The sequence below is a fragment of the Mustelus asterias genome, chromosome 3 (assembly GCF_964213995.1).
Source record: "Mustelus asterias chromosome 3, sMusAst1.hap1.1, whole genome shotgun sequence".
Lineage (NCBI taxonomy): Eukaryota > Metazoa > Chordata > Chondrichthyes > Carcharhiniformes > Triakidae > Mustelus > Mustelus asterias.
In genome coordinates this window covers 152,275,524-152,419,702 of record NC_135803.1, presented here as the reverse complement: position 1 = coordinate 152,419,702, position 144,179 = coordinate 152,275,524, and the positions used below count along the sequence as shown (strand labels likewise).

General features: G+C 47.0%; 3 protein-coding genes across 6 annotated transcripts; 1 reads left to right on the top strand and 2 right to left on the bottom strand.

The window, feature by feature from the left end:
* The first annotated feature begins 22,545 nt into the window (after positions 1–22,545).
* hmces (5-hydroxymethylcytosine binding, ES cell specific) lies at positions 22,546–49,108 on the top strand. 3 transcript variants are annotated; one of them, XM_078209974.1, is made up of 7 exons: positions 22,546–22,671; positions 28,224–28,450; positions 30,269–30,412; positions 34,126–34,248; positions 40,341–40,489; positions 42,245–42,437; positions 47,547–49,108. In XM_078209974.1, exons 2-7 carry the CDS (start codon positions 28,262–28,264, stop codon positions 47,742–47,744), a joined length of 996 nt encoding a protein of 331 aa, XP_078066100.1. In that variant the 5' UTR covers positions 22,546–22,671; positions 28,224–28,261; the 3' UTR covers positions 47,745–49,108. The 3 variants fall into 3 exon arrangements, with proteins under 3 accessions (XP_078066100.1, XP_078066101.1, XP_078066099.1); XM_078209975.1 differs by lacking the exon at positions 22,546–22,671 and adding an exon at positions 22,821–22,842; XM_078209973.1 differs by lacking the exon at positions 22,546–22,671 and adding an exon at positions 23,879–23,938.
* A 4,899-nt stretch (positions 49,109–54,007) lies between these two features.
* Positions 54,008–120,844, bottom strand: LOC144491731 (coatomer subunit gamma-1). Of its 2 annotated transcripts, none has more exons than XM_078209961.1 (24): positions 120,639–120,844; positions 105,432–105,484; positions 102,702–102,782; positions 97,354–97,425; positions 95,875–95,954; positions 93,829–93,904; positions 91,283–91,375; positions 90,907–90,993; positions 88,349–88,506; positions 84,537–84,670; positions 83,294–83,361; positions 80,768–80,956; positions 79,506–79,601; positions 78,429–78,672; positions 75,716–75,791; positions 67,782–67,885; positions 66,578–66,703; positions 65,029–65,097; positions 64,765–64,907; positions 62,751–62,922; positions 60,661–60,758; positions 58,389–58,527; positions 56,572–56,670; positions 54,008–54,533 (listed from the first exon to the last, which is right to left on the bottom strand). In XM_078209961.1, exons 1-24 carry the CDS (start codon positions 120,673–120,675, stop codon positions 54,403–54,405), a joined length of 2,625 nt encoding a protein of 874 aa, XP_078066087.1. In that variant the 5' UTR covers positions 120,676–120,844; the 3' UTR covers positions 54,008–54,402. The 2 variants fall into 2 exon arrangements, with proteins under 2 accessions (XP_078066087.1, XP_078066086.1); XM_078209960.1 differs by having other exon boundaries at positions 79,488–79,601; positions 120,639–120,824.
* Positions 120,845–136,265: 15,421 nt separating this feature from the next.
* ucn3l (urocortin 3, like) lies at positions 136,266–140,492 on the bottom strand. Its single transcript, XM_078203407.1, has 2 exons — positions 140,371–140,492; positions 136,266–136,937 (listed from the first exon to the last, which is right to left on the bottom strand). The coding sequence occupies exon 2, from the start codon at positions 136,923–136,925 to the stop codon at positions 136,407–136,409; it is 519 nt and encodes a 172-aa protein (XP_078059533.1). The 5' UTR covers positions 136,926–136,937; positions 140,371–140,492; the 3' UTR covers positions 136,266–136,406.
* Positions 140,493–144,179: the final 3,687 nt, after the last annotated feature.

The window sequence follows — 144,179 nt, the reverse complement described above, 5'->3', positions numbered from 1 at the left end:
AGACTTTTGTATCTTTTTCCCGACAGGAGAAGGTGGAAGAGAGAATGTCTGGAGTGTGTGGGGCCCTTAATTATGCTGGCTGCTTTTCCCGAGGCAGAGGAAAGTGTTGACAGAGTCAGTGAATGGGAGGCTAGTTTGCGTGATGGATTGGGCTACATTCACGACCTTTTGTAGTTCCTTGCACTAACTTCATTTAAATCCTGCATCTGCCAAAGTGAAATTTCTTGTTTTCATGGATCTAATTTAAGGACATAAGAACTAGGGTCAGGAGTCGGGATTTCAGCCTGAGCCTGTTTCACCATTCAATATAATCATGATTGATCACATCTCAGCCAAAACTTCCTACTCACTCCCCATAATGTGGGGGTGGCACAGTGGTTAGCACTGCTGCCTCAGAGCGCCAGGGACCCGGGTTCGATTCCTGGCTTGGGTCACTGTCTGTGTGGAGACTGCACATTCCCATTTGCATGTGTTTCCTCTGGGTGCTCTGGTTTCCTCCCGCAGTCCGAAAGATGTGCTGGTTAGGTGTATTGGCCGTGCTAAATTCTCCCTCAGTGTACCGCAACAGGCGCCGGAGTGTGGCGACGCGAGGATTTTCACAGTAGCTTCATTGCAGTGTTAATATAAGCCGACTTGTGACTAATAAATAAACTTTTTAACCCTTCGTCTCGCCATTAAAAAAACTATCAATCTCTTCCTTAAATTTGTTTAGAGTCCCGGCGTCCACTGCATTCTGGGGTAGAGAATCCACACATTCACCACCCGTTTGAGTGAAGAATTCCTCCTCATTTCTTAATTAAACTGCCATCCCTGAGGCTGAAATGACAACCCCATGTTCAGGAATCTGCACCAGAAACATAACCATGACATAACACTGCCCGGCTGGCTCATTGATTTAGCTTTTTAAAACTCTAGCTGTTAGAAAAAAAACCACAGCCACAAGATTAATATTTAACTTAGCACTAACGAGAAACAAAATTAGTTATTACATTAAATTAAATATCTGTGACTCACCCAGCTGCTTTTCGTGGCCAATACTTGATTAAACTTTTAACAAACGTTTGTCTGAACTATCACGGCTTTTATCATTTTATCACATCCGTTCGTGTAGAAGAATAAGGAAGTGACACAGCAATTATGTAGATTGAAGTGCTTCGGGAAGTTTGACCATATGACATTTACCCATTGCCTTCAGATACTGTCTCCCATTTACCTTATTCAAGTGACTAAGGATCACCAAGTTCATGACTAAAATATTCAACTTCTTGTTTTGTAGTGAAATTAATAACATAATTGATAAATTAAAGAGAGTATAGGAAAGATCAATAGGGACCTGGGGGTCCTTGTGCATGAGACGCAAAAACCCAGTCTGCAGGTGCAACAGGTGATCAAGAAGGCAAATGGGATGTTGGCCTATATCGCAAGGGGGATAGAATATAAAAGCAGAGATGTCTTGCTGCACCTGTACAGGGCATTGGTGAGGCCGCAGCTGGAATACTGTGTGCAGTATTGGTCCCCTTATTTGCGGAAGGATATATTGGTCTTGGAGGGAGCGCAGAGAAGGTTCACCAGGTTGATACCGGAGATGAGGGGTGTTGATTATGAGGAGAGACTGAGCAGATTGGGTTTGTATTCGTTGGAATTTAGAAGGCTTGGGGGGGATCTTATAGAGACCTATAAGATAATGAAGGGGCTGGATAGGGTAGGGGTGGAGAGATTCTTTCCACTTAGAAAGGAAACTAGAACTAGAGGGCACAGCCTCAAAATAAAGGGGGGTCAGTTTAGGACAGAGTTGAGGAGGAACTTCTTCTCTCAGAGGGTGGTGAATCTCTGGAATTCTCTGCCCACTGAAGTGGTGGAGGCTACCTCGCTGAATATGTTTAAATCACGGATAGATGGATTCCTGATCGGTAAGGGAATTAGGGGTTATGGGGATCAGGCGGGTAAGTGGAACTGATCCACTTCAGATCAGCCATGATCTTATTGAATGGCGGGGCAGGCTCGAGGGGCCAGATGGCCTACTCCTGCTCCTACTTCTTATGTTCTTATAAGACAATCAATGTTTAAATAAAACCTATTTCTGTGATATTTCAACAATATCGACCGCAGTGAGAAACACAAGAGGTGGGGATTTTATGGCCTCGCTCATCCCAAAACAGTAAAATCCCGTCCAAAGTCAATGGACCTTCCCGTGCTCCACCCCCCCGGACGCTCCGATTCCCGTGGCGGGCGGGCCGATAGATCCCGAGCAGAATTTTCCCGCCCCGCATGGGAATCGTAGCGGGCGGGGGAGGATCGTGCAAAGATCCGCTGACCTCAGGCAGGAATTTCCGGTCTTGGGGCGAGCGCAGCTGGAAAATCCCACCCAGAATCACGGAACTTTAACGGTACAAGAGGCCATTCCTGCTTTTGCTACTAAAGAGGATAACCTCACAATTATTCACTTTATACTGCATCTGCTGTGCATTTCCCACTTGCGTCATCACTGCTCACTAAATGCCACTGACTTAACAGAATTAACATTGAGTTAAGTATCTTCACAGTTTCCATTCCCATTATGAATTTTAAGGGGCATCAAGTGACTTTTAAAGGGTGGCTGGACAAATACATGAATAGGATGGGAATAGAGGGATACGGTCCCCAGAAGGGTAAGGGACTTTAGTTCAGATAGGCAGCATGGTCGGTGCAGGCTTGGAGGGCCGAAGGGCCTGTTCCTGTGCTGTAATTTTCTTTGTTCTTTGTTCTATGACTTCTTATATTACACGCCAATTTATTAAAACAATGAACAAAACTGAAAGTAAACTTAATTAAATTCTCTGACTCACACGTCCCTGCCCTGAAGTCCAGATTTGAGGGGATAAGTCTCAGTCCTCAGGGAAAAGTTACTCAGCTTCCTGGCAACCATTAAAAATGATGCGATCACTGAAATAAGAGTTAATCTCTGTCCTCCTCCAGAGTGGGGGTATATAGAACAAAGAACAAGAACAAAGAACAATACAGCACAGGAACAGGCCCTTCGGCCCTCCAAGCCCGCGCCGCTCCCCGGTCCAGGATTGAATCCTGAATCCAGGATCCCCGCCCAATTTTCCAGCCTATCTACATACCAATATCCTATCCACCGAGCTGTCCCTCACAGCTATGATGCTTTGTTCATCACAACCTATTAACTCACCCCCACCCCCCCATTCCAGACCATGTGATCTCCAGGGAGAGGCGAAAACCCAGAGTGAAAACCCCAGGGCCAATATGGGGAAAAAAAAAATCTGGGAAATTCCTCTCCGACCCCCTGAGGCGATCGAAACGAGTCCAGGAGATCACACTGGCCCTGATCAGAAAATGCTTCCCAACCCTATTCATTTCCACTTCTGCTTTACGAACACCATCTGAATTCCCTGCCCCCGAGACAGGTTCCCAACTATCCGCAGTCTCGATCTGTACTGGCACCAGCAAGATGATCATAGAATGAAGCCTTGAAACGAGAAACAAAGAACAATTAGCCCGCGCCGCTCCCTGGTCCAAACTAGACCACTCATTTGTATCCCTCCATTCCCACTCCGTTCATATACCTGTCTAGATAAATGTGGCCTTTCCTCATCCCCCTCCCCCGTTTGATCACCCCCGCATCCTCCCCCACAACAACATCAAAGGCATCACCCCCACTCTCCACACCCCACCCTTCTCCATCACTCTCTGCCTGCCCCCACCTACCCCCCAACCCCACAAACAGATAAGTCCCCACACGTGAGGCTCCCCCTAGATTTGGCAGTGCCAACATGTGCCAGGGGGCAGTGCCAGGGGGTATTGCCAGGCCATGCTCTTCTCCTCCGGCGGGGGGGGGGCTATAGTGACCTTTGCGCCCCTGGTCAGGATGGGGGCGGGGGTGGTTATCCCCATGACAAGTTTAGATCTGGGTGAACCTGTTGTAAACCCTCCCCCCGCTCCCCACCGTGAGGGGACAATATCTGGTGGGGGGGGGGGGGGGGGTCTTTAATTAGACCCGATTCTTACCCATTATGGGCCTGAATCTGATTAGGCCGCCAGCGAGGGGGAGGCAAAAATCAGAAATCACGGTCTCACCAGCGGGATTCGCAATGTCTGGGTTTTGCCAGACCTTGAGCCACTGCTGGCAACCTCGTGGACGGAGAGTGCGGGCTCAGGGTCCCACCCTCTGTTACTGTGATGTTGACTGAGAGGCAAATATTGGCCAGGGCACTGGGGAGATCTCCCCTGCTCTCCTTTAGTAAGAGTGCCCTGGCATTTTCTTTTATATCCACCCAAGCAGGCAGCTGGAGCCTCCGACTAACATCCAGTTTGCCCCCCTCAAAATGAAACTGAGTGGATGATTAATTCAAAAGTTTATTTCAGAAAATACATAGAATCCCTGCAGTGCAAAAGGAGGCCATTGAGCCCATTAAGTCTGCATCGACTCTCTAACAGAGCATCTTACCCAGGCTCTATCCCCATAGGCCCATATATTTCCTCCATTAATTCCCTTAAGCTAAGGGGCAATTTAGCATGGCCAATCCACCCAACCTGCACATCTTTTGGACACTAAGGGGCAATTTAGCATGGCCAATCCACCCAACCTGCACATCTTTGAACACTAAGGGGCAATTTAGCATGGCCAATCCACCCAACCTGCACATCTTTTGGACACTAAGGGGCAATTTAGCATGGCCAATCCACCCAACCTGCACATCTTTTGGACACTAAGGGGCAATTTAGCATGGCCAATCCACCTATCCCAGACATCTTTGGACACCAAGGGGCAATTTAGCACGGCCAATCCACCTAACCCGGACATCTTTGGACACTAAGGGGCAATTTAGCATGGCCAATTCATCTAACCTGCACATCGTTTGGACTCTTAATGGCAATTTAGCATGGCCAATCCACCCAACCTGCACATCTTTGGACACACAGGGGCAATTTAGCGTGGCCAATCCACCCAATCTGCACATCTTTGGACACAAAGGGGCAATTTAGCATGGCCAATCCACCCAACCTGAACATCTTTGGATTAAGGAGCAATTTAGCATGGCCAATCCACCCAACCTGAACATCTTTGGATTAAGGAGCAATTTAGCATGACCAATCCACCTAACCCCACACTTTTGGACTGTGGGAGGAAAACCAGAGCACCCAGATGAAACATACGCAGACACGGGGAGAACATGCAAACTCCACACAGACAGTGACCCAAGCCAAGAATCAAACCCAGGTCCCTGCTGTGAGGCAGCAGTGCTAACCACTGTGCCACTGTGCTGCCCCCACACCTCTGAGATTTCAGACAGAACATGTGATAAATGTATCAAACATAGGAGAAACAAGAAACTCGGGCCTTGTGATTCCCAAAGCCCTCCACCGCGAGGATTTGCCTCATGTTCATGGCTGACTCTGGTGCAGACTGACTGATGAGCATTCATTCTTCCATCATCATCATATCATGTATTTACTAGGCTGGTAGGAGCTGATCTAGATGGACCTTTGTTGACTTCTCCAACTGGGAAATCCTAATGTTCCGCTGAAAATTGTGGATTAGGCAGAGGCCCAAATTCCAGCCAATTACCAAATGTGTTTTGGATCTCCACTCTCACAGCTAAAAAGACCAAGTGGTGCTCCCAAATCCCTAACCACTTTTTGCTTCCCGTGTTAAGAATTAACCAGCCAGGAGGTACAAACAGATCTGGTCAATCACAGTGGATGTGATGGCCTAGTGGTATTATCACCACAGGAAGCATTCTTTCTGGTTGTATCACAGCTTGGTATGACTCCTGCTCTGCCCAAGACCGCAGAAAACTACAAAGGGTCGTGAATGTAGCCCAATCCATCACACAAACCAGCCTCCCATCCATTGACTCAGTCTACACTTCCCGCTGCCTTGGAAAAGCAGCCAGCATAATTAAGGGCCCTGCACACACTGGACATTCTCTCTTCCACCTTCTTCAGTCAGGAAAAAGATACAAAAGTTGTCACAACCGACTCAAGAACAGTTTCTTCCCTGCTACCATCAGACTTTTGAATGGAACTACCTTGCATTAAGTTGATCTTTCTCTACACCCTAGCTATGACTGTAACACTACATTCTGCATGCTCTCGTTTCCTTCTCTATGAACGGTATGCTTTGTCTGTAAAGCGCACAAGAAACAGTGGTTTCACTGTAAACTAATACATGTGACAATAATAAATCAAGAGGTGCTGAATGAGTATTTTGCCTCGGTTTTCACCGAGGAGAAGGACATGGGTGGATGTACTGTGGGCTTGCGGCGGACTGAAAAGATTGAGGATGTGGACTTTAAGAAAGAGGTTGTGCTGGAATCTTTGAATGGCATCAAGATAGATAAGTCGCCGGGTCCGGATGGGATGTACCCCAGGTTACTGTGGGAGACGAGGGAAGAGATTGCAGAGCCTCTGGTGATTATCTTTGCGTCGTCGATGGAGACGGGAGAGGTGCCGGAGGATTGGAGGATTGCGGATGTGGTTCCTATTTTCAAGAAGGGGAATAGGGATAGCCCAGGAAATTACTGACCGGTGAGTCTAACCTCAGTGGTTGGTAAGCTGATGGAGAAGATCCTGAGGGACAAGATTATGAGCATTTAGAGAGGTTTAGTTTGCTCAAGAATACTCAGCATGGCTTTGTCAAAGGCAGATCGTGCCTTACGAGCCTGGTGGAGTTCTTCGAAAATGTGACTAAACACATTGACGAAGGGAAAGCGGTAGATGTGGTTTATATGGATTTTAGCAAGGCGTTCGATAAGGTCCCCCATGCAAGGCTTCTCGAAAAAGTGAGAGGGCATGGGATCCAAGGGGCTGCTGCCCTGTGGATCCAGAACTGGCTTGCCCAAAGGAGGCAGAGAGTGGGTATAGATGGGTCTTTTTCTAAATGGAGGTCGGTCACCAGTGGTGTGCCCCAGGGATGACCCTTGCTGTTTGTCATTTTCATAAATGACCTGGATGAGGAAGTGGAGGGATGGTTTGGTAATTTTGCCGACGACACGAAGGTTGGTGGGGTTGTGGATAGTCTGGAGGGATGTCAGAAGTTACAGCGGGACATAGATAGGATGCAAGACTGGGCGGAGAAGTGGCAGATGGACTTCAACCCTGATAAATGCGTAGTGGTCCATTTTGGCAGGTCAAATGGGATGAAGGAGTACAATATAAAGGGAAAGACTCTTAGTACTGTGTAGGATCAGAAGGACCTTGGGGTCCGGGTCCATAGGACTCTGAAATCGGCCCCGCGGGTGGAGGAGGTGGTTAAGAAGGCGTATGGTGTGCTGGCCTTTATCAATCGAGGGATTGAGTTTAGGAGTCCGGGGATAATGATGCAACTATATAAGACCCTCGTCAGACCCCACTTGGAGTACTGTGCTCAGTTCTGGTCGCCTCATTACAGGAAGGATGTGGAAAAGATTGAAAGGGTGCAGAGGCGATTTACAAGGATGTTGCCTGGATTGAGTGGCATGCCTTATGAGGATAGGCTGAGGGAGCTCGGTCTTTTCTCCTTGGAGAGACGTAGGATGAGAGGAGACCTAATAGAGGTATATAAGATGTTGAGAGGCATAGATCGGGTGGACTCTCAGAGGCTTTTTCCCAGGGTGGAAATGGCTGCTACGAGAGGACACAGGTTTAAGGTGCTGGGGGGTAGGTACAGAGGAGATGTCAGGGGTACGTTTTTCACACAGAGGGTGGTGGGCGAGTGGAATCAGCTGCCGTCAGTGGTGGTGGAGGCAAACTCAATAGGGTCTTTTAAGAGACTCCTGGATGAGTACATGGGACTTAATATGATGGAGGGTTATAGGTAGGCCTAAAAGGTAGGGATATGTTCGGCACAACTTGTGGGGCCGAAGGGCCTGTTTTGTGCTGTAGTTTTCTATGTTTCTATGTTTCTAAATCAAATATCACTATAGTATTAATCCAGAAACTCAGCTAATGTTCTGGGGACCTGGGTTTGAACCCCGCCACAGCAGATGGTGGAATTTGAATTCAATAAAAAATATCCGGAATTAAGAAGCTACTGATGACTATGAAACCATTGTCGATTGTTGGAAAACCCACCTGGTTCACTAATGTCCTTTAGAGAAGGAAATCTGCCATCCTTACCCGGTGTGGCCTACATGTGACTCCAGAGCCACAGCAATGTGGTTGACTCTCAACTGCCCTCCGAGGGCAACTAGGGATAAATGCTGGCCCAGCCAGTGACGCCTATGTCCCATGAATGAATTTTTTAAAAATTAGGCCCTGGGAAAATTCAACTCAGTGACGCAGCAGGAAACCTCAAACCCACATACTGATGAGACATCAATTCATCCCATCAATATTTCATTAGAACAAGCAACTTGCTGCAGATTCTTTATTAAAAAGCACAACCTGTTTCTCAGTGCTAATTCATCAAGCTCACCCATTGGATCAGGGTGGCTGAAAAAGTGCCGCTATGGCCCATTTGAAAAATATTGATTCTCTCTAAGTAGTTTTGGGCTTCTGCCAGAGAATTATTGTAGCTATGTTCATGCGTCGTTTAGTGACTTCAAACGATTAAAAGAAATAAAGACCCTGCATTCAGAAGGTGGTGCGCACCGCTGCCTCACAGCTCCAGGGACCCGGGTTCGATTCCTGGCTCGGGTCACTGTCTGTGTGGAGTTTGCACGTTCTCCCCGCATCTGCGTGGGTTTCCTCCGGGTGCTCCGGTTTCCTCCCACAGACTGAAAAACGTGCTGGTTAGGGGGATTGACTGTGTGCTAAATTCTCCCTCAGTGTACCCGAACAGGCACTGGGAGTGTGGTGACGAGGGGATTTTCACAGTAACTTCATTGCAGTGTTAATGTACGCCTACTTGTGACACTAATGAATAAACTTTAAAACATTGAACTTTTCATGACGTCAGGACGGCCCCAGAAGTGCTTTTTCAACCAACGAAGTACTTTGGAAGTGTAGTCACTGTTGTAGATAGGGTGGCACGGTGGCACAGTGGTTAACACTGCTGCCTCACAACACCAGGGATCCGGGTTCAATTCTGCCCTCGGGTCACTGTCTGTGAGGAGTTTGCACATTTTCCCCGTGTCTGCATGGATTTTCTCCGGGTACTCCGGTTTCCTCCCACAGTCCAAAGATGTGCGGGTTAGGTGGATCGGCCATGCTAAATTGCCCCTTAATGTCAGGGGGACTAGCTGGGTAAATGCATGGGGTTATGGGGTTAGGGCTTGGGTGGGATTGCAAACTCAATGGGCCAAATGGCCTCCTTCTGCAATGTAGGGATTCTATGATTCTATAACTTGAACCCACAAAGAGTAATGTAATAATAATCCGATTTCATTTTAGATTTTGGTTGAGAGGTAAATATTTGTCGCCCACATAAGAAGACTCCACAGCTCCCCCTTAAGTAGCCTCAGGGACTCTTACATACACGTAACAGGACAACTGAAATCTCAGATGATTTGTTGTAGTCTCTAGTGTTATGCATGTTGGGGCATAGCCCCTTAAAGAGAATGGGTCATGTGACCTGTGGTGTGGGGTGAGCTGGTTTCGAACTGCCCTGAGTGGGCAGTCAACATTTGGAGTGTGGAGCGAGTAGACTGAATAAAGGCACCCCAGTACTAAGAGTTTCAACAATTAGAATGGGTCTTTTAAAAAATTCTTTCATGGGATGTGGGTGTCGCTGGCAAGGCCGGCATATGTTGCCCATCCCTAACTGCCCTTAAACTGAGTGCCTTTGTAAGCCATTTCAGAGTAAGGGTAGTTAAGAGTTGACCACCTTGCTGTGGGTCTGGAGTCACATGTAGGCCAGACCGGGTAAGGATGGCAGATTTCCTTCCCTACAGGACAATAGTGAACCAGATGGGTTTTTACCACAATCAATGACAGTTTCATTACTAAGATTAGATTTCAATTCCAGATTTTATTAATTGAATTTAAATTCCACCAGCTGCTGTGGTGGGATTTAAGCCCAGAGTATAAGAATCACAGAATCATACAGTGCAGAAGAGGCCCTTCAGTCGATCGAGTCTGCACCAACACGTGATAAACACTTGACCTCCCACCTAATCCCCATCTGCCAGCACTTGGCCCATAGCCTTGAATGTTATGAAGTGCCAAGTGTTCACCCAGGGACTTTTTAAAGGATGTGAGGCATCCCGCCTCCACCACCCTCCCAGACGGCACATTCCAGACCGTCATCACCCTCTGGGTAAAAAAGCTTTTCCTCACATCCCCCCTAAACCTCCTGCCCATTATCTTGAACTTGTGTCCCCTCGTGACTGACCCTTCAACTAGGGGGAACAGCTGCTCCTTATCCACTCTGTCCATGTCCCTCATAATCTTGTACACCTCGATCAGATCGCCCTTCAGTCTTCTCTGCTCCAACGAAAACAACCCAAGCTTATCCAACCTCTTTTCATAACTTAAATGTTCCATCCCAGGCACGTCCTGGTGAATCTCCTCTGCAACCCCCCCCCCCCCCCCCCCCGCCGCCCACCCAGTGCATTCACATCCTTTCTATAATCTGGCAACCAGAACTGCATACAATACTCTAGTTGTGGCCTCACCAAAGTTCTATACAACTCTAACATGACTTCCTCCTTTTGTAATCTGTGCCTCAATTGATAAAGAAAGTGTCCCTTATGCCTTTTTCACCCCCTACTAATATGTCGTTCCACCTTCAGAGATCTGTGGACAAACAGCCAAGGTCCCTTTGTTCCATAGAACTTCCTAGTGTCCTACCATTCATTGAATACTTTCTTGTCAAATTATTCCTTCCAAAGTGTATCACCTCACACTTTTCACGGTTAAATTCCATCTGCCACTAATCCGCCCATTTGATCATCCCGTCTATATTTCTTGTCACCCCATGATACTTCGCCTCACTGTTAACCACCCGTCCAATCTTTGTGTCATCCGCAAACATACTAATCCTACCTCCCACACAGTCATCTATGTCCTTTATATAAATGATGAATAATAGGGAACAGGTCGCTGTGGTACGCCACTGGACATTGGCTTCCTGTCACTAAAGCAGGCTTCGATCATCACCCTCTGTCTCCTATAACTGAGCCAATTTTGAATCCATCTTATCCAATTACCCTGTATCCCATGCTCCCATTAGTAGAATAGACTAAGACCTGAGGGCACTGTCTTAGAGTAGAGGGACAAGTGATGAGGAGGGAGTTCTTCAGCCAGAGGGTGGCGAATCTGTGGAATTCATTGTCACAGAGGCTGTGATCATTGAGTGCATTTAAGACAGAGATAGATAGGTTTTTGATTGGTAAAGGGATCAAGGTTTATGGGGGAAAAGTGGGAGAATGGGTTGAGAAACCTATTGGCCATGGTTTTATTATTTCTTTGTTTATTAGTCACAAGTAGGCTTACATTAACACTGCAATGAAGTTACTGTGAAAATCCCCCAGTCGCCACACTCCGGCGTCTGTTCGGGTACACTGAGGGAGAATTTACCACGGCCAATGCACCTAACCAGCACGTCTTTCAGACTGTGGGAGGAAACCGGAGCACCCGGAGGAAACCCACGCAGAGACTGGGAGAACATGCAAACTCGCACAGACAGTGACCCAAACCGGGAATCGAACCCGGTCCCTGGTGCAATGAGACAGCAGTGCTAACCACTGCGCCACCGTGCCACCCGTGAATGGCAGAGCAGACTTAATGGGCTGAATGGCCTAATTCTGCTCCTATATCTTATGCTCTTATAAGCCTTTCATGTGAGATCTTGTCAAAGGCTTTGCTGAAATCCATATCAACCCACCAGGACTCACCAATCAGCTGCTCCCAGATGGCTAGTCTAGTGGTTTTACCACCACGTCATTGTCTGAAAATCTCAACCTTCTGACCCAGTGGCAAAGAGCCACCATGGAACTATTGCAGCTGGGAAGAGATCACATCGCAGTGTGTGTCACACTATTTGTAACTCCCACAGTTGCGTGGACCTGCAGAGTTTCACTGGCTGTCTTGTCTGGAGACAATACACATCTTTTTAGCCTGTCTTGATGCTCTCTCCACTCACATTGTTTCGTTTCTTAAAGACTTGATTAGTTGTAAGTATTCGCATTCCAACCATTATTCATGTAAATTGAGTCTGTGTCTTTATAAGCTCTGTTTGTGAACAGAATTCCCACTCACCTGAAGAAGGGGCTAAGAGCTCCGAAAGCTTGTGTGGCTTTTGCTACCAAATAAACCTGTTGGACTTTAACCTGGTGTTGTTAAACTTCTTACTGTGTTTACCCCAGTCCAACGCCGGCATCTCCACATCGTGTCACTGGTGCCAGACTATACAAGTGCTGATGTCTAATCTTGACCTCTTCAACATCACTGCTCTAAATCTCTCGACTATTGGCAACCATCAGGATTAAAGGCAAAGTAAATAGGAATAAGGAACCTTGGTTCTCGAGGGAGATTGTAACACTGATTAAGAAGAAGAGAGAGTTGTATGAAATGTACAGGCAGCAAGGAACAGATCAGATGCTCGAGGAGTATAAAAAGTGCAAGAAGCTACTTAAGAGGGAAATCAGGAGGGCTAAAAGAAGACATGAGGTTGCTTTGGCAGACAGAATGAAGGAAAATTCAAAGAGCTTCTATAGGTATGTTAGGAGCAAAAGGATAGTGAGGGATAAAATTGGTCCTCTTGAAGACCAGAGTGGTAGACTGTGTATGGAACCAAAAGAGATGGGGGAGATACTAAATGGTTTTTTTGCATCCGTATTTACTGAGGAAACGGGCATGGAGTCTACAGTAATAGGGCAAACAGGTAGGGAGGTCATGGAACCTTTACAGATTAAAGGGGAGGAGGTGCTCGCTGTCTTGAGGCAAATCAGAGTGGATAAATCCCCAGGACCAGACAGGTTATTCCCACGGACCTTGAGGGAAGCTAGTGTTGAACTTGCAGACATATTTAAAATGTCAGTATTCACGGGGGAGGTGCCAGATGATTGGAGGGTGGCTCATGTTGTTCTGTTGTTTAAAAAAGGTTCCAAAAGAAATCCGGGAAATTATAGGCCAGTAAGTTTGACGTCAGTGGTGGGCAAGTTATTGGAAGGTGTGATAAGGGATAGGGTCTACAAATATTTGGATAGACAGGGACTTATTAGGGAGAGTCAACATGGCTTTGTGCGTGGTAGGTCATGTTTGACCAATCTATTAGAGTTTTTCGAGGAGGTTACCAGGAAAGTGGATGAAGGGAAGGCGGTGGATGTTGTCTACCTGGATTTCAGCAAGGCCTTTGACAAGGTCCCTCAAAGGAGGTTGGTTAGGAAGGTTCAGTTGCTAGGTATACATGGGGAGGTAGTAAATTGGATTAGACACTGGCTCAATGGAAGAAGCCAGAGAGTGGTTGTGGAGGGTTGCTTCTCTGAGTGGAGGCCTGTGACAAGTGGTGTGCCGCAGGGATCGGTGTTGGGTCCATTGTTGTTTGTCATCTATATCAATGATCTGGATGATAATGTGGTGAATTAGATCAGCAAGTTTGCTGATGATACAAAGATTGGAGGTGTAGTGGACAGTGAGGAAGGTTTTCAAAGCTTGCAGAGGGATTTGGACCAACTCGAAAAATGGCAAATGGAATTTAATGCAGACAAGTGTGAGATATTGCACATTGGAAGGACAAACCCAAGCAGAACGTACAGGGTAAATGGTAGGACTCTGAAGAGTGCAGTTGAACAGAGGGATCTGGGAATACAGGTACAGAATTCCCTAAAAGTGACGTCACAGGTGGATAGGGTCGTAAAGAGTGCCTTTGGTACATTGGCCTTTATAAATCGGAGTATCGAGTATAAAAGTTGGAGTGTTATGGTAAGGTTATATAAGGCATTGGTGAGGCCGAATTTGGAGTATTGTGTACAGTTTTGGTCACCTAGTTACAGGAAGGATGTAAATAAGGTTGAAAGAGTACAGAGAAGGTTCACAAGGATGTTGCCGGGACTTGAGAAGCTGAGTTACAGAGACAGATTGAATAGGTTGGGACTTTATTCCCTGGAGCGTAGAAGATTGAGGGGAGATTTGATAGAGGTGTATAAGATTTTGATGGATAAAGATAGAGTGAATGCAAGCAGGCTTTTTCCGCTGAGGCTAGGGGAGAAAAAAACCAGAGGGCATGGGTTAAGGGTGAAAGGAGAAAAGTTTAAAGGGAATATTAGGGGGGGCTTCTTCACGCAGAGAGTGGTGGGAGTGTGGAATGAGCTTCCGGTTAAAGTGGTAAATGCGGGGTCACTTTTAACATTTAAGAAAAACTTGGACGGGTTCATGGATGAGAGGGGTGTGGAGGGATATGGTCCAAGTGCAGGTCAGTGGGACTCGGCAAAAAATGGTTCGGCACAGACAAGAAGGGCCAAAAGGCCTGTTTCTGAGCTGTAATTTTCTATGGTTCTATGGTTCTATCCCTTCAGTTGCCTTGGCCCAAGCTCTGTAAGTCCCTCCCTAAATCTCTTCACTTTTTCACCTCATTTCCCTCCTTTAAGATGCCTTGAAAATGATGGCCGGAATCTTCTGGCTGTTCACGTCGGCAGGATTCTCCGGTCCCGCCAGCAGCGCACCCCCACCCGCGCATTTCCCACCAGCGTGGGGTGACATCGAGGTGCCAGATATACACTGATGGGCGGCACGGCGGCGCAGTGGTTAGCACTGCTGACTTACAGCACCAGGGACTCAGGTTCAATTCCCGGCTTGGGTCACTATCTGTGCGGAGTTTACACATTCTTCCTGCGTCGGCGTGGGTTTCCTCCCACAGTCTGAAAGACATGCTGGTTAGGTGCATCGGCCATGCTAAATTCTCCCTCAGTGTACCCGAACAGGCGCCGGAGTGTGGCGGCTAGGGGATTTTCACTGTAACTTCATTGCAGAGTTAATGTAAGCCTACTTGTGACTAATAAATAAGTTTTTTTACTTTTAAATTTGATCCATACACTTGATCCTACTTTTTTTCCTTTGCCAGATAATGGTCCAATTTCCTTTTGAACCCTTCAGTTGAAACTGCTTCCACCGCACGATCAGACACCGCGTTCCGGACCCGAACCCCTCGCTGTGCGAAAAGGCTTTTTTTCCCTCACGTGTCCATTTGCTTCTTTTGCCAATTACTTTAAATCTGTGCCCTCTGCTTCTCAATCCTTCCACCAATGGGGACGGTTCCTCCCTCGCTACTCTGCGCAGACTTCTCGGTCAGGATTTCACCGTCCCCCATTGGTGGGTTTGAAGGTTGGGGGGGGGGGAGTCTTATAAAATGCAGCACATCCTGCCCACCACTCACCTGTCTGCATTCTACGGGAGACACTGAAGGCATTGGACGACCATCCACCCTTGAGCCAATTGAGACCATTAATTGGCCAGTTAATGACCACTTACATCTTCATCTCACACCCATGGCTATGTTACCCAGACCATCGGGGATGGAGGTGTTCCCATGCCAAGCGGGTAACCAGGCAGATTTAGTTGCATGGGCTTGTATCAGGCAGGGTGGGACGGTGGGGGTGGGGGGGGCGCTCCTTTGGAGATCCCATCAGAGGCACCCCCCCCAACCCTACCAATGTCATTACCCCCTCCCCCCCCCCCCCCCCCCACCTTTACTCCTCCCCCAGGTTCTCAAGCCTGGCATCACCCTTCCCCCCCCCCCCTCCCCCAACCCCCTCATCTCTGTCACCAAGACCAGCCAGCCTGACCCCAAGTGATATCCAGACCTAGCGGAAGTCCGGCCTCCATGTGAAGCTCCTCCTTTTCAGGTGTTGCTTGCCACTCGAGCCTGGCACTGCCAAGGATTACCGAGGTGCCAGCCAATCGGCCTAGCTGGCAGCTCCCCAAGGATTTCCTCCTGGGAAAGGGGTGGAAGTGTCACCTTCCGCCATTTCAACAGTTGCTCACAGTAAAGGGCTGCGAGGCTTTATTGTTGGCAAGTTCCCCACCGCCCTTGACATTGGCGGAAAGGGGAAGGTGAACGTAGCATCTGTAATGACCTCAACGAGGCCCATGAGGCAGGCCTCTTGGAGTATGAGCTCTCTGATTGAGATAATGACTGCCTTCCCAATCAGGGAGCCTCACCTGTGTAAGTACTGAGGACTGTCAGGGCTACTGAAACTCCGGATTCCACTCCGGGGAATCTGGTGAAGGGACACCGGCCTCCGGAGTTATTTGAGCATCCCTCAAATCTCAAATCATCAGGTCTTTTTCTTTCTTACCTTCTCTTCCTCCTTTCTCCAACTTTCTTTCCTTCCTGGCTCACGTTGATGCCCGCCAGCAATGGTTTTCAATCAGAGAAGCCAGTCGGGGTTGGTGCTGGTGGGGAGAGGCGGGAGGAGGAATGTGCAGAGATATAGAACTGCAATTTGTTTTCATTAATTCCTTTCTCTTTAGCCTTTTGAGACGCTCTTGTGGTCTACTGTTGAATTTTTTTTCGCCCACTCAGAGGTGAAACCTACAGATTGAAAGCAATGCTTTCGCAATGGCTCAGAAAACAGTTCCGGTGCTCAGTGCATGCGTAATATCTCAGCAAATAGGTTTTCTTAATATAAGGTACATATCTATTTTTAATATATCAGTAGGCAATGAGTGAATAATGATACAAACAGCACTAAGGTGCTTGGTAGTGGTTATATTCTCCTAGAGACTGAGTCCCGCAATGTTAATGATTCAAAATTCCAAAGCGGGACGTATATGTGGCAGATATCCCAGAATGGCAAAATAAAGGACAAGAAGAATGCTGGTCCAAACCATTTTTTTCTCTCCTTCTGTGTAATGAGAAGGGAATCATTGCCAATTTAGCTATATGAGGCCCCTTGGGGATGAGGGACATAACACGATAGAAACTTTTATCAAGATGGAGGGTGAAGTAGTTGATTCGGAGACTAGAATGCCAAATCTTAATAAAGGAAACTATGAGGATATGAGGTGTGAGTTGGCCTTGATAGATTGGGGGGAGTTACTTAAAGGGATGAGAGTGGATAGGCAATGGCAAACATTCAAGGAACGCATGTGGAAATGAGATTATCGTGCAAGATTAGAGCGCATGGGATTGGGGGAAGTGTATTGAGATGGATAGAAAACTGGTTGGCAACGAGGAAACAAAGAGTAGGAATTAATGGGTGCTTTTCAAATTGGCAGGCAGTAACTAGTGGGGTGCCACAGGGATCGGTGCTGGGACCCCAGCTATTCACAATATATATTAATGATTTGGATGAGGGAATAAAATGTAACATCTCAAAGTTTGCAGATGATACCAAGTTGGGTGGGAGGGTGAACTGTGACGAGGATGCAGAGATGCTTCAGAATGATCTGGACAGGTTGGGTGAGTGAGTTAATCAATAGCAGATGCAGTGTAATTTGGATAAATGTGAGGTTATTCACTTTGGAAGCAAAAACAAGAAGGCAAATTACTACCTGAATGGCTGTAAATTGGGAGAGGGGAGTGTGCAGCGGGACCTGGGTGTCCTTGTGCCCCAATCGCTGAAGGTAAGCATGCAGGTGCAGCAGGCGGTAAAGAAGGCAAATGGTATGTTGGCTCCATTGCAAGAGGTTTCGAGTACAGGAGCAGGGATGTGTTATTGCAATTATACAGAGCCTTGGTGAGGCCACACCTAGAGTATTGTGTGCAGTTTTGGTCTCCTTTTCTGAGGAAGGATGTTCTTGCGCTTGAGGGAGTGCAGCGAAGGTTTACCAGGCTGATTCCGGGGATGGCGGGACTGATGTATGAGGAGAGATTGACTAGGTTAGGATTGTTTTCGCTGGAGTTCAGACGAATGAGGAGGGGATCTCATAGAGACTTATAAAATTCTAACAGGACTAGACAGGGTAGATGCAGGGAGGATGTTCCCGATGGTGGGGGGAGTCCAGAACCAGGGGTCACAGTCTGAGGATTCAAGGTAGACCATTTAGGACAGGGGTGAGGAGACATTTCTTCACCCAAAGAGTGGCGAGCCTGTGGAATTCATTACCACAGGAAGAAGTTGATGCCAAAACACTGAATGTATTCAAGAGGCGGCTGGATATAGCACCTGGGACGAATGGGCTCAAAGGTTATGGGGAAAAAGCAGGATTAGGCTATTGAGTTGGATGATCAGCTATGATCATAATGAATGGCGGAGCAGGCTTGAAGGGCCGAATGGCCTCCTCCTGCTCCTATCTTCTATGTTTCTGAGTTCCGCTCTCGGTCAATGTAGGAGACCCATTTGCAGAACTTTACAGCCTGGTCATGTGGGGGTGGCGCTGTAAAATGCCAGTCAAATCTCCATTGAATTCAGCAGGAATGGAAGATCCCACTGGGAAGCTGCGTAAAATTCCACCCCAGGCCAGGAGCAGTACCAGGCACACCCAAAATGTGGCTTCAACCTGATGAACATACAACACAGAGCCACTCACATGGTGAAGGCTGCGTGCAACAGCCAAAGCGAAGAGATCCCCCAACCAAAGAATCAGATCTAAGCTTCGCTGTCCCGCTACATCCAGCCATGAATGGTAGTGGACAATTACACAACTCACTGGAGGAGGAGGAGGCTCCACAAATACTGGGTAGGGCCTGGGTGGGATTGTGGTTGGTGCAGACTCGATGGGCCAAAGGGCCTTTTTCTGCACCGTAGGGTTCTATGGATTCTATGATAATATAGAATCTTCATACTGCAGCTTACAGGAATATCAAAATACATCCGCCACCAAAGTGGCAATTTGGACAGGGCTGCAGGCTTCCCAGTGAGAGTCACTGCAGAGTCACCGGACACTAACCACCCACAGCTCGGTTATGCAGACAGCTGCCCGGGGGTCGACATCGAGTATTTAATCATGGCTAAAGCAATTTTGGGGTGTTCCGAGCTCACACTTGGCGCTATGTCAATACAATGTCTGTGAAATCCAGCTTTTGGCGACGTTACAGCAGGCACGCAGCACAATCCCAGCAATGAGACAGTGGCACGCCACCACCTAGAATCTTCTCAGGAAACACCCCTGTGTGACTCAGTGGCGGCCAGTCTCAGGCAGCAGAAAAGTAAGGAGCAGTAAGTTTAAAATTCACTTGGGTTCTTTTTATTCATCAGGACAGTTCTTCAATACAATTCTGTGAAAAAGTGATATGATTGTGTGTAAAGTTTCCTCCAACCACCTCCCCCCACCACTTCTGCAAACAAGCAACTCAGTTAACCCTTTCCAGTGACAGTTGATTTTCTTTTAAATCCACCACGCAACTTTTGTTTTGCTAACGACATACATTGGGCATGGTTAAATTTTAAAGCTTCTAAAATTTACAGATAAGTTTGGACAATTTTTTATTATTATTCATTCATGGGACATGGGCGTCGCTGGCTGGGCCAGCATTTATTGCCCATCCCGAGTCGCCTGAGGGCAGTTGAGAGTTAACCACATTGCTGTGGTTCTGGAGTCACATGTAGGCCAGACCACATAAGGATCGCAGATTTCCTTCCCCAAAGGACATTAGTGAACCAGATGGGTTTTTTCAACAATCAGCAATGGTTTCATGGTCATCAGTAGATTCTTAATTCCAGATTTGTTTTATTGAATTCAAATTCTACCACCTGCGGAATTTGAACCCGGGCCCCAGAACATTATCTGAGTTTCTAGATTAATAGTCTAGCGATAATATCACAAGGCCATCGCTTCCCCTATTAACCAACTGGACTCCTAACCAGAGTTCTACCTGTTGTGGATGCATCTGTCCATGATAGTATTGGTAGGAGCAACCACAACAAGGCCCATGTGACATGAAGTCCCATCTTCACATTGAGGATACCCTCCATCGTGTTGTGTGGCATTATCACCGTGCTAAATAGGATAGATTTCAAACAGATCTAGCAACTCAAGACAGGGCATCCATGAGGCGCTGTGGGTCATCTTCAGCAGGAGAATTGTACTCAACCACAATCTGTAACCTCATGGCTCGGTATATCCCCCACTCCACCATTACCACCAAGCCAGAGGATTAACCCTGGTTCAATGAAGGAGACCATTGGCGGCACTTTACAATCTGGTCATGTGGGGGCAGGGCTGTAAAATGCCGACCAAAACTCCATTGAATTCAGCAGGAATGGAAGATCCCACTGGGAGGCTCTGTAAAATTCCACCCCATGCCAGGAGCAACACCAGGCATATCGAAAATTGAGATATCAACCTGATGAACCTGCAACACAGAGCCACTGGCATGTCAAATGGTGAAAGTAGCATGCGACAGACAAAGCTCAGAGATCCCACAACTGAAGAATCAGATCTAAGCTCCGCAGTCCTGCCACATCTAGCGGTGAATGGCGGTGGACAATTAAACACTGGAGGAGGAGGCTCCACAAATATCCCCATCCTCAATGATGGAGCAGCCCATCAGTGCAAAAGATAAGGCTGAAGCATTCGCCACAATCTTCAACCAGAAGTGCCAAGTGGATGATCCATCTCGGCCTCCTCCTGAGGTCCCCAGCATTACAGGTGCCAGTCTTCAGCCAAGTCGATTCATTCCACATCATATCAAGAAACAAGTAAAGACACTGGATACTGCAAAGGCTATGGGCCCTGACAATATTCCGGCAATAATTCTGAAGACTTGTGCTCCAGAACTAGCCGTGACCTTAGCCAAGCTGTTTTAGTATGGCTACAACACTGGCATCTTTCCGTCAATGTTGAAAAATGTCCAGGCATGTCCTGTACACTAAAAGCAGGACAAATATTACTCCTGTCAAGCCATTTACTACTCTCGATACATATGACCACACAAATTCAGAACAGGAGTAGGCTACTCAGCCACTCAACACCATGGTAGTGCCAGGGTAAAGCCCGAGCATGGTGGTTCACTTCCTCTGGGATGTACTCAGCTGTGAGTCTCCAGCAGGTTCTGCCCGCCAGGTGCATGTCATGGGGGACTTGTCGTGATTCACTCTGGCGTGCCCGCGTGCTGGTGTGAATGGTCAATCTAACAGGGGGTGAGGGACTATCAGGCATAAAGGCCTGATTATTATATTTAGATGTATTTGAATGGGGAGCCAGACGTTCAACTTTGGGATTCCCATTATGTCATTGGTGGGTGTAATGACTTCAATCGGGCCATTGAGGTTGGCCTATTGGAGTATGAACTCCCTGATTAAGGATCCAATCGATGGGCCAATCAGGGGGTCTTTGCCTTGTATTTAATTGGGAGTGTCAGTTCCTCTGACACCTCCGGAGGTAGACCGCTGACTGCGAGCACTCAGTGTACTGCTGTTAAGAGTTTGTAAATAAAGTAATTTTGGTGAAGGGACTTCTGTCTCCAAAGACCTATTACAGTGGGCAGTGGGGACAAGCAGAATGGGAAAGCCCACCGACATAAACCATGTTTTGGGACTCCCGACGGGATTTCTCTCTCCTGCTGTTGATCCCACTCTGCCCGAAAATGGGAGTGAAAAATCACCAAAGTCTTTGACAGAGTGCCGGTTAATCCTGAGTACTGGGTATCAATTAAAACCTACCCATTAGTTAACTGCCAGAACTGATTTCTTTCTGGGGATTATGGACAAGGTGGCTGAAAGCTTGCCAACGGTGTGAGCTGCAAAAAAAAGATCTGCTGAGGCGCAGAGGTTTGGTGAGTGTCAGGCCAAGCAGAGGCATGAATAGAAAAAGCAAAGCTGATGGTGGGATCGTGCTGTGTGCAAATAGGGTTGCCAACCCTGACTGAATGTATTCCTGGAGGTTTCATCACATGATTTGCTCAGACCCAACACGCCCCGTCTTTGTGATGCACGGCCTTCCTACATCAATCCGAAAGCAAAAAGACACATCAACCAATTGGATGATGCTTGACTTCACCCAAACAGCCTTTCCCCGCAATTTCAATATTATTATATCTGCTGAAGAGAAATGTTCAAGGAAAATGACAAAAAAAATTAATGTCCCGGTGATTTTTGTCCAAGGTCGCACACGGCAGTGTCCTGGAAATTCCAATTCCAATTCTTCACTGTATATCAATGCATGTGACATTAATAAATCAAATCAAATCCTGGAGACTCCAGGCCAATTCTGGCGGGTTTTCAACCCTAGCCTATTCCAGCTTGCCTCCCTGGGTGGCACAGTGGTTAGCACTGCTGCCTCACAGCGCCAGGGTCCCGGGTTCGATTCCCGGCTTGGGTCACTGTCTGTGCGGAGTCTGCACATTCTCCCCATGTCTGCGTGGGTTTCCTCCGGGTGCTCCGGTTTCCTCCCACAGTCCGAAAGACGTGCAGGTTAGGCGGATTGGCCATGCTAAATTCTCCCTCAGCGTACCTGAACAGGCGCCAGAGTGTGGCAACTCGGAGATTTTCACAGTAACTTCACTGCGGTGTTAATGTAAGCCGACTCGTGACACTAATAAATAGACTTTAATAAATAAACTTTAAAACAAAAGGGACTGAACTTCCAAAAGTTTGGAGAATGGGAAAAATAAAGTTCTTAAGGGGTGTGAAAGAAACTCCACATGAATGCAAACTCTGCCCTTCATTGATTAAAAAGTAACTGAGGGTTAAAAAAAAAGTGAAGAAGAAAGGATTGGTGAAAATAAATTTGAGATGAAGAAGTCAGCAATTGAAACTAGTTGACCTCACCAAGATGGCGGGCGGGAGGGCCGGAGCCGGAGCCGCGCGTGGGCGGGATGATGACGTCAAGGCGCCCTCACATCAGGAAGCGTCAGGCAGCGGTGTGACGTGAGCGGGCGAGTGCGTTGGCAGGAGGAGCGGCAAAAATGTAGCGGTGTGCCAGGTGTGTCAATGTGGCCAATGTATCCAAATGGGCAGGCAGGGCGGGAATGGCAGCGAGAGAGAGTGAGGGGGGTTCCTTAGGGAAGCTGCTTCTGGGCTGCAGCCACTGAGTTCCCAGCACCGCCTGACTGTACAAGCCTGGGCAAGAATGGTCAGCTTTGCCTGAAAGGAGGTATTGAGCTAACTTGTATCTCCCATAGGGAGGGGGGGCATTGGATGTTTGGGGTTCAGGGTGGCACGGTGGTTAATGCCAGAGACCCGGGTTTGAGTCCCTGGTCACTGTGTGGAACCTCACAGCGTAAGAAGTCTCACAACACCAGGTTAAAGTCCAACCGGTTTATTTGGTAGCAAAAATATTTTGCTACCAAATAAACCGATTGGACTTTAACCTGGTGTTGTGAGACTTGGTTTACCCCAGTCCAACGCCGGCATTTCCGCATCATAACCTCACAGCGCCAGGGATCCGGGTTCAATTCCCGGGTCACTATCCGTGTGGAGTCTGCACATTCTTCCCGTGTCTGTGTGGGTCTCCTCCGGGTGCTCCGGTTTCCTCCCACACTCTAAAGGTGTGCGGGTTAGGTGGATTGGCCGTGCTAAATTGTCCCTCTGTGTCCCAGGATGAGTAGGTTAGGGGATTAGTGGGGTAAATACGTGGGGTTATGCGGGATAAGGTCTGGGTAAGATGCTCTGCTGCCTCACAGCGCCAGGGACCCAGGTTCAATCCCCAGCTTGGGTCGCTGTCTGTGCGGAGTCTGCACGTTCTCCCCGTGTCTGCGTGGGTTTCCTCCGGGTGCTCCGGTTTCCTCCCACATTCCAAAGATGTGTGGGTTAGGTGGATTGGCCATAATAACTCACCCCTTAGTGTCCCAAGATGTGTAGGTTAGGGGGTTCAGTGGGGTAAATACCTGGGGTTATGCGGGATAGGGTCTGGGTAAGATGCTCTGCTGCTTCACAGCGCCAGAGACCTGGGTTTATTTCCCGGCTTGGGTCGCTGTCTGTGTGGAGTTTGCACGTTCTCCCCGTGTCTGCGTGGGTTTCCTCTGGGATCTCCCGTTTCCTCCCACACTCCAAAGATGTGTGGGTTAGGTGGATTGGCCGTGCTAAATCGCCCCTGAGTGCCCCAGGATGTGTAGGTTAAGTGGATTGGCTATGGTAAATGCGCAGGATTATGGGTTTGTGGGTGGGGCTTGGTATGATGCTCTGTCAGAGAGTCAGTGCAGACTCGATGGGCTGAATGATTGTATGCTGCAGGGGTTCTGTGAGCTGTGGTGAGGCTCGGAGAGATTTGTGTATATTGTGTATGCGGTCTATGTATATTTTGTCACTTTGATCTTTATCCCACCTCTCTGTCTCCCCTTCCCCCGGACCCTGACCCTCAGTTAATATCAGGCTCCAATACGAAGGACCATCCAGACTTGCAACATTAGCTCTATTCTCTCCACAGATGCTATCAGATTTGTTTTGATTTTCCGACCTTTTTACTGTTTTTTTGCTTCCTTTTCTTGTTCGAGGTCACATTGTGTTTGGCAATGCCCCCCGGGAAGCGCTTTGGGATATTTTAAACGGGCTGCATAAATAAGTTGTTCCTGCTTGTTCATGTGACATATTCTTTAAAAACAAGAAATTAAAGCAAAATACTGTGGATGCTGGAATCTGAAACAAGGACAGAGGATGCTGGGAAAACCCAGTCAGTCTGGCAGTACCTATTGGGAGAGAGAGAGAAAGCAGATTTAATGTTTTAAGCCCTTTGACTCTTCGTCAGAAAATAAAGTTAGAAATCGAAAATGGTTTTGTTGGGAGCAGTTGATATTAAGATTGGTTTTGTTTCTTAACATTTGCTATTATTTAAAAGCTTTTATGTTCTTTCTGAGCTGCTAAGCGTTGATATTTTTCTCGCAGTTTGGTTATGAAGGCTGAATGTATTCAAGGGGCGGCTGGATAAAGCACTTGGGGGCGAATGGGTTCGAAGATCAAAGGACCTGGGTTCGATTCCCAGCCTCGGGTCACTGTCTGTGTGGAGTTTGCACATTCTCCTCGTGTCTGCGTGGGTTTCCTCCGGGTGCTCTGGTTTCCTCCCACAGTCCAAAGATGTGCGGGTTAAGTTGATTGGCCATGCTAAAAAATGCCCTTAGTGTCCTGAGACGCGTAGGTTAGAGGGATTAGTGAGTAAAATATGTAGGGATATAGGGGTAGGGCCTGGGTGGGATTGTGGTCGGTGCGGGCTTGATGGGCCGAATGGCCTCTTTCTGTACTGTAGGGTTTCTATGATTCTATGACAAAGTTATGGGGAGAAAGCAGGATTAAGCGATTGAGTTGGATGAGCAGCCAATGATTGTAATGAATGGCGGAGCAAGCTCGAGGGGCCAAATGGCCTCCACCTCTTCCTATCTTCTGTGTGTCTGTGAATAAGGAAAGTGAAGCCCAGTTTAAAGCTGTAATTTGCTCTCTGACTCCAAGCACTTTTGGGGTTAAACTGTGTCGTCGGAGAAGTTACTTTTTCTATAAATCACAAAGTGGGCACTGAGTATTTGATTTATTATTGTCACATGTATTAGCGTACAGTGAAAAGTATTGTTTCTTGCACGCTATACAGACAAAGCATACCGTTCATTGAGAAAGAAAGGAGAGAGTGCAGAATGTAGTGTTACAGTCATAGCTAGGGTGCAGAGAAAGATCAACTTAGTGCGAGGTAGGTCCATTCAAAAGTCTGGCGGGCAGCAGGGAAGAAGCTGTTCTTGAGTCAGTTAGAAGTTTGTCATTTTCTGTTCGGTAACAGGGAAGAAGTTATGGGTGTTTTTTTCAGAGTGTGTACGCTCATCTGTGGCTTTTTTTTCAGAAACATTTGCAAGTTGCTAGTTTCAGTCTGACTGCCTCCTCGCCATTTCTTTTGCAGTTTCCTCTCTCTCTGTGTGGATGGTTATTTGTGAAACAGGCTCCGAAGCTCAAAATAATTGTTGTTTTTTTGTTTATTTGTACGCTCAGTGCCAGACTCTGTTCTGTTCTCACCCAGTGCGCCCATCCGCACTCATTAGGGAGCACCAGTGGGGAGACGCTGATGGAGCCACCGCCTCCGGAAGAAGGGCACTGAGGTCGACCATCGCGCCTCTGTGTCTCCCCCAGGGTTTAGACCAGCTGTGACTGCGGTGCACAGACCGGATATCGAAGCTGTAACTCCCTCCTCTGTAGAGTTCTCTGCTGCACCTGCAGGTGCACTCTTCAAATGGCCAAAATCTTACCGACTCGGTGTCAAAAATACCCCTCGCATCCAATGACTCAAAACGTAGAAGTTCACGGCACGGAGGAGGCCATTCTGCAACAGTCAAGTAGCCCTCCAGCCGATTCTCACATTCCAGTAACGTTGTGGCTCAAAGTTTAACATTTATTTATTCGTGTCACAAGTAGGCTTATATTAACACTGCAATGAAGTTACTGTGAAAATCCCCTAGTCGCCACACTCTGGCACCTGTTTGGGTTACACTGAGGGAGAATTTAGTATGGCCAATGCACCTAACCAGCTCGGCTTTCGGACTGTGGGAGGAAACCGGAGCACCCGGAGTAAACCCACACAGACATAGGGGGAACATGCAGACTCCGCACAGACAGTGACCCAAGCCGGGAATCGAACCCAGGTCCCTGGCGCTGTGAGGCAGCAGTGCTAACCACCGTGCCACCGTGCTGCGGTCAAGGCAGTTGATTTGATTTATTATTGTCACATGTACTGGGATATAGTGAAAAGTATTGTTTCTCGCGCGCGATACAGACAAAGCATACCGTTCATAGAGTACAAAGGGGGGTAAGTCGCCTATCTGGCTTTTTAAACGTTAATGGGCATTTCTGTCTCTGACCACTGTTTTGGACAGTGGGTTCTAGATCACAACACCCTCTGGATGAAGAAGATTTCCCTTCGAATCCCCTCCACATCTCCCACCTCTTACCCTAGATCTTTGACCCCTGGTCATGGAGTGGGGGAGGTAGGATCCAGTTGGCATGGCCCACGTAGGAACCAATGACACAGGTAGAACTACACCTTTGTTGCAATCTCCTAGCTCCCACTAGTCATCGAGTTTGCACCAACTCTCCCAAAGAGCACCCCACCCAGGCCTCCTCACTCGCCTGATCCCAGTAACCCCACGCATGGATCATGGCCAATTCACCTAACCTACAGATCTTGGGACACTAAGGGAGAATGTAGCATGGCCAATCCACCTAACCCGCAAATCATTGGACTGTGGGAGGAAACTGGAGCACCCGGAGGAAGCCCACGCAGACACGGGGAGAATGTGCAAACTCCACACAGTCACCCAAGACCGGAATCAAACCCGGGTTCCTGGTGCTATGAGGCAGTAATGCTAACTACTGTGCCACCGGGCCGCCCACGGATCATATAACTAGGGCTTTGGACAGGACTTTAAACCGATGGGGAGACGAATTCAGGTGAAGTTAGATCCAAAGAAAAAAGTTGAGACGACAGAATATTGTAGCAATGAGAATAAAGATAAACAGTGGGACGGAGAGTTTAACAGTAATTCGGCATCAGTGAGCGAGGTCCTTGCAGGAGATAGTGATTTAAAAAAAAATAAGTTAAAGCTTCTTTATTAGAATGCGTGGAGCATCCACTATGCAGTAGATGGAGATAACTGGTTTGGATCTAATCACCATTGCAGAGACATGGTTACAAGGTGACCAAGGTTGGGAAATAAATATCCTAGGGTGCGCAATGTTTCAGAAAGACAGACAGGATAGAAAAAAGGGAAGGGACAGCCCTGATAGTAAAGGATGATATAGGACCTGGGTGAGGCAGGAACTTTGTTCAGGAGGATCACAGGTTAGAATCTGTATGGGTGGAGATTAGGAAAAGCAAGAGTCAGTAAATGCTGGTGGGAGTACGTTATCGCCCTCTAACAGTTATATTGTTGGACAGGACATTAAGTGGAAGTTGTTGCTCATTTGCACTCTATGGATGTGTGTAATTTCAGTGTTTATAATGGGGGGGAAGTGGATGGAAGTATCCTTAAATGTAAGTTAATGCAACTCGTCCAATCCTGACATCTTCCAGCAAATTGAACATCATTTTCCTGGTTGGAAGAAGTTGGGAAATTTTTTCACTGGTTTCCAAATCACTTTCCTTGGTGGTTTTTCCTGAATTATAGTTTAGAAATTTAACCTCTGCTTTCCCATCCAAGCTTGCCGTTCTATGTGACTCCGTTTGGGATGCTTTGAAATAGCGACGGTGGCCGTTATCTCCTCCAGCCCCATCTTTCTGGGGGGGTCTCGACACCGCTGGGTTTTTCCACCTCCCTTTGTCGCTTCTTGCTAGATCTGAAGCTTATTTCTTCCAATCCCTCGCCCTGGCGCTCTGAGTGAAGGTTAAAACAAGGACGTGGAGGATATTGAATGGATAATGATCCTCAGTCGGAGGATGCAGTCAAAGGGTTCGAGAGAGAACTTTATAAAGTGGTGTGAAGTTTGAGATTGGACTGCACTCTTCACTCACGCTGTGGCAGAATGCTCATTGAATGTCATTCATTTTACCTCGTGCCATTTCTTTTACAGGCCTAAAGGATTTGGACCAAGTGCTACTTACATCCACCATGTGCGGGCGCACTGCATGCTCACTGGCTGCGGATCAGATCAGACGCGCCTGTGCCTACCGAGATAGACAAGGGAAGAGGAGGGACCCTGAATGGAAAGACGGGGACCGAGACAAGTACAAACCCTCGTTCAACAGAAGCCCGCATTCTACCAGCCCAGTGCTGGTGTCCAGAAAGCACTTCCACAAAGTAATTCCCGCCCTGGTTTCTCGAATGTGTTTCTTATGCTACTTTGCGCTTGGGATTGGAAAGAGCGTTTAGCTTTTGACTTACAATCTAGTTTGTTAGTAGGGGTGGCCACGGCGGCACAGTGGTTAGCACTGCTGCCTCACAACGCCACGGACCTGGGTTTCGATTCTGGCCTCGGATCACTGTCTGTGTGGAGTTTGCACGTTCTCCCCGTGTCCGCGTGGGTTTGCTCCGGGTGCTCCGGTTTCTTCCCACAGTCCAAGGATGTGCGGGTTAGGTGGATTGGCCATGATTGGTGGATTGCGCGGGGTTACGGTGGGAGATTGGGCAGAGGTAGAGTGCTCTTCTGGACACTCGGGGATTCTATGATTCTATCCCCACCCCAGTTGCTGCATTACGTTCAGGCCAAAACGAAAAGGAGTGGCGATATGCAAAGTCAACAGATAGACTTTTATGGAATCCCTACAGTGCAGGAGGACGCCATTCGGCCCATCGAGTCTGCACCAACCACAATCCCACCCAGCCGCTATCCCTATCGCCCCACGTATATACCCCGCTAATCCCCCTGACACTAATTGGCAATTTAGCATGGCCAATCCACCTAACCAGCATGTCTTTCAGACTGTGGGAGGAAACCGGAGTACCCGGAGGAAACCCACGCAGACACAGGGAGAATGTGCAAACTCCACACAGACAGTGACCCAAGCCGGGAATCGAACCCGGGTCCCTGACGCTGTGAGGCAGCAGCGCTAACCACTGTGCCACCGTGCCACTTTTCTCTGTTAATTGGATTTGAATTGACTCTGGGCGGGAGGGCATCAAACTTGTTACTTTCTTCTGTCGCCGGGGTACAGTTCCTCGCGTTCTGCCTGGTGTGTAGTTCTGAGTGCACTGGTACATTGCAGGATTCACCAGACCGGGAATTAAACAGTGCAAACGCAAAATACTGCAGATGCTGGATATCAGAAATAAAAACAGAAAATACTGTGAATGTTGAGTTGCTCAACTGGCGAATATAGAGGGAGAGAGAGAGCGTGCGAGACAGAGAGTTAATGGTTCAGGATGATGACCTTGTATCAGAGCCTTTACACCAGGCTTGGAGTGTTTATAATTACTTATTCTGGCAAGGTTCCAACTTGGACCCATTCTCAGTTGCCCCGAGAAGGTGAAGGCTCCTTCTTGAAGCACTGCAGTGATGGTGTTCCCACCACGACATTAGGGAATTGCAGGACGTTGGCCTGACTACATGGTACATCACAGGAAGAAGTCTCGCAACAGCAGGTTGAAAGTCCAACAGGTTTATTTGGTAGCACGAGCCACTTGTGGTACCCCAGTCCAACGCCGGCTTCTCCACTACATGGTACATGCCAGGATAGCATGTGACCGAGGGGAAGTCGGAGGTGGTAATGTTCCAGTGACATTGTTCTAGAGGGGGGTGGATCCAGGGGCTGGGTGCGGGAGGTGATGGTGATGGAGATCAAGAGTGTGCTTCCGCGTTCAATTTATCAACTTCACTCTTTCTTCGGTGGAATTTGAACATCACAATCTGGTTTGTAAGTCAAGTGCCTCTAACATGAGACGTTGCAGTTCTCCAAGTACCGGCTGCCCTCTATAACACCTGCCCTCGGTTGTGTTTGGATGGAGAATGTTTTTTTATTTTGGCAACAGGGACCATCGCAGCTGAATCTATTCCTGCTGTAACCCGGAACGCACCTGTGCTGTCTCCATCCAGCGGGACTGGCCAGGGCCAGGAAGGGAGCCCGTGCTGAAGATGGGCGCTGTGTGTTTGACTGACCAACTCTGTGTTTGTGTTGGCAGAATGCAGAGAGTGCGGAGCCTATTCTAGCGGCCATGCGTTGGGGGCTCATTCCTTCCTGGTTTCGGGAGAGCGATCCCTCGAAGATGCAGTACAACACCAGTAACTGCCGCAGTGACGGGATGATGCACAAGAAGTCGTACAAGGTGTGACCCTCGGTGAACTCTCACCCGCGATCTACCCCCAGATTTATTTTAAAAAATAAAGTTAAAGTTTATTTATTTGTCACAAGTAGGCTTACATTAACACTGCAAATGAAGTTACTGTGAAAATCCCCTAGTCGCCACAGTCCGGCGCCTGTTCGGGTACACTGAGGGAGAATTTAGCATGGCCAATGCACCTAACCAGCACATCTTTCAGACTGTGGGAGGAAACCTGAGCACCCGGAGGAAACCCACGCAGACACGGGGAGAATGTGCAAACTCCACACAGACGGTGACTCAAGGCCGGGAATCGAACCCGGGTCTCTGGCGCTGTGAGGCAGCAGTGCTAACCGCTGTGCCGCCCCTTATTTCATGGGATGTGGACGTCGCTGGAAATGCCAGTGTTTGTTGCCCATTCCTAATTGCCCTTGAATTGAGTTGCTCGCAGAGGGTATTTAAGAGTCAGCCACATGTGGAGTCGCAGGGCGGCACGGTGGCGCAGTGGTTAGCACTGCTGACTCACAGCACCAGGGACCCGGGTTCAAATCCGGCTTTGAGTCACTGTCTGTGTGGAGTTTGCACGTTCTCCCCATATCTGTGTGGGTTTCCTCCGGGTGCTCTGGTTTCCTCCCAGAGTCCAAAGATGTGCAGGTTAGGTGGATTGGCCATGCTAAATCATCCCTTAGTGTCCCAAAATGTGTAGGTTGGGGGATTACCATGGTAGATGTGTGGGGTTATGGGAATAGGGCAGGGGGGTGGGGGTGGGTAAGATGCCAGAGTCTGTGCAGACTTGATCGGCCAAATGGCATCCTTCTGCACTGTAAGGATTCTATGACATAACCCCACACACTCGACATTCTCTCTTCCGCCTTTTCCCGTCAGGAAAAAGATACAGAAGTCTGAGGTCACGTACCAACCGACTCAAAAACAGCTTCTTCCCTGCTGCCATCAGACGTTTGAAAGGACCTACCACATATTAAGCTGATCTTTCTCTACACCCTAGCTATGACTGTAACACTACATTCTGCACTCTCTCCTTTCCTTCTCCCCTATGTACTCTATGAACGGTATGCTTTGTATAGCGCGCAAGAAACAATACTTTTCACTGCATCCCAATACATGTGGCATTAATAAATTAAATCTAATCAAAAATGTAGGTCAGACCAGGTAAGGATGGCAGATTTCCTTCACGAGAGAGCATTAGTTGGGTTTTTACCACAATCACTGGGGGTTGTCATGGTCACCATTACTAAGACCAGCTTTATCATAGAATCCCTACAGTGCAGAAGGAAGCCTTCCAGTTTCCCCCCACATTCCTAAACATGTGCTGGTTAGATGTATTGGCCATGCTAAAATTCTCCCTCACTGTACCTGAACAGGCGCCGGAGTGTGGTGGCTAGGGGGTTTTCACAGTAACTTCATTGCAGTGTTAATGGAAGCCTCCTTGAGACTAATAAATAAATAAGCTTTCAACAAACATTCGGCCCATCAAATCTACACCAGCAACAATCTCACCCAGGCCCTATCCCCGAAACCCCACATATTTCCCCTGCTAATCCCTCCAACATACACATCCCAGGACACTAAGGGGCAATTTAACCTGGCCAATCAACCTAACCCGCACATCTTTGGACTGTGGGAGGAAACTGGAGCACCCGGAGGAAACTCACACAGACACGGGGAGAACGTGCAGACTCCACACAGACAGTGACCCGAGCCGAGAATCGAACCCGGGTCCCTGGAGCTGTGAAGCAGCAGCGCTCACTGTGCCGCCATTCCAGATTTATTAATTGTATTTAAATTTCACCAGCTGCTCTGGTGGGATTTGAACCGCTGTCCCCCAGAGCATTAGTCTGGGGCTTCTGGATTCCTAGTCCAGTGAAAGCACCACTGCACCACCTTTAAATCATAGAAACCCTACAGTGCAGAAGGAGGCCATTCGGCCCATCGAGTCTGCACCGACCACAATCCCACCCAGGCCCTACCCCCACATATTTTTACCCACTAATCCCTCTAACCTACGCATCCCAGGACTCTAAGGGGCAATTTTTAACCTGGCCAATCAACCTAACCCGCACATCTTTGGACTGTGGGAGGAAACCGGAGCACCCGGAGGAAACTCACGCAGACACGAGGAGAATGTGCAAACTCCACACACACAGTGACCCGAGCCGGGAATCGAACCCGGGACCCTGGAGCTGTGAAGCAGCAGTGCTAACCCACTGTGCTACCGTGCCTCTTATCATTGCACCAGAAACTCCCAGGATTACACTTGGTAGAGAAATGGGTCATTCGAGCCACGCAAACCTCCTCATCTAACCCATCCTGTCCCTCATGTTTATCCAACTTCCCCTGAAATGTATCCAGTCTGTCCACCTCAACCACTCCTGTTGACACTAAGTTCGACATTCAAAGTTGGGACTGTTTCTCCTTGGGGAAGAGAAGGAGGTCTGATGGAGGTGTTCAGAATGATGAGGGTCTGGACAGGCTAGATAGAGAGAAACTGTTCCCATTGGTGGAAGGATCGAGAATGCGAGGGCATAGCGTTGAAGTAATTAGATAAAGAAGAAACGGAGACACGAGGAGAAACATTTTCACGCAGCGAGCGGTTAGGATCTGGAAAGCGCTGCCTGAGAGTGTGGTGGAGACAATTCATTTGAGTCATGACCACAGAAAGTAGTTGAGGCCAAAATGTTGTGTGATTTCAGGAAGAAATTAGATATATTGGATTTCATTTATTGCCACATGTATTAACATACAGTGAAAAGTATTGTTTGTTGCGCGCTATACAGCCAAAGCATACCGTTCATAGAGAAGGAAAGGAGAGGGTGCAGAATGTAGTGTTACAGTCATAGCTAGGGTGCAGAGAAAGATCAACTTAATGCAAGGCAGGTGCATTCAAAAGTCTGACAGCAGCAGGGAAGAAGCTGTTCTCGAGTCGGTTGGTACATGATCTCAGACTTGGGGCTTTTGGCCTTTAGTTCTTGGGGCTAAAGGGATCAAGGGCTATGGGGGGAAGAGGGGATCAGGATATTGATTCTGATGATCAGCCATGATCAAAATGAATGATGGAACAGGCTCGAAGGGGCCGAATGGCCTACTCCTGCTTCTATTTTGCCTGTTTCTATGTACCCATTTAAAAAGGAATTGGATTACGTAGAAACATGGAAGATAGGGACAGGAGGAGGCCATTCGGCCCTTCGAACCTGCTCCACCATTCATCACGATCATGGCTGATTGTCCAACTCAATAGCCTAAACCTGCTTTCTCCCCATAACCTTTGATCCCATTCGCCCCAAGTGCTACATCCAGCCACCTCTTGAATACATTCAATGTTTTTGCATCAACTACTTCCTGCGGTAATGAATTCCACAGGCTCACCACTCTTTGGGTGAAGAAATGTCGCCCCATCTCCGTCCTAAATGGTCTACCCCCGAATCCTCAGATTATTATCTGAAGAGGAAGAACGCAGGGTTATGGCAGAAGGTGGGTGATTGGCACTTGATAAATTGCTCCTTCAGAGAGCCAGCACCAGAGCAACAGGCTGTGTGGCCTGCGCTGTAACCATGGAAACCTGCTCTGAAAGTTGGGGCAGGAATATTGGAAGTGCACAGTTTAAAAATTTCAGAAATGTATTCAGAATCTGGATGTTTGGATCCAGGCTGCACAGACTCAGATGTTCAGGCTTGTAACCATCGTAACCTGTTCCCCAACAGGATCCTTTCATTAAAGGACAGCGCTGTGTGGTGTTGGCTGATGGATTCTATGAATGGCAGAGACAACAAGGAGAAAAGCAGCCGTACTTCATCTACTTCCCACAGACCTGCGAGAAAGAGGAGGTACGCACAAGAACCTTTTTATAATCTCAGGCCTCTCTGTAGCCAGTTTAAAGTTTATTTATTAATTGTCACAAGTAGGCTTACATTAACACTGCAATGAAGTTACTGTAAAAATCCCCTAGTCACCACACTCTGGCGCCTGTTCGGGTTACACTGAGGGAGAATTTAGCACGGCCAGTGCACCTAAGCGGCATGTCTTTCGGACTGTGGGAGGAAACCGGAGCACCCGGAGGAAACCCACACAGACACGGGGAGAACGTGCAGACTCTGCACAGACGGTGACCCCCAAGCCAGCAATCGAATCCTGGTCCCTGGCGCTGTGAAGCAGCAGTGCTAACCACTGTGCCACCGTGCTGTCACATGGGAGTGCCGGAGGAAACCCACGCAGACACGGGGGGGAGAACGTGCGGGCTCCGCACAGACAGTGACCCAAGCAGGGAATCGAACCCGGGTGGCTGGTGCTGTGAGGCAGCAGTGCTAACCACCGTGCTGCCCTATCTGTCGCCTTGACTTGGGAAGGAACACCAGTCCCATCCAGTACCTGCATAAAACCCACTGTGGATGAGGTGAGTGCACAGTCCAAAGAGGGCGACTCTCTCCCCTTACTCTGTTCTTTAGCCCTGACTGAATGGTACCCATTCTGAAGCCGGAGAGGTGATTTGCTCACCGTCCATTCATGTCATTGCTCTGCAGGTCAATCAATTGAATGGAAAGGGAGGGGGCAGAAGAGGGGCATCCTAATTTATAGATGACATCATGTAGCACAGCCTTGTATAAGACCACAGGGTTGAGGAGTTTGGCCTTTGGAGCAGTGAGTTAGATTTCCACATGAATCTCGGACAGGTAACAGTAATGACAATCGTTACTCACTGTTTGCTGAAGCTTTCTCTCTCTCTCTCTCTGGCTAATTGAACACATTGAGCTAATCACAGATCTTTCTGCTACCTTCTGATTATCCTCTTGAAAACATGCTGACGGTGGAGCAATCAACATCGGAACTCGGTTAATTTAATCAAGTTAAATAACTGATTCAGGTTAAAAGCTGATTGTGGGAACGCACTCAGCAACATTAAGTAATTTACAAAAGGAAAGAGAGACCGAGGGCGGATCAATGCCTCCTCGGCTTTTGGCAACGTTTGTTTGGTCGTAAGATGGGTGTCATAGAGGTTGACAGCATGGAAACAGGTCCTTCGGCCCAACTTGTCCATGCCGTCCCCTTTTTTTTAAAAACCCCATAGCTAGTCAAATGGGAGGAAACTGGAGCACCCGGAGGAAACCCACGCAGACACAGGGAGAACGTGCAAACAGGATGTTGCCTGGTATGGAGGGGCTGAGTTATGAGGAGAGATTGGGTAAACTGGGGTTGTTCTCCCTGGAAAGACGGAGGATGAGGGGAGACTTAATAGAGGTGTATAAAATTATGAAAGGCATAGATAGGGTGAACGGTGGGAAGCTTTTCCCCAGGTCGGTGGTGACGTTCACGAGGGGTCATAGGTTCAAGGTGAAGGGGGGGAGGTTTAACACAGATATCAGAAGGACATATTTTACACAGAGGGTGGTGGGGGCCTGGAATGCGCTGCCAGGCAAGGTGATGGAGGCGGACACACTGGGAACGTTTAAGACTTATCCAGATAGCCATATGAACGGAGTGGGAATGGAGGGATACAAAAGAATGGTCTAGTTTGGACCAGGGAGCGGCACGGGCTTGGAGGGCCGAAGGGCCTGTTCCTGTGCTGTATTGTTCTTTGTTCTTTGTTCCGCACAGACAGTGACCCAAGCCGGGAATTGAACCTGGGTCCCCGGCACTGTGAGGCAGCAGTGCTAACCGCTGTGCCACCGTGTCGCCCTTGCGTGATTAAAGAATATTTGGAACCAGCGCTGGCCATGAATCGACTGGACACTTTGATCTCCCACTGGACGGTCATCAAGCTATCAAAGCTCATCGACTTCCTCTGGGACTAAAGAGCGCACTGGTGTGAATCACGGTGTTGAATGTCCAGCTTAGGGAGGGTGGTCAGGTGCCAGTGTGCTGTCGCACAGAGGCAGCCACTTCCCACTTGCAGACCCTGCGACAAAGGCACGGTGGTTAGCACTGCTGCCTCACAGCGCCAGGGACCTGGGTTCGATTCCCGGCTTGGGTCACCTTCTGTGTGGAGTTTGTACATTCTCCCCGTGTCTGCGTGGGTTTCCTCCGGGTGCTCCGGTTTCCTCCCACAGTCCATCTGGCGGCACAGTGGTTAACACTGCGGCATCACAGAGCCAGGGACCCAGGTTCGATTCCTGGCTTGGGTCACTGTGTGGAGTTTGCACGTTCTCCCCGTGTCTGTGTGGTTTCCTCTATCCCCTGTCCATCCTCCCTCTTGCACCGTCTATAACCCTTCTCTGTTTGCGAGCTAACTTCCTCGCTCCCAGTCACCTCGTCTCGATCCCCTCCCCCCCCCCCCCCAACCTATCTAGTTTAAACTCTCCCCAGGAGCCTTAGCCAACCTCCCCGCCAGGATATTGGTCCCCCTGGGATTCAAGTGCCACCCGTTTTTTGTGTACAGGTCACACCGGCCCCTAAAGAGGTCCCAATGGTCCAGGAACCTGAATCCCTGCCCCCTGCACCAGTCCCTCAGCCACACATTCATCCTCCACCTCACTCCATTCCTGCCCTCACCTTCCCGTGGCACAGGCAGCAATCCTGAGATTACTACCTTTGCTTTCCTCCTTCTCAGCTGTCTCCCTCATTCCATATACTCTCTTTTCATGACCTCTTCCCCCTTCCTCCCCACATCAGCGGTACCAATATGTACCGCTACCTCTGGCTCCTCTCCCTCCCACCTCAGGATTTCTGGGACTCGACCAGCAACATCCTGGATCCCGGCCCCAGGGAGGTAGACCACCATCCGAGACTCCCGCCTGCCTCCGCAAAAATGCCTGTCCGACCCCCTTACTGTCGAGTCCCTGATTAACGCTGCCTTCCTCCTCTTCATAGAATCATAGAAACCCTACAGTATGGAAAGAGGCCATTCGGCCCATCGAGTCTGCACCGACCACAATCCCACCCAGGCCCTACCCCCATATCCCTACATATTTTACCCACTAATCCCTCTAACCTACACATCTCAGGACACTAAGGGGCAATTTAAGCATGGCCAATCAACCTAACCCGCACATCTTTGGAATGTGGGAGGAAACTGGAGCACCCGGAGGAAACCCACGCAGACACGAGGAGAATGTGCAAACTCCACACAGACAGTGACCCGAGCCGGGAATCAAACCCAGGTCCCTGGAGCTGTGAAGCAGCAGTGCTAACCACTGTGCTACCGTGCTGCCCACTAAGACTTTTCCTTAGCCCTCTGAGTTACAGGGCCGGACTCCACTCCGGAGACACGGCCACTGCTGCTTCCCCCAGGCGGGCTGTCCCCCCCAGCAGTACTCAGGCAGGAGTACTTGTGTAGGGGCACATCCACCGGGGTGCTCTCAATCACCCGAGCTTTACCCTTCCTGGCCGTCACCCACTTGGCCTCCACCCGTAGCCCTGGTGTGACCACCTGATGATAGCTCTTGTCTATCACCTCCTCATTCTCCCTTAACAGTCTAAGATCCTCGAGCTGCAGTTCCAGCTTCTTAACACGGTCCCTCAGGAACCGCAGCTCGACACACCCCTCACAGATGTGGATGTCCGGGAGGCCAGGTGCCTCCAGGACCTCCCACATCCTACACTGGGAACAACACACTGGCTTCACACTCATATTTTACCCTTTTTACCAAGGTACACAGAGAAAAGTAAATAAGAATTAAAAACTCACCCCTACTCGCCCTTTCCCTCTAAGCCCTTCGAGTCAAAGCCCTTACAGCTCTCACTCAACTCCCAGCTCAGTCCGCTGCCCGCTCCCGACGCTTCCCGCTGGTTAGAGCCGCCTGTATTTTATACGTCGCGGGCTTAAAAAAAAACAAAAATCCTTCCCACGTCACCCTGCTCCCTTCCTACTTCCGGTTCCCACTTAAACTCTTAACTAACTAAAACCCCGCGAAAAAATAAGGATTTAAAGTCGCTCTCTTACCCTATTAACTGTAGCCACCAAACACTCCTCGCTCTCTTGCTCCGGTTGAACAATGAGAGCCCTCCCCCCCCAGGTAAGTAGCTTTTATATAAAAAAACTACAAAAGTCCTTCCCACGCCACCCCGCTCCCTTCCTACTTCCGGTTCCCACTTAAACTCTTTTTAAAAAACTTTTCCAATTCAACCAAATCAAGTCCAATTCAGAGTCCCAACAAGTTGAGACATTTCCAATCCAAGCTGACAAGACAGAGTATGCAGCCCTTCACCCTGTCTTGGGCCTGATCCACACGAGCCAAGCTGATTGGAGCAGGCGGACGTTTCCGCCTCCAAGGCTTGATCTCATCCGCATCCCAGCCAAAGGGCCGAGATGCCGCTTTTAAAAATTGCTTCATGTGAAAATGAAGCTTAAATGCAACCCTCTTCAGTAACTAAAACCCCGCGAAAAAATAAGGATTTAAAGTCGCTCTCTTACCCTATTAACTGTAGCCACCAAACACTCCTCGCTCTCTTGCTCTGGTTGAACAATGAGAGCCCTCCCCCCCCCCCCCAGGTAAGTAGCTTTTATATAAAAAAACTACAAAAATCCTTCCCACATCACCCTGCTCCCTTCCTACTTCCGGTTCCCACTTAAACTCTTAACTAACTAAAACCCCGTGAAAAAATAAGGATTTAAAGTCGCTCTCTTACCCTATTAACTGTAGCCACCAAACACTCCTCGCTCTCTTGCTCCGGTTGAACAATGAGAGGTAAGTAGCTTTTATATAAAAAACTACAAAAATCCTTCCCACGTCATCAACATATTACTTGCCCCAAGACTTAATCTCTGTCCTCCTGACTCCTTCTGCCATCAGCTATTGGGAACAGTTTTTCTCTGTCTGCTTTATCTCAACTTGTCACCATCTTGTCCACCTCGAGCAAATCTTGCCCCTCAGTGTTCATCTCTCCACGGAGAACAACCCCATCTTCCCCAACCTAAACTTGAAGCTAAATTCCCCTCGCCCCTGGAAACGTTCTGATAAACCTCCTCTACAGCCTCTCGAGGAGCCTCGCTTCCAAAAGGAGTTTAATTTAGATAAATGCGGGGTGATACATTTTGGTAGATTGAACCAGGGCAGGACTTACTCAGTTAGTGGTAGGGCGTTGGGGAGAGTTACAGAACAAAGAGATCTAGGGGTACAGGTTCATAGCTCCTTGAAATTGGAGTTACAGGTGGACAGAGTGGTGAAGAAGGCATTTGGCATGCTTGGTTTCATTGGTCAGAACATTGAATACAGGAGTTGGGACGTCTTGTTGAAGTTGTACAAGACATTGGTAAGGCCACACTTGGAATACTGTGTACAGTTCTGGTCACCCTATTATAGAAAGGATATTATTAAACTGGAAAGAGTGCAGAAAAGATTTACTAGGATGCTATCGGGACTTGATGGTTTGAGTTATAAGGAGAGGCTGGATAGACTGGGACTTTTTTCTCTGGAGCGTAGAAGGCTTGGGAGTGATCTTATAGAGGTCTATAAAATAATGACGGGCATAGATCAGTTAGATAGTCAACATCTTTTCCCAAAGCTAGGGGCGTCTAAAACTAGAGAGCATAGGTTTAAGGAGAGAGATACAAAAGGGTCCAGAGAGGCAGTTTTTTCACTCGGAGGGTGGTGAGTGTCTGGAACGAGCTGCTAGAGGTAGTAGTAGAGGCAGGTACAATTGTCTTTTACAAAGCATCTAGACAGTTACATGGGTAATAATGGGTATAGAGGGATATGGGCCAAACGTGGGCAATTGGGACTAGCTTAGTGGTTAAAAACTGGGCGGAATGGACAAGTTGAACCAAAGGGCCTGTTTCCATGCCGTAAACCTCCATGACTCTAAATGTGGGGACCAGAGCCGGACACAATACTCTAGTTGCGGCCTAACCAGGGCTTTTATAAAGATTCAGCCTAAACTTCGCTGCTATTGTCCTCAATGGCTCGATTTGTGTTTGTTTCCCTGCCTGACCCGCCTCGATTTGACAGTCGCCGTAAGGTTAACGTCCGAGTGTTTGTTGTTTCAGGCGGATAGCGAGGAGTGGGCGGGCCGACGGCTGCTCACTATGGCTGGGCTCTTTGACTGCTGGAGACCTCCGTGTGGAGGGGAGGCGCTGTATACGTACACCGTCATTACAGTGCAGGCTTCCAAAGCCATGGACTGGATCCACGACAGGTAAGGTACAGGAGAGGAGCCACATGTGTTGGGGAGATGGGGGGTAATGTTCTGTCATTTCTCTAGTGCTGTCCCCCCAAGCGCGCACACAGCATGAAGAATATTTTGCAACAACTGTAACCTGGGCCCCAAAGCAGGTAATTGTGCACAGATCAGAAACTAGCCCTTCGAGTACCTGATCCCTGGTCGGGACAGTCCCAGGCTGTCCTTTGCAGGTACATTAATCTCTAATTTACTGATTACTCATCTCGTATATTCTTGAATCCAAATTTGTCAAAAATTCCATCGAGGCCCAATAAATAAATATTAAAATTGTGAAACGCAGCAGCCACTGAGAATTTTAGGTGAGACGCGAAGCGGCCCAGTTTGGAAAGCGGCCCAGTTCAGGCCTGGAGTCAGTTGAATGCTACCTGCGGATGCAAGTTCCTCGAGACCAGCCTTTGTCACTCAGTCATTTCCAGGTCAGGCAGGTGGGTAGATGGTGGTGTAATGGTAATGACCATGGACGAGTAATTCGGAAGGCCCAGTGTCTGGGGGACACGGGTTCGAATCTCACCACGGCAGCTGGTGGAATTTCAACTCAATTAATTTTTAAAAAATCTGGAATTGAAAGCTTGCCTCAGGAATGGTGACCATGACGACCATCATCGATTGTCATTTAAAAAAAAAATCTGGGTCACTAATGTCCCCTTTCGGGAAGGAAATCGGTGGCACAGTGGTTAGCACGGCTGCCTCGCAGCACCAGGGACCCGGGTTCGATTCCCGGCTTGGGGCACTGTCTGTGTGGAGTTTGCACATTCTCCCTGTGTCTGTGTGGGTTTCCTCCGGGTGCTCCGGTTTCCTCCCACAGTCCGAAAGACGTGCTGGTTAGGGTGCATTGGCCGTGCTAAATTCTCCCTCAGTGTACCCGAACAGGAGTGTGGCGATTAGGGGATTTTCACAGTAACTTCATCGCGGTGTTAATGTAAACCTACTTGTGACACTAATAAATAAACACAGAAACTAGAAGCAGGAGGAGGCCATTCGGCCCTTCGAGCCTGCTCCACCATTCATTGCGATCATGGCTGATCATCAAATTCAAAATCCTGATTCCCCCGTCCCCCATATCCCTTTAGCCCCAAGAGCTGTAACTTTTAACTTAAATCTGCTGTCCTTACCCAGTCTGGCCTACATGTGACTCCGGAGCCACAGCAATGTGGTTGACTCTTAACTGCCCTCTGAAATGCCCAAGCGAGACACTCAGTTCATGGGCAACTGGGGATGGACAATAAAAGCTGGGCCCAGCCAGCGACACCCACATCCCAGAATGGAGGAGGAAGCAGGAGAGTTTAACTGGCTTTCTTGCTGTAAGATTGATTTGCCCAAAGATGTGCGGGTTAGGTGCTAAATTGCCCCTTAGTGTTCTGGGATACGTAGGTTAGCGGGATTAGAGGGGTAAATATTTGGGGTTTCGGGGATAGGGCCGAGGTGGGATTGTTGTCAGTGCAGACTCGATGGACCGAATGGCCTCCTCCTGCGCTGCAGGGATTCTCTGCGCTCTCTGGTGTTTTGCCCAAGGTTCCTGGGGAGTTGAGAACCAGTCAGTTTCTCTGTGACAATGTCGGAACCACCCCTGCAGCTCTCCAACTCGCAGCAGGTCCTGTTTCTCTGTTGCCCAGAAGTGTACAGACCTCGATTGGCTCCTGGTCAAACAAGGTTTTGATTGTAAAATTCTCATCCTTGTTTTCTTCCCCCTCTTCCCCCCCCCCCCCCCAGAATGCCAGCCATCCTGGACGGGGAGGAGGCCGTGAGGATGTGGTTGGATTACGGCGAGGTTCCGCCTATGGAGGCAGTGAAGCTGATTCACCCGACGGAATACATCGCCCTTCACCCCGTCTCCACTGTTGTCAATAATTCCAGAAATGACTTCCTCGAATGCATCAAACCCATCGAGCTGGGAATTAAAAAGGTAAGGGTCTTACTTTTCTATAAAGAGCTCATGTCGAGGTAAATGACTGAAGTGGGGGCTGTATCTTTGTGATTTTTAATTTGGGACTGTGTGTTGTTTTTTTTTTAATAGCCTCCCCCTTTTTCCCTGAGTGAATTGAGCCTTCCGAAGGCCCATGCCCACAGTACTCTCCCAGTACTGTGGCCATTCTCCAGATACCCTTTCTTTTATTCGTTTGTGGGACATGGGCGTCGCTGGCTGGGCCAGCATTTATTGCCCATCCCTAGTCGCCCTTGAACTGAGTGTCTCGCTCGGCCATTCCAGAGGCCAGTTGAGAGTTAACCAAATCATAGAAATCATAGAAATCATAGAAACCCTACAGTGCAGAAGGAGGCCATTCGGCCCATCGAGTCTGCACCGACCACAATCCCACCCAGGCCCTACCCCCACATATTTTACCTGCTAATCCCTCTAACCTACACATCCCAGGACTCTAAGGGGCAATTTTTTTAACCTGGCCAATCAACCTAACCCGCACATCTTTGGACTGTGGGAGGAAACCGGAGCACCCGGAGGAAACCCACGCAGACACGAGGAGAATGTGCAAACTCCACAATTGCTGTGGCTCTGGAGTCGCATGGAGGCCAGACCAGGTAAAGACGGCAGATTTCCTTCCCTAAAGGACATTAGTGAACCAGATGGGATTTTCCGACAGTGGTTTCATGGTCATCTGTAGATTCTTAATTCCAGATTTTAAAAATTGAATTCAAATTCCAACAGCTGCCGTGGCGGGGTTCGAACCCAGGTCAACATTAGCTGAGTGACCTCTAGGCCATCGCCTCCCCTGCAGTGACATTCAACTGTAGACTGAATCACGGGGCCTGTTCTCGTCCTCAGCTGATGCATTGTTCAATTTCTTTCACCCCCATCACTGCTGCCAGTCAGCAAACAGCACAGATTGGGGTTCGAACCTGCAACCTTCCTCAGATGGACGATCTTTGGTTTGATTTATTATTGTCACATGTATTAACATACAGTGAAAAGTATTGTTTCCCGCGCGCTATACAGACAAAGCATACCGTTCATAGAGAAGGAAAGGAGAGAGTGCAGAATGTAGTGTTACAGTCATAGCTAGGGTGTAGAGAAGGACCAACTTAATGCGAGGTAGGTCCATTCAAAAGTCTGACAGCAGCAGGGAAGAAGCTGTTCTTGAGTCGATTGGTGCATGACCTCAGACTTTTGTATCATTTTTCCGATCGAAGAAGGTGGAAGAGAGAATGTCCGGGGTATGTGGGGTCCTTAATTATGCTGGCTGCTTTTCCGAGGCAGCGGGAAGTGTAGACAGAGTCAATGGATGGGAGGCAGGTTTGCGTGATGGACTGGGCTTCATTCACGACCCTTTGTAGTTTCTTGCGGTCTTGGGCAGAGCAGGAGCCAGACCAAGCTGTGATACAACCAGAAAGAATGCCTTCTATGGTGCATCTGTAAAAGTTGGTGAGAGTTGTAGCGGACATGCCAAATTTCCTTTCGTCTTCTGAGAAAGTAGAGGCATTGGTGGGGCTTTCTTAACTATAGTGTCGGCCTGGGGGGACCAGGACAGGTTGTTGGTGATCTGGACACCTAAAAACTTGAAGCTCTCGACCCTTTCTACTTTGTCCCTATTGCTGTCTTCAGCGGTTTTTGCAACAGTGGCACAACAGTGGCACCTAATGGCGAGCGCTTGCATTCCAGGTGAGATAGAAAATCACAGCCTGATACAAGTGGAAGCACGTAACCAACAAAGGAATATTTCGAGGGCACTACCTTTTAATTTGTGCCTCTAAAGAGCATTTATTTTTAAAAATACCTAATTGAGACAAATGCAATTCTTGCATACTTTAAAACCACAGGATTGATTTATTTGATAAGTAACTATTCCCAGCTTTCAGTCTAAGATTGCTTTTCAGAATCACAGTTGACTGCACAATTAAGGTTTATTAAATAGTAATTCCAGAGAAAATTGATTTAATTTTTGGGGTGACGATTGCACACGCTTTCTTAACACCCTCGTTAAATTGTCTTTTACCTGCAGAATCTCACTGTTTGGAAGTTTATAGCCATTTATGATAAGGAGGAGGCCATTCAGCCCTTCGTCAGTGCTGGTAATAAAGAGTAATGCAGCTTTATAGAAACCATCGAATCCCTACAGTTCAGAAGGAGGCCATTCAGCCCACCTAGCCTGCACCGACCGCAATCCCACCCAGCAACCCCACAAATCCACCCCGCCAATGCCCCTGAGGGCACTAAGGTTCAATTTAGCATGGCCAATGCACCTAACCTGCACATCTTTGGACTGTGGGAGGAAACCGGAGCACCCGGAGGAAACCCACATAGAGACGGGGAGAACGTGCAGACTCCGCACAGACAGTGACCCAAGCCGAGAACTGAACCCGGGTCCTCTCAAGCTGAGAGGGGCGAAGTATAACTCAGACATCAGAGGGACGTTTTTTACACAGAGGGTGGTGGGGGCCTGGAATGCGCTGCCAAGTAGGGTGGTGGAGGCAGGCACGCTGACATCGTTTAAGACTTACCTGGATAGTCACATGAGCAGCCTGGGAATGGAGGGATACAAACGATTGGTCTAGTTGGACCAAGGAGCGGCACAGGTTTGGAGGGCCGAAGGGCCTGTTTCCTGTGCTGTACTGTTCTTTGTTCTCTTTGTTCTTTGTTCGTGGCGCTGTGGGGCAGCAGTGCTAACCACTGTGCCACCCATATGTTTCTCCTAAGGGAGCTGGTTTCTTCCTATCCATGCTTCGAGGTCCTTCATCATTTTATACACCTCAGTTAAATCCCCCTCTGGCCTGTTCTGTTCCCTGGCTGTGGGCGTTACTGGCCTGGTCCCGCATTTATTGCCCATCACTAATTAGCCCTTGAGAAGGTGGTGGTGAGCTGCCACCTTGAACCGCTGCAGTCCATGTGGTGTAGGTGCGCCCACCGTGCTGTTAGGGAGGGAGTTCCGGGACTTTCGCCCAGCGACACTGAAGGAATGGCAGCATGGCTATCCCTCTGTTGCGACAGAGAGAGAAAAATACCCAAATGATTAACTTTCACTAATCGAATTAGGTGAAATTAAATTAAGCAATAATATTTGGACGGAGAGTGAGTTTGTCAGTGAGGCCAAGGCAGTAACACACAGGGTCACAGCCTCTCCTTAGTTACTACTCCGTGACCGTGGCTATTTGTGGCAGCTTCTGTTGTTCACGATGATGCTTCATGAGCTGTTTACAGAGGCAGAGTGCGCTGAGCGTGGATATGCTGCCTGCCCTGAGGTGAAAGAAAGACAGACTTGCCGATTCAAGAGAGGTTTTTAACAATCCCAGAAGGTCGCAGAGCACTTTACAACCAATGGAGACTTCTGCAAGTAACATAGGGAATTTTAGCAGCCAATCTGAGCAAATAAGATAAATGACCAAATAATCTCTCTCCTGTGATTGCGGGATACGTATTAGCTGTAACACGGGGAAAGGATGTCCCTGCTCCCCTTCGCAATCAAGGCCACATACGATTCTCTATGTCTACCCGAGAGGGTAGGTGCGGCCTCGGTTTAATGTGAAAAGTTGGTACCTCTGACAGTGCAGCACCCCCTCAGTACTGACCCTCTGACAGTGCAGCACCCCCTCAGTACTGACCCTCTGACAGTGCGGCACCCCCTCAGTACTGACCCACTGACAGTGCGGCACTCCCTCAGTATTGACCTTCTGACAGTGCGGCACTCCCTCAGTACTGACCCTCTGACAGTGCAGCACCCCCTCAGTACTGACCCTCTGACAGTGCAGCACCCCCTCAGTACTGACCCTCTGACAGTGCAGCACTCCCTCAGTACTGACCCTCTGACAGTGCAGCACTCCCTCAGCACTGACCCTCTGACAGTGCAGCACCCCCTCAGTACTGACCCTCCTGACAGTGCAGCACTCCCTCAGTACTGACCCTCTGACAGTGTGGCACTCCCTCAGTACTGACCCTCTGACAGTGCAGCACTCCTTCAGCACTGACCCTCCTGACAGTGCGGCACTCCCTCAGTACTGACCCTCTGACAGTGCAGCACTCCCTCAGCACTGACCCTCTGACAGTGCGGCACTCCCTCAGCACTGACCCTCTGACAGTGCGGCACTCCCTCAGTACTGACCCTCTGACAGTGCAGCGCTCCCTCAGTACTGACCCTCTGACAGTGCGGCACTCCCTCAGTATTGACCTTCTGACAGTGCGGCACTCCCTCAGTGCTGACCCTCTGACAGTGCGGCACTCCCTCAGTACTGACCCTCTGACAGTGCAGCACCCCCTCAGTACTGACCCTCTGACAGTGCAGCACCCCCTCAGTGCTGACCCTCTGACAGTGCAGCGCTCCCTCAGTACAGACACGCCCCCCCATCTTAAACAATAAATCCTAAATGTTGTGTGGCACATTTGAATCGGGACCGAAGGAAACCACTCAGCCCATCACTCATGCTGGCCCTTTGCAAGAGTTATTCAATCTCTTTTCTTGCCACCTTTTTTCTGTAGATCCTGCTGCTTTAGTCAGTAAACCGACAGACTTATAATTTAGAATCATAGAATCTCTGCAGTGTAGGAGAGGCCATTCGGCCCATCGAGTTTGCACCGATTCGGACATTCCATGTTACATGCGAGGCCATGTTCTTCTGTATAAAAAGAAAATTGTAGATCCTCCAAATGTTGCTTAAAAATCCCACTGCGCGAAACTGGAATTGGCTTCATCAGCACAGAGCAGTGAGTGGGTCCAGGGCGGCACGGTGGCACAGTGGTTAGCACTGCTGCCTCGCAGCGCCAGGGTCCCGGGTTCAATTCCCGGCTTGGGTCACTGCCTGTGTGGAGTCTGCACGTTCTCCCCGTGTCTGCGTGGATTTCCTCTGGGTGCTCCGGTTTCCTCCCACAGTCCGAAAGGCGTGCTGGTTAGGATGCATTGACTGTGCTAAATTCTCCCTCAGTGTACCCGAACAGGCGCTGGAGTGTGGCGACTAGGGGATTTTCACAGTAGCTTCATTGCAGGGTTAATGTAAGTTTACGTCCGATGCTAATAAATAAACTTTGAGCTGATGTGTTTGGTTTTTTTTGTGTGTCCCTTTGCTCCGACAGGAAGCCAAACCCACAGCTAGCAGCAAGCTGATGCTGAACTGGCTGCAAAACCCCTCGCCCAAGAAGGAAGAAACCGACGGCGCCAGTCCGCTGAAGGTGAAGCCGGAGACACCAAGGAAGAGCGGCAGCGTGGGCCTGATGCAGATGTGGCTCCAAAAAGGTGAGGAGCCCCTGGCCAAGAAACTACGCACCACCTGAGATACCTCAAACCAGCGGCCTGCCCAAGCTCCGCCCCGGAGTAGTTCACACCTCGATCGGTGTGGGCCAGTGAGGATAGCTTTCTCTCACCAAATGTTGCATGTGTTCGACTTCCTTGCACTTCTGTTCTTTGCAAAGTTCCAGTTGCGACGTTGTACATTTGTCTATTACAGGTGTGGGGTTGGGGGCAGGGAATGCAGTCGAGCTGAAATAAAACAAGTCTAAAGGCCCGGTGAAATAGTTAGAACCCTGTCGATTGGCAGCCTCACGCTGACCAGGCTTCCTGACGTGTGGAGCGTGAGGTTGGACTCCGAGAGTGTACAAGATGGAGAAACCATCCTGAGAGTGGGGCTGAGCCATGTTGTTAGAGCGAGCTTCACCCCCATATTTGGCTGTGCCATAGTCACCCTGTGAGGGAGGGAGAGGGGACACGTTGGACTGTGTCTTCCTGAGGGGGAGATACTGACCAATACCTTCCTGAGGGGGAGACGCTGACCGATACCTTCCTGAGAGGCAGATACTGACCAGTGCCTTCCTGAGGGGGAGATACTGGCCACTGCCTTGCTGAGAGACAGATACTGACCGATACCTTCCTGAGAGGCAGATACTGGCCGATACCTTCCTGAGAGGCAGATACTGGCCGATGCCTTCCTGAGAGGCAGATACTGGCCGATGCCTTCCTGAGAGGCAGATACTGGCCGATGCCTTCCTGAGAGGCAGATACTGGCCGATACCTTCCTGAGAGGCAGATACTGGCCAATACCTTCCTGAGAGGCAGATACTGGCCAATACCTTCCTGAGAGGCAGATACTGACCGATACCTTCCTGAGAGGCAGATGCTGACCGATGCCTTCACGAGGGGGACACATTGGCCAGTGCCTTCCTGAGTTGAGAGGGGGGGTGGCATATCGGCCGATGGCATTGATTGTCCCGCAGCATCCGTTCTGTATCACCGGGATCGGTCTTCCAATTTTGTTTTTAAAGCTCCCCTCTTCAGCCCCCCGGACCTCAGCACCCTCGTGTGACCAGCGCTTCAACACTTTGGGCAGCAAGGGACATTTGGGCAGTGGGTTTATCCAAGCGGGAAGAATCCGGCTTAATTTAAAGAAAAATAATTAAATGCGGGGTATTCTCTTGCAAGCCCAGAGGCTGATGGGACCCCACTTTCTCCACCATCGCACCCCCACCCTCAAGACTCTGACCTTCCTTTACCCCAGGCTGCCTGTCTCCTAGGATTTTGTTGTCCTTTCCTTGGCGAAAGGCATTTAATTTTTGTTTTTTCTTTAACTGTTGCAGTTCTTGTTGCTTCTTGAACAGCTGTTCTGATAATTGACTAATTACAGCGAAATAAATCTCTGCCTTTTCACTTCGTCACGTGTGAGATTTATTCAGGCATGCCGGCGCGGGCAACGGGATTTGAGAAACTTAATTTTTGGAGGAAGGTTACTTGTAGAAGGGAGTGAGGAAAACCGGATTATGAAGAAGGATCTGGTGGACAGAGTCGACCCAGGAGATGGTATTCTTGTGTGTGTTGATTTTTCATTGAATCCACTTAGGGTGGTGGGATTGGAGCCAGTGACCCCCCAGAGTATTACCCTCAGTTTGTGGTTTGCCAATTCAGTGACCTGTACCGTTAGGCCACAGGACGAGGTTGTTCCCAAACCCACTTGCCCAGAGACCACTACCTACTGAGGGGCTAATTGCACATCCCCAGCACAGAACCGATGGGCCGATTGCCCTGATCCTGCGTTCCAGCTTTGCTTTGGATAACTGAGAGTGTCTCACCTTGACAGCAAGGCAGCATTTGACCCGGGTGTGGCATCTGGCAAAACTGGAGTCGATGAGAAACAAGTGGAAACTCTCCGCTGATTAAGAGTCATACGTAGCACAAAGGATGATGGTTGTGGTTGGGGGCCAATCATCTCAGCTCCAGGACATCTCTGCAGAGGTGAGGGCAGTAGAGCGGCGAAGCTGATTGGCTGTTGCAGGTACAATTTGCATAGGTGTAGTCACTGCTACCAGAAGGTGGTCTGTGGAGGGGCTGTTGTGAAGGGACAGTTAAGTTCCAAACACTTCTTCAGTGTCTCCCTCCCTACCTTCTCTAAAAAAAAAGTAATCAGGAGGACCACAAGCAAGGGAGAGGTGAGTTGAGATTCTTTTATCCTTTTACCTGTGTAAGGGCAGTATGGCAGCGGTATGCTCCTCCTGCCAGATGTGGGAAATTAGGGAGCAATCTAGTCTCCCTGACAAGTTTGTCTGCAGGAAGTGTGTTCAGTTGCAGCTCCTCACAGACCGCATTGTTCGGTTGGAGCGGCAGATGGATGCGCTCCGAAAGCTCATGATTCCAAATAAACCTGTTGGACTTTAACCTGGTGTTGTGAGACTTATTGCTGTCTTTAAGACAGTACAGCTGAAGAGAGTCAGTGGACTTGAGGAACCAATGGAATCCGAGAGTGAGCGATCACCCTCGGAGGGTGGAGTCCTCTCTCGGGCAGAATCATCAAGCAGCCATGTAGTCAACGTGTAAGGATTGGAGCAGCCTAGAACAGCAAACCACCTGTACCAAGTCTCTCTTGTCAATAAACACCTTCTGTTCCCAACAAAGCCTCAAATCTCTCGACCACAGTGAGTGCCGCCACATAAGGCCACTGGAGGCTGGGGTGTGAGAGAGGGAAGGGGAATAAAACCAGGTGAAATGATAGGAGTGGAGTCTGCAATTGCATTTGATTAACTGCCACTTTATGCAGCAGAAGCAGGTGGGGATGATGTCTGATGAGTCTACTGGTCTTCCATAAATTAACTGAAGCAGCAGAAGATGTAAGATTAACACAGAAGAAGATTTAGCGCAATGCTTTAATTAGCTGTTTGCTCTGACAGAGGAGGGAACAATTAGATTCAGCTGTTGTAGATTTTCCAGCTCTCTGGAAGCTCAGACCATTTTCCATCACAGGCTGTAAATAACATTCGCTCACCGCTTTGTCCATGGGTTAAACATTTCATCCTTAAATTCTCTCTCTGGACACACATTGGCACAGTGGTTAGCACTGCTGCCTCACAGCGCCAGGGGACCTGGGTTCTATTCCTGGCTTGGGTCACTGTCAGTGTGGAGTTTGCACATTCTCTCCGTGTCTGTGTGGGTTTCCTCCCACAGTCCAAAGATGTGCGGGCTAGGTTGATTGGCCATTCTAAATTGCTAAAGTATTCTTTCTTGCGCACTATACAGGCAAAGCATACCGTTCATAGAGAAGGAAAGGAGAGATTGCAGAATGTGGTGTTACAGTCATAGCTCGGGTGTAGAGAAAGATCAACTTAATGCGAGGCAGGTCCATTCAAAAGTCTGACAGCAGCAGGGAAGAAGCGGTTTTTGAGTCGGTTGGTACATGTCCTCAGACTTTTGTATCGTTTTCCCGACGGAAGAAGATGGAAGAGAGAATGTCCGGGGTCCTTAATTATGCTGGCTGCTTTTCCGAGGCAGCAGGAAGTGTAGACAGACAGGAGGCTGGTTTGTGTGATGGATTGGGCTACATTCACGACCTTTTGTAGTTTGTTGTAGTCTTGGACAGAGCAGGAGCCCATACCAAGCTGTGATACAACCAGAGAGAATGCTTTCTGTGGTGTGGGAAATTTTAAGCCTGTCTCCCTGTGGGTATAAGAAATATCTAGTCTTGATGCCCCCAGCAATGCAGACGTGTGGACCAGGCTTGATGCACTAACCTAGTCTCATAGAAATCATAGAATCATAGAAACCCTACAGTGCAGGAGGAGGCCATTCGGCCCATCGAGTCTGCACCGACCACAATCCCACCAAGGCCCTACCCCCACATATTTACCCGCTAATCCCACTAACCTACGCATCTCAGGACTCTAAGGGGCAATTTTTAACCTGGCCAATCAACCTAACCCGCACATCTTTGGACTGTGGGAGGAAACCCACGCAGACACGAGGAGAATGTGCAAACTCCACACAGACAGTGACCCGAGCCGGGAATCGAACCCGGAACCCTGGAGCTGTGAAGCAGCAGTGCTAACCACTCTCCTCAATGAATGTTGCATATTACCTCCAAGTCCACTGTGCAGTATCTGTACCTCCAGCCTACTGGATCCCCACTCCTTAACCAACTCCTCATCCTCCAAAACAATGGTCCCCAACCAGTGTGTTCCAGTACACTGGTTGTGCTGTGAAGAATTCCCCAAGTGTGCCGTGAAAAAAGATTCAAAATCTATGTAACTAATCAGCTCTGTGGTCGACAGCTCTAAGACCCGACAGATCTTGGACCTCCAGCACCGGCTGGGAAAGAGCCACACGTGCAGTTTAGATTTTTTATGTTGGTCAGACCCATGCGCCAGGGCAAAGGGACTTGAAGCCGAAGACAAAGGTCCCCGTGCGCCCGCACAAAACTCAAAAAGAGCGCCAAAAACCCTGGGAGAAGTGAAAGAAACGGGGAGAGGTTGAAAAAAAACCAGGATTTCTTTTTGTTTATTACAAATGAAGTTCCCAGCAAGGGAAGATGACAGAGATGATAGGAGGTGAGTCTCAAAGTGTTTTGTAGTATTAAAAAGTCTCACAACACCAGGTTAAAGTCCAACAGGTTTACTTGATAGCACGAGCTTTCGGAGCGCTGCCCCTTCATCAAGTGAGTGGGGAGAGAGTGTCATTCACCTGATGAAGGAGCAGCGCTCTGAAAGCTCATGCTACCAAATAAACCTGTTGGACTTTAACCTAGTGTGAGACTTCTTACTGTGCCCACCCGAGTCCAACGCCAGCATCTTCACATCGTGACATATTAAAGGTTGGAAACCACTGATCTGGAATACCGTCACCTGGATCTACCCCGGCCACCAATTCCCCCGTCCTGATCCAGTCACCTTCCTTCTCACCTTTTTGACTAGGTGACCGTACTCTCTGGGCAATGCTTTGGGATATTTTTCCATGTTCGAGGCCACTGTATAAATACAAGTTACATCAAAGGATTTTAAAAAGACCCACAGTCTTTATGAATAGCCTCATCAGCAGAGTGTTTTGCTGCAAGACTATCCTCCCTCTATACTGATTTCCAAATTCATCTCCGTCGGTTCAGCCTGCGATTGTTTTCCCCTCAGTCCTGAATCCATCCTCACTTCAAAAGAATCAACAGATTGGAGATGGCAGCACAATTGGCAAGTTGGGTCCCGATTAATTGACCTGATGATAAGATGGCTGGCAGAGGGGTAATCATAGAAACCCTACAGTGCAGGAGGAGGACATTCGGCCCATCGAGTCTGTAACGGCCACAATCCCATCCAGGCCCTACCCCGTAATCCCACACATTTACCCTCCTGACACTTAAGGATCAATTTAGCACGGCCAATACACCTAACCAGAAAGTGTTTCAGACTGTGGGAGGAAACCCATGCAGACACGGGGAGAACGTGCAGACTCCGCACAGACAGTGACCCGAGGGCGGAACTGAACCCGGGTCCCTGACGCTGTGAGGCTAACCACTGTGCTCACCGTTCTGCCTAATACCAACAGCCCATTGCTGGCCCTTGAACTTTGACCTTTCACCTTGCCCTCAACAGTGCAAATTGTTTCTTTGGAAGCAGCAGGGAGCGGAGGAGGTTTCAGTGGATAAAAGCTCGCCAGTGGTGGAAGCTGATGTGATTCACCGGAGGCACTGAAATAGGAATTTCACAGTTATACCGTCAGCACTGGTTTGTAAGTTGGAAGTAGATCAACCCTTCTGTACGCATGAGTGAGGAAAATTAGAAATGATAAGATTGCTAAGCGGCAGACCCCCCCACTGAGAAAATTAAATATAATGCGTGCGACAGGAAGCAGGGGAATGGAACAGGTAGGGTCGTATAAACATGATATTAGGTAGAGTAATCAACTCATCATTCAGTGTGATTTTGGAACATTGATTGCACAGCACGAACTGCATTAGTGAAACCAGAAATAGATCAAGACTTTTAACAACCGCAGGGATTGTCTCAAAGACAGAAATCCAACGGCAGCCCCCACGTGTTGTATGTTTTCGGGGAGGTGAGGAGAGGTAAAAGGATGCTCAGGAATGGGGTGCGGTTTGACTTTCACTTGGTCCTAAATGTAGCTTGCGACAGGTTGTGAACAGGCGCCGGAGTGTGGCGACTAGGGGAATTTCACAGTAACTTCATTGCAGTGTTAATGTAAGCCTTACTCGTGACACTAATAAATAAACTTTAAAACTTTCCGATTGAAGCTTTGATTGGTCCCAATCGAGGGCAAAGTGAAACAAAGACAGAAATTGGAATAACAAAAGCCTTTTTATTCAAACAAATTGCAGACGGGAAAAATCTTAATGCCCCGTCCTCCATACTATAGTTTGTGTTTATATATATATAATATACATGCCATTTTTCTTTAATGTAACAAGTCCTCATTACAGACATGAAGGGTGTTTAAAATTCCCTCCGCTGAGCAGACATTAATTTTCTAAAATTGTAAGAGTTATTATTACAACTGATGATTTCACCAATCTGTTTCCAGATGCAAAAGATCCAACACCATCTACGTTGCATCACTGACGATAGTTTGACATTTTTTCCCCATAATTAGCAATAAAATTAACGAGTTTGTGGCGTTTTCTTAGAAATCTCTCACCCGCCCCGGGTGACAAGAGCGTTTTCTTCACGGAAGAAACTAACCAACGGAGGCCATGATGACATCGACAGGAACTTCATCTTTACTCCGTGCGGTCACCTGCATTGTCACGCCGTCCATCAGGGCGAGCCTTGCCCGCACGAGAAGGTCATGACCTCCGCGGAAAACGCCTGAAACAGGGGAAAAAGATGTCAAGGTACACGATCAGGCAAGGTCATTGGATCAGGGTCAATGTTGTTGTTTGGGGGGGGTGGAGCGGCGGCGGCGGGGGAGAGGAGAGAGACGTGAGCAGCAGAAGGAACAAAGTTAACACAGCACAGAAACAGGCTGTTCGGCCCATCAGATCTATGCTGGTATTTATGTGCCACCTCTCCATTTCAGCCCTTTCTCTCCCACCTGATTCAACTGCCATAATATGCTTGATCCTTTAACACACCGCGTTAATGCTGCCAAAAGCACTGAGTGACAAAGTGGTTAGCACTGCTGCCCCTCAGCGCCAGGGACCCGGGTTCTATTCCCAGCTTGGGTTACTGTCTATGCGGAGTTTGCACATTCTCCCCGTGTCTGCGTGGGTTTCCTCCGGGTGCTCCAGTTTCCTCCCACAGTCCGAAAGATGTGCTGGTTAGATGCATTGGCCCAAACAGGCGCCGGAGTGGGGCGACTAAGGGATTTTCACAGTAACTTCATTGCAGTGTGAGTGTAAGCCAACTTGTGACACTATAAATAAACTTTAATCGGGCGGATCGGTCTAGCAGTGACGACAAGAATCAAACCATCCTCACTGGTGAGTGGGGGCTGGTGTCAGGCGAGCTGCCACGATGCCAAGTTAGAGTTATTACAGACATAGCTTTGAGCCCACACTCCATCCTCTACCACTGTTCCTGAGCATGTCTGACCCCACCAGCTGGCCTCAGAAGAAAGCCTGTGTGGGTTAACGGCAGCAGGTCAGCACATCGTGAAGCTAAACCTGAATTCCGACACAGCAGAAAATGAATCCAGCTCAGGAGCAGGCAGCTGCCAGGCAGGCTGGCAACAGGCACCTCCTTACAAGACTCTGTGATGAGGGTGCAGTAAAGTGGGACATTGGTGCACTGATGCCAGCACACCCTGAGTGGGGATTCACGTTCTTTCCAGTTTCAGCTCTAGCTGAGCAGCTGGTTTGCTCAGTCACCCTGGGAACAACCTGTTTCCGGTGTCCCCGTGCTGAGGCAGTGCAGCCACGTCACGTGGCAAGACATTTCTTCACAGGTAGCAGGGAATAACCTCAAGATCAAACCAAGGAGACAGTCATGCAGTGGTTATATTTCCGTGAGTTTAAATTCCAAAGGAGCAGATTTAAAATTTGAGTTTGGTTCCAAAAAGATTTGAAAATAAAAAGCTGGTATCAGCAAAAAGGGACCAGGAAGCTGTCAGATGCTCATAAAAACACAACTGGTTTCACTAATGTCCTTCAGGGAAGAAAACCCACCATCCTTATCCAGTCTGGCCAAAGCCTGACCTCACTTGCACACACGTGATTGCCTCGTAACTTACTTCTGAAGTGCTCCAGTAAGTTACGCGAATCAGGACAACTAGAGAAGGGCAACAAACGTCAGCCTAGGTAGAGACACACTCATCCCCAGAATAGGGCAGCATGGTGGGCACAGTGGTTAGCACTGCTGCCTCTCAGCGCCAGGGACCCAGGTTCAATTCCCAGGTCACTGTCTGTGTGGATCTGCACGGGTTTCCTCCCAATTATGTGCAGGTTAGGTGGATTGGCCATACTAAATTGACCCTTATTGTCAGGGAAATTAGCAGGGTAAATAGTGGGGTTATGGGCCTGAGTGGGATTGTGGTCGGTGCAGACTCAATGGGTCAAATGTCCTCCTCCTGCACTGTAGGGATTCTATGATTTTCTTTTTAAAAGTCTATAGTGGCCAGAGCAACACAAACCAAAGTCTGACAACATTTTACTGTGTTAAAGGCACTCTATAATTGCAAGGTGTTGGTAGTTGACACAATCACAATAAACCGACTGAGCCTGGGGAAGAGAGAATTGACAAAGATCGAACTCTCCCTTCCACCTACAAGATCTCTGGGACACAACTGCTGAAGTTGCAGCAACAAGGGGCTTGAACAAGTCGGTGTACTCAAGTTATGATGTCAGATTCCAGTCACAACTGGCCATAGCTTGCAGGGGGCCTGGAGGAGATTGGAAAAGCACCTTACCTGCTAGATAAAGCGTGTGCGAATTCTTATTCTCCGGCACTTTATCAGACCGCTCACATGGCTGCATGCCCAGGAAGTTAACAATGTTATTCACAGCCTCTGAAAATACAAGCGAGTGCAAGGCTTATAAGACGAACCATATGTGGCATCAACACAGTTCCTGGCCTAAACCCATCTGCCACAACCGTCTGCAGTCTAATCCAAATGACCGAATCCTAATCACTAACTCAGCCCGCTCGCAGACACATCGCTCACTGCTGGATATTAAACTTCCCAAGGAAGCGACAAAATATTCAATCCAGTCCTCGTCTTAAGATGTACCAGCAACACTAACAAACACCCATCAGTGGTCGACAGGAGCTGGGCCAAGCTCAGAGCAGGCAAACACACACTCAACACGCGCACGCACGCACTCAACACGCGCACGCACGCACTCAACACGCGCACGCACGCACTCAACACGCGCACGCACGCGCACGCACGCACTCACTCAACACGCACGCACGCACTCACTCAACACGCACGCACGCACTCACTCAACACGCACGCACGCACTCACTCAACACGCACGCACGCACTCACTCAACACGCACGCACTCTCAACACGCACGCACGCACTCACTCAACACGCACGCACGCACTCACTCAACACGCACGCACTCAACACGCACGCACGCACTCAACACGCACGCACTCAACACGCACGCACGCACTCAACACGCACGCACTCACTCAACACGCACGCACTCACTCAACACGCACGCACTCAACACGCACGCACTCACTCAACACGCACGCACGCACTCACTCAGCACGCACGCACTCACTCAGCACGCACGCACTCAACGCGCACGCACGCACTCAACGCGCACGCACGCACTCAACGCGCACGCACGCACTCAACGCGCACGCACGCACTCAACGCGCACGCACGCACTCAACGCGCACGCACGCACTCAACGCGCACGCACGCACTCAACGCGCACGCACGCACTCAACGCGCACGCACGCACTCAACGCGCACGCACGCACTCAACGCGCACGCACGCACTCAACGCGCACGCACGCACTCAACGCGCACGCACGCACTCAACGCGCACGCACGCACTCAACACGCACGCACGCACTCAACACGCACGCACGCACTCAACACGCACGCACGCACTCAACACGCACGCACGCACTCAACACGCACGCACGCACTCAGCACGCACGCACTCAACACGCACGCACGCACTCAACACGCACGCACGCACTCAACACGCACGCACGCACTCAACACGCACGCACGCACTCAGCACGCACGCACTCAACACGCACGCACTCAACACGCACGCACGCACTCAACACGCACGCACGCACTCAACACGCACGCACGCACTCAACACGCACGCACGCACTCAACACGCACGCACTCAACACGCACGCACTCAACACGCACGCACGCACTCAACACGCACGCACTCAACACGCACGCACGCACTCAACACGCACGCACGCACTCAACACGCACGCACTCAACACGCACGCACGCACTCAACACGCACGCACGCACTCAACACGCACGCACGCACTCAACACGCACGCACGCACTCAACACGCACGCACGCACTCAACACGCACGCACGCACTCACTCAACACGCACACGCATACTGCATCCTTTTCAAAACTGCAACGAGATGCTAATCACATCACGTTCCAATTTCATGGGCCAAGAGGGGTTTATTTGCAACACAGTCCCAATAAGAAACATTAACAACTACCTGTGCTATCTGCAGCTTAGCGCTACGAACGTTAACCACTGGTTCCTACTAACCATCGAGTGTTTTCATGCTAGACAAGGCGAAGGTCTCTTCCTTCTCGAAGTCGCTCCCCACCTCCTCCCAGGCAGCGCTGAAGTTTGGCTTCAGGACTTTCTGGATGTGATCTGCCACAGTGATCTCCACATCTTCCAGCTGGGACACAACACAAAACAAAGCTGGCTGAGAGTAGTGTCACACTCAATATGGCGGGAGGGCCGACTGGTACGGGGGTTCAGGAAACATGAGCCATCAAGCTGATGCTAAAGACACTCATTTATATTTACTGACATGTCTGCAGCAAAGTTAATGTTTGCAAACGAGCGCCTCTAGCCTCAAACTGCGCACAATATCTTGAGCACTGGTAGCTTTGTGCGTCCCCCTGACTGTATTTACACTCGGGTGGAGTATACACAGGCTCGAGGTCCAAGTTAAATAGAAGAATAGAAAAGCTATGACTCAGGAGGCTATTCAGCCCATCATGCCTGTGCTGGCCAAGGAGCTATCTAACCTAATCTCACTATCTAGCTCTTGGTCCTTAGCCCTGTAGGGTACGATATTTCAAACGTATACCCAACTATTGTTACTAAAATACTACGAGAAATCCTCCTCTACCACCTTTTCAGATAGAGTCCCAGACTCCCTCTCCCACCTGGGTCAAAAAATGTCTGAAGTCCCCTCTAATCCTTCTGCTGATTACTTGAAACCCATGCCCCTGGTTACTTTAAGGGAAGCTGGTCTTTCCCAGCCACTCTATCTTGGCTACTCAATTTTATTCAACTCAATCAAATCTCCCCTCAGCCTCCTCTCTTACAAAGAAAACAGCCCCAGCCTATCCAAACTTCCCACAGCTGACGTTCTCCACTGCTAGCAACATCCTCATAAATCCCTGTACTCCCCAAGGTGATGACATCTTTCTTGGAATGCTGCATTAGAATTTGCCTCATTCCTATAGCTAACCAAAATTCAACGCGAGGATCAGAGTTTTAGTTTGTGTTAACGTCAGTTATTGGTCAGAACAATGGGAGTAGAAGCTGTAGCGGACATGTTGGCAACATCCTATGTCAGGTGTGAATAACAATAAAAATCCCCCAAGCTGTATCACATACTTTACTATTTGAGTGCGTCAAGGTCACCCTGTTCCTTTTGTGACATTAACTAATTAACAGCTAGACCATAAGACGGCCATTAGGTGAAGTCTGGAGACTAACGAGAAGAAACTCACTACAATGTACATTCGGGGTATTCGATGATATAATTCACAGGGAGAGGTTACACAAACCAGGGAACAGCCCCATTAAAGTCAGAACTCACCACACAGCTATCTACAAAGGCCAAGTTTGATCACCTCAGATCTGCAAGAAGCCAGCTTATATGAATCTATTGTATGATCATAATAGTCTTAGTTACAGCTAATGGTGGCTGAGTATCTGGACAACACACGCAAGTAGTAAAGCTAGGGGCATTTGTCCGACCAGTCAACATCACTCTCATAGCGCTCTGATTTCAGAGTTATTTAACTGCGCTTAAAAGATTTCCTAACATGCAACTAGTGTCATATACAGTAGCCTCCCTACTCTTCTGTCCTATGCCTTGGCTAATAAAGGAAAATATTCTGTACTCCTTCATAAGCACATTATCTAACTGTCCTTTTACTTTCAGGGATTCGTGGGCACATACTCCAAGGTCCCCCTGTTCCTCTCCACTTCTCAGTATCCTGCCATTTTTTGTGAATTCCCTTGCCTTTCCCGAATGCATTACCTCACACTTGTCCAGGCTGTAATCCATTTGTCACCTCTCTATCCATCCGAGCAGTCCACTGATATCTTCCTGCAGCCTGATGCTTTCTTCCTCGCTATCAACCACACAACCAATTTTTACACCGAGGAAGCGCTGCGCTGGTGGAGAGGCCATCTTTCAGTCAAATCAAGGTCCCATCTGCCCAGCTCAGCTGAAGGCAAAAATTCCCACAGCTCTACTTTTGGAAAGGGTAGGGGCACTTGTCCGACCAGTCAACATCACCCTCATAGATTCTCTGCTGTGGGATCTTGCTGTGCATAAATTGGCTATAATGGATTGTAGGACGTACTGGGATAGAGTCCTAGAGGTTTACAGCATGGAAACAGGCCCGTCAGCCCAACTTGTCCATGTCACCCAGTTTCAAATGAATATCCAAAGGTAATCAAAAGATTCTAAATGAGTAGAAATGTTTTCCTTCTACTGCATCAATAAGGCAGGGTGCACGAGACTCATCTGGATGTAAAGGTAGATTAACGCACTTCCACTTACCACATACTCATCTTCATATCCCTCTTCGTCAGCTTCTCCTGTGTTTGGGTCACAATCTTTCACAGTGAACTTTAAAGTACAGCTGAACGTACAGGACACTAAAGGAAAGAAAGGCATGAGCTGCAAGTCAAATAGGGTTCAGAGGAAACATGTCACATTCATACATCAAGGGAGGGAGACAAAACAGCAAGTGTTAACTTGGGTGCTTGCCACAGCATCCTAACACTGCACCGGGTACATGGACACTAACTATTCACCAGCTTAGATCTTTAACTGTCAACTGGACTGTTATCACTTCCTCGATGCCAATCCCAGATATATCAGATGCCAGATTATCCACAGCTCCCCTGAGAGTCCAGAACATTTTCCCCTGTATGCGGGTGAATTGAACACCGAAATTGACAGATAACTGATGGGCAAGGGGATCGAGGGACATTGATCAGGGAGGGTAAACTAGTGGCGATCTAATTTAATGGTGGAAAAGGCTGAAGGGACTGAATGGCCTCATCCTGTTCCTTTGATCCTGTAGCAGTGGGTTCTCTGGTACCAGGCTTGAACCCACAGCTTGAGAGTTGGAGAGAAACTTGGCTATAAATAGCCTCAGTTTCCTTGTGCTAAACCAAGGATTGCTGGATAAATGATGTTTGTTACTCACAGCACTGGAGTGCATTCCCAGTAAAGTGCATGCGTTTCCCCTGGGTGCTCCAGTTTCCTCCCACTGTCCAAAGATGTGTAGGTTAGATGGAGTGCTCATGGTAAATTGCCCCTTAGTGTCCCAAGATGTAGGTTAGGTGGATTAGTCATGGGAAGTGTGTGGGGATAGGGCAGGGAGTTGGGCCTGGGTAAGATGTTCTTTCGGAGAGTCGGTGCAGACTCAATGGGCCGAATGGCCTCTTTCCGCACTGTAGGGATTCTATGGTAAAGGTTCAGCCTTCATTGTGATATCCCTCATAGTTCCTGTTGACAATTAATGTCAAGACTCACAGCAAAACATTTTCCCCAATTCAGCGCCACACTTAATCTGACTTCGAGGCTGCATATATATATATATTTTTTTATTCTTTCATGGGATGTGGACATCACTGCGATGGCCAGTCTTAATTACCAGTTGTCCTTCCCTAATTGCCCTTGAACTGAATGGCTTGCTTGGCCATTTCAGAGGGGAAGATAAGAGTCAACCACATTTCTGTAGGTCTGGAGTCACATGTAGGCCAGACCAGGTAAAGAGGGCAGATTTACTTCCCTAGCGGACCAGATGTGTTTACATTAATGATACTTATCATGGTCACCATTACTGAGAATAGTTTTATATTCCAGATTTATTAACCGAATTGTAAATTCCACTGGCTGCCATGGTGGAAGTTGAACCCATGTCCTCAATGTTGGCCTTCGGATTACTAGCCCAGTGATGTTATCACTATTTCACTGTCTCCCAAAAGTGATGTTCACTGAGTCACATAACTATGAAGTCTCGAGTCAGATAGTACAGCAAAAGCCATGGAGGAGTGGGAAAGGGGAAGGAAGGAGATGAGAACAGGCCTGGCAGGGTACCCACAGGCCTAGCAGGGTACCCTAGGTCAACCAACAGGCAGAATTGAATGTTTGAGGGATGTCCTACCCCAACTGTGAAAAATGAAATGCAGAGGGGCCGTGAATCCTCTCAATTCTTCCAATATCAATGCAATGCAGGCAGAAGCTGCTCAACTAGGGCTAAATATCAGGGTCTTTTAGTGTTAGGGGGATTAACAGGGTAAATATGTGGGCTTAAGGGGCTAGGGCCTGGGTGGGATTGTGATTGGTGCAGACTTGATGGGCCGAATGGCCTCCTTCGGCACTGTAGGGACTCCATTATTCTATGAAACGCAAGTGAGTTGCACACAAAAACATGATCAGTATTTTCCTCAATCTTTTACGCTTCATATAATTATGCTAGTTAACTAGCAGAAACTTGAAGTGTTAGCTAACCAGTACAACGTCAAACACACTTTGGGGGCAGTTTGCTGATTGTACTCGGAGCAGAAACTTTACCCTCAGAGGTTACAAGTCTGGCCACACAAAACCCTCCGAGTAACTGCAGCCGCCGTCCTCACCTGCTGTCGGATCTTCTTCGGGTAACGTCACCAGCGTGTAGCAGATGCCTGGCTGGTTATAGGAGAGGTTGGCCGCTGGGATACAGCACACCACTTCGTAACCTTCTGTGGGTTCCATCTGCACTGTGACATTCTCCAGGATTTGATCATTCAGAGTGTTGGTGCAATCAAACTGTACAGACCAAAGAGAGAATCCTTCAACAAACGCTATTCGATAAGAATGCCATTATATCAGTTTTTGCAACTAGCAGTCAATCCACTTTCCCTTCAACTGTGACCCTCAGCATCCGCCAGGCTTTCACACACAGCTTACCCAGTTATGGCATGTTGAAAGAGTTCAGCTTCCTTTCTGCTCCCCATTTCAATGACAGGCAACCAAGGTCCACAGTGTCACACACAGTAAGTGAAAAATCCCTCTTCTCCTAACCAGGCGGCACAGTGGTTAGCACTGCTGCCTCACAGCACCAGGGACCCGGGTTCGATTCCCGGCTTGGGTCACTGTCGGTGTGAAGTTTGCACATTCTCCCCGTGTCTGCATGGGTTTCCTCTGGGTGCTCCAGTTTCCTCCCACAGTCCAAAGACGTGCAGGTTAGGTGAATTGGCCGTGCCAAATTCCCTCTCAGTGCTCCCGACCAGGCGCCAGAATGTGGCGACGAGGGGATTTTCACAGTAACTTCATTACAGTGTAAATGTAAGCCTACTTGCGACTAATAAATAAATTTTTAATCTTTTTAGGTACTTACTGGAACTCTCAATTTCCACTCCCCATCATCTCACAGCTATTCACAGAGGTTAACAATGAAATCTGAACTTCTCATTGAGTAGTGCTGATGTGATCCTGGGTCTGTGCATCTAAGTGTTGGATGGTTGCATCAAATGGTCATGGAAATGGTCACTGCCTGGGGCATGTTACTTAGAATCCCTACAGTGCAAACGGAGGCCATTCGGCCCATCAAGTCTGCACCGACAACAATCCCACCCAGGCCCTATCCCCGTAATTCCACATATTTACAGCCTCCCATCCATTGACTCTGTCTACACTTCCTGCTGTCTTGGCAAAGCAGCCGGCACAATTAAGGACCCCACGCACCCTGGACATTCTCTCTTCTGAAGTCATGTACCAACTGACTCAAGAACAGTATCTTCCCTGCTGCTGTCAGACTTTTGAATGGACTTACTTTGCATTAAGTTGATGTTTCTCTACACCCTAGCTATGACTGTAATTCTGCACTCTCTCCTTTCCTTCTCTATGAACAGTATGCTTTGTCGGTATAGCGCGCAAGAAACAATACTTTTCACTGTATACTAATACAGTAATCCCACTGACACTAGGGTCAATTTAGCATGGCCAATCAACCTAACCAGCACATCTTTGGACTGTGGGAGGAAACCCACGCAGACACAGGGAGAATGTGCAAACTCCCCACAGATAGTGACCCGAGGCCAGAATTGAACCCAGGTCCCTGGTGCCGTGAGGCAGCAGTGCTAACCACTGGGCCGCACTTGGTCAATATTCATCACTCAACAACATCACAAGAAACAAACTACCTTGGCAATATCATATAGATATTTGTGTGAGCTCGATATATGCAGAATAGCTGCTGCATTTCCTACATTACATTTCAGAAGTACCTCAGTGGATACAAAGCACTGTGGGACACACCATGGATGTGAAAGGTGTGATACAAATGCAAGCCTTTCTTTCTTTTACAGCCATGACTCCAAGGTGTACGATCCCCGAGACATTACAACAGCGACTACACTTCAAAGTGCTTCATTGGTTGTAAAGCTCTTTGGGAGGTCATGAAAAGCGCTGTATAAACGAAAGGCAAGCCTATCTTTCCTTTACTGCTGTCTCAGCTCAAATCGGAAAGTTAAATGGTCAGCACTAAGGCTATAAACAGCACCCACATACAAGCACAGGAGGAAACTGTGAACACAAAGATTAATCACTCTGCCCAGATTTGCTACACAAGCAGAGGCGCAACACCTGTGAGGTCCGGGAGTCATTTACCTGGAACACAATGTGATTTGTGAAGGTGTGCTTGGTGCAGCGGATAACATACTCTGTCTCTGATTCCGTGAGGGGGACGGGGTTGGGTGACGACTTGAAAAGTGAGCCAAGGTTCTTGAGCTCTGGGATAGCAGCGAGTTGTTCTGAAATGGAACGAGATTTTCGTTTGTAATCTGGCGGGTTCACTGAAAGCACCAATGCTGGAATCGATTGGTGTTGTTGTGCACGATAAACTGCAACTACAACAGTCAAAGCCGTCCCTACCTTGGAAAATATCCTGTCTGCTCGATGCCACCTTCTCTGGCATTTTGACTGCAACTGCTGGAGATATTTCTGAAATAATAAAATATCAGTTACAACTCAGAACAATGGAGAGAAGTACTGTTGGGGGGAGGAAAGCAGAGGTGCCCCCTTTTCACACCTTTCTGCAGACTTCAGTGCCAGAGTAATTCACCAGGCTCCTTAGTGATTGGCAGGGAGGTGTCTCTGACCTTCAGCATGGTTTCGAAAGGGAGGGGGTAAGAAATAGACCCAGTTTTAAGCATTTTTCAACAGCCAATTGACCTATACCTGTCCTTACACAAGGTAGAGAATAATTCAAGCAATCTACTTTTCTATAGGATTTGAATATAGGGATAGAGATGTTTTGCTGCAATTGTATAGGGTGTTGCTGAGGCCACACCTGGAGTATTGTGTGCAGTTTTGGTGCCCTTATCTGAGGAAGGATGTCCTTGCTATCGAGGGAGTGCAGCAAAGGTTTACCAGGCTGATTCCTGGGATGGCAGGATATGAGAAACTAACTCGGTTAGGATTATATTCACTGGAGTTTAGAAGAGTAAGAGGGGATCTCATAAAATTCTAACAGGGTTAGACAGGGTAGATTCAGAAAGAATGTCCCCAATGGTGGGGGAGTCCAAACCTAGGGGTCATAGTTTGAGGATAACAGGTGAACCTTTTAGACAGAAGTGAGTGGTAATGTGTGGAATTCACTACCACACAAAGTAGGTCAGGTCAAAATATTGTGAGAATTCAAGGAGGAATTAGGGCACCACCTCAGGCTAAAGGGACGATCCTTTAAAACAGAGATGAGGAGGAATTTCTTCAGCCAGAGAGTGGTGAATCTGTGGAACTCTTTGCCGCAGAAGACTGTGGAGGCCAGGTCATTGAGTGTCTTTAAGACAGAGATAGATAGGTTCTTGATTAATAAGGGGATCAGGGGTTATGGGGAATGGGTGTGAGAAAATAAATCAGCCATGATTGAATGGCGGAGCAGACTCCATGGGCCGAGTGGCCTAATTCTGCTCCTATGTCTTATGGTGTTATAGTTCATGGTCCTAAAGGGATCACAGGATATGGAAGGAAGGCGGGATCAGGGTATTGAATTTGATGATCAGCCATGAAAATGAATGGAGGAGCTGGCTCAAAGGGCCGAATGACCTACTCCTGCTTCTAGTTTCCAATTTTTATGTTTCTAACCTTATGAAAAGCTTTTTCGAAAGAATGTAACACCAACAATGCTTCAATTTCCTCATTTCTGGAAACATCTTAAAACCCAGCCGCTATCAAAACGGTCATTCAAAATAAAAGAGGAGAAGGATCATTCAACTGAACTCGGCTCATTCGCCTGGAGATGGAAGGGGAATACAGTCTCCCCCTGGCCCAATCATACTGCCTTTTAAATGATTCCGGGATTTCAGTCTCCACTACCTTCGCCAGGAAGTCATCCCATCTTTCAATCACTAAAAAAATACAGTGAGGCTCGTGGTACGCCTGGGACCAACGGGAAATACTGCTCGGAGATAAATGCACCTACCAGGCTTCTGTTCAGAGATGGGAGCCATGGACAGCGGGACGGATTTCAGGTCAAAGGGTTTTTCAGTTGGCTCCAGCGTGTAGTGGTGCAGTGCTCGTTCCAGGCCTGGGATGGACACTTGCAGACCTGGACAAGGAGACATTACATTGCTTTTTAAACGTGCCTGCTGTGCAACATGTTGAGCATTTTATAACCTAAAATCTGAGATACACTATGCATTTCGTTCTCTGCAATGTTCTTCAGGGCAGCAGACTCGTTAGCACGGCTACCTCACAGCACCAGGAACCCGGGTTCAATTCCAGCCTTTGGGTGACTTGTCTGTGTGGAGCTTGCACGTCCTTCCCGTGTCTGCGTGGGTTTCCTCCGGATGCTCCGGTTTCCATCCGCAGTCCCAAGATATGTAGGTTAGGTAGATTAGCCACGGTAAACGTTTGGGGTGACAGGGATAGGGAGGGGGAACAGGGCCTGGGTAAGATACTCTGTCAGATAGTCAGTGCAGACTGGATGGGCTGAATGGTTTCTTCTGCACTCTAGGGATTCTATGATATAGCTACTGAAGAAACATGCTGGAGCACAGTCATCTATCACCTCACCCAAGTAAATATTAGTTATATTTCAGCTTAACTAGTCAGGTTTCTTCGCCCTTTCACTGGCAGTAATGTCTTCACTCAAGCTGTAAAATTACCCCCCTAAACCTCCCCAGTCCCTCACTTCTTTAAGCATCTGTTCTAATATTTATTTTCTTGGTTTGGTGTCAATTTGTGTTTCATTGTGCTCTTGTGAAACACTTTAGGTTGCTTTACTAGGTTAAGTATGCAAATAGAGCATTGGAGAGTCATTTGGCAACATAGGGCATCAAAGCTCAGCCCAAACCTCTCCTCACTCTATATCCAAACATGTGCTGCAGAAGTCACTGTCTAGTCCTTCGGGGTGAGATCTCTGGTTCATTTTTCCTACTCCCTACTCTTAGCGCAGAGGCCAATTCCAGTTCTTATAGCGGAGATCTGTTAACAGACATGCAAATAACGCAAACTGAAGATCATGGATGGAAACCAGCACCTTTGTGGGTTCTACGGCCCACGTGACAAGACATTCATTGAACCTTTTAATGGGGTGGGGTTTGCAGTGGATATTTATGATCTATTAGAGTGTTAAGATTGGGAAGACAACCTATATCAGAGTTCACACATTTGAGGCTCCTTACCATTGAGGATGTAGGCCGAATTGAGAGCCTTCTGTTTCTGTTCCAGCACACTCAGGTAGAAAGTGGCCCGATCTCGCACCTCGTTGTCATCATCCATCATGCATCTGTGCGGAGTACAGAGTTGCATTACAACATTTAGTGACAGGACGGTCAACAACCAGAGGACACGGATGTAAAACTTAACTGACAAAAGAACCTGGAAAAATTAGGAAAACCTTTTTTTCAAAAACGCACCGCGTCACTTGGATCCAGCAGGGTGGAGGAAGCAAATTCAATCACAGCTTTCAAAAAGGAATTAGATAAAAGAAAGAAAATAACATTTTTCAGGGCTCTGGGACAAGATCAGAGGAGTGGGAATAGTTTAATAGTTCTTTCACCGAATGGACAGGAGCCAAATGGCCTCCTCCTGTGCTATGTTTCAGCACCTTGCGCTGATACCAAATATCCTCCCCCTCAAAAGTATGTGACTTTGGACTAACATGAGTGTACACATACACATGCGTGCACACAACCATTAATTACAAGCATCTTAATCAAATTCTCAATCATTTATCTGTAGCAACAGCGCAGAATTTCAAACAAAGGTCCAGATGTCCTGGTTTAAGATCAGAGCCAAGACAGGCAGGTGTTAATGTGGGTTCTTTTTACTCAATAGTTGAAATTTGATTTCCATAGGAAACCTGTCAGATCAGATCAGCCCTCCTTCCAAATTAAGCCCCCCCCCCACCCCGATACCACCGACAGGAGAACTGGAGGCTGACTTCTAACTCCAGTTGTCAGCCCTCCAGGGTTAGAATGGAGTCTCCAGGAATTGAAGATTAATCTCAGGAAACCGCTCCGAGCAAACCAGAAGAACAATCATAAGGATATTTTAAAAAGTGTTTTTCACATCTCTTTGAGCACCAATTATAAAAGTATTGGAGAAGGGAAAAGGGCTGTTCGACTGACATCAAGAATCGACCAAATGGGTAACTAATCGTTGTTCCAATTAGCCAGGGAAAGACGGGTGCACCCAGCTGCTATCAAAACGTCATTCAAAATTAAAGATAAGGAGTTGCAGTTTATCTCCGACAGAGCATCTTACCCAGACCCTATCAATGTTAACGGTAGGATTGCCAATTCTGGTTGGCGTAGTCCTTGAGGTTTCATCACGTGACATGCCAGCCTCTCAAGAACATGATAAATTGGGGCAGGAGGCGGCCATTCAGCCCCTTGCCCTGCTCTGATGTTCAGCAGGGTCATGGCTGATCTTATCATGGTCTCGCCTCTCCTTGTCTGATTGCTCCCTTTAGCCTCTGCCTCAAAAACATTCAAAGACTCTCCTTCCACCACATTGAGGAAGAGAGTTCCAAAGACTCTCAATCCTCTGAGGAAAAAAATCATATTCATATAATAATCACATATATTTAGCGCTTTTATGGTTCATATTTAAGCAAAATTCACATGTTACAGTTTTCAAGATCAGTGGGTTAATGGTAATCATTGAATCCTGAAGCATTTGTCCCAACACTCACATTCTAAACATTTCTTTCACTTTGTCTACGTGTGAATCTGCACGTTCCCACATTACCTCATCCAATTAGCTTAATAACTTAAGAATCACTCCCCAAAGCTTCAACAGGAGGCAGTCACAGGACTTGAGCAAGTTCTCAAGAGTCAGCGGTCAGAGCCACTGAAGTTTCACGCCCTCAAATAGCTGACACCATTAACTAATTCTCTCACTGCAGTGAGACCCATGGAGCTCTCGAATAGCTGGTACCATTAACTAATTCTCTCACTGCAGTGAGACCCATGGAGCTCTCGGATAGCTGGTACCATTAACTGATTCTGTCACCGCAGTGAGACCTATGGAGCTCTCGGATAGCTGGTACCATTAACTGATTCTGTCACCGCAGTGAGACCTATGGAGCTCTCGGATAGCTGGTACCATTAACTGATTCTGTCACCGCAGTGAGACCTATGGAGCTCTCGGATAGCTGGTACCATTAACTGATTCTGTCACCGCAGTGAGACCTATGGAGCTCTCGGATAGCTGGTACCATTAACTGATTCTGTCACCGCAGTGAGACCTATGGAGCTCTCCAGACAGAGCAAACATGGACAGTTTGTGGGTTCAATTAAAACATTGTCCGACCAGAACCCTTTTTTGCCACCTGAACATCAAGGAATTAAACAGCACAGTAGCTAGCCATTTGACCCATCTGGCCTCTGCTGGTTCTTTGAAAGAGCTATCGCCAATCAATTCCACCTCCCTCCCACCCGTACACGGGTAGCACAGTGGTTAGCACTGCTGCCTCACAGTGCCAGGGACCCGGGTTCGATTCTCCACTTGGGTCACTGTTTGCGTGGAGTTTGCACGTTCTCCCTGTGTGCGTGGGTTTCCTCCGGGTGCTCCCGTTTCCTCCCAGTCCCAAGATGTGCCGGTTAGATGCATTGGCCATGCCAAATTCTCCCTCAGTGCACCCGAACAGGCGCCGGAGTGTGGCAACGAGGGGATTTTCACAGTAATTTCACTGCAGTGTTAATGTAAGCCTACCTGTGACACGAATAAATAAACTTTTTACTTTACATCACACCCCTGGCAAATTCCTCCCTTATTTATTCACCTTCCTTCTGACAGTTACTATTTAACTTGCTTCCACCACCAGTACGTTCCAAACTATCATAACCCGTTGAGGAAAAATATTTTTCTCAAATTGCTTCTTGTTCTTTTGTCAGAAACCTTAAATCGGTCTCCTCTGGTTATCCATCCTTCTGTCAGCAGAACGGTAATTTAACATATTTATTCTATCAAAACCATTCATGATTTGAACACCTCTATCAAATCTCCCCCTGATCATCTCTGCTCCAAGGAGAATATGTCCAGTTTCTGTATCCTTGCTGACAACAGGAGGTCACACAAGACCTGAAGGCAATCTAATTAACTAATCCTTTCCTTACAAGGTGCCTCTGTGCCTCCCTGCCAGGAAGTGCCTGATCTCTGTTCCGCAGTTTCCCTTGACAACGCCACAGAGATCAGAAGCCCACACTGAGGATGGGAAACAGCATGGTTTCCGAGGTTCAGGAATAGCAGGTGCTGGCTAAACCCTGCAAATCCAAATGATCTCGGCAAGTACTTAACACTGGCCCAAAATCTCTCCGCCTTAATACCAATCGCTTTTGCTGTCAGGACAGATTTGTCTTTTCAAATTTTGAAAAAAAGTTTTTTTTTAAATGAGTTATGATGTTGGACAACCTTCCGTTTGATCCTTCAGGGCTGAAGCTCCAAGTGCTTATTTAGCACACTGGTTTTCACACTCAAAACTGCCATTCCAACATGTTTGATACAGTCATAAAACCTTTTAAAATAATCCCTGACATTTAATGGAAAACAATATCATTAAAATGGTATACAGTGCAATTTGGCAACCGCTTACAGAGCAGAACACTTAAAATTATCACAGAAAATTCCAGCCTCCCCAGATTGAATATAAATCAGTGACTTTCACAGCATCAGGGCTTTATTGAGAGAACAAACGGACTTGTATTTATGAACCTTTGGGATGTCCCAAAGCACTTTATAGCCAATGAATTACTTTGAAGTGTAGTCATCATTGTTACATAGGCAAATTCCCCACAGTAAATAGAAATAGCTAAAACCATTTCTAATTCAACAAATGTATTTAAGCCGACAGATTTAAAAATATCAGTCAAGCTTCTGTGTTTGGCAGCCTTAACGGGAAGTTTAAGTCTTGGGCATGCAGCCTGTGCAGCTGGCTGCGACTTCTCCCGGGGTTTGATAATGCGGAATCAACTCCAGGGGACTAAGAGGGGGATTGCGCCCCCCCCCCCCACCACCCCGCTGCCCGCCACCCCCCCCCCCCATCCCCAAATTAAATTTGATGGAACACCCACCTGCCCACTCACCCTCTTCTCTCAGACAACTTGCTGTCGACACGGCAACCCAGTAGCCAGGGAACCCAATATGACAGGCTTTAATGGACTGGAGGTAACGTAACGTTACGTTTATTTATTAGTCACAAGTCAGGCTTACATTAACACTGCAATGAAGTTACTGTGAAATTCCCCCAGTCGCCACACTCCGGCGCCTGTTCGGGTACACTGAGGGAGAAGTTAGCATGGCCAATCCACCTAACCCTCACATCTTTGGACTGTGGGAGGAAACCGGAGCACCCGGAGGAAACCCACGCAGACACGGGGAGAACGTGCAGACTCCAAACAAACAGTGACCCAAGCCGGGAATTGAACCCGGGTCCCTGGCGCTGTGAGGCAGCAGTGCTAACCACCGTGCCACAAAATGTGTTGCATTTATAGAGCACCTTTCATGATTTCAGGACACATTTAATTGGTTGAAAGGGGCTTTGGGAAGTGTAAGTTAGTGTTTTAAATAGGAAACAATTTGCTCACAGCAAGGGTCCCACAAACAGCAATCCTGTAAATGACCAGGTAATCTGTTTTTTCTTCAAGTGACGCTACTTGAGGGGTAAATATTGGCCAGGACACGAGAGAAACCTCTGCTGTTTCCTGATAGTGCCAGAAATTTTTTACATTCACTTGTGAGGTTCTACATTTTACCTAAAAGATGGCACCTCCAACAACGCACTTCTCCTTCAGCACAGCAGTGGCTGCGTCAGCCTAAATTGCGGTTGGCTTTTTTTTACAAAAAAATACAAGATTTTTAAAAAGTTTATTTATTGGTGTCACAAGTAGGCTTACATTAACACCGCAATGAAGTTACTGTGAAAATCCCCTAGTCGCCACACTCGGGTGCCTGTTCAGGTACACTGAGGGAGAATTTAGCATGGCCAATGCACCTAACCAGCACGTCTTTGGACTGTGGGAGGAAACCCACGCAGACACGGGGAGAATGTGCAGACTCCGCACAGACAGTGGCCCAAGCTGGGAATCGAACCTGGGTCCTTGGCGCTGTGAGGCAGCAGTGCTAACCATGCCGCCCACGATTGTATTTCAGGAGAATTTCATTTTATTGTAGCACATGACATAGAAAGTTCTCCTCTCTGTGCTTTTCCTTTAAGCAATTAATTAAGAAGTCAAACCAAATATAATTATAAAAAGCAACTGACAGTGACATTGTGTAACTGATCTTGCGGGCACCATCAGTGCTGACTAACACCAACGTTAGGCATTCACAGTGATCTCAGGCGCTAGGCTGTTGTAAGACTTAGCCAATAAACACTCTTAAAATGTGCAAGTACATTCTGAGGTGTTGTTCATTGCAGATGGAGGAGCTTTGCTCCAGAAATGTGACTTTTCTGCCTATGCTTACAGTCATATCAACCGTACATTTAAAAATGAGAGGAAAACATCCCCACGCAAAGTAGAGGGGCACAAAGGTGTAGGGAGAGAATTCTACAAGTTTAGGGACGAGGAACGTCAAGGCACAGCCACCTTTAGCGGAGCAATTAAAATTTGGGATCAAAAGAGAAAACGCTGGAAAATCTCAGCAGGTCTGGCAGCATCTGCAAGGAGAGAAAAGAGCTGACGTTTCGAGTCCAGACGACCCTTTGTCAAAGCTAAAAGGCAGAGAAAGTGGGAGATATTTATACTGCAGGGTGAGGGAATGAAAGATGAGTCATAGCCACAGAAACCAGGGGAAAGGCTGCTAATGGCAGCCCATAGAGAGAATAATAAGTGTGAATGGCCAAACGGCAGAGAAGCTGAAATCAGAGGGTAAACTGTGACAGATGAAGATGTGGGGTGGGATGGGTGGAAGAAAGGTAAAATGAAGAAAAAGGGGGAAAAGGGGAAGCAAAGAGGGAGAAAAGGTAAAGAAAGGAGGATAAGATAGAGGGAAAGAGTTGGGGGGGGGGAAGAAAAACAAAAAGACAATAAAGAAATAAAAGGTAGAGAACAGTTAAAAATTAAATGAAATGAAAACAAAGGGGGCCGAGGTGGGGTAGAGCTAATCATCTGAAGCTGTTGAATTCGATGTCGAGACCGGAAGGCTGTAATGTGCCCAGCCGGAAGATGAGATGCTGTTCCTCCAGTTTGCCTAATTACAATTTGCGATTATAATTTGGGGATGCTCAAGCAGCCAGAATTAAAGGAGTGTAAATATCTGTGAGGATTGTGGGACTGGAGGAGATTGCAGAGATAGGGAGGGGTGCGGACAGGAGAGATTTGAAAACAAATCTGAGAATTTTAAAATCAAGGTGTGACTGTAAGCCAGTGTAGGTCAGCGAAAACAAGTGCGATAGGAAATGGGTCTCGGTGTTAGGACACAGTTAGCACCAGTGAACCAGATTGTTTTTAATGACAATTGTTACGTGGACACAATTACTGGTATTAGCTTTTCATTCCAGATTTATTTAACTAACTGAATTTGCCATGGTGGGATTTGTGTCTCCAGATCACTGGTCCAGATTTTACTATTTCAGTGACATAACTATAAAGCTACCACACACTGGTGAGCAGAGATCACAACATGGCAACTAGGACAGAGAACCACGACTGATCTTTTATTCATTCCTCCAGACAGCACAGTGGTTAGCACTGCCATGGGTTCGATTCCCAGCTTGGGTGACTACCTGTGTGGAGTTTGCACGTTCTCCCCGTGTCCGCATGGGTTTCCTCCGGGGTGCCCCGGTTTCCTCCAAAGAGGTGCAAGTTAGGAAGATTAGCCATGTTAATTACGTGGGGTTAGGGGAATAAAACCTGGGTGGAATGCTGTGTCAAAGAGTCGGTGCAGACTCGATGGGCCAATGGCCTCCTTCTGCACTGCGGGGATTCTATGGAATTCTATGAATACAGCATCTCCCTATTTCTAAATCAGCTCCTCTCTGAAAGCAGCTAACAGACGAAAAGCTGTAAAGAACAATCTCTCATGTTCCTTCCACCCCTCCCCCCAACACAACTAAAAAACACCGCATCTCTATTTGTAACAAAGCTGAACTCCACATATTTTATTCTAAACAGTCAGCCATATTGCTAACCACCAGAGGGTTGAAATGGAACCAAGGGAATATCCTAGCAAAGTCACGATTAAATAGAAACACTTACATCAGAGCTTTAAGCATTTGTGAAGCTGACGCTGTACTTCTGGATATGGTAAAAATATTCCACTGCATCCTCAGGAATCAGTAAAATTATACTGACTAGTGCACCTGCCCTTCCACAACAGTACGCGTACGGAGAGCAGGTAAATTATACTGGGAGGGTTACCAGGACTGCATGCCTGACATTAGAGGAATAGAACAGGAGGTCATTCAGCCCTCCGAGCCAGTTCCATCATTCAATTTGGGCGGCACAGTGGTTAGCACTGCTGCCTCACAGCGCCAGGGACCCGGGTTCGATTCCCAGCTTGGGCGACTGCCCGTGCGGGGTCTGCACATTCTCCCCGTGTCTGCATGGGTTTCCTCCGGGTGCTCCAGTTTCCTCCCACAGTCCGAAAGACGTGCCGGTTAGATGCATTGGCCGTGCTAAATTCTCCCTCAGTGTACCCAAACAGGTGCCAGAGTGTGGCGACTAGGGGATTTTCACAGTGACTTCATTGCAGTGTTAATGCAAGCCTACTTGTGACTAATAATAAAATTAAAAACTTATAAAAATCAATTAGACTTCCTTCCGAATATACACATCACAGAAACTACACTGAACAGAGTTAACTGCAAATAAGGCAAATTACTGCGGATGCTGGAATCGGAAACAAAAACAGAAAAAGCTGGAAAATCTCAGCAGGTCTAACAGCATCTGTGGAGAGGGAATAGAGCCAACGTTTCGAGTCTGGATGACCCTTCGTCAGAGCTGAAGGCTTAGAAAATCAGACAAGATTTATACTATGGGGGAAGGGGGAGGGGAGGGCTGTAATTGGACAAAGGGAATGAAAACTGCACTGTGTACATATCCATTACAGCAATATGTTCAGACTGGGTAAGTACCCTTACAGTGAGGATTATCTGCATTGTGCACCTTACCTCTTCAACAGAACGCTTACACTGGGGTACATCTCTTCATTCTGGGCTCCAAACTTGGCCAAAGCGCTCACAGCAGCTAAAGGAAAGTTTTAAGAGAAAGAGATACAATTCTTTAATGAGGGTTTACAATAATGTTGGGTAGGCAGCTTGAGTGCACCTGTAAGTACAAATCAGCATGAATGCAGTGAAGGCAAAATTCACCTCCCCAGTTTCAACATCTGAAATAAGACAATTGCTCTTGCATTTCACATCTGCGATGTGTGTTCAGGACTCAGTGCAGCTTTATGTCCACACTCAGAGGAAACTCCTTTACCTGTTCCTTGCATAAAGTCTAAAATCCATGAGTTTACTAGTCAATCTTGCTGCTGGATTCAATATCTGCTCCCACATCACTGATGCCCCTTGTTTGTAGGATGTACGATCTATAGGATGTATTGCAGTATCTCACCATAGTTTGTTAGGAATCACAGGGCTGGACACATTCCAATGAGAAGGGACAAGAGTTTCAAGCTCATGGGATCACCATTCAAGGTACCCCCTCCAAGTCTCACATGATAATGGTTTGGAATGTAAGCCATTCCTTCATTATCTCTGTGTCAACAGCATGAAATTCCCTACCCAACACCATCATGGGACTGCAGTGACTCGTGATGGCTTACCACCACCTTCTCAGGTCAACTGGAGATGGCCAACAGATGCAATTTTTGTCTGTATCACCCAAAATGCTGATCCTGAGGTCAGAGCTAGCCATGTAGCTTCCACTGTTTTAAATAAGGGAACATCAATAGGTAAATATCATATCGAGTCTATCTTCCAAACCTGCAATCGCTACACTCTGGAAGGACAAGGGCAGCAGGTACTTGGGAAGGCCACCACCTGCAAGTTCCACCCCAGTCATTCACCATCCTGACTTGGAAATATATCGCTGTTCCTTCACTGTCACCGGGATCAAAATCCTGGAATGGTTTCAAGGAGATAGATATATTTCCAATTTTTTTAAAAAAGTGATAAAGGGATATGGGGAGCAGGTGGGGAGGTGGGTTTGAGACCAGGGAGAGATCAGCCATGATCTGATTGAATGGTGGAGCAGGCTCAAAGGGCGCAACTTGCCTACCTCTGCTCCTAATTCCTATGGAACTCCCTCCCTAACAGCAGTGCAGGTGTACTACACCACATGGACTACAGCAGTTCGCCACCACCTTCTCAACAGTAAGTACGAAGGGTAATAAACGCTGGCCTAGCCAGTGACACCTACGTCTCGTGAACGAATTAAAAAAAAATACCGATCTCACCCTAAATCCAAACATTTCTGAGCAGGGACTGCTGGAGTGCAGTCAGGAGGAACCCATTAACTCTGCAGCACTAACGCTAGGTATTGTTCCAAGTGTGATCAAGTGAAGACCAAAATCTCTTCTTACCACCAACGGGAATGGAACCTTTAGCTCTCCCCATGAGCAGGGAGAGTGATTATTCAGTTTTGACGGTAGACGGTAAGGTAGTATTCTGGGTGAATGTAAAGTTGAAGTTTTTTTTTTATTCATTGGAAGCATTTACTGCCCATCCTTAATTGCCCGTGAGAAGCTGTTCCCAGGTGTCTGATGCCCTTCTATATGGTAATGGTCGTGGCCTTGGAAAGGACTGTCTAATGGGCCTTGGAGAGTTCCAGAGCGCATCTTGTAGATGGTACACTCTGCTGCTACTGTGCACTGGTGGTGGAGGGAGTGAATGTTTGTGAATGGGGTGCCAATAAAGCAGTCCGTTTTGTCCTGGATGATATTGAGCTTCTTGAGTGTTTTTGGAGCTGCACTTATCAGGGCACGTGGAGAGTATTCCATCACACTCCTGACGTGTGCCTTGTGGTGGACAAGCTTTGGGGAGTTGGGGGTGAATCACTTGTCTAGAATTCACAGCTTCTTATCTGCTCTTGTAGCCACAGTACTTATAAAGCTAGTCCATTCAGCTTCTCGTCAATGATAACCTTCAGGATGTTGATAGTGGGGGAGTCAACAGTGGGTAATGCCATTGAATGCCAAGAGGTGATCATAGAATCCCTACAGTGCAGAAGGAGACCATTTGGCCCATCGAGTCTGCACCCAGGCCTTATTCCCATAACCCTACATATTTACCCTGCTAAACCCCTGACACTCGGGTCAATTTAGCACGGCCAATCAACCTAACCCGCACATCTTTGGACTGTGGGAGGAAATTGGAACACCCGGAGGAAATCCGGTGATTGGGTTTGCAGACACGGGAGAACATGCAAACTCTACACAGACAGTGACCCAAGGCTAGAACTGAACCTGGGTCCCTGGCGCCGTGAGGCAGCAGTGCTAACCACTGTGCCAGCATGCCGCCCCAAATGGTTAGATTCTCTCTTGTTGGAGTTGGTCATTGCCTGGCACTTGTGTCACGTGAATGTTACTTTCCATTTGCCAGCCCAAGCCTGGATATTGTCCAGGTCCTGTTACATTTGGACATGGACTGCTTCAGTATCTGAGGATTCACATATAATGTAGTTTTCTCCAAAAACACTTGTACTTATTGCTTCTCTCTCTGCCATCAGAAGCCCACTAACAACTCTCACCTTTCAATAACGCCAGTTTCTTTTCTCCTCCCCTTTCCTGCTTGACGATCACCTTGTTAAGCAGCATTCTGAAACCCACACACCTTACACAAGAAGCATCGGTGACAGCGGACACAAAGTGTAACTCACCTGCCCGGACCTCTTCATTCTCCAGGATGACCCGGTTGTAGATGAAGCGAATGTACTTGGAAGGGTTAGGGGTCCTGGCCCCTTCCCTCCCGAGCAGGTGAAGGATGCGGGTGGCGAGGACTGTAAACTCACAGTCCTCAATGAACTCGCAGAGGTGAGCCAGCCCCGTCTCCTTGCTCTCCGGGTTGTCCTCGATGATACAGATGATGCAATCCACGATGGCGCGCTTATACTCAAATCCACCCTGAGGGGAAGATCAGGAGGCAGAACATGGGCCAATTTCCCAACAGTTTCACTGCTCATTGAGTCATAAGAGTCACATATTCTGTATGCTGCATAATGATAGAATATTATTCCATGGCTGAGTAAACAGAAAATTCTCAGCTGATTTACTTAATGGAAATTTTGAACTAATTTGGGAGGTGCTTCCGTGAGATTAAATATTGTAAGACTTCTCCAAAACTGCTATAAAACATGCATGATAAGTCAAAAATGATATTCAGCCCCCTAATTGGACAAGGACATCAATAGTCTTATTTTCACCCACTCTGCTTTATTTTTGCCAGTATTTCTAAGAACTCGCGTGATAATGTGTGCTCCCTCTTCATTATCTGCTCCATTCCCATTTACCTGAATCTTTTTAGATTGCTGCTTTCCAAATACTTACTTTAAATTATGTTTTAGTCTCTATCTCAACTGGGGAGCTGCCCGACCCTTTGGGAAAACAACCCAGCACACATTTTAACTAGAAAATACTTTCCCTCCGGTTGGTCTGAAGGAACCTGCTTTGAATGCAAACCAGTGAATATGCACTTGAAAGGAAAAGGTTTGCAGGGCTGTGGGAAGAAAGTGAAGCAGTGAGGCTAATTGGACAGGTCGTTCAAAGACTGCAGGGGCGCGATGCACCGAGCGGTTCGCCTCCTCTGGAGAGTTCTACAAAGTTTTCTAAGCAATAATCAGGGCAGCCGTAAACTTTATCCATAACCAGCCGCAAATTTAATAAAAAACTGTAAATATGATTCTTATCTAAAAGGGAAGTGTTATTTCTGAGGTACTTACGATTTGATGTGAACATACCTCTTCTCTCAACATGGTGAACAGGAAGTTCATCATCACGGAGTGCTTTCGCGGGTATTTCTGGCACAGAGCACTAATGGCCTGTACCACCACCACCTAGACACACATTCATCAGGAGATCATTAAGCAGCCAGTTAGCGGAGGACTCCCTCCAAACATCATTGTTTTCTTTAATTTAGATCTGAAATACTTGCAAAACAATAGTCAAAAATCAATCACCCGCACATGTCACAGAGGCCAAGAATCAAACCCAATACCTTCTGGACCGTGGGCAATGTACTTAACCTGGTTAAGTGTGGCTCAGTGGGTAGCACTCTCGCCTCAGTCAGAAGTTGTGGGTTCCAGCCTCATTCCAGAAACTTGGGACACAACGGTCCTTTGCATGGTCCTGTCCCGCCCGCTACGATTCCCGTGGCGGGCGGGACGGGAAAATCCCGCCCAAAATCTAAGCTGATACTCCTAGCGCTGGTACTACGGGAGTGCTGCACTGCCGGAGATGCTGCCGTTCAGATTAGACATTAAAGAGAAGCCCTGTCTTCCCTGTCAGGTGGGCCTAAATGATCACATGGTGCTATATTTTAGAGTTGCAGAGGCATTCTGCTCGATGTACTGGCCAACAGTTATCCCTCACCCAGCTTCACCAAAAAGTCTTTCTTTTTAAGAAAAACAGATCATCTGGTCGTTATCACATTGCTGTTTGTGGGACGTTGCTGTAAAGCAATTGGTTGCCACAGTGCAGCAGTGACTACACTTCAAAAAAATACTTCATTGGTTCTAAAATCCTCTGGAGCATCCAGAGATTTTGAAGAGCTCTAAATAAGTGCACGTTAAACGATAATGATGAACGATTTGATTTTGGTGACCAGCCCTCATGATTAGAGGAGGTGAAAGGTGCCATTGCTTTCTAACGATCTCTCCTGGACATTCTGTGTTGATTTGATTTATCATCATATCATCGTCAATTCCCGGGTTGGGTCACTGTCTGTGCGGAGTCTGCACATTCTCCCAGTGTCCGTGTGGGTTTCCTCCGGGTGCTCTGGTTTCCTCCTGCAGTCCAAAGATGTGCAGGTTAGGTGCACTGGCCATGTTAAATGTGCCGGGCTATGGGGATAGGCCAGAGGGGAGGGTCTGGGTGGGATGCACTTTCGGAGACTCGATGGGCCAGACAGCCTCTTTCTGCACTGTCGGGAAATACTGGAAATGGGTGAAAAGGCACAGCGGTACTCAGCTCCATCACTGAACATCGAGGGAAAAATGATTACCTTGAACTCATCTGAAATTTCAGACATGAAGGAGGAGATCTGCTTCATGAGGCGGTCAATGCTGCTCTCACTGCCCGTTTTCAGCAAGGTGGTGATGGCGAGGGTGGCAATGCTGCGGTTGGAGTCTGTCACCAGGTTTTCCAGATCCAGGTTGCACGCAGTCACAGCTGATGGGTGCTTCATCGCCACCTGAAAAAACAAGTATTGTGACTTTTTTTTTTAAAAAGACCCAACTTCCCATCAGCGCAAAGCCACTGACCGTGTGTTAAATATTCCAACTAAATAGGAGCTGCAGAAATTCAACCAGACCTTCAATGGTTGATGATTTTCCTTGCACACAATATTAGAAACCAAGTGTCATAGCATTGAGTAGACTGCAAAAACCAACCAGGATGATTTCAAGTAGAAGAGGATGAACTGTCAGGTAAAGTTAAAATATCCTGCAGTGCCATGGGGAAAGAGTGTGGGAATGGGACTCATTAAATAACACCTTGCAAAATGCCACCACAGGTATGATGGCTGAGTAACCTTCTCCTGTGGCGTACGATTCTGTGGTCCTACAGAGACTATTTAAGTAGGACAGCCACCTCTTTGTGGCATATAAAATACCGAGAGCTAAATGTAGCACTTTGAAATTCAGTAAGCTGATTAGAGTCATGAATATAAAGTGAAAATAAATTTAGGTGAGATACCAGAAGGCACCTTCTGATCCCAAAGGGAGATAATTGTCTGCAATAGTGTCCCAAGCAGCGAGTAACGATTTTAATGGTGTGCTATATTTGTGGGGTTAGTGGCACTGGAATATTAAAGGGACAAGCTTGAGTGACCCTCAATTTTGCTGAAGTCTCGAAAAATGTTACCGCATTTTATTGAAATGAGGCACCAATATTTCAAATTCTGCCACCGAGGTCTCCCACGTGTAACACTGTATTGTTGCACCCTTCATCTTAATAAAGGCAACATAAAGCCAAACCACCCAAATCAAAAGCTTTTGGGGGTCATGGCGGCACAGTGGTTAGCACTGCTGCCTTAGAGACCCGGGTTCGAATCCCGGCTTGGGTCACTGTCTGTGTGGAGTCCACACGTTCTCCCCGCGTCTGCGTGGGTTTCCTCCGGGTGCTCTGGTTTCCTCCCACAGTCTGAAAGACGTGCTGGTTAGGGTGCATTGGCCGTGCTAAATTCTCCCTCAGTGTACCCGAACAGGCTCCGGAGTGTGGCGACTAGGGAATCTTTGCAGCAACTTCATTGCAGTGTTAATGCAAGTCTACTTATGACAATAATAAATAAACTCACCCCGGCCCCCGCCCCCGTTTCAAATAAAAAATTAACCACGAAGTAAAAGTCTAGCAGCCATGTCATTAGACTGGATCAGGATTTTTTGTAGGGATTCATCAGTAAGTCAATGTAGTGAGGGGAGGGATGTCAAAAGCTTAGTTTAGAAAGGCGTTGTGTGTTGGTGCAGGCTTGGTGGGCCGAAGGGCCTGTTCCTGTGCTGTACTGTTTTTTGTTCTTGCGAGTTCAAACCCTTGGGATTCCAGCACAATCTGGGCAGAAAGAATGGTGCAGTACTGAAGCAGTGCTCACCTCACAGATGTCTGTGCATGGAAGTTTCTATGATGTATAAGGCAAATTCTCCTGATATCCATGATATGGAGATGCCGGCGTTGGACTGGGGTGAGCACAGTAAGAAGTCTCACAACACCAGGTTAAAGTCCAACAGGTTTATTTGGAATCACGAGCTTTCGGATGAAAGGGCTGCAGTCCGAAAGCCCGTGATTCCAAATAAACCTGTTGGACTTTAACCTGGTGCTGTGAGACTTCTTACTGTCTCCTGATATCTGAAGCAATATTTATCCTTTGGATCAGCATGAGTGAAACACTACTGCATCGCTGTTAGCGTGAATGTACGGTGCGCAATTTTGATGCCGCAGCTCTTACAACAGTGACCACACTTTACAAGTACTTAATTAGCCTCAGATCATCATCCGGTTATGGAAATGCAATACCAAAATGCACAACCTTGCGTTGAGAAGGATATGGTGTTTAGTAGCAATGACTTCCGAATATCGTTTTACGACACCAATCATTAGTTATGATAGAAATAACCACTCTTGAGAGTTGTAGTGCAGGAGGTCAGTGACCCCAGTTTGTGCCTCCATTCCTACAGCAATCAATAACTAATCTCACTGTTATGTTCTTTCCCGGTATCATCATTTGATTTCAATGTTTATCTACACTTCCATTAAAAAGCTGCAATGATCTCGACCTCAAACTATTCTCCATGGGAAAGCTCTCCAATACCCCGGAGTACAGTTTTAAATCAGATACATCACCACGGACTCCTGAGCTGAGGAAATAATTCAATCCCTCCATAATTTCCAAAGAACTTTTATTGTATCTTCCACTAATTCTTTTCCGCTCCTGCATGCCTCTTCATAATTTTAATTTCCCATCACTGACATCATCCGAGAGGCGTAAAGGAAGCTTTGGTGCAAAAATCTAGCATCCCTTCAAATCTCCTCTCACCTTATTGAGTGTCCTCACTGCTGCATATCGCAGGGCGGCCTTAGGTGAACTGCAGAACAACTGTAACACTGCAGGGAAAAAGAGGTCAGGATCAAATGTCACACAGACAGCAGAAATTGTTAGAACTCGTTACAATGCAAGTCATTAGATGTTGCTAAATTTAACTTAAACCCTTACAGGTACTGTTTTGTGCAAGGTTGCGAAATGATAATATGCGACGGTTCCATTTTCTTAACACAAACAATACTTTTTTTTAAAAGCGTAAGTGTGCAATAAAATGGAGCAATACGGGCTGGTTTAGATGGTACAATGCAGGATTTAGCTGCTATGTTACAGGCAGTGAGCTATTATCCTCAGTTGCATCATAGGGTCATTGACTCCTTGTCCATACCTTTCCTCTTCCCTGCCTCTATCACCTCCTCTGACCCTACAACCCTCCAGGAACTCCATTTGCCTCACGATTTGCAGACATGCCTTCAGCTGTCCAGGCCCTACATGCTGAAATTCCTCCCTAAACATTTCCACCTCTCTCCTTCTTTAAAACTCTCCTTAAAACCTCTGTGATTAAACTTTTATTCACCCATTCTGAAAGCTCTCCCGCACGCCTCCCGTGTTGATCTTGCTCCAGTTATGTTCCTTTAAATATCTTGGGGCGGCACGGTGGCACAATAGTTAACACTGCTGCCTCACAGCGCCAGAGACCCGGGTTCAATTCCCGACTTGGGTCATTGTCTGTGTGGAGTTTGCACGTTCTCCCCGTGTTTGCGTGGGTTTCCTCCGGGTGGTCCGATTTCCTCCCACAGTCCGAAAGACGTGCTGGTTAGGTGCATTGGCCGTGCTAAATTCTCCCTCTTTGCACCCAAACAGACGCCGGAGTGTGGCGACTAGGGGATTTTCACAGGAACTTCATTGCAGAGTTACTTGACACTAATAAACTTTTAAAAATTTTACTGCATTAAATGCACAAATTGAATGAATCTTTTTTTGGTGTCACTTGCTATACAGCTACATTGGAGAAGAGCGAGTGTTAGGTCAGCCGTCTCAAGCGTCTTGATAGACGAGGGGAACTGAGAGGCCACCTGACCACTCTCCTGAATGTGAACTGTTTTGCCCTGTCAATTTGATACATCGATTAAGAATATAAACATTTCAATCGTTGAACCAGCACAAAAGTAATTCTCAGATGATTTCCCCTCAATAATATTTATTCAAACCATTCCTCTTTTCGCTTTCACACACTTACCAGAGACAGCAGGTGCCAGTTCTTTGGCTGTACAGTTTGGCAGATTGACAATAGCAGAGGCTGCTTCGTAGACCACCATCTCGTGCTTGTTCCTCATGCAGTTCTCAATGAAGTCAAACAGTGGATTATCACGGCTGAGAAAACAACAAAGCAACCTATTACCACCCTGTCGATGCTGCAAACCTGCCCGTTGCAACTTCAGGCATCTTAAAAAGGCAGGTCTGGATCTGAGGGCTGAAAAGGGCCACACTTCTGCAGAGCACAAACAAACCCAAAAGTTGACGATTACTGAAAATTAGATAAGCCTTTGAAGGAAAATGTAGCAGCGTCACGGGCAATCATCGAAACCCCCACAGTGCAGACAGAGGCTATTCGGCCTATCAAGTCTGCACCGACAACAATCCCACCCAGGCCCCATCCCCGCTTAGTTACCCTGCTAATCCCTCTAACCTATCACATCCCAGGACTCTAAGGGTTAATTTAGCATGTCCAATCAACCTAACCAGCACGTCTTTCGGACTGTGGGAGGAAACCGGAACACCCGGAGGAAACCCACGCAGACACGGGAGAACGTGCAGACTCCACACAGACAGTGACCCAAGGTCAGAGTCGAACCCAGGTCCCCGGAGCTATGAGGCAGCAGTGCCGTGCCGCCCAATGTGCGATGTATACTTTTGGAATAGGGTACTGTATCACAGCCAGTCATGTTTCCTCACCAAAGGCATCTTGTCGTGTTCATAATTCACCACAATAACATCTAGTGCCAGGATTCTTAGTTAAGATAGACGGCAGGAATTGGGATCTTTTGTTTGGAAAAGTAAATTCCAAGTGGGATGCAGGAAACACTCCGCACTTTGTTACTCAGTTATGGAATGCTGCACTCCAGTTTTTGCTAGCTACACTAAGTTGGTGGCTACTCAATGTAACGCCACTCTGCGTCTTGTGCAGGCATACTCCTTTGGCTTTTTCTTATCAACTCACTAATGGCAGAGTGCCCTAAGAAGTCTCACAACACCAGGTTAAAGTCCAACAGGTTTATTTTGTAGCGCGAGCTTTCGGAGCACTGCTCCTTCATCAGGTGAGCCTGATGGCAGAGTGGGCAAATGGTCCTATAAATCATCTCTCACCATTCAGAATGTCAACCACGTATCAACCAGCCATGTTGCAGTTGGACGTCACTAAAAAGAACCTCTGAACTGCCACTCCCCCACTCAATAAAAACAAGCACATACAGACGCAGTAATGTTTTCCACCCATTTCTTCCCCTATCGTCTGGAAATTCAGGCCAACTCTGGGACTTTGCTCACCATTATACACTGAGGCTGCCTATTGGACTCATTTTGTGATCTTGGTCAAGGTCAGAAAATTCAGCCTGGCCCAGCATACTCTAAGCATCCCTCCACAATGGACAGCATCAGATGTGTAAAAGATGCACAACCTCAGGCTAAAGGGACAATCCTTTAAAACAGAGATGCAGAGGAATTTCTACAGCCAGAGAGTGGTGAATCTGTGAAACTCTTTGCCGCAGAAGGCTGTGGAGGCCAGGTCATTGAGTGTCTTTAAGGCAGAGATAGATAGGTTCTTGATTAATAAGGGGATCAGGGGTTATGGGGAAAAGGCAGGAGAATGGGGATGAGAAAAAAAATCAGCCATGATTGAATGGCGGAACAGACTCGATGGGCCGAGTGGCCTAATTCTGCTCCTATGTTTGATGCAAAATGGGCAAGAGAATGCTTTGCAATGAAATCACACACGTTTCATTGCGATAGTTACACTTTGGACTGACATATTTTAAAACTTGGTTCAATGACAAAGTCAAACTGCGGGTTTACATGTTAAAAAATGCAAGTTACACACAAGGTTTCATAGTGTGCCCCCACTCCCCCCCCACCCCTACAAGAATGTTTGCATGTGATTAGTTCTGTTTCATAAAGATAAAGCTCTGAATAATGGGGGAAGACAGATTGCGGAGGACACTTGCTGTGCATCCTGAGGGATCTTGGATACCAGGCTGGATGAGGAATTCAGAGCTGCAAAATTTGGATGCCAGCCTAATATTTCCTTTTGGAGCTGAAGCCACAGAAAGTGCGCTTGTAAGGAATGAAGCATTCAGTATCATTCGCATTTCTACATGCCCAGTCAGGAGCTACGACTTATACCTTCGAACAGAGTTTGCTCACGATCTCATTTTGATAGGAACCGTTGCTTCATTTTGAGCCACTATTATCGCATCTATCAAAATGGCAACAATTAATGTTGCCAATTTCTTATACTTCCCTTTAGCTAATTTGAACCCCCCCCTCTCTTGAAGGCACCGATTGCTTGGTGACAATATAGTTCCACAGTTGCCAGGCCCCCTCTTGTGCGGAACGCGAACCCAGGATTATCTATGCGTGAACCACGACAGTCAGTATCAGCAGGCTTTTCAAATGTCGAACTGCTTCGCAGTCGAGCCTGATCTTGAGCTCACCAGAAGGGATTACTCAGAAGCAGTCAAGCTGTGGGATGACTGTCTGGCTTTCCCCATGAGATACTGACACGGATTGTAATGCACTAACTCAACACACACCTTAGAACCGGAGGCCTCCTGGGTCTGTATGTGCTGGATAAAAGCGGCAGCATCTGTGAGGGGCACATTAACGTTAAAATCGGAGCCAGGTTCTTCACACAGAGGGTGGTAGAAGTGTAAAACTCTCCCAGCAAAACAAGTAGATTCCATCTGAGATCGAGGGTGTGAAGGATACTGAGCTAAGACAGGCGGATGGTGTTTAGATACAGATCAGCCACTATCTCATTGAATGGTTAAACAAATGAGAGGTTGGAGAAACTTGTTTGTTTTCACTGGAACGACGGAGGTTGAGGGGCGACCTGATAGAAGTCTACAGGATTATGAAGGGCATGGACAGAGTGGATAGTCAGAAGCTTTTTCCCAGGGTGGAAGAGTCAATTACGAGGGGACATAGGTTTAAGGTGAGGGGGACAAGGTTTAAAGGAGATGTACGAGGCAAGTTTTTTTTTACAGAGGGGCAGTGGGTGCCTGGAACTCGCTGCCGGGGGAGGTAGTGGAAGGAGATACGATAGTGACTTTTAAGGGGCATCTGGACAAATACATAAATAAGATGGGAAATGAGGGATATGGTCCCCAGAAGGGTAGGGGGTTTTAGTTCAGTCGGGCAGCATGGTCGGTGCAGGCTTGGAGGGCCGAAGGGCCTGTTCCTGTGCTGTAATTTTCTTTGTTCTTTGTAAGCTCAAGAAGTTGAGGGGAAATAGCATAGACGCACTTAAGGGGCTGAGAGAGAAGTACATGAGGGAAAGAGCACTAGAAAGTGAGATGAGGTGGTGGGGAGGGGGAGAAGGCTCATGTGGAGCAAACATCTTCCATTACCCAAACTGAATGGCTTGTATTTGTGCTGTAAATATTTTGCAATCTATGCATGGAGATTGCTAAAACTGGTTTCATACATATTCCTTCCAGGAACAAACTTCCCCTCGGTTTCTCCTTGTGATAGCATGTTCCATATTCTAACCACTCAGGGTAAAGAATGCAGGTCCCAGTGGATTGTACAACACCATCCCCAGTTCCCCACATTTGATTTGGCCATTTCATTCACAGACTCCACTAGAAGGTTGATATGAGAACTGAAAAGAGAAAATGACCATTTTAAAAACAATTCATCAAACAATTTGAGCCTAGGACCACCAGGAGGTGAAATGCACCAACTCAATTCCTGTCACGTACGCGCGAGCCTTTGTCACAAATCTCAATGGGAAAACAGAAAAGCTTGGGTTCATTGGACCTCAGGAGTTCTCACCTGTGGTCATCCTCCTCCAGCAGTTTACTGGCGATGCGGATCATCATACAATAGGCAAATGGTGACTTCAGGCCCTGGCGTGAGAACTTGGTCACCATCTTGTTAACCGCGAGCCTGTCGTTTTTCCGGATGTGGTACAGTAGCCCCAGAGCATGATACTGAAAGAGTGAAGAGTAATCTTTGCTAAATACAACAATCAATTTACACACAAAAAAAATAACTCTTTTAGCAGAATTGGTTGAGAGGAATTTTGTCCAGGACGTTGGCAAAATCCCTGCACTTCTTTCAACAATGTAATGGGATCATTTAATTCCTTTTGGACAGGTGGATAATGCAGTTTAACATCTTATCAAGAGGTGTACTCCTGACAATGCAGCACCCTATCAAAACCTTTCATCACTTTCAACTTCCCTACTAAATCGCCCCTGAACTTTCTCTGCTCGAAGTGGAACGATACCAGTTTCTATGGCCTCTCATCTCCAGTATCATCCTGGCAAATCTCTTCCGCACCTCCTCCAAGAATGTGAAATCCTTCCTAAACTTTGAAGCTCAGAATTGGACACAATACTCCAGTCTAATTGGTGATTTATAAATGTTTAGCATAGCTTCCTTGCTTCTAATATCTATGGCCAAACACCACAGAACCATAAAAAATAGTTACAGCACAGAAAGAGGTCACTCAGCCCACTGTGACTGTACCGGCTAAAAGTACAAGCCACCCATCCTAATCCCACCTTCCTGCATCAGGCCTGTAGGCCTTGCAGGTTACAGCACTTCAGCTGCGAACCCTTTTGACAAGTTGAGGGTTTTGCCTCAGCCACCAAGCCAGGCAGTGAATTCCAGACACCCACCACCTGCTGGGTGACAAGGTTTTTCTAATATGTTATGGTTCAGGTTAGAAACTCCAAAGTGTTTCATGAAGCCCGACTGAATCATAAGTTTTGCATCTTGAATTTGACTAGGATATGCATGATATGTTCCACTTCAGGTGTGATTCAAAAGACCCGCTAGGAAACTTTTATCAAACAAAGTTTATTTAAGAATATAGTTAATATATAGGGAACGAAAATTAGCAACAACTTTTATCAATTACAAGCAAAAAATAAAACCACGGTAATGTATAACCTTTAACCAATATATGTCAGATGTTCCAATCAAAACCAATATCCAATAAACAAAACCCTTCAAACAGATTTATCACTGCACAGGCTAAAGCTCACATGATACTGGAATCCAGTTCCCTGGGTTGAATGCTGATTTCAAATGATCTTGAAAGCTCAGAGCAGTTTGTAGTCAGATCAGCTCCCCAAAAAACCAGAGCACAGAATCTTCACAGCAGCATGGACAACAAGCCTTTCTTTCAGCCAACTGGTAAAATTTTCAAAAACAGAGAGAGAAAGAGACTTCTTTTCCAGCTTGACTGCTTCTAACACTGCGGCCAAAACGAAACTGAAAGCTGAAGAACTTGTCACCTGACCTGTTCAATTTTTTCCTCCTTCCAGCAATGACGTCACCCAAGGCTGTGACCATGATTTTTTTAAAAACTCTTAAAGGTACACTAACATCACAAATATTCCCTCTAATCCTTCTACTAATCAACTTAAACCCATGTCCCCTAGTAATTAACCTTTCTGCTGGGGAAACTGTCTGCTCCATCCAGGCCCCTCATAATTTTGTTTACCTCAAATCAAATCGCCCCTCCAAGTTACCCCTCAGCCTCCCCTGTTCTAAGGAAAACTGTCCTGGCCTACCCAATCTTTCCGAATAGCTGAAATTTTAAAGCCCTGCAAATTCTTGAAAATCTCCCCTGTACCCTCTTCAGAGCAATTATGTCCTTCCTGTAACGTGATGGCCAGAAATGTGCACAAAGTTCCAGCCTCACCAGTGTTTTGTACATATCCAGCGTTACAACCCTGATTTTTAAAAAAAGTTTATTTATTAGTCACAAGTAAGGCTTACATTAACATTGCAATGAAGTTACTGTGAAATTCCCTAGTTGCCACAGTCCGACGACGCCTGTTCAGGTCACTGCACATAACCAGCATGTCTTTCAGAATGTGGGAGGAAACTGGAGCACCCGGAGGAAACCCACGCAGACATGGGGAGAACGTGCAGACTCCGCACAGACAGTGACTCAAGGCGGGAATCGAACCCGGTTCTCTGATGCTGTGAAGCAGCAGTGCTAACCACTGTGCCACCGTGCTGCTTTTGTATTCTGTACCCCATCCAATAAAGGAAATCATGTCATGTGCCTTCTTTACTGTCCTGCCACCTTCAGGGACCTGTGGGCATGAACGCCAAGGTCTCTCACTTTCTTTACCCTTCTCAATATCCTCTTGTTTATTGAGTATTCCCTGGCTTTGTTTGCCCTCCCAAAATACATTACCTCACACGTCTCCAAGTTGAATTTCACAATCAACTAACTCAGCACAAAGTATGGATTCACCTGAACCTTTGGGTCTGTGTCTGGCCCAGTGGCACACTGGATGGTGTACATATCCACTAAGTTATCGGTGAATAGGTTGCACTGCTTTTTATTGTGCCGCCAATTCCTTTACCTGCACCATTATGTTGTCACTCGAGGCTGCCTCCTGAGCTTCGTTCACCCAACGCTTCACCACATCAAAGCCAGTCTTGAGCAAGTGCTGCGAGACACAAAGGAAATGGTCGATTAATGATATCTACTCACCTCGCCCAACCTATCCATCCAAGCAAAATGTAAATCCCACAGCAGCATGCCATCACATATCTAAAATTGACAAAAGTAAATGCTATTCCTTCTTAAAAGCTATACCAGATAAGGTCAATGCAATTATTACAACGGCCGCATAATTACAAAGGCTGTGTAAATAATCCTCCCAGCTTCAGGACAAGCCAACATTACTCACGTACCATGATATTATGGTATATTTTGCAGCAGACAACAACACTCACCAAGGAGGAAAGCAATGCGGAGCTGGAGACGCTGGGCACTTTGTCCACGATCGCCTGCTTCATGTAACGCTCAATGGCTTGCAGCATGGTGCTCTGTCAGGAAACATACAAGACAGCAAGTCAAAGCGATCTGAAGGACCAACTTCAGAAAAGGTCACTATTTCAATCATCGGACGGACAGACAAGTTATTAACAGTTCAGAATAGCGACAAGGCAATGATACCAAACAGGTCGATACATAATCTGCACTTCCTTGCAAGAACACATTGTGGACCCACTGTCAGAGGACATGGATTTTAAAATTCAGAAGCCTCGAGCAAAATTGAAAAATATTTTTTCAAACAACAGGACCACAGATGAAACTGAAGGAAGTCTGGTTCAACTGATACAACAACAACTTACATTTAACAAAGCTCCTGCCTAACAGCGTTGTAGGTGTATCTGCACCAGATGGACTGCAGCGGTTCAAGGCGGTGACTCACCATAATCGTTTCAAGGGAAATGAGGGATTAGCAACAAATGCTGGCCTTGCATTCACATCCCGTGAAATGTTTTTAAAATCGCAAGACATTTTACAATAATCAAAGATTATTAAACAGTGAGCCACGTAGGGAGATACTTGGACAGGTAACCAAGGGCATGGCTAAAGAATAAGTTTGAAGGAAAGCTTTAAAGGAAGAGTCAGGGGTCGAGAGCAGAGAGGTTTAAGAATGGGGAATTCAACAGCTTTGCACCTCGACAGCTGAAGGCACGGTTACCAAAGAGGGAGTGAGGAAAATAACCATGGAGAAGCAGAGAGATGAAAAGGGACCGTTTCCACACATTGGCAAGGCATGGGGCGCCAGGAGGCCTTCCGGCCGGCCAGCCACTGCAAGCCTGTCCCTAATGCCAGCAGATGGGACCAAGGCCAACCGGCCAGCGACTGCAACCCAAACCCTTAGCCCCAACCCGAAGCCTAGTGCCCGTGGAAGCCACCTGCACATCCCAGCAGAAGCCACCTGCACGTCCCAGCAAGTTGCTGCAACTCCCGCTATAGTTGTTAAGAAATGGGGTCAAGGATAGTGGGCACAATGGGTCCGTTTGATGCACATAGACATCAGGAAAATTGCAAAAATCTTTGGGATTTTCCTAAACCCACTCTTACATTCGATCTGTACAGAAACGGTGAATCTTGGTAACAACAGTGGGCAGGGGGTATGGGGGGAGAAGGAGAAAGGGGGCAAACAAATTTTACCGTGAGGCACAGTTGCAATAAGAGGCTCACTAAAACAGCCCAACACCATGACCATTGCAACAAAGCTCATGTCCATCTTGGGACTGGCTGCATCAATTCTTCTGCAATGGCTCCCCTCATCATAAGCAAATTTCACTAACTTTTTAAAAATATATAGTTTGGGTTACTCATAATTTACTATAGCGGCTTTCTTTTCCCCCAAATGGGCCCATCGTTAAAACCCTATTAAAAAACATTCCAGACTTGAAGAAATGTTTCCAAGCCTGCTTAAAGAAGAGAATCCACATATAATGACAGACGTAATGGGCTTTCTGTGATGTATAATTCTATGATTTGATATCCTGATGGGCGTAGCAATCAACTATTTGGGTTTGCTATGACAAAAACTTTACCCTGAACAGCTGGCCTGGTGGTTAAGAGGTTAAAAAGCACCATCTGATGCTGTGCTGAGCCACAGAAGCCATAGTGATCCTAGGCCTGTGTCCAGTTAGCTGATGACATCCTGGGGCAGGCAAGAGGCATCACAAACCATCTAAGGTGAAAACCGAGCCAGGACCCTTGTAACTCCTAATGCAGAATGTCCCAGCGTGTGAAGCCTTCAGGAAGGCATCGAGAGAGGCAGAGAGGGAGGGAAGTTCAAGACTGAGGCACCCGAAGGCACGCTTGCCAATAGTGGAGCAATGAAAAGCAAGGATGCGCAAGAAGCCAAAATTGGACAATATCATCAAATTAATTCACAGATCCATGTGAATCCAGGAATAAATTGTCTTATGTTCCCACAGTCTCACAAATAGTAATAATAGTACTTTTAATTTTAACAATTATGGTGAATGATGTCAGTACTGTGGAGTAATCATAGAATCTTAGTGCAGAAGGAGGCCATTCAGCCCATCGAGTCTGCATCGACTACAATCCCACCCAGGCCCTATCTTCATAACTCCATACATTTACCCTAGCCAGTCCCCCTGGGGGCAACTTGGCATGGCCAATCCACCTAACCCGCACATCTTTGAACTGTTTTCCTTTTTGAAATTAAACTCATTCTTCCCTAACCAGGTATGGTGCAGGTTCGATATCGGGTGAAGCTCTCTTTTACTCTGTTCCAATAAACTGCCTCAAACCCCTCCACGCCTATCAGTACTGGAAATGGGGCAGACACTGTCCAACTTGGGGACCTGACTGTGAGCAGGGACACGGTGTGCTAACAACAGGACGTCTGTGTCCGGAATTCTTAAAAGAGGTCTTCCCCCTTATAAATTATACCCACGTACTTCAATGATTTGCTGGTCCCCCTTTTGAGTCTGGTACTTACATCAGTAATTTTACACAGTGCTCTCACAGCAGGTCCGCGATAATTGTCTTCTTTCCCCGTCATATCTTTTGTCAAGCTGAAGGGCGGAAAGAAAAATTCAAACTAAAAATTGGGAGCAAGATCTTAGCTAATGATGTAAATTAATTATTTAATTTCATCTATAACGAGCATGTTTCAGGATAATATGTTGCCAATTAAACTGCCACTCCACATTAACCGCCATTCTGAGATTTGTTTTGCACTATCATGAAATCAAGGGGGGGGAAAAAAAGAATTTTTTATTTGTTCAACAGTTTCCACAGTCTCAGGACATCCCACACGCTACTGAGTCAATTCTGCAGTCATCACTGTAATGTCGCATCACCACACCCAATTTGAGCCAAGAAAGTTCCCACAAGCAGCAACGTTGCTTCAGGGATAAATATTGGCCAGGACAGGAGGGAAAACTCCCTTTTTCTAAAATTTGTTAGTCACAAGTAAGGCTTACATTAACACTGCAATGAAATTCCCCTCGCCGCCACAGTCCGGTGCCTGTTCAAGTCAATGCATCCAACCCGCACATCTTTAGACTGTGGAGGAAACCAGAGCACCCGGAGGAAACCCACGCAGACACGGGGAGAACATGCAAACTCCGTACAGACAGTGACCCAAGCTGGGAATCGAACCCAGGTCCCTGGCGCTGTGAAGCAGCAGTGCTAACCATTGTGTTACCATGCCGCCCCTTCACTTCGGAAATAGTGCCACAAGATCTTTTTACGCCCACCTGAGAGGACAGACAGAGTCTCCATTAATTCCTCATTCAAAAGACAGTATCTCTTTCTGTACAGCCCAATAGCACTGCACCAGCGTGTTAGCTGAGCTTATGTGCCTTGAGCCCCCAAGCCTCTGATGCAAAGGCGAGAGCGCTGCCCCACTATGGCTCAGTGCATTGCCTCCTACTCTGGTTCACTCCTTCCCAGAGACCTCTAAATCATGCAGCTTCCTCATTTTCAGTTTTCCCCTCCTACAATCGGATTCCACTTGATCAGATGGCCAACACTCCTCCACAACGGTTAGCACTGCTGCCTCGCAGCGCCAGGGGCCCGGGTTCGATTCCCAGCTTGGGTCACTGTCTTTGCAGAGTCTGTACGTTCTCCCCGTGTCTGCGTGGGTTTCCTCCGGGTGCTCCGGTTTCCTCCCACAGTCTGAAAGACGTGCTGGTTAGGCGCATTGGCCATGCAACTTCATTGCAGAGTTAACGTAAGCCTACTTATGACACTAATAAATAAACTAAATAAAAAACAAACTCTTATCATAGGCAGTCTCCACTAAAGGGTGTGCAAGAACTGTCTTTATATGTTCTGAAGTAGTCTGGCCAGGAGAAATGTAATGTTAAAAAAAAATGTAAAAGAGGACTGCTATTGCGGAAACAGTATGCACTGTGATGGAGAACGAATGTCATTAACAGCCTTTGCCTGTGAAGATTGTCTTGTCTGCAGCTGGTATTATAGCACTTCTGCTTGGATTTATTTCTCATAAGCCACAATATAACAGAAATTACAAGGCATTACCCGACACGTAAAGCTTTTATTGCAGATGCTAGCCTTGGTATTCCTCCCATGCTTGTACTTTACTGAGTGCAATTCTACTTGTTAAAAGCTGCTGCTCAAATAGATTTTACAGGCTGCCATACAAAGTGGTCATAAGGAGGCACTTTATGCAGCACAGCAGCAGGAGCCTTTTACTCGGGCACCTCATCCAAGTATCCAAGTGACACGTTGCTGGACTGGGAGTCGATGTCGGTCTGCGAGGAGGGGGTGATGAGGGAAATGGGACAATTACAGCAAAGCTGAAAAGACAGCAGTCCCATGCCCACATCACTCACCTGCGAGAGCCAAATGAGGACTAATGCTGAGAGTGTCTACAGACTGGATGCTCCCACTCTGAGTACAAAAGGTAATGCAGCTGCAGTTTATTTTGGGGAAGAATTGGGTAAACAGGAAAGCTGGGAGGATGGGTAAATGTAAGTGTCTTACCGCCTGCTAATAAATCCTCTGCAACACTAACCTGCTGGTAACGATGATGACATCCTCAGCAATGGTAGCCATCTCCTTGATCGTTAGGTAGCACATCCTTCGTAGGGTGGGCTGATTGAGATAATGAGAAACAATGAGTAATTGACACTGAGTCAACAATTCTCACATTTGGACCAAGGCTGTAATGAGGCCAGCAGCCAAGTGGCCCTGGCAGAACCCAAACTGAACTAATCAGTCAGCAGATTACTGCTAGTAAGTAACACTCGATAGCACTGCTGATACATCTTCTATCACTTTGTTAATGATCGAGAATAGAGTGATGGATTTGCCCTGCTATTTTGTGGACAGTCATGATGTGGAGATGCCGGCGTTGGACTGGGGTAAACACAGTAAGAAGTTTAACAACACCAGGTTAAAGTCCAACAGGTTTATTTGGTAGCAAAAGCCACACAAGCTTTCGGAGCTCCAAGCCCCTTCTTCAGGTGAGTGGGAATTCTGTTCACAAACATTTGTTTCTTAAAGACTTGATTAGCTGTGAGTATTCGCATTCCAACCATTATTCATGTAAATTGAGTCTGTGTCTTTATATGCCCTGTTTGTCACCTTTTCCTTCGAAGTTTGTTCCACCTACCAATGTCTAGTCTCAAAATATTGAAGATGAAGGAGAAAGGGAGGGAATCAGTATCTGGCCCGAGAGTTGCTTTTTCTTTCCCTCCACCCTGCCAGAGACATCCCCATTACAGCGTGGGTGTATACACACCACAAGGACTGCAGTGATTCAGGGGAGCAGCTCACCTCCACTTTCCCAAGGGTAATTAGGGATGGGAAACAAATGTTAGCCTTGCCAATGATGCTCACATCCCAAGAATGGGTTAAAAAAAAAGTTATTGAATGCACAAAAATGAAATAATCATAACCGTGACACAGAATTAAAAGGCTTAATTATAATTCTTTGAAATTTTTTTTTAAAAAAGGATCTTCTTGATGAGATTCTCTAACCCAAGACAAATAGCTTGGCTGATCCGATTTACCACATGAGAAAGAAGTTTTCTGTGGTACCGCGATGATCATCTTACACAATCACATTAAACATGAGGACTACACTGACCAAACAATTCATTATATTGATTTTTTGGATTTAATTAATGGACCTAAAGCTCTATTTGTGGATGGCAGGTATTGTCTCTATGATCTCTGTGAAGAGTAAGCATGCATTTCTGGAACGTTTATATCATGTTCACTTGAGTTGAGAAACAGAGCGTGGGGATGCTAGATTTTGCCTTCCAGCAGTGTGTGTTGGGGAAGGGCATTTTGAACTGGGCAACACGAGGGTCAAGTACTGGTGGCTGCAAATTGCTCACTGGTGGTGGGATCAACTTGAGGTGATGAGTTGAGAGCATTCCACACGAAATGGGTTACATTTAGTTTAAAAGTGATTATTGCTTACCGGTAAGCATTGGTACCGATGCACGAGCTACAAAAACAGGTACAACTTTTTTAAGCCACTTACATCATTTGATTGGAAGAGTTTGGTCATGGCAAAGAACGCCTCGGTAGCCTCTATGGAGCCCAGATGTTCCCCCTATATAATAAACATAAAAACTCTTGTTACTTTTTCCCATTAACAGAGCAGGCAACAACAAGACCATTCAGTAAGCATACGAGACTTAAGCATTCTTGGGTCGTGGTTGAATCTTTCAAGGGTCTTCAACTGCTCCACTCCATCTGAATTTTCCTGATACAATCAACAATAACTAGACACACTGTGAAAAACCCTCTCTCTCTCCGTTCACCTCAGACCTAATAGCACACACTTTCACAGACTCCTTTGGCTGACCCTTGACTTAAACCCCATTAAAGTTTATTTATTTTTTAAAAATTTATTTATTAGTCACAAGGCTTACATTAACACTACAATGAAGTTACTGTGAAAATCCCCTAGTCGCCACAGTCCAGCACCTGTTGGAGTCAATGCACCTAACCAGCACATCTTTCAGACTGTGGGTGGAGCACCCGGAGGAAACCCACACAGACAAGGGGAGAATGTGCAAACTCCACAAGACAGTCAGTCACCCAAGACCGGAAACAAACTTGGGTTCCTGGTGCTGAGAGGCGGCAGTGCTAACCTCTGTGCCACCCCTGTGGATACAAATGTGTTTCCCAGAATGTAGTTTCACTCTGGATTTGAAGAGACCTTCACAAAAAGAAACTACAAGATTATGAGGGGCATGGACGGAGTGGATAGTCAGAAGCTTTTTCCCAGGGTGGAAGAGTCAATTACTAGGGGGCATAGGTTTAAGGTGCGAGGGGCAAGGTTTAAAGGAGATGTATGAGGCAAGTGTTTTACACAGAGGGTGGTGGGTGCCTGGAACTCGCAGCCGGGAGAGGTAGTGGAAACAGATACGATAGTGAGTTTTAAGCTGCGTCTGGACAAATACATGAATAGGATGGGAATAGAGGGATATGGTCCCCGGAAGGGTAGGGGGTTTTAGTTCAGACAGGCAGCATGGGTGGTGCAGGCTTGGAGGGCCGAAGGGCCTGTTCCTGTGCTGTAATTTTCTTTGTTCTACAAGTCTTTTACAAAACACAAGGTTCATCATGACTCGAGGGCTGACAGCATGAAGACCACCCACAGTGGGTCACCATGTTAGTACTACGGAGGCTGAAGTGGAAACAAGATGTTCTGGATAAATAGGAAAGGTAGCATACAGCTGCAAACCCGACCCTTTTAAGAATTTAACTCCTTTCATTTCTGCAGCTCAAAATACAATCTTTTGAAACCTGCTCATGGTGAGGCAGCACCATCTATCGGCCACATTGTAATACTGCCATATTAACAAATTAAAAGAGGTAACAGAGTGCATTTGGCAAACTTTCTCCACCACACGTCACTACATGGAAGTGTCGTGTACACTTGTGGTTAATGTGTCCAGTCACCGCAATCAAGAGGAGCAGCATTTAATAAATCAAATAGAGTACGGGATTATATCAGTTAAATCTGTAGGGTACAGGGCTGAATGGCCTGTTGCGACGCTGTAACTACTTTTGTTATCCCTAAGCCATGTGCGCCATGCAGGGTCGATCGGGATCTTGGTTATAATGCCCAGTTTTGATAATCATGTATAGGGAAGAAGTATAGACTCTGGTGACAGCACAGAGGGGAACAATAAGACTGGTCTATTTTATGAAAAACATAGAACTCAGGTGCAGAAGTAGGTCGTTCACCCTTTCAGCCTACATAGCCATTTGATTAGATATATTGCTGATCTGGTCATGCTCTCAACTCCAATTTCCTGCCTGTGCACCACCCTCACCCCTTCCACATAGACAAGCAAGTAGAGGGTTATCAAAAATATACCTCAGCCTCAAATAAATTCCATGACCCAGCCTCCACCGTTTTCTGGGGAAGTGAATTCCAAACACTAACGGCCTGAGGAAAAAAGTTTCCTCATCTTGGGTCTTATTCTTACACCATGCCCCGAGTCCTGGTCTCCCCCAGAAGTGGAAATATCCATCCCTACCAAGCCCCCTCAGGATCTTATATGTTTCAATAAGGTCACCTCTCATTCTTCTAAACTCCAATAGGTCTCGACCCAACCTGCTCAACCTTTCCTCATTAGAGAGCCCTTCATCCCAGGAATCAGTCGAGTGAACCCACTCTGAAATGCTTCTAATGTAATTATATCTCCTTTCAAATAAGACCACCACAAATGTACACCGTGCTCCAGATGTGATCTCACCAAGGTCCTTCCCTACTTTTATATTCCATTCAAGTTGTAATAAAGACAAACGTTCCATTTGCTTCCCGAATCTGTACCTGCGTTCCAACTTTGTGCAATGTATCTACCAGGATAGCCATATGTCGGAATCAGTAGGTTTGTCCTGGATAGATGAGTTACAATCATTCACCAATCACACTTATCCTTTTAAATTCCCTTCTGCATCCATTATGGATGATACTCCAAGAATCTGTATAGTAACACAGCACAGGAGATCATTTGGTCCTTTTGTGTCTTCCCTTCGAAAGAGTTAAACAGCTATCCAATTCATCCCACTCCCCCTCCTCACACTTTCCCTGTGGTCCATAAGACATAGGGGCAGAATTAGGCCACTCGGCCCATCGATTCTGCTTCGCCATTCAATCATGGCTGATATTTTTCTCATCCCCATTCTCCTGCCTTTTCCCCATAACCCCTGATCCCCTTATTAATCAAGGACCTATCACTGTCTTAAAGGCACTCAATGACCTGGTCTCCACAACCTTCTGCGGCAAAGAGTTTCACAGACTCACCACTCTCTGGCTGAAGAAATTCCTCCTCATCTCTGTTTTAAAGGATTGTCCCTTTAGCCTGAGGTTGTGCCCTCGGATTCTAGTTTTTCCTACTAGTGGAAACATCCTCTCCACATCCACTCTATCCAGGCCTCGCAGTATCCTGTAAGTTTCAATAAGATCCCCCCCTCATCCATCTAAACTCCAACGAGTACAAACCCAGAGTCCTCAACTGTTCCTCACACGACAAGCCCTTCATTCAGTCCTGCAAATGTTTTCCTTTAAGCACAATACTTTTCCTTTACCAGTATCCTTGCTAGTTGAACATTAAGCATCTCCGCTTGATTTTACATTATTGGAGCGCCTCATTGATATTCTATGTTTACATTTTATCTTTATCTCAATGTACTTTGGAGAATAAAAATGTTACAGGCAGCAAAGGCACTACATTACCTAGTTTTGGAGAAGTTGACAAACATCCTGGAATTTCAGTTACAATACATACAAGTTCACAAGATGTTATTTATCCCTACTTTAGGATTTCATAATTTAGGTAAAAACATTCTAATCACTGTAGCTTATATACAAGTCACATCCCCATATTTAAAAATAATTACATCTACACGGCATCATATCAACAGCAACTTACACTAATTTCAAAGAACCTTTTTGGTGGTGTTGGTTAAGGAGTAAATATTGACCAGGGCACGAAACTCCTTCCTCTTCATCAAATTGTGTCATGGGATCCTTTACATCCGATTGAACAGGCAATCGGAGTATCCTGATTTAGCACCTTATTCAAAATAAGGGTAAATCTGACAATACAACAATATCTCAGTACTCTGCTGAAGCGACAGCCTAGATTACCTACAGAAGTCCCTCGAGGAAGGTTCAAGTTCACAACCTTCTATCTCTGAAATAAGGAGGCAAATAACTGGAGCAGTGGATATTTACAGAACTTAAAATTGTGAATAAGGTACGACTGCCATCACAAGATGGGACATGTCGCTCACTGATCAATCAGCAGTCTAAGGGATATTAAATGTCCAATTATGGAAATAATGGAACTATTGGAGTTTTCAATTATCTACTTAATTGTAGTCCACCACCACTGCTGTATGGTCAGCCCTGTATTATTTGTTAATCAATGGTCACTTAGTCACTATTGTCATTTTTGAACATTTTGTCCACAAGAATAGTATTTAAATCATAGGAACAGTAATAGTCTATTCAGTCCCTTGAGCCTATTCGACCACCCAATGTGATCATTACTGATCTGTATCTTAATGCCACCCACCTGCCTTGGTTCATTTCTTGTCTAACAAAAAAAAATCAATCTCAGATTTAACATTATTAATTGGGCTAGCATCTACTGTTTTTTTGTGGGAGAGAGTTCCATATATTAACCAATGGATAAAAGCAAATTACTGCGAATGCTGGAATCTGAAACCAAAAGAGAAAACGCTGGAAAATCTCAGCAGGTCTGGCAGCATCTGTAAGGACAGAAAAGAGCTGACACTGAGTCCAGAGGGTCATCTGGACTCGAAACATCAGCTCTTTTCTCTCCTTACAGATGCTGCCAGACCTGCTGAGATTTTCCAGCGTTTTCTCTTTTGGTTCCATATATTAACCGCCTTGGAGTCAAGAAGTATTTCCTAACTTTGCCCCTGAGTGACCAGGATTGGATTTGGTAAGATTATGTCCCCTTGTCCTACATAGCCCATCGGTAGAAAGCTGTGTTTCATTAACCTATCAATTCCATTCACAATCCTAAAAATCTCAATCAAATCAGCCCTTCGCCTTCTATATTCCAGGGAAAAACCTAGTTTATGTGCCAGGTAATTACTTAAGTGAATAGCACAGATGCATTTAAGCTAGATCAACCCAAGAGAGAGAGAAAGGAGCTTAAGGATCTTGTGATGGGGTTAGAGTAGCGTGGGAGGAGGTTTGTGTGAAGCATAAACACTGGCAGGGATTAGTTGGCCCATTTCTGTGCTGCACATTCTATGTAAATATAAACACCAACAAACTTGTACAGGCATTTTTACCACTGGGACCATTTAATACTGGCATCATTTCGGGAAATATCATTGTTTCCAATCATATCCCCACCACGAAAACCGACCATCCTTCTTCACGTCTCACATGGTATAGCAACAGATCTGTTGGCAGCACATTGGCGTGCTGTGTAAATGCAAGTTTCTACGATCAAGACCAGGTTACATTGAATAGTTTAAAGTTCTGATTACAATCAATAACCAGGGAGCTGTGTTTGCTGCCAACTAGATTGTAAAGCATGCTAGGAGTTTCTTCCAATTACAGAAACTAGTGGCTTCTTCAGTAATAGGAGGGATTTGGCCCCATTTCACTTCCTCATATTTATGCACTCTTGGTAGCAAAGCTTCCCAACATTGATCCTGAATGAGTCTTTCAGACTGAAAACACCAGTTACTAATTGCTCAAAGGTTTAAGAGTGCAGTTCAAAGGATTTAATGGGCCTCCTTCTGTGCCATAAATGACTCTGAACTTATCGTGCATCCACTCAAAATACGAAGGCTGTTTCTTAAAGCATTAGCGAGCAGCCCAACCTGGTTTATCAGATAGAGGATCTTGGTCAGAATGTGAGCACATTTCCGAGGATTGATGGGAGTTTCGTTAAACACTCGAGCCTGTGAAGAGAAAAGAGCAAAAAAAAAAGTGTTTTGTGTCACATCACTAACAATCTTAGTAATTCTACAGGAAAGTAGGAACAAGACTATCCATTCAGTCCATCAAACCTCTACATTATTAATCACCTGATCATAAAACCTAATCCAGTCCCCGGAACAAATTCAATTCCATTCATGGCATATACTTAAATTGCCTCTTTTTTTAATTCAACACCCAGATGCTCTAATTATAACAAGCATTGTCTGTGGTGTCATAAAAGATTCTGAATCTGCTGGGTGAGGCTAGACAAAAGTAACAGGGCCAATCATTTCAGTAAGTAAATGGAAGAACGCAGCACTTCACATTAACATGCTGCTGCCTTCCCTCTGGAGCTATTCAATTAAAACCACACACACAGGCACACGGGTACATACACTTCAATTTAACTTGCTTTCCACTCTCTCTAGAAAGAAGATGGTTGAGGGTACCGCAACAGGAATGTTTTATACAATGAGGGGATTTGATAGATGAAATGTGGAGAGGGTGTTTCCACTTGCGCAGGGGTTCAAACTGAGGGCATAAGTATGAGGTATTTACTAACAAACCCAACAAGCAGAAATCTCTTCACTAAAGAGAGTGCAGAACTTGCTACCATAAGGAGTAGCTAAAGTAAATAGCATTGGCATGTTTAATGGCAAGTTAGAATCTAAAACATGGGAGTGCAATCTCAGGATAAGGAGCTGATTATACAAGACTGAGATGAGGAGAAATTTCTTCACTCAAAGGTTGTGAATCTTTGAAATCATAGAATCTCTACAGTGCAGGAGGTCACCATTTGGCCCATCGAGTCCGCACCGACCATAATCCCACCCAGGCCCTATCCCGGTAACCCCACACATTTACCCTGCTAATCCTCCTGGCACAAAGGGTCAATTTATCATGGCCAATCCGCCTAACCCACACATCTTTGGGTGTGGGAGGAAACCGGAGCACCGAAGAAAACCCACCTAGACACGGGGAGAATGTGCAATTTCTACACAGACAGTCACCCAAGGCAGGAATTGAACCCGGGTCCCTGGCACTGTCAGGCAGCAGTGCTAACCACTGTGCCACTCTAGAGGGTTGTGGATTCGCCATCACTGAATACATTTAAGGTTTGGACAGACAGAGGTTTGGTCTCTCTGGGAAGCAAAGGATATAGGGAGCGGGCAGGAAAATGGAGTTGAAGCCCAAGATCAGCCATTGAATAACAGAGCAAGCTCGATCGGCTGTGCAATCTATACCTGCTCCTATTTCTCATGTTCTTAGAAACTCAAGAACGAATATAAGGATGCATTTTTGGATGAATTAGGGCGGGAGGAGGCTTCTGAGGAACTTTAATAGCAGCTTAAATCAAATGCCTGCTGTGTTTTTTTTATAAAGTCATTGTTGATAAGGCCAATGTTTATTGTCTGCCCCTAACTGCCCCTGATGTGGTGGTGCCTTTTCCTAAAGGTAGGGGAGTCTAAAACTAGAGGGCATAGGTTTAGGTTGAGAGGTGAGAGATACTAAACAGTCCAGAGGGGCAACTTTTTTCACACAGAGAGTGGTGTGTGTCTGGAATGAGCTGCCAGAGGTGGTAGTAGAGGCGGGTACAATTTTGTCTTATAAAAAGCATTTAGATAGTTACGTGGGTAAGATGGGTATAGAGGGATATGGGCCAAATGCGGGCAATTGGGATTAACATAGGTTTAAAAAAAAGGGGCGGCAGGACAAGTGGGCCAAAGGGCCTCTATCCATGCTGTAAACCTCTATGACTCTATGACCTCCTTGAACAGTCCAGTATGGTGTGGGAAAGCTGCAGTGTTGTTAGAATGTAAATTCCAGGATTGTGACCCAGCGACAGTGGAGGAACAGCAATATAATTCCAAGTCAGGATGGAGTGTAGCTTGGAGGGAAACCTCAGTGATGCTCCCCTGCATCTGCTGCTCTTGTACTTGGTGGCTGCGGTCATGGATTTGGAAGGTACATGTCAAAGGAGCCCTGGTGGCTTGCTTCAGTGCGTCTTGCAGCTGCCATTGTGCATCGGTGATGGAGGGAGTGAATGTTTAAGTTGGTGGATGGGAAGCTGATCAAGCAGCTGCTTTCTTCTGGATGGTGCTGAGCTTCAAATTTATTAGAGCCGCACTCACCCAGGCAAATGCAGGGTGTTCCATCACATTCCTGACTTGTACCATCTGGTCCTTGACAGGCAGTGCAAGCAGCTTACCCCCAGCCGTCAATAATCAAGTCAGACTGTGGGTACTTGCCATAATTGGTGCTCGGTGTAGACCTTTGACCTGTTGTGCGCCGCTAGCTCTGTTTATTTCACTTCCCGCTGTCACTTCAAGTGAGCGTCACTAGAAGGCTAGAAATCCAAGGTCCTCATAACTGAAGTGAAGGCGACCAGCTCCAGGCATTCTGTAGCGAGAGTGCATCTGAACAAAGCTTTCAAAGCTGCTTTATGGAGCTCGATTAATGGTCACCATGCTTCCAGTCAGACACATATTCCAGCAGGGACTCGTGCTGTATAGTCATCACAATAGGAACCCTTGCTGAAAGGTCAGGGATTTCTGGGGACAATGGAGCAGCCCACCAGCTGACCGGTATGGAAACTGGGACAATAGCAATGGAGAAAAATCAGTACTCACCTCCTGCAGCACAGAACTCTTCTCCAGGTGCTGGAACGGGTTTGAGCCCCCACCTAGACAAAACAAGAAGCAGCTTTAGAAAAATCATCCAAACAGTGCAAACCCAGGAATAAACAAGAGCAGACAATATTTATATAATGCCTTAATACACAAAATATGCCTAAGAACATGAGATGGGAGCAGGAGTGGGCTTCTCGGGTCTGCTCCACCTTTCACTAAGATCATGGCTGAATTTCTACCTGAACTTTATTTTCTCCCTCTATCCCTTCATTACACAAGCTTCCAATAATCTGTCAATTCTCAAGACTGATTAGGCTCATTAACTGAAAATCCTGAGGCAGCACAGTGTAGATAAAGGAATGGAAGAACCAAAAAAAGGAGTTTAGAAGAGGTGCTTGAAAGTTGAGTCAAAAAGGTTTAATTTATTGTCACATGCATTGGGATGCAGTGAAAAGTATCGTATCTTACACACTATACAGACAAAGAATACCATTCATAGAGTACATAAGGAAGAAGGAAAGGAGAGGGTGGAGAATGTCGTGTTGCAGTCAAAGCTAGGGTGTAGTGAAAGATCAGCTTAATATAAGGTAGGTCCATTCAAAAATCTGGTGGCAGTAGGGAAGAAGCTGTTCTTGAGTTGGTTGGTACGTGACCTCAGACTTTTATATCTTTTTCCTGATGGAAGGTGAGAGAATATGTCTGGGACGTGTAGGGTTCTTGATTATGCTGGCTGCTTTACCGAGGCAACAGGAAGTGTAGACAGAGTCAATGGATGGGAGGCTGGTTTGCGTGATGGACTGGGCTACATTCACAGCCCTTTATAGTTTCTTGCGGTCTTCGTCAGCGCAGGGGCCATACTAAGCTGCGATACAACCAGAAAGAATGCTTTCTATGGCGCATCTGTAAAAGTTGGAGAGAGTCGTAGTGGACATGCTGCATTTCCTTAGCCTCCTTAGAAGTTGGTGGGCTTTCTTAACTATAGTGTCGGCGTGGAGGGACCAGGACAGGTTGTTGGTGATCAGAACATCTAGAAACTTGAAGTTCTCGACCATTTCCACTTCATCCCCATTGATGTAGACAGGGGCACTATGCTTCCTGAAGTTGATGACTATCTGCTTTGTTTTACTGACATTGAGGGAGGGGTTATTGTCGTTGCACCATTTCACCAGATTCTCTCGCCAGAATTCTACCGCCCCACCCACCACGGAATTGGAGCGGGCGAGGGGTGGACAACGGAAATGTTCGGTGACCTTGGGTGGGAATTTCCGGTCTCGCTCGAGCGAGACTGTAAAATCCGGCCCTCTCTTTCCCGTACTCTGTCTCATCATTGGTGGTGCCACCAGCAAACTTGAAGATCGATTTGGAGTGGAATTTGGCTACACAGTCCTCAGTGTATAAGGAGTATAGTAAGGGACTGAAGACAGTCTTACGGGGCACTAGTGCTGAGGATAATCGTGGAGGAGGTGTCATTGCCTATCCTTACCGATTGCAGTTTCTAGGTTGGAAAGTCTAGGATCCAGTCACATAAGGAGGAGCTGAGTCCTAAGCCACGGGGTTTGGAGAGGAATTTTGTAGGAATAAGTGTGTTTAAGGCTGAGCTGTAGCCAATGAATAGGAGTCTGACATAAGTGTTTTTGTTATCCAGGTGTTCCAGCTCAGTGTAAGGCCAGGGAGATGGCGTCCGCTGTGGACCTGTTGCAGCGATAGGCGAACTGTAGTGGATCCAGGCAATCTGGGGGCCGGGGGTGATCCGTGCCAAGGTTAATCTTTCGAAGTACTGAATCATGATCAAGCACCGAATCGAGCAGATGAATCATAAGATGATTTATTTCAAAGCTGGCAAAGTGAGGGATCCATACAAAAGAGGCTGCAGTGATAGAGCAGGGCAAGGCTATTGAGAGATTTAAAGACAAGAATTCAATTTAAGTCATCGAGAGCGAGTGGGAAAGATGTAGTACGGGACTTAGTACGGGACGGGACAGCATTTTGCACCAATTTATGGAGAACAGGTTAAAGCCTAGAGCTTCCAAACTTGTGGAGGCGGCGAGTTTTGCAGAGGTGTTAATGAAAACTTTGGATAATGAATGGCACTTGGAGTCTGAAGCTCAGTTTAGAGTCGAATAGGACACCCAGGTTTCAAGGGACAATGGAGGGGGCAAGGTCAGAGAGAAGAGAGTTTGTTGTGGGACAAAAATTCATGTCTTAAATGTTCCTATGATGCCCAGTTGGAGAAAGTCGCACCTCATCTGTACCTTGCAGTCGGACAGAATGTCTGCTGACTCACAAATCAGGTACAAAGGTGTTATCAGCAACTTGAGATATGCGCAAATTAATGGGAATACATATTTAAACTTTATACGTGGCTCTGAATGCGTGTACTCGGTGGTTCATGAAGACAACGTCCTCTTCAACTGCCCAGATAGAAGGAAAGGGGGTGACTGTATTAAAAATGTGACATGGACAAGGTGAAGCCAAAATATTATTTTAAATTAACTCAGGCCTGTAATATGCCAATGTTTAATTGGAGAAAAATTCTGCTCATCCAGTGCTGAATATCAGAAGAGCAATGTGACAGTGTACAGTGGAGTTGTCGCAGAGGTGACAGTGAGGTAGAGCTAGGTGTCGTCAGCATACACACGGGAAATGTGTTCACTGAGGGATAAAGTATAGATGGAAAAAATGGGAGGCGGCCAAGGATAGATCCTAGGAGACACCAAAGCTAATGAGAGCAGAGCAAGAAGGGAGAGTAAATAGGTGATTTTCTGTGGCTGTGTCAAATGGGGTTTGACAGATGCTCCTGTGAAGTATCTTGGGGTGTTTTATGATGTTCGAGGTGCTATATTAACACAAGTCATTGTTGTTGATTGACCTGTGTTATTTCTGTAGGTCATGCTCGGAACCAAAACTCAGAATTTTGTCCGCCGTTATGTCTCTAAATTGTTAAAGCAATCACCAGGTCTACAGGTGTCAAGCCAAACTTACCTAAGTGATCGGTTCAGTGCCCGGTACGATTAGCCAACAGATCTGATTGTATTGTCAGGTATCCTGAGTCACTCGCGTTCAGAATGCAAAAACAGATTCAGTGTAAATCTGCAGTTTTTAACTCAGCTATAATTTCATCTGAACAAGTGCGCATTCTTATACATAGATCCTCCGGTCCCATTTGGAACATTGGACAGCTGCCACCAGCCCAGTGCAATCTCCTTTGTTCCAGCTGAGGTTGTGTCCCTCTCTTGAAGGTCCTCATTAAATAAACTTTGCCATGTCTTCTTTGTCCAGCCCCAACTTCTGGCAGTAAACATACTGCCAATCTGACAGGCGCACGTCTGGGGGGCAGAGGACTTGTTCCTGCCAAAGTCAGTCACCTCTCCATTACAATGTCCCACAGGCACCTCTGACTAGTCCATCCGCTTGCTGTAGCACTTCCTTGATGTTGTCTCTCCACGTTACCCAGAATCCTATGTAGACAGCACTGGTGAAAGACCTCCAACTCATTTGACACCTTTGCTGTTCTCTTCCGTGTCTCGCCAGCATAGATTGTGGTAGGTGTTCGTAGAGTGGCTGCTTCATGGATGCTTTGATGGTGTTGGATGCCCAGACCCTGTGGAGCCACTGAATGACCAGTGCTGCTTTGTCAATTGTGTGGACATCAACATCTGCGGCACGGTAGCACAGTGGTTAGCACTGCTGCTTCACAGCTCCAGGGTCCCGGGTTCGATTCCCGGCCCGGGTCACTGTCTGTGTGGAGTTTGCACATCCTCCTCGTGTCTGCGTGGGTTTCCTCCGGGTGCTCCGGTTTCCTCCCACAGTCCAAAGATGTGCGGGTTAGGTTGATTGGCCAGGTTAAAAATTGCCCCTTAGAGTCCTGAGATGCGTAGGTTAGCGGGAAAATAGGTGGGGGTAGGGCCTGGGTGGAATTGTGGTCGGTGCAGACTCGATGTGCCGAATGGCCTCCTTCTGCACTGTAGGGTTTCTATGATTCTATGATCTACATCACCTCCCTGGGGATGCTGCTTCCTAACGAGGGGAAGTTGTCGATGTTGTCAATGCTCTGTTGCCTGATGGTGATGGGTGGACTTTGGTGCTCTCCAGTCATCACCACCTTGGTCTTCTCATTTCTGATGTGTAGACGAACCTTTGCACTCTCAAAGACTGGCAGTGCTTTCACATTGTGTAAGAACAAAAAACTCAAGGATCTTCAGAACCAATGGTAGAAGCGAAAGCAAAGATGGGAATCGGACAAATAGGAGAAAGGTTTGTGGAAAGCAAAGGTTGGAGGGGATCCCAGGCAATATTCTGCCCCCACCACAGCGCAACCACTAGTTAGCTTAGCAAGGAGACATTGAGGCTACGTATATTTGCTCAGTACTGCTCATCAATAGTGGCAGCAGTGGCTCAGTTGGTAGCACCCTCACCTTTCAGTTAGAAAGTTGCACTCTCGAGATTTATTCACAAATGTTTATGATTGACACTCCAGTGCCATACTGAGGGGGGCATTGTCTTTCAGACGCAGCACTAAATAGAGGGTGATCCCTGCTCTCTTGAGTGAGCCTTAAAAGATCCAATGGCAGTCGTCCAAAGAAGAGCAGATCAATATTTGTCCCCCAGTCAACACCAATAAAAAAAAACCAAATTACCAGTGTTATCACATCGCTGTTTGTGGGGCTTGCTACGCATAAATTGACTGCCGCATTTCCCTACATTATATCAGTTCAAACCATTACAAAATATGGATATTCTGGAGGGTCTGAAAATAGATAAATCCCCTGGTCCGGATGGGATTTATCCAAGGATTCTCTGGGAGGCAAGAGAAGTGATTGCAGCGCCTCTGGCTCTGATCTTCAGGTCGTCGTTGGCCTCTGGTATAGTACCAGAAGATTGGAGGTTAGCGAATGTTGTCCCATTGTTTAAGAAGGGGAACAGAGACTTCCCCGGGAATTATAGACCGGTGAGTCTCACTTCTGTTGTCGGCAAGATGTTGGAAAAAATTATAAGGGATAGGATTTATAGTTATTTGGAGAGTAATGAATTGATAGGTGATAGTCAGCATGGTTTTGTGGCAGGTAGGTCGTGCCTTACTAACCTTATTGAGTTTTTTGAGAAAGTGACCAAGGAGGTGGATGGGGGCAAGGCAGTGGACGTGGTATATATGGATTTTAGTAAGGCGTTTGATAAGGTTCACCATGGTAGGCTTCTGCAGAAAATGCAGATGTATGGGATTGGGGGTGATCTAGGAAATTGGATCAGGAATTGGCTAGCGGATAGGAAACAGAGGGTGGTGGTTGATAGTAAATATTCATCATGGAGTGCGGTTACAAGTGGTGTACCTCAGGGATCTGTTTTGGGGCCACTGCTGTTTGTAATATTTATTAATGATCTGGATGAGGGTATAGTTGGGTGGATTAGCAAATTTGCTGATGACACCAAAGTCGGTGGTGTGGTAGACAGTGAGGAAGGGTGTCGTAGTTTGCAGGAAGACTTAGACAGGTTGCAAAGTTGGGCCGAGAGGTGGCGGATGGAGTTTAATGCGGAGAAGTGTGAGGTGATTCACTTTGGTAGGAATAACAGATGTGTTGAGTATAGGGCTAACGGGAGGACTTTGAATAGTGTGGAGGAGCAGAGGGATCTAGGTGTATGTGTGCATAGATCCCTGAAAGTTGGGAATCAAGTAGATAAGGTTGTTAAGAAGGCATATGGTGTCTTGGCGTTTATTGGTAGGGGGATTGAATTTAGGAGTCGTAGCGTTATGTTGCAACTGTACACAACTCTGGTGCGGCCGCACTTGGAGTACTGTGTGCAGTTCTGGTCCCCACATTACAGGAAGGATGTGGAGGCTTTGGAGAGGGTGCAGAGGAGGTTTACCAGGATGTTGCCTGGTATGGAGGGGAGATCCTATGAGGAGAGGCTGAGGGATTTGGGATTGTTTTCGCTGGAAAGGCGGCGGCTAAGAGGGGATCTTATTGAAACATATAAGATGATTAGAGGTTTAGATAGGGTGGATAGTGATAGCCTTTTTCCTCTGATGGAGAAATCCAGCACGAGGGGGCATGGCTTTAAATTGAGGGGGGGTAGTTATAGAACCGATGTCAGGGGTAGGTTCTTTACCCAGAGGGTGGTGAGGGATTGGAATGCCCTGCCAGCATCAGTAGTAAATGCGCCTAGTTTGGGGGCGTTTAAGAGATCCGTAGATAGGTTCATGGACGAAAAGAAATTGGTTTAGGTTGGAGGGTCACTGTTTTTTTTTAACTGGTCGGTGCAACATCGTGGGCCGAAGGGCCTGTTCTGCGCTGTAATGTTCTATGTTCTAAAAGTATCTCATTGGCTGTGGGGTGCAATGGCTTGTCTTGAGGCTGTGAAATGCATTTTTAAAAATATATAACCACATGTCTGCTTTTAATGGTTAGATAAACCTTAAGTCCAATCAGAATCCATTATTATTTCTTGGTTAATTTGTTTGCAACTTAATTCTGGCACAGCTAACTTTTTGGGAAAGTACTTATTCAGGCTGGCAGATCACACTGTACAGACATTAGCCCAACACCTTGCCGCCTACGGAATGTCTGATGGCAGCTTGTTCGCTGGAGCATGACTGCCTTGGCATCAAACACTCAGCAAATCAGAAAAAATGTTTCTGTCAATAAAGATTGAGCTCAAATTTCTAATTATTGATTGGAAAGATTTTATTTTCACAATCTTCACCAGTGTTAAAGAAGCTGCATTTTGCCAGAATATTGCGGTATTGCTTTGGCAGCTCTTCAGAACAGCCGTCCATCTCATCACATGCAAGGATTGACAGCAAATACCAATGGACTGTGGAAGCACAGAGGAAAGCACAGCCCTGTTCTCACTGCCAGCAGAAGTCACCAAAGGATTGGACCAAAATTTTAGGCTACGTTTCCCCGTCACTGGGGCCAATTAAGCTTTTTGGCCCAATAGTGTTTTTGCTCAATGGTTGGTTACACACCATCAGCTCACTCACCACTGACCCACCTTTCTCTGAAACTGAATCCTACCGTGCAAACTAAACATTAATGAGCTCACTAGGGTCTTAACCTTGTGTTACTAAGATAGCAAGAACAATACAGCAGGTAATGTTAGACAGGAACTGGAAATACATAAAAAATAAGCATTGCTGGGAAACGGGAATTGTTACTGGGGCTTTTTCTTTCCCCTATTGTTGGGGGTGGGGGGGGGGGGGGGGGGGGGGGGAAGATATCACATGATGTGAACATGGGAGAGGCTGTGTAGCTGTGGCACTACTCATCTTTTAATCCACTTTTTATCCTGATGCACAGCCCATGATTATCCAATTGCGATGTGTATAGTTTGTGCTATGATCCTGGAAGATCCTGGTGAAGGGGAGCTGAGTTAAGGTAAGAAAATCCTTGGTCAGAGGCAGCCAGGGTGGGGTTAGGTTTGCAGCAGTGGTTTCACTGGTGAGCGGGCCTATGCTTCCGCGACACTGTTGGTGTTGAGGTGATAGCCGCTGTTATGAGTGAAGGTGTAGGCGACGGTCTCAGTTCTCAGGCACAGATTATTGGTGCTCACGTTGCTGAACTGCAAGATATCCTAAAGAGAATGGGTGAAGCGGAGAAGGCGGTTTCCTCAGTGAAGGTGAACCTCAGTCCTTGGAAATCTTGCTGCATGGTGTGTCGTACATAGAATCATGGCAACCCTACAGTACAGAAAGAGGCCCTTCGGCCCATCGAGTCTGCACCGACCACAATCCCACCCAGGCCCTACCCCCATATCCCTACACATTTACCCACTAATCCCTCAAACCTACGCATCTCAGGACACTAAGAGCAATTTTAGCTTGGCCAATCAACCTAACCCGCACATCTTTGGACTGTGGGAGGAAACCGGAGCACCCGGAGGAAACCCACGCAGGCACGAGGAGAATGTGCAAACTCCACACAGACAGTGACCCAAGCCGGGTATCGAACCCAGGTCCCTGGAGCTGTGAAGCAGCAGTGCTAACCACTGTGCTACCGTGCCGCCCTAAATGGAAATGTCAGGAGTGACTCCTGGCTGAGTCGAGGAGATGGGGCCGTTGAAGGAGTATCCGTTCGCCTGGTCCCCCGAGGGGTGCTGGGGATGAATTTGAGAATAGGTTGCCATGTTTTCACAATCTCAATTTTAGGACTGGGCATCTCGAGTTCAATGAAGCACAACATCTCTGCTCTTTAAGGCTTGGGGTCTGTTGACGACTCTGACCACTGGTCTTATGTTGTCTTGTCCGCCGTGTCCAGCGAGAAGGGTTGGAGGTGGCCGGACGTGTCAGGTCCTTGCCACCCGCCGGGGCCTCAGCTTTTCTTTGCTGGGGTCTCAGGACGATGGCATGGCGGCGGCTTCGGTGAAACTTTGGATGGATCCTGGATGTTGCTCGATGATTCTGTCATGGCTTTGGCCTTTTCAAGCACCGTGGATGGTTTCTATTATCCTGCAGTTCATCATTAATCCGGAACTTTGTTCCCTTGAGATTATAATCCTGATTTTGTGATCTCTCTTTTATCCTGACAAGGGTGTATGTGATGTACGAGCAAAGGCATTTGTCGACAGTTATCCTGTTAATTTGCGAAAATCAGGATTGTCTATTTTGTCTTTTCGATAGTATTCGTCCACCGGCATCCTCGACTCTTCTGTGCAAATCAATTCAACTAAATTTTAAAAAGCTGACTTACAAAATGAAAGGGACAGCCCCTTAAAGAGGAACCAGCCAAAACAAAAACAAATCACAAGTTAAATATAAAAGATTAAAGCAAAAGGTGAATGAGGGGGTTGGCAACGCACCCCAGTCCCCAGTGTGCCCAACGGGCATGGAAGGCCTCGATGGAGCCTGTGGACACCGCATGCTCCTTCTCCAGGGACACCCAACCGTGAATATAGCCACAGTAGAGGGGCAGACAGTCAGGTTAGTTGACCTCCTTGATCGCCTTCTGTCTGAATATTCAGGAAGGAAGTGGATTGACGTTTGGCAGAAAAAGGTAGAGTAGTGGATTATTTGAACGTTGAGACCAGCCAAGTCGACCTATGGTTTTGAAAACTTCAGATATTAACACACTCACTCGGAGCTCCTGCAAATGTTGTCAAATGCCTAGAGACTTTCTACAAACACTGACAGACTTAGCCTGTTATAGAAAACTGGTGCTACCCAAACAAAAACATCTGCTCATGATTCCAAATTTTTACTAATTGGTATGCAACAAAATTAAAATCATAGAATCTACAATGCAGAACAATTGGCCCATCGAGCCTGCACCGACAACAATCCACCAGATCCAATCTCTGTAACCTCACATATTTACCCTCCTAATCCCCCTGACACTAAGAGGCAATTTATCATGGCCAATTAACCTAACCCGCACATCCTTGGACTCTATACACATTTAGAACTGAATAGTCTCATTAGCGATAGACAACATGGTTTTGTACGAGGGAGGTCATGCCTCGCAAATTTGGTTGAGTTTTTTGAGGAGGTGACAAAAATGATTGACGAGGGAAGGGCCGTGGATGTCATCGACATGGATTTTAGTAAAGCATTTGACAAGATCCCTCATGGCAGGCTGGTGCAAAAGGTTAAATCTCATGGGATCAAAGGTGAGCTAGCTAGATGGGTACAGAACTGGCTTGGCCATAGAAGTCATGATGTGGAGATGCCGGCGTTGGACTGGGGTGAACACAGTAAGAGTTTTAACAACACCAGGTTAAAGTCCAACAGGTTTATTTGGTAGCAAATACCATTAGCTTTCGGAGCGCTGCTCCTTCATCAGATGGAGTCATTTCCACTCCATCTGACGAAGGAGCAGCGTTCCGAAAGCTAATGGTATTTGCTACCAAATAAACCTGTTGGACTTTAACCTGGTGTTGTTAAAACTCTTACTGTGTTGGCCATAGAAGACAGAGGGTAGCAGTGGAGGGGTCTTTTTCTGATTGGAGGTCTGTGACTAGTGGTGTTCCGCAGGGCTCTGTACTGGGACCTCTGCTGATATATATATATATATATATATATATATGTGATTTGGAAGATGTAGCTGGTCTGATTAGTAGGTTTGTGGACGACACAAAGATTGCCGGAGTTGCGGATAGTGATGAACATTGTCAGAGAATACAGCAGGATATAGATATGCTGGAAAATTGGGTGGAGAAATGGCAGATGGAATTTAATCCAGATAAATGCGAAGTGATGCATTTTGGTAGATCTAATGCTGGGGGGAGCTATACAATAAATGGCAGAACCATCAGGAGTATAGACACACAGAGGGATATGGGTGTGCAAGTCCACAGATCCTTAAAGGTGGCAGCACAGGTGGAAAAGGTGGTGAAGAAGGCATATGGCATGCTTGCCTTTATTGGACGGGGCACAGAGTATAAAAGTTGGATATGATGTTGCAGTTATATAGAACGTTGGTTGGGCCACATTTGGAATACTGCATCCAGTTCTGGTCGACGCACTACCAGAAGGACGTGGAGGCTTGGAGAGAGTGCAGAAAAGGTTTACCAGGATGTTGCCTAGTATGGGGGGTATTAGCTATGAGATGTGATTGAGTAAACTAGGGTTGTTCTCCCTGGAAAGACGGAGGTTGAGGGGCAGTCTAATAGAAGTTTATAAAATTATGAAGGGCATAGATAGGGTGAACAGTTGGAAGCTTTTTCCCAGGTCAGAAATGACAAACACAAGGGGTCACAAGTTCAAGGTAAGGAGAGCAAGGTTCAATACAGATTTGCGGGGGACGTTTTTTTTTAAACACAGAGGGTGGTGGGGGCCTGGAATGCACTACCAAGCAAGGTGGTTGAGGCAGACACGCTAGGATCATTTAAGACTTATCTAGATAGCCACATGAACAGACTGGGAATAGACGGATACAAACGGATGGTCTAGTTAGGAACACATGATCGGTGCAGGCTTGGAGGGCCGAAGGGCCTGCTCTTGTGCTGTATTGTTCTTTGACTGTGGGAGAAAACCCATGATGTGGAGACAAGACTGTTCTCTTCCTGTGGGGGAGCACTTCAGCAGTCACGGGCATTCATAGAACATAGAACATTACAGCGCAGAACAGGCCCTTCGGCCCACGATGTTGCACCGACCAGTTAAAAAAAAACTGTGACCCTCCAACCTAAACCAATTTCTTTTCGTCCATGAACCTATCTACGGATCTCTTAAACGCCCCCAAACTAGGCGCATTTACTACTGATGCTGGCAGGGCATTCCAATCCCTCACCACCCTCTGGGTAAAGAACCTACCCCTGACATCGGTTCTATAACTACCCCCCCTCAATTTAAAGCCATGCCCCCTCGTGCTGGATTTCTCCATCAGAGGAAAAAGGCTATCACTATCCACCCTATCTAAACCTCTAATCATCTTATATGTTTCAATAAGATCCCCTCTTAGCCGCCGCCTTTCCAGCGAAAACAATCCCAAATCCCTCAGCCTCTCCTCATAGGATCTCCCCTCCATACCAGGCAACATCCTGGTAAACCTCCTCTGCACCCTCTCCAAAGCCTCCACATCCTTCCTGTAATGTGGGGACCAGAACTGCACACAGTACTCCAAGTGCGGCCGCACCAGAGTTGTGTACAGTTGCAACATAACGCTACGACTCCTAAATTCAATCCCCCTACCAATAAACGCCAAGACACCATATGCCTTCTTAACAACCTTATCTACTTGATTCCCAACTTTCAGGGATCTATGCACACATACACCTAGATCCCTCTGCTCCTCCACACTATTCAAAGTCCTCCCGTTAGCCCTATACTCAACACATCTGTTATTCCTACCAAAGTGAATTACCTCACACTTCTCCGCATTAAACTCCATCCGCCACCTCTCGGCCCAACTTTGCAACCTGTCTAAGTCTTCCTGCAAACTACGACACCCTTCCTCACTGTCTACCACACCACCGACTTTGGTGTCATCAGCAAATTTGCTAATCCACCCAACTATACCCTCATCCAGATCATTAATAAATATTACAAACAGCAGTGGCCCCAAAACAGATCCCTGAGGTACACCACTTGTAACCGCACTCCATGATGAATATTTACTATCAACCACCACCCTCTGTTTCCTATCCGCTAGCCAATTCCTGATCCAATTTCCTAGATCACCCCCAATCCCATACATCTGCATTTTCTGCAGAAGCCTACCATGGTGAACCTTATCAAACGCCTTACTAAAATCCATATATACCACGTCCACTGCCTTGCCCCCATCCACCTCCTTGGTCACTTTCTCAAAAAACTCAATAAGGTTAGTAAGGCACGACCTACCTGCCACAAAACCATGCTGACTATCACCTATCAATTCATTACTCTCCAAATAACTATAAATCCTATCCCTTATAATTTTTTCCAACATCTTGCCGACAACAGAAGTGAGACTCACCGGTCTATAATTCCCGGGGAAGTCTCTGTTCCCCTTCTTAAACAATGGGACAACATTCGCTAACCTCCAATCTTCTGGTACTATACCAGAGGCCAACGACGACCTGAAGATCAGAGCCAGAGGCTCTGCAATCACTTCTCTTGCCTCCCAGAGAATCCTTGGATAAATCCCATCCGGACCAGGGGATTTATCTATTTTCAGACCCTCCAGAATATCCTGCACATCCTCCTTATCAACTGTAATACTGTCTATTCTACTCCCTTGCAACCCAGTGTCCTCCTCAGCTATATTCATGTCCCCTTGCGTGAACACCGAAGAGAAATATTGGTTCAATGCTTCACCAATCTCCTCCGGTTCCACACATAACTTCCCTCTGCCATCTATAACTGGCCCTAAACTTGCCCTAACCAACCTTCTGTTCTTGACATACCTATAGAACGCCTTAGGATTCTCTTTAACCCTATCCGCCAAAGTCTTCTCATGTCCCCTTTTAGCCCTTCTAAGCTCGCTCTTCAACTCCCTCTTAGCCAATCTAAAGCTTTCTAGTGCACTACCCGAGTGCTCACGTCTCATCCGAACATAAGCCTCCTTTTTCTTTTTAACCAACAAAGAAACTTTTTTGGTGCACCACGGTTCCCTAGCCCTACCAATTCCTCCTTGCCTGACAGGGACATACCTATCACAGACTCGCAGTAGCTGCTCCTTGAAAAAACTCCACATGTCGGACGTTCCCAGTCCCTGTAATCTCCTAGTCCAACCTATGTTTCCTAATTCTCTCCTAATAGCCTCATAATTACCCTTCCCCCAGCTAAAACCACTGGCCCGAGGTTCATGCCTATCCCTTTCCATCACTAAGGTGAACGTAACCGAATTGTGGTCACTATCACCAAAATGCACACCAACTTCCAAGTCTAGCACCTGGTCTGGCTCATTTCCCAGCACCAGATCCAATATAGCCTCACCTCTAGTTGGCCTGTCTACATACTGAGTCAAAAAACCTTCCTGCACGCTTTGAACAAAAACTGACCCCTCTAACGAGCTAGAGCTATAACAATTCCAGTCAATATTAGTCAAGTTAAAATCCCCCATAACAATTGCCCTATTACTTTCACTCCTAAGCAGGATTGACTCCGCAATTCAGCCTTGGATCTTCAGGTAAGCGTTCTCCAAGGCGGCCTTCACGACACACGACAGCGCAGAGTCGCTGAGCAGAAACTGATAGCCAAGTTCCGCACACATGAGGACGGCCTAAACCGGGATGTTGGATTTATGTCACATTATCAGTAACCCCCACAACTTGCCCCCTAGACTTGCAGAATCTCACTAGCTGCTCTGTCTGGAGACAATACACATCTCTTTAACCTGTGTTTAATGCTCCCTCCACCCACATTGTCTGTACCTTTAAGACCTGGCTGGCTGTAGGGATTCGCATTCTAATTAGTATTCTGTAACTTGATTTCTGTGTCTCTGTGCACTGTTTGAGAGCACATTTCCACTCCATCTGACGAAGGAGCAGCGCTCCGAAAGCTTATGGTATTTGCTACCAAATAAACCTGTTGGACTTTAACCTGGTGTTGTGAGACTTCTTACAGAGAAAAGCCATGCAGACACGGGGAGAATGTGGAAACTCCACACAGACAGTCACTCGAGGCCGGAATTGAGCCCGGGTCCCTGGCGCTCTGAGGCAGCAGTGCTGACCACTGTGTCAAATGGTTAGTCAGTGAGTCAAAAGTGCAGCAAAATATGAAATGCTCATGATGTATGGACAAGAATCTGATGGGCAGTCTGTAGTTACTCAAAAATTTAAAGTGGCTCAGGATCATAGCTTGAAAATCTGTGAACAGTATCCGTAGAATCAGAGAATCCCTACAGTGCAGAAAGAGGCCATTTGACCCATCAAGTCTGCACCAACTCTCGGAACGTTCATCTTACCAGACCCACCGCCCTGCCCTATCCCTGTAACCTCGTGCATTTACCATGGCTAATCCATCTAACCTACACATCTTGGGACACTGAGGGGCAACCGTGCCACAATGCTGTGCTTTGTTCTTTGGAGGGCAGCCCCAGCTTTTGCCAACGTAATCCTGGAACTAAAATCCCCTGTCCCTGGAACCATTCTGATAAATCTCTCCTGCGCCCTCATATAGGGCAGCACAGTAGTTAGCACTGCTGCCTCACAAAGCCAGAGGCCCGGGTTCAATTACAACCTTGGGTCACTGTCTGTGCTGAATCTGCACACTCTCCCCATCTCTGCATGGGTTTCCTCTGGGTGCTCCGGTTTCCTCCCACATGGCAAAGGTGTGCAGGTTAGGTGGATTAGCGATGCTAAATTGTCCCTTAGTATCCAAAGATGTGTGGGGATTAATGGGGTAAATGTGTGGGGTTACGGGGCCTGGGTAAGACGCTCTGTCATAGAGTCGATGCAGACTTAATGGGCTGAATATGCTTTTTGGGCACTGTAGGGATTCTATGGAGAGTCAAGGTTGAGATTGACAGATTCCTAGTTTTGATTTGATTTATCACCACATGTATTAGTTTACAGTGAAAAGTATTATTTCTTGCGCACTATACAGACAAAGCATACCGTTCATAGAGAATGAAAGGAGAGGGTGCAGGATGTAGTGTTACAGTCATAGCTAGGGTGTAGAGAAAGAGCTTTCGCCCTCGTGACTATTTAATAATGAGATCTTTGAGTGAGACTTTATCAAACAGCTGAAGTGACTGCTTGTTCCACACCAGCCTGACTTAGTCCACAGGCTGCTGCTGCCATAGTAACCAATGGAGGCCCCTCAGCCCATCCTCTGCGACTGAGACTTACCGGACTCCTCGTCCTTTTTGTCGAACTTTTTCAGCATCTTTGCCTCCCTTGGGTGTTATCCGTTGATGCTGCAGGCGCTGGGAGCCGCGGTCTTTGCCCTGGGTCTGCCTGTCTCTCCCTGCCTCTCTCAGCCCCTCCAGCCCCCACTTCCGGTGTCAGTGCCTTCACTTCCTGCCAACCAGTCATATCGACACGTCACTAACCCGGCCGGCCCTCACTGCGCATGCCCGGCCCGTCCTCACTGCGCACGCACGCCTGCCACACACTCTCTGAGCATGCGCGACGCCGGCCTCGACACGTCAGGACGCCAACTGAGTTTGCGCATGCCCAGAACCGGCCTTTCCCCTGCCAGACGGACTGCTCTCCATTGCGCACGCGCTGGAACCGGCCCGCCACTGCACAGGCGCATCTTGCAGTGCACAAGCCATGACGTCAAGCTCGGGAGGCGATGGCGGAGGGGGATTATCACTGGGCTAGTAATCCAAATGTCCCAGAGAACCTGGTTCGAGTCCTATCACGGCAAATGATGGAATTCGAATTTAACAATAAAAAATCTGAAATTACAACCAATGACCATGAAATTGTTGCAATAAACCCATCTGGTTCACTAATGTCCTTTTGGGAAGTAAATCTGCCGTCCTTACCTGGTCTGGCCTACATGTGACCTCAGAGCCACAGCAATGTGGTTGACTCTCAACTGCCCTCTGAAATGGCAACTGTGGATGGCAGTGATGCCCATATTCCTGGGCTAGTAATGCCCATATTCCTGGGCAGTGATGCCCATATTCCTGGGCAGTAATGCCCATATTCCTGGGCAGTGATGCCCATATTCCTGGGCTAGTAATGCCCATATTCCTGGGCAGTGATGCCCATATTCCTGGGCAGTAATGCCCATATTCCTGGGCAGTGATGCCCATATTCCTGGGCTGTGGATGGCAGTGATGCCCATATTCCTGGGCCCATATTCCTGGACTAGCCCAGTGATAATGGGCAGTGATGCCCATTATCACTGGGCTAGTAATCCAAATGTCCCAGAGAACCTGGTTCGAGTCCTATCACGGCAAATGATGGAATTCGAATTTAACAATAAAAAATCTGAAATTACAACCAATGACCATGAAATTGTTGCAATAAACCCATCTGGTTCACTAATGTCCTTTTGGGAAGTAAATCTGCCGTCCTTACCTGGTCTGGCCTACATGTGACCTCAGAGCCACAGCAATGTGGTTGACTCTCAACTGCCCTCTGAAATGGCAACTGTGGATGACAGTGATGCCCATATTCCACAAATGAATTTTAAAAATCATTGATAGTCATGGTGCCACCTTGGTACCATTTCATTCCAGTTAAAGGAACTTACACCATGCTGGCTTTTTAGAGAATCACCGAATGGTCATAGCACAGAAAGAGTCCACTTGTCCCCAGATGGAGGCCACTGTGTCAGTGCTCACCCTCTGTCAGAGCAACTCATAAAGAATCTCAACAGTGCAGAAGAAGGCATCAAACAAAAGCTAATTTCAAAGCTGTGTTAGGTTAGGTGGGAGGGGGATGCTAAATTGTCCCTTAGTGTCCAAAGATTTGTAGGTTAGGGGAATTATCAGAATAAATATGTGGAGATAGGGTGGAGGGGAGGGCGTGGGTGAGATGCTTTTGTCAGAGAGTCAGTGCAGACTCAGTGGGACGAATGGCCTCATTCTGCACTAAAGGGATTCTATGAAAAGAAACAATGAAGGTAGTCAATAAAGCACCCCAGTCACCGCAGTGAGTCAAGAGATATGAGGGACAGGCAGGAAAGTGGCATTACAGTCACAGTCAGATCAATCATGGTCTTATTGAATGGTGGTGCAGTCCCAATGGGCTGAATGGCCTTCCCCTGAACGTATGATCGTAATAATGATCTCATTCTCTTTTGCAGACCGTGATTAAATCTGCTTCCACCACACTCTCAGGCAGCGCATTCCACGTCTTAAGCACTCTTGCTGCTAAATCACATGATTCCAGATATTTGGGGTGTAAAAGCCTAGGCTGATGCTCCGGTGCAGTGCCAGGGGAGTGCTGCACTGTTACAGACAGGAAGGTGGAGTTCAGGCCACAATCAGATCAATCATGATCTTATTGGATGGCTGAGCAGTCCCAATGGGCTGAATGGCCTACTCCTGCTCCTAATTGTTATGTTCTTATGCTGGAAAGTAATCAACTGAGGGACAATAACTATAAGTTTTTTTTATCATATTTCTACCTCTCATTCAAAGTAAATGAGTGATCTGGAACTGATAAAGCAGAGAAATTAATCATATTTACGCAGAGTAAATTTATTCTCGTTAATCCTTTTTTTTATTCATTTGTGGGGCATGGGCGTCGCTGGCTGGCCAGCATTTATTGCTCATCCCTAATTGCCCAACAGCAGTTCTGAGTGACTCACATTGCTGTGGCTCTGGAGATACACGTAGGCCAGACCAGATAAGGACAGCAGATTTCCTTCCCTAAAGGACGTTAGTGAACCAGATGGGTTTATCCGACAATCAACAATAGTTTCATGGTCATCAGTAAACTCTTAATTTCGGATTTTTTTATATTGAATTCAAATTCTACCACCTGCCGTGGCGGGATTCGAACCCGGTGCCCAGAACATCAGCTGAGTGTCTGGATTGATAATACCACTAGACAATCCCCTCCCCTTAGGTATACTGAAGTTCCTTAAGCCCCACAATCTCTGTGAGCAAACACTACTTCCAGCTTTATATTCATGCAGCGTAAAATTTATTTCCACACAGCCAGAGACTGTGGAGGAGCTCATTTCTCCCTTTGTGCTATATTTAGAATATTTTGGAATGAGCTTGCACAAGTTAACAGCCTCCTGGGCTAAGGCTACGTCTGAGTGCTCTACACGGCTCTTAACTTCCAGCTATTGTTTACCTACCGTCTTCGCGGTCATCATCAAAAAACATTGTCGTGTTCTGTCACCGATCTTCAGGAACCTGTTCCCCCCCGGCGATCGAGCTCTCAGCACCTGTGTTGGTTTCGTGTTCGGAAATACTTGCACTTCGACCCCTGGCTGATAATGTCAGCTCAGCACCCAGGCACTGAACAGTACAGGTGAGCGATTGGCTAAGGTAAACCGGGGCCGATGTAATCAAGTTAAAGTTGACAGCTGGTGAACGGCCTCATGAGGCAATCATTTTCAGCTTCTCCCCCACCCCCCATCTTCCCCTCCTCTTCCTGAATTCTTCCCAGGCTCCAGTTTCACAGCTGTTCACAAACCCTCCAGTACTCTGCCCAACGTAGCACCTCTCCATTGTGAAAGACTGATGGGCTGTTCAGCCATGGGAACAGGTCGAAGGGATGACACTGGGTGACTGGGCTGCACAGTGGCACAGTAGGGGCGGCACAGCGGTTAGCACTGCTGCCTCACAGCTCCAGTGACCCGGTTTCAATTCCTGGCTCAGGTCACTGTCTGTGTATAGTTTGCACATTCTCCCCGTGTCTGCGTGGGTTTCCTCCGGTGCTCCGGTTTCCTCCCACACTCCAAAGATATGTAGTTTAGGTTGATTGGCCATGCTAAATTGCCCATAATATCCTGGGATGTGTAGGTTAGAGAGGTTAGCGGGGTAAATGTGTGGGGTTGTGGGGATAGGGCCTGGGGTGGGATAGTTGCCGTTGCAGACTCATAGAATCCCTACAGTACAGAAGGAGACCTTTTGGCCCATCGAGTCTGCACCGACCACAATCCCACCCAGGCCCTATTCCCATAACCCCATGCATTTACCCTAGCTAGTCCCCCTGACACTAAGGGACAATTTAGGGTGGCCAATCCACCTAACCTGCACATGTTTGGACTGTGGGAGGAAACCAGAGCACCCGGAGGAAATCCACATTGGCATGGGGGGAATGTGCAAACTCCACACAGACAGCGACCCAAGCCGGGAATCGAACCCGGGTCCCTGGCGCTGTCAGGCAGCAGGCCAACCACTGTGCCACCGTGCCGCCCTAGTAACTCAATGGTCCGAATGGCCTCCTTCTGCACTGTAGAGTGTCTATGACAAGACTTGGCAAAACCAGAATAACCTAGTCCCTCCCACATATCATTCACACTCTCCCTCCAAAAATACATAATAGACAAAGGTTGCCAGCTTTGTGTGGGGAATCAGTCTCCTTTTTGTAACATGGAGAGCAAGAGATGTTCACAGTAATCCAAGTGCGGTTTAACCAAGGTTCCGTACAGGCTTAACGTGACATCTTTGCTTTTAGTTCTCTCCCACAGACATGAATCCTGGTGCTTCCTTTGCTTTGTGATGCCCACATTATCCTGTATATCCATTTAACATTGCAAGGGCTTGCACTGTGGATTTGATTGAATTCATCAGTTAGCTGTAACATTCCGAATCCCAAGACCACGGGGTGAGTGAGGGGCGTGCTAAAGCTTGGGGCAGCCACGCAGAGATGCAATGGGGAAAGGTCGGACACAAGACTTTTCATCCATAGTGCACCAAGGAGAAGGAGTGGGAACCTCCTTGGGCTGTATGACTCGCATCGAATATTCCAAGTGAATATTACATGTATCACAATTGTATTGAAGCACCAGGATCGATACAGAGAACTGATGGATAAGAGTCCAATCAGGTGCTGCCACACCGACCTCTGGGTGTGTACCCAACGTAAGAAGTTTAACAACACCAGGTTAAAGTCCAACAGGTTTATTTGGTAGCAAAAGCCACACAAGCTTTCGGAGCTCCAAGCCCCTTCTTCAGGTGAGTGGGAGTTCTGTTCACAAACAGGGCATATAAAGACACAAACTCAATTTACATGAATAATGGTTGGAATGCGAATACTTACAGCTAATCAAGTCTTTAAGATACAAACAATGTGAGTGGAGAGAGCATCAAGACAGGCTAAAGAGATGTGTATTGTCTCCAGACAGGACAGCCAGTGAGACTCTGCAGGTCCAGGCAGGCTGTGGGGATTATAGATAGTGTGACATGAACCCAATATGTACCCAACGGCCATGTCTGTAGGTGCTGGAGTCACGTAGGTCACATACCTCCCTCCCAAATAAGGGGTTGAGGCTCCCCTTTGTCTGGTAAACAAGTCTGTTTGACCAGAGAGTGTCCATGGACAGATGGACACTGTCCATCCCAAAACAGAGAGTGTCTTTGGGATGGCCTATTTCCTGTGTATTCAGTCGTCTTGAGCTGCAGCCTGTTTATCTCTGTCTTTCAAGCTGCAGTCTGCTGTTTCAGTGCTTGTCCAATTATCCCAGCGTGCTCCGTAAATCGCCATTTTAGGTGGCCCGTTTGGCCACCCCACGCAGACACGGGGAGAACGTACAGACTCCGCGCAGACAGTGACCCAAGCCGGGAATCGAACCCAGGTCCTTGGCACTGTGAGGCAGCAGTGCTAACCACTGTGCCACCAAAAAACACTTAACAAACATGGAAAAATTGGATTATAATGCAAGACTCCTTTACTCCCCCCTTAGCTTAACAAACACAGGTTTTAAGGGTAACAGGGATGACAAAGTACATGTGAAGCTACAATGGTCTCATTCACACACAAAGTCCATTTTTTAAAGCACACAGATTGGATGTGATCGCTCACACACTCCACTCTGAACCCAGTCAGTGTCTGTGGATTTTACCTCAGAACACCCGCAGATGATTATCATATGAGAGATTCCAAATTCCACTCCCAAAAAACACGCTTTAAAACCTTCTCTTGCAGTAATGCTTTCATTTAGTGGTTTGCATTCTGAAATCCAGTCCAGAAGTTTCAAAAGTAACTTTTAAACAAAGCTTCTGCTCCACTTTTAACAGCAAATCCAGTCCAGGAATTTACACCAACCCATTTAGGATCCTTTTGTCTTGACTGACTTTCACTGTTATTTCAAATAATGTCCCCCAAACTGTAATAATTTCTCACAAACGTTAGCAACGCTGCAAATATCTTTTTTGCCTCCCACGATCCACTCTTTTTTCGAGTCCCTGTACCTTTATTGAACAGTAAGCAGTTCTGGTTCCCAGTTTCCTCTGTTCAGTTAACTCCAGACTTCTTGAAAACTCCTCTTCATTTCGCTGGTTTCCTTAACTAGCTGCTCTTCAGAAAACTGCTACTTAATTGCATGGCTTTTCCTACAGCAGATCTGAAAGAGATGTTGCCCTCTAAACTTCTAAACTGACTGCTTTTAGCAGAACAGTGAGAGCTACCTTCTCACACCCTTCAATTCTCCTACTGCTTTAGCTTCAAATTAAACTAAGAACAAGGGAAGGTTCTCCTCTCTGTGAAGTGGGCCTTCTGTTGCTAAGCAAACATCCCTGCTACTATATTTATTCTTCATGCTGTAACTCTCTCTAAACACAGTAGAATCACAGTTGGAACTTAACTAAGCCCCACACATACAAACACCTTTGTCCAATATGAATCTATGTATAGGTCCCTTCCAGACACAGAAACATTAAATTAACCCCATCTAAAACATATACCTTGTCTCTAGTGTCTACCAATACAAATATAAATCCCACAAAGTACCTTTATTTTCCTATCACATTGATTGGTTCCTGTTCTGTGATCTGCATATCCCAAATGCACACATGACATTTTTTAAAGTTTATTTATTAGTGTCACAAATAGGCTTACATCAACAGTGCAGTGAAGTTACTGTGAAAATCCCCTAGTCGCCACACTCTGGCACTGAGGGAGAATTTAGCATGGCCAAGGCACCTAACCAGCACATCTTTGGACTGGTTAGCTCCCGGAGGAAATCCACACAGATATGGGGCGGTGCGGTGGCACAGTGGTTAGCACTGCTGCCTCACAGTGCCAGGGGCCCAGGTTCGATTCCGGACTCGGGTCACTGTCTGTGCGGAGTTTGCATATTATTATAGAATCCCCACAGTGCAGAACGAGGGATTCAATGCTAACATGCAGATGCCACACAGACGGTGACCCAAGCCAGGAATCGAATCCGGGTCCCTGGTGTTGTGAGGTAACGGTGCTAGCCACCGTGTCACCCCACATTTTCCCCAGCACTGTTGGGGTCCGTCCACCTCTTCCCTCCTCATTCTTACCTTCTCCCCTCGCCTCCTGTCCCACCTCCTGGGGACGCCTTCAGCCAGCTTCACTTCCTTAGCTGCTACCTGCACCAACCAACGTCAGCCACTAGATGGAGACCAGTCTATCCGAAACCAGGGAGTGTGATTTATCTTTTACAGATATATTTTATATATTAATTACATATTTTAAAATTTATTTTGTTTCTGTAGTTATTTCATTTAAGGATGTTGGAATTTATAAATCTAAAAACTTATAAAGTTTTAATGTTCTTTTTCTGCTGAGAAAGGTCCCAGTTTAGTTTAAGTTTTATTCATTGGTGTCACAAGGAGGCTTACATTAACACTGCAATGAAGTTACTGTGAAAATCCCCTAGTCGCCACACTCCGGCACCTGTTCGGATACACTGAGTGAGAATTTAGCACGGCCAATGCACCCTAACCAGCACGTCTTTCGGATTGTGGGAGGAAACCGGAGCACCCAGAGGAAACCCACGCAGACACGGGGAGAATGTGCAGCCTCCGCACAGACAGTGACCCAAGTTGGGAATCGAACCCGGGTCCCTGGCGCTGTGAGGCAGCAGCGCTAACCGCAGCGCCTCCGTGCTGCCCCACCCTAACTATTCTAACCCCATTTTCTCACACTTGTTCACAGCCTTGTATGCCTCAGCATCACAAGTGCACATCTAAATACTTGTATAATGTTTCGAGGGTCTCTGCCTCCACCACCATTTCAGGCAGTGAGCTCCAGTCTCCCACTACCCTCTGGGTGAAAAGGTTTTTCCTCACATCCCCTCCAATTCTCCTGCCCCTCGCCTTAAATCTAAGCCCCCTGGTCATTGATCCCTCCAACAAGGGGAAAAGTTTCTTCCTGCCTACTCTATCTCACTCCCTCATCATTTTCTCCATCTCAATCATGTCCCCCCTCAGTCTCCTCTGCTCCAAGGAAAACAACCCCAGTCTATCCAATCTCTCGTCAAGTAAAACTCTGCAGCCCAGGCGACATCTTGGTAAATCTCCTCTGCACCCTTTCCAGTGCTAGCACATCCCTCCTATAATGTGCATTCCGGAACTGCACACAATACTCTAAGTGTGTCCCTGCAAGGTTTTATACAGTTCCAGTATAATCTCCCTGCTCTTAAACTCTATGCCACAGCTAATAAAGGCAATGATGCACTATCAATCAAGCAAAGACTAGTTTGTATGCTAGAAAAAATAGGTTTTTATTAGCAAAAGACTTGGAGCACACCCATGCCGATGAACTGGTCCAGAGACTGAGGCAGGGGGTGGGGAGCAGTCACCTTTATACCTGGACCAGGGGAGGAGTCCCAGGCACGGCCGGCAGGGGCATGTCCAGGCATGTCACACACACACGGCAATAAGCTAACAGTGGTTTACCACAGGCAAGTATACCATATGCCTTCTTAACCACTTTATCCATCTGTCCTACTACCTTAAGGGACAGTGTACATGCACCCCAAAGGCCCTCTGATCCTCAGTGCTTCCCAGTATCCTACCATTCACCATGCATTCCCTAGTCTTGTTTGTCCTGCCCAAGTGCATCACTCATCCGGGTTGAATTCCATTTGCCACGGATCAGCTATCCTCCTCACTATTTACAACCCCACCAATTTTCGTATCATCTGCGAACTTACTGATCAACCCTCCTACATTCAAGGACCCAACTGCAGGATGTATTTTATATTGAGTGATTGATTTTATTTTGCAAGTTATTTTAGCTAGCAATGCATAGCGATGCACGTCCACAGTGCAGTATTTCAACTTGTACACGGTTGTTTCTGGAACAAGATGTGCCTGAAGGGACCTAAGTCCAGTTTTAACATTGATGAAGCATAGATTCCTATAGAAATGTTCATAATTCTGGAGCAGACCGCAACGTCCTCCCCACATCCCTCCCCCCACCCCCACCCCCACCCCTCCTGCCATCCTCCCTCACCTGAGACACACCTCCCCACACACACACACACACACAAACAAACTCCAAAAGCTTTGATAAAGGGTCATCTGGACTCGAAACGTCAGCTCTTTTCTCTCTTCACAGATGCTGCCAGACCTGCTGAGATTTTCCAGCATTTTCTCTTTTGGTTTCAGATTCCGGCATCCGCAGGAATTTGCTTTTATCACAGGTTTGGAAGATGTTGTTGAAGGAGCCTTGGTAAGTTGCTGCAGTGCATCCTGGAGATGGTACACATTGCTGCCACTGAGCATTAGTAATGGAGGGGGTGAATGTTTAACGTGGTGTATGAGGTGACAATCCAGTTGGTTGTTTTGTCTCGGATGGTGTCGAGCTTCTTGAGTGCTGCTGGAGCTCCACTCAACCAGGCAAGTGGAGGGCATTCCCAAATGCTATTCGCTTGTGCCTTGTAGGTGGACCACCTCTGGGCAGTCAGGAGGTGAGTTACTCGCTGCAGAATTCCCAGCCTCTGCCCTGTTACCGTAGTGAGAATACCTATGCGCCTGGTCCCGTTAGGTTTCTGGTCAATTGGTAACCTCCAGGCTGTTGATGATGGGAGATTCAGCAAAGGTTGAATGTTTGGGGACGATTCTCTGACAAATGTTACTTGCTGCTTACCAGCTCAAGCCTGAATGTTGTCCAGTTCATGCTGAATGTGGGGACGGACTGCTTCACTGTCTGTGGAGTTGTGAATGATGTCCAAGCAGATCTCATTGATATGTCTCCCTCAGGCTGTTTATAATTGCGAACTCATGGAGGTCTCTCTCCATAGCTCACTGGCGTTTTGAAGTGCAGTTGAACTACACAAATAGAGAAAGCCTCGAAATCCATTCCCAACCTACACTGTGACGATCAATCTCACCTGGAGCAACAGTTAGAGTTTTTAAAGTTTATTTATTAATTGTCACAAGTAGGCTTACATTAACACTGCAATGAAGTTACTGTGAAAATCCCCCAATCGCCACACTCTGGCGCCTGTTCGGATACACTGAAGGTCATGAATGTAGCCCAGTCCACCACGCAAACCAGCTTCCCATCCATTGACTCTGTCTACACTTCCCACTGCCTCGGTAAAGCAGCCAGCACAATTAAGGACCCCACGCACCCCGGACATTCTCTCTTCCACCTTCTTCCGTTGGAAAAAGATACTAAAATCTGAGGTCACGTACCAACCGACTCAAGAATAGCTTCTTCCCTGCTGCTGTCAGACTTTTGAATGGACTTACCTTGCATTAAGTTGATCTTTCTCTACACCCTAGCTATGACTGTAACACTACATTCTGCACTCTCTCCTTTCCTTCTCTATGAACGGTATGTTTTGTCTGTATAGCGCGCGAGAAACAATACTTTTCACTGTATGTTAATACATGTGACAACAATAAATCAAACCAATACACTGAGGGAGAATTTAGTATGGCCAATGCACCTAACCAGCACATCTTTCAGACTGTGGGAGGAAACCGGAGCACCCGGAGGAAACCCACACAGACACGGGGACAATGTGCAAACTCCACACAGACAGTGACCCAAGTTGGCAATGGAACCCAGGTCCCTGGCGCTGTGAGGCAGCAGTGCTAACCACTGTGCCACCGTGTTCAGTTATACAGAGACAATAAAGAAGCTGGATTGCTCTCTTTAGGGCAGTGAAGACCGAGGGAGGTTTAATAGTTGAATACATTGTGAAAGGTTTTGGTTGAGTAAATGAGGAGAAATTGTTTCCACTTGGGGGAAGAGTAGGATCGGTAACCACAGATGTAAGATAGCAAAAAAGAGGATCAGGGATGAGATGAGGAAAAGACATTCTGAAAGCAGAGTTATGATAACCTGGAGGGTACTGCCTGAAAAAGTAATGAACGTAGATTGAATAATTTCAAAATGGTGGACATAAACTTCAAAAACAAAATTTGGAGGGCTGTGATGAAGAGGTGGCAGTGGGTCTATTCGGATAGCACTTTTAAAGGTCCAAGCTGCTTCCTTCTGTGCTGTGTGGTTCTCTCAGTTTGTGCAGCACGGTGGCACAGTGGTTAGCGCTGCTGCCTCACAGCGCCAGAGACCTGGGTTCAATTCCAGCCTTGGGCCACTGTCTGTGTGGAGTTTTCACATTCTCCCCCGTGTCTGCGTGGGTTTCCTCCAGGTGCTCCGGATTCCGCGCACACTCCAAAGCTGTGTGGGTTACGTGGGTTGGCTGTGCTAAATTGTCCCTTAGAGTCAGGGGGATTGGCAGAGTAAATACATGGGGTTACAGGGATAGGGCCTGGGTGGGATTGTTGTCGGTGCAGGCTCGATGGGCCGAATGGCCTCCTTCTGCACTGTAGGGATTCTATGAGTTCAGTGTTTCAGTGGAAAAGCGAAAGAATGGATACATCTTTTTTTCGAAATACATAAGGAGATAGCTGAGTGGGTGGTTGAGACAGCGTCAACAGAAAATAATCTACTCTCGGGTTGCCTGTTAGGCTAAAGTTTCAAGGGCAAACATGATAATTCCCCATTCCCAGTGAGAAAACCAATCAGGTTGGAGATAGGCCTGTAGCATTGCAGCCACAATTCTCTAGCCCACACTCCCTGTGAGTGTGACTTCTCACTGGGGGGCATTAACCTTCAAAGAGGAAATCTTGAAGGGAGGTTTAAAATTCTCATCAATCCCCTCCATGCACTCACCCTCCCTGTCTCTCCTCTGACCCTGCCATCATTCTGAGATCTCTGCGTTCCTCCAATCCCTGACCTCTTCTGCACCCACTATTTTGATTGATCCACCACTGGCGGCCATACCTTCAGCTGTCTGGACCCTAAGAATTCCCTCCTTAAGCCTCTCTGTCTCTCCTCCTCCAAGACACTCATTAAAATGCATCTCTTTGAATAAGCTTGTGGTCACTTGCCTTAATACCTGCTTACATGGCTTAATATCAGATGTTGTTTGACAAAATTCCTGTCAAACACCTCAGAACACTTCACTGCAATAAAGACAAGTTGCTGTTGTTTCCCTTCACTTGCAACACTTCAGTAAAAAAGTGTGAAAATTGATTTTTTTTAAAATATGCTTTTGGGAAATATTGTGTTATTCTGTAAAGAGTTCTGAGTGTGTAAATGATTTAAAGGTTTATGGAGTCAGATTGTCTGAAGAATTGAGAAATGAAAAGCAGTTGAGATGCTAAATACATGTATCTGTAATGAAGCTACAGTCAAGCAGTTTCATAAGTAAATAAGTTTAAAAATTTGCATTAGGAGATAGAGAGGGACTTACTTTTTCAGCTGTTAAATTTCAGAGGTGTGTAAAAGGCTGTTACAGTTGATAAAATTTTCATATGTAAATAAGGGAAGTTTATTCCATTTTATTTGATCCCAGAAACATAGAAACTAGAAGCAGGAGGAGGCCATTCGGCCCTTCGAGCCTGCTCCTCCATTCATTTTGATCATGGCTGATCATCAAATTCAATATCCTGATCCCCCCTTCCTTCCATATCCCTTGATCCCTTTAGCCCCAAGAGCTATATCTAATTTCTTCTTGAAATCACTCAATATTTTGGCCTTTACTACTTTCTGTGGTAAAAGCAAATTACTGCGAATGCTGGAATCTGAAACCAAAAGAGAAAACATTGGAAAATCTCAGCAGGTCTGGCAGCATCTGTAAGGAGAGAAAAGAGCTGACGTTTCGAATCCAGATGACCTTTTGTCAAAGCTCAGAGCTTTGTTAAAGCTTTGACAAAGGGTCACCTGGACTGGAGATAGTCTGGAGGGATGTCAGAAGTTACAGAGGGACATAGATAGGATGCAAGACTGGGCGGAGAAGTGGCAGATGGACTTCAACCCAGATAAATGCGTAGTGGTCCATTTTGGCAGGTCAAATGGGATGAAGGAGTACAATATAAAGGGAAAGACTCTTAGTACTGTAGAGGATCAGAAGGACCTTGGGGTCCGGGTCCATAGGACTCTAAAATTGGCCCCGCAGGTGGAGGAGGTGGTTAAGAAGGCGTATGGTGTGCTGGCCTTTATCAATCGAGGATTTTGAGTTTAGGAGTCCGGGGATAATGATGCAGCTATATAAGACCCTTACTTAGCAGCTATATAAGGGCGGCACGGTAGCACAGTGGTTAGCACTGTTGCTTCACAGCTCCAGGGACCTGGGTTCAATTCCTGGCTTGGGTCACTGTCTGTGTGGAGTTTGCACATTCTCCTCGTGTCTATGTGGGTTTCCTCCGGGCGCTCCGGTTTCCTCCCACAGTCCAAAGATGTGCGAGTTAGGTCGATTGGCCATGCTAAAATTGCCCCTTAGTGTCCTGAGATGTGTAGGTTAGAGGGATTAACGGGTAAAATATGTAGGGATATGGGGGTAGGGCCTGGGTGGGATTGTGGTCGGTGCAGACTCGATGGGCCGAATGGCTTCCTTCTGCACTGTAGGGTTTCTATGATTCTATGATTCTATGACCCTCGTCAGACCCCACTTGGAGTACTGTGCTCAGTTCTGGTCGCCTCATTACAGGAAGGATGTGGAAAAGATTGAAAGGGTGCAGAGGTGATTTACAAGGATGTTGCCTGGATTGAGTGGCATGCCTTATGAGGATAGGCTGAGGGAGCTCGGTCTTTTCTCCTTGGAGAGACGTAGGATGAGAGGAGACCTAATAGAGGTGTATAAGATGTTGAGAGGCATAGATCGGGTGGACTCTCAGAGGCTTTTTCCCAGGGTGGAAATGGCTGCTACGAGAGGACACAGGTTTAAGGTGCTGGGGTGTAGGTACAGAGGAGATGTCGGGGTAAGTTTTTCACACAGAGGGTGGTGGGCGAGTGGAATCGGCTGCCGTCAGTGATGGTGGAGGCAAACTCAATAGGGTCTTTTAAGAGACTCCTGGATGAGTACATGAGACTTAATAGGATGGAGGGTTGTAGGCAGGTCTAAAAGGTAGGGATATGTTCGGCACAACTTGTGGGGCCGAAGGGCCTGTTTTGTGCTGTAGTTTTCTATGTTTTTATGTTTCTATTGTCCAGCATTTTCTCTTTTGGTTACTTTCTATGGTAGTGAGTGTCACACATTCACCACTCTCTGAGTGAAAAAAATTCTCCTCACCTCAGTCCTAATTGGTTTATCCCTTATCCTCAAATGATGATCCTTCGTTCTGGATTCCCCCACTATCGGGGACATTCTTTTTGAATCTACCCTGTGTGACCCTGTTTAGAATTTTATAAGTTTCTATGAGTTTCTTACTCACTCTTCTAAACTCCAATGAATTTAGAAGTAGGAAAGGCATGAAAGATTTTTATATTTTGGAAAATTTAACTTCAAAGAAGTGCTTTGACCAATGGGATTGAAGATGAAAGGGGCGTGGAAGGATAAATGGTAAAGTGATTTGTAGTTGGCTGAGTGGGGAAGACCTCCTGGAAATAGCTCTGATTTGGGAGAAGGCAAAGTTTGAACCAGCCATCCAATCACATTCTGAAAGACGTGCTGATTAGGTGCTTTGACCCTAACAAGCACCAGACTCTGGCGACTAGGGGAATTTCACAGTAACTTCTTTGCAGTGTTAACGTAAGCCATGTGACTAATAAATAAACTTTAACTTTAACTTTACATTCAAGCCAGAAAAGTCTTGAGGTGCAAAAAGCAATCTTGTTCTGAAGTTTCTTGGATGTTCATAGCAGAGTGGAAGCGGGTTTGAGAGGTTGTGAGGTACACCTTTAATAAACGAACAAAAGTTTTGCCTTGGGTAATATTACTGGATTTCTATAGTTCAATATCTATAAAGAATTGTTGTCTGGAGGGTGTACACTTGTGGGTGTTTGATTTGATTTGATTTATTATTGTCACATGTATTAGTATACAGTGAAAAGTATTGTTTCTTGCACGCTATACAGACAAAACATACCATTCATAGAGTACATAGGGGAGAAGGAAAGGAGAGAGTGGAGAATGTTGTGTTACAGTCATAGCTAGGCTGTATAGAAAGATCAACTTAATATAAGGTCTGATTCAATAGTCTGGTCACAGTAGGGAAGAGGCTGTTCTTGAGTCGATTGGTACGTGACCTCAGACCTTTGTACCTTTTTCCCGATGGAAGAAGGTGGAAGAGAGTATGGAAGAGAGGGTGTGTGGGGTCCTTGATTATGCTGACTGCTTTTCCAAGGCAGCGGGAAGTGTAGCCAGAGTCAATGGATGGGAGGCTGGTTTGCGTGATGGACTGGGTTATGTACAAAACCCCTTGTAGTTTCTTGCGGTCTTGGTCAGAGCAGGAGCCATACCAAGCTGTGATACATCGGAAAGGATGCTTTCTATGGTGCACCTGGGTCTGACCAAGTTGGGAGTCTTGTTTTTGGAGGAAGGGGATGTCTTGTATGATTTTCTAATTGTGTAACTGCAATCTTGTGTGTTTAAGTTTTCTTTCTTGTTAATAAATCTTTTACTTTGAATTTTTAACATCCCAAGAGTGTTACTGGACATCTTGTTGCTGAAATCTGTACATTTTCCCCAAGCTTTCAGGATACAAAAGAAAAATATGGCCTTTAAGCCAAGTTTCTCTCTGGAATTTTGTTTTGTTCAGGGATTAACATCTGCTGTGGTCAGAACAAAAGCAAGCCTTGTCCTGCGTTGGAGCAAAACATAAGAAACAGTATAACGCTGGAAGGGTTTAAGAATATATTTAATTTGTTCACATTGTATAATACAAGCTAAATAACCAAAACAAAAATTAAAAAAAGCAATATTGCAGCTTTTAAGTTAATTTTTCTTTTAAGCCGACTGTGCCAGCTCGTTAGAAACCCAAATCATTTTCCAATCCGAGCCATCAATTCTGCATTGGCAGCGGCTTTTGCTCTCATATCTCTCGCCTTGGCAAGGTCAATGAGGATGCTGAGGATGCTGGTGGGCACGTCCAGAGACAAGGAGAACCTCGTGCCCTTGCTGTTCCTCCTGGACACCAACATCTCCTGCCGCCGCTGGGAATCAAAGGGGTACTGCGATGGGAAGGTGAACGTCCTCCTGGGCCAGTCTGTCGCCTCGCCAAGGGAACGGACTGCCGCAAGGTCTTCGCTTTTGACTGGCGGGAGGTCAGGAGACGGCTTGCTCTGCTGGGCTGCCAACCCGTCGCTCAGGAGGGTCCCCAGGTTCCTGTCGACGATTCTTACGGCCAGAAGCCTTTCCATTCCCTCTTCTGGCACCTTGGGTGCGCTTTCCTCATTGCTGTAGCTGCCCGCAAGCCTCTCGCTCCTGACCTTGTGAGCTTTCAGCGAGATTCCAGACATGATGAGAAGAACCCAGAGCGTCACGAAGCTTTGACTGAACATCCTGAATTTGATCTAAAGAGAAAGATAACATCGCAGAGTTGGTACCATGTGCTGTTCCTGAATGTTTCAGAAAGAATACATATTGGTAATAAAGAACAAAGAACAGTACAGCACTGGAACAGGCCCTTCGGCCCACCAAGCCTATGCCAACACATGACGCCTTTCTAAACTAAAAAACTTTTGCCTCTACGCGGCCCATATCTCTCTATTCTCTGCCTATTCATGTATCTGTCAAGATGCCTCTTAAACATTGCTATTGTATCTGCTTCTACCACCTCCTCCGGCAGTGCATTCCAGGCACTTACCACCCTCAGTGTAAAAAAAACCTGCCTTTCACATCTCCTTTAAACTTTCCCCCCTTTACCTTAAACCTATGTCCCCTATGATGTGGCGATGCCGGCGTTGGACTGGGGTGGGCACAAGTAAGAAGTCTCACAACACCAGGTTAAAGTCCAACAGGTTTATTTGGAATCATATTGGCCATGCTAAATTCTCCCTCAGTGTACCCGAACAGGCGCCGGAGTGTGGCGACTAGGGGATTTTCACAGTAGCTTCATTGCAGTGTTAATGTAAGCCTTACTTGTCACACTAATAAATAAACTTTAAAACACTTCAACAACACTTCATGGACTATTAGGAATTTTGGGATGTCCTTAGATCACTGAGACTTTAAAATGTGTAAAACTTTCAATGGAATGGTTAAAGACAGACTGGCCGAAATTCTCTCATCTCGCCCACTGAGGGAATCGTAGCGGGCGAGACAGAAAATCCGGCGGACCATTTAAAGGTCTGTTGAGCTTGGGCGGGAATTTCTGCGCACGTGGCCGGAAAATCCCGCCCGCTATTTCGTCTCGTGAGAGAGTCTAAAACAAGGGGACAGGGTTTCAAAAGTTGGGCTGAGCCATTTGGGAGAGCGAGCGGGAAATACTTTTCCACACATAGCAGTGGAAAACTGGAATTCACTTCCCCAAGGCTTACAGGGCTGTGATCAATAGATGTTTATTAGATAAGGGTATCAGGGGATGTAGACTGATGGTGGGTAAATGGAGTGGATGTATAAATTGGACATGATCTACTTGAAAACAGGCTGGGCTGCATGACCTACTCCTGATCCTGAGTTCCAATAACAGGGCCAATATTCCCTCTGGTCATTACTTCTAGCTAAAGCTTTCTCTGAAAGCATGTCAATAACTTGGCTAGAATCTGCTAAAAGAAAGTGCTACATTTGCTGACAAACAGCATCCAGAAGAATCCACCCCAGCCCCCCACCCCACCCCCCCCCCCCCCCCCCCCCCGTATCCCTTTCTCGCTACAGGAATGCACTACCTGGAAGGTCGGTGGAAGCAGATTCAAAAGTAACTTTCAGAAAGGGTACTGCGCTGTATCCGTGAAAAGGCGGAGAGAATGACAGGGGAAAATGCTGGGTGAATGACCCAAGAATGATCACAAGACCATCAGATATAGGAGCAGAATTAGGCCATTTGGCCCATCGAGTCTGCTCCGATATTCGATTGTGGCTGATAAGTTTCTCAATCCCATTCTCCCGCTTTTTCCTCATAATCTTTGATCCCTTTTACCAATCAAGAAGCTATCTATCTTGGTCTTAAAATACACGACATGACCTGGCCTCGAAAAGCTTCTTCCTTTTCTTGGGATCCGCTGCCAACCTGATTTTCCCAGCACATCTGCTTATTGAAGTCCCCCATAATCACAGTAACCTTGCCTTTCCTACATGCCCTTTATATCTCCTGGTGTATCTTGTGCCTCACATCCTAATTACTGCTCTGATTTTGACTCTATGAACGGTATGCTTTGTCTGTAGAGATGAACGGTATGCTTTGTCTGTCACGCAAGAAACAATACTTTTCACTGTATCCCAATACATGTGACAATAATCAAATCAAATCAAATCAACCATAGAATCCATAGAATCCCTCCAGTGCAGAAGGAGGCCATTCGGCCCATCGAGTCTGCACCGACCACAATCCCACCCAGACCCTATTCCCGTAACCCCACATATTTACCCTGCTAATCTCCCTGACACTAGGGTCAATTTAGTATGGCCAATCGACCTAACCCACACATCTCTGGACAAATCAGAGCTCTGATTTCAGTTTCAGTTTGATTGGGATTTGGTACGGAGAGCTTCCACAATTAATTGCAGAAATTTTAGATGCAGTTTTTCGGAGATGCTATTGCAGGCATAACTTTCACAATGAAATTCCTGACCTCCCCTGTTGCCCTGACTTGTTCCAACCCTACAATCCTCCGAGATCTCTGCACTCCTCCAATTTTGACCCCTTGTCCCTTGAAAATGCTGGAAAATCTCAGCAGGTCTGACAGCATCTGTGGAGCGAGAATAGAGCCAAAGTTTTGAGTCAGAGTGACCCTTCCTCTGGAACCTCCTCCCTCAACCTCTCCACCTCCCTCCCCCTTTAACACACTCCTTCAGCTTCTTATCTTTTGGCTACCTGTCCTATTATCCCTTGTTTATCGGGGTGGGAAAGATGGTGTCAAATTTCATAGAATCATAGAATCCCTACAGTGCAGAAGGAGGCTATTCGGCCCATCGAGGCTGCACCAACCACAATCCCACCCAGGCCCCATCCCTGCTTAGTTACTCTGCTGATCCCTCTAATCTATCACATCCCAGGACACTAAGGGTTAATTTAGCATATCCAATCAACCTAAGCCTGCGCATCCTTGGACTGTTGGAGGAAACCGGGACACCCGGAGGAAGCCCACGCAAACACAGGGAAAATGTGCAAACTCCACACAGACAGTGACCCAAGCTGGGAATACGAAACCCGGGTCCCTGGCGCTGTGAGGCAGTAGTGCTAACCACTGTGCCACCGTGCCGCCCCATTTGATAAACGCTGCGGAGAGGCTCTTTGGGGTGGTTTGTTATATCACAGGGGTGCTATACAAATGCAAGCGGTTGTTGTAAATTTGGGACGGATGGGAGGGAGAGTGGAGCAGATTGCTCTCTGAGTCTGAAAGCCAGTGGAACACAACTGATTCCCCACCCCCCCCAACCCTTCAACACAATAATTGTAAAAACTGCAACACTGCAAGTGGTTCTGTAGAATTCCCCTCCCCTAGTTACTGAAAAGAAATGTACTTTTCCTCCAAAAGTGTCCCAGATACTCAATTTCAAACACTCTCTTCAACACTGCATCCAAGGTTTAAAAACATAATTCCAATTGAATCCAAAGATCAGTGCTTGCTTTTTCTTTTTAGAACAAAAGATAACCTCCCTTGGAGGAGAGGGAGGGGGAAGTGACTGTGTACAATATCTAAGCAAGACAGTTTCCAATTTGTTTCCCAGAGATTACTGGACAAGTCACAGAAACTGCGCCTGAAATTGATCAGTTAATTGGATAGTTTCCCCTTCAACTAACTTTTATAAATAGTTTCTGCTTTTTCTAAACAACAAAATCAGTACCTGGAGAAGCTTGCGAGGTGAGAGCACTCCTTTGCTCTTTGTCCCTCCCGCACAGATCGGATGCGTTTCCTATTGTATTCCAGAGAAGCCACTGATTTATAGCTGCTCCCTCTCTCTCCTCTTTAGATGCCTCTGGGGTCTAACACTCCACTCGTAATGAAAGTATTTTCCTCTTACGTAGGAATGACTTGTGTCTAACACACAGACACACAGGGGAGAAAAAAAAAGCAATCACTTAAAGGAACGGTTCTTCCGATCCCTGCCATTCTCATATCAGTGGCACAGGGAGATAAAGATGCATTGCATTTCCTGCAGCGACCTTCACAACCCCAATTTAGATCCTTCTGTGATTAGGGTGGCAGGACTTACCGAGTGCTAAAAATAACATTTTTTAAAAATTTGATTTGATTCATTATTTGTCACATGCATTAGTTATACAGTGAAAAGCATTGTTTCTTGCGGGCCATACAGACAAAGAATACCGTTCATAGAGTACATAAGGGAGAAGGAAAGGGGGAGAGGGTGCAGAATGTAGTGTTACAGTCATAGCTAGGGTGTAGAGAAAGATCAACTTAATATAAAGTATGAGGTGGAGATGTCGGCGTTGGACTGAGGTGGGTGGGCACAGTAAGAAGTCTCACAACACCAAGTTATGAGCTTTCGAAGCGCTACTCCTTCATCAGGTGACTCACCTGAGGAGGGAGCAGCGCTCCGAAAGCTCGTGATTCCAAATAAACCTGTTGGACTTTAACCTGGTGTTGTGAGACAACTAATATATGGTAGATTTTGTAGGTGCCAAATGGTTAAAATCCTGCTTTTCACGCTCTCTCTCTCTCTCTCTTTCTCCTATCTGGCACAGTGGCATAGTTAGCACTGCTGCCTCACAGTGCTAGGGTTCCTGGGTTCAATTCCAGCCTTGGGTGACTGTGTGGAGTTTGCACGTTGTCTACCTGAGTTTCCTCCAGTTTCCCCCCCACAGTTCAAAGATGTGTAGGTTAGGAGAATTAGTGGGATAAATATATGGGGCTCTGGGGATCGGGCCTGGTTAAGATGTTCGGTCTGGGAGTCAGTGCAGATGCGATGGGCTGAATGGCCTCCTTCTGCACTGTAGGGATTTTATGATCCCATCCTTGAGGTCAGTTAACTGGGAAGAGGAGAAGGCCATTCAGCTCCCCCCTTCCCCCAGCCTGTTCGAACAATCAATTAGATCATTCGCTCCTCAGTAACTTAATTCCAGTTAACCATCTTGTTTCCATAACCCTTAAACCCCTGCCTGACAAAAAATAACTATTAATTACGGTCTAAACCTTTGTTTGACTTCAGTATATGTTTGGGGAGTGGATTCCAGATCTAAGGTGCATTACCTATATCTATTTGCAGAGTTTTCATTCACTTCCCTCCAAACGTTCTTCTGCACCCTCCCTCCTGGTTTTTGATCCATTGCAGGTTTAATTATTACCTGGCAAAGCCTCTCTATATTTGTGACCCTCAATAGTCGATGGCAGTGGGAGCTATTCGACCATGCAAAGCATCACCGATTTGTGTCCTCTTCATGCAGGGAGTCCTGGACAGCAATCAGAAGCAGGACCTCCTGGGTCCAATTTTTGTCCTTAACACAGAGTCTCCCAATAGGGCCATAGGTCTTCCTCTATTCGAGCCTGGAAGCTCCCCCGCTCTCTCTGGCTTGTAGCATCATAGAATCCCTACGGTGCAGAAGGAGCCCGTTCAGCCCATTGAGTCTACACCGACTCTCTCTCAGAGCATCTCACCCTAAACACCCTCATTCAGAAACTCAGCTAATGTTCTGGGGACCCAGGTTTGAATCCCGCCACCGCAGATGGTGGAATTTGAATTCAATCAAAAATATCTGGAATTAAGAATCTACTGATGACCATGAAACCATTGTCGATTGTCGGAAAAACCCATCTGGTTCACTGATGTCCTTTAGGGAAGGAAATCTGCCATCCTTACCTGGTCTGGCCTACATGTGACTCCAGAGCCACAGCAATGTGGTTGACTCTCAACTGCTCTCAAGCAACTAGGGATGGGCAATAAATGCTGGCCCAGCCAGTGACGCCCATGTCCCACGAATGAATAAAAAGCCAGCAGAACTTGCCTATCAAAAGTGTGTCAACAACTGCAGGAAGCTGCCAGTGTGATGAACGTCTAGGATCATTCCCTCTCTGCAGTCTGAGGAACCTAACGTCTCATGTCAGTATGGCCAGCCTGGCAAGATTGAAACCTTGTTACACTTGAGCATCTTACTTTCCCGAAATATTGGCTTCATAGAATCCCTACAGCACAGAAGGAGGCCATTCAGCCCATTCGAGCCTGCACCGACAACAATCCCACCCAGGCCCTACCCCGCCCCTTAACCCCATGTATTTACCCTGCTAATCCCCCTGACATGAAGGGACAATTTATCATGGCCAATCCACCTAACCCGCACATCTTTGGAGTGTGGGAGGAAACAGGAGCACCTGGAGGAAACCCATGCAGACACGGAGAGAATGTGCAAACTCCATACAGACAGTGACCCGAGGCTGGAACTGAGCCTGGGTCTCTGGCGCTGTGAGGCAGCAGTGCTAACCACTGTGCCACCGTGCCCCCCACTTATTGAATCTATCAGAAGATAAGGTGAGTGGAAACTAGATGATGGATAGAATTTGTCATGGTCACATATGCATTAGTAAGAAGTTTAACAACACCAGGTTAAAGTCCAACAGGTTTATTTGGTCTCAAATAAACCTGTTGGACTTTAACCTGGTGTTGTTAAACTTCTTACTGTGTTTACCCCAGTCCAACGCCAGCATCTCCACATCATCACATATGCATTACACAGTGGCTATGTTTCAAAAGTACTTTATTGGCCACAAAGAGCTATTGGGCATCCGGTGGTCGTGAAAGGCGCTACATAAATGCAAGGCTTACTAACCATGAGCGAGGGTGAATTTAATTTTTAAGGACAGTTTAAAACAAGTGACGACATTTCATTGGCTGTAAAACATTTTGCAACATTGTGAGATATCGCATGGAGCCAAATAAAGCAGGATTTCTTTCTTTCATTTTACAAGCAGCTGGCACAACTAATCATTTCAAAAGTAATTCCAGAATCACAGAATACTACAGTACAGAAGAGGCCCTTCGGCCCATCGAGTCTGCACCAACGCATGAAAGGTCCGGACCTGCTCACCTCATCCCATCTACCAGCACTTGGCCCAAAGCCTTGATCCTTTACATGGTCGAATAGCTCCCGCTGCCATCCACGATTGAGGGTCACACATATCGAGAGGCTATGCCAGGCAGGAGCTGGGTCAAAATCCTGGAATTCCCGCCCTAACAGCATCCAGGTACTTTTTAAAGGATGTGAGGCATCCCGCCTCCACCACGCTCCCAGGCAGCGCATTCCAGACCATCACCACCCTCTGGGTAAAAAGGTTTTTCCTCACATCCCCCCTAAACCTCCCATCCCTCACTTTTAACTTGTGTCCCCTTGTAACTGACCCTTCAACTAAAGGGAACAGCTGCTCCCTATTCACTCTGTCTATGCCCCTTGCTTAAAGTCATGATGTGGAGATGCCGACGTTGGACTGGGGTAAATACAGTAAGAGTTTTAACAACACCAGGTTAAAGTCCAACAGGTTTATTTGGTAGCAAATAAATAAATTTTGCTACCAAATAAACCTGTTGGACTTTAACCTGGTGTTGTTAAAACTCTTATCTTGCCTAAAGGACAGGTAGGGGAGTCAAAAACTACAGGGCATAGGTTTAAAGTGAGAGGGGAGAGATACAAAAGGGTCCAGAGGGGA

Excerpts from the sequence above, each read along its gene's own strand:
- LOC144491731 (XM_078209960.1), bottom strand. The coding sequence starts at position 120,675 with ATGCTGAAAAAGTTCGACAAAAAGGACGAGGAGTCCG. Across the intron at positions 84,671-88,348 it reads CTGGAGGAGGATGACCACAG|CCGTGATAATCCACTGTTTG; the intron begins GTGAGAACTCCT and ends TTGTTTTCTCAG. Across the intron at positions 80,957-83,293 it reads CAGTGAGGACACTCAATAAG|GTGGCGATGAAGCACCCATC; the intron begins GTGAGAGGAGAT and ends TTGTTTTTTCAG.
- ucn3l (XM_078203407.1), bottom strand. The coding sequence starts at position 136,925 with ATGTTCAGTCAAAGCTTCGTGACGCTCTGGGTTCTTCTCATCATGTCT.
- hmces (XM_078209973.1), top strand. The coding sequence starts at position 23,905 with ATGATTGTATGCTGCAGGGGTTCTGTGAGCTGTG. Across the intron at positions 23,939-28,223 it reads CAGGGGTTCTGTGAGCTGTG|GCCTAAAGGATTTGGACCAA; the intron begins GTGAGGCTCGGA and ends TTTCTTTTACAG. Across the intron at positions 28,451-30,268 it reads CCAGAAAGCACTTCCACAAA|AATGCAGAGAGTGCGGAGCC; the intron begins GTAATTCCCGCC and ends TTGTGTTGGCAG.